This window comes from Solea senegalensis, linkage group LG15 (genome assembly GCF_019176455.1).
Source record: "Solea senegalensis isolate Sse05_10M linkage group LG15, IFAPA_SoseM_1, whole genome shotgun sequence".
In the NCBI taxonomy this organism is placed as follows: Eukaryota; Metazoa; Chordata; class Actinopteri; order Pleuronectiformes; family Soleidae; genus Solea; species Solea senegalensis.
In genome coordinates this window covers 3,296,445-3,440,623 of record NC_058035.1, presented here as the reverse complement: position 1 = coordinate 3,440,623, position 144,179 = coordinate 3,296,445, and the positions used below count along the sequence as shown (strand labels likewise).

The 144,179-nt window shown below is 40.3% G+C and overlaps 2 protein-coding genes across 3 annotated transcripts in view; one reads left to right on the top strand and one right to left on the bottom strand.

Moving 5' to 3' along the window:
* Positions 1–48,923, top strand: part of LOC122781421 (VPS10 domain-containing receptor SorCS1-like) — a 74,759-nt gene extending 25,836 nt beyond the window's left edge. The window contains exons 1-27 of one of the 2 annotated variants that reach the window (XM_044045053.1): positions 4,803–4,872; positions 5,675–5,774; positions 6,006–6,164; positions 8,713–8,786; positions 13,366–13,430; positions 14,355–14,473; positions 16,549–16,638; positions 19,036–19,215; positions 23,367–23,513; positions 24,298–24,400; positions 24,615–24,691; positions 25,841–25,932; positions 26,124–26,231; positions 27,129–27,246; positions 27,392–27,525; positions 29,408–29,521; positions 29,675–29,846; positions 30,802–30,988; positions 31,650–31,783; positions 31,880–32,003; positions 33,819–33,931; positions 36,050–36,187; positions 40,896–40,995; positions 43,420–43,528; positions 44,680–44,834; positions 45,176–45,262; positions 48,465–48,520. In XM_044045053.1, the coding sequence (XP_043900988.1) occupies positions 4,814–4,872; positions 5,675–5,774; positions 6,006–6,164; positions 8,713–8,786; positions 13,366–13,430; positions 14,355–14,473; positions 16,549–16,638; positions 19,036–19,215; positions 23,367–23,513; positions 24,298–24,400; positions 24,615–24,691; positions 25,841–25,932; positions 26,124–26,231; positions 27,129–27,246; positions 27,392–27,525; positions 29,408–29,521; positions 29,675–29,846; positions 30,802–30,988; positions 31,650–31,783; positions 31,880–32,003; positions 33,819–33,931; positions 36,050–36,187; positions 40,896–40,995; positions 43,420–43,528; positions 44,680–44,834; positions 45,176–45,261 (3,057 nt within the window). In that variant the 5' untranslated portion in view covers positions 4,803–4,813 and the 3' untranslated portion in view covers position 45,262; positions 48,465–48,520. Of the gene's footprint in view, positions 1–4,802; positions 4,873–5,674; positions 5,775–6,005; positions 6,165–8,712; positions 8,787–13,365; positions 13,431–14,354; positions 14,474–16,548; positions 16,639–19,035; positions 19,216–23,366; positions 23,514–24,297; positions 24,401–24,614; positions 24,692–25,840; positions 25,933–26,123; positions 26,232–27,128; positions 27,247–27,391; positions 27,526–29,407; positions 29,522–29,674; positions 29,847–30,801; positions 30,989–31,649; positions 31,784–31,879; positions 32,004–33,818; positions 33,932–36,049; positions 36,188–40,895; positions 40,996–43,419; positions 43,529–44,679; positions 44,835–45,175; positions 45,263–48,464 lie in introns of those variants that run through there. The other variant, XM_044045052.1, reaches the window with a different exon arrangement.
* Positions 48,924–53,256: 4,333 nt separating this feature from the next.
* sorcs3b (sortilin related VPS10 domain containing receptor 3b) lies at positions 53,257–113,751 on the bottom strand. Its single transcript, XM_044046254.1, has 27 exons — positions 112,961–113,751; positions 94,512–94,579; positions 86,400–86,499; positions 86,079–86,237; positions 84,667–84,740; positions 82,747–82,811; positions 81,481–81,599; positions 77,903–77,992; positions 77,581–77,760; positions 75,076–75,222; positions 74,069–74,171; positions 73,145–73,221; positions 72,939–73,030; positions 72,156–72,263; positions 71,826–71,943; positions 71,541–71,674; positions 70,852–70,965; positions 69,240–69,411; positions 67,928–68,114; positions 67,525–67,658; positions 67,055–67,178; positions 66,623–66,735; positions 65,273–65,392; positions 64,681–64,780; positions 62,196–62,301; positions 61,907–62,076; positions 53,257–54,837 (listed from the first exon to the last, which is right to left on the bottom strand). Exons 1-27 carry the CDS (start codon positions 113,627–113,629, stop codon positions 54,773–54,775), a joined length of 3,708 nt encoding a protein of 1,235 aa, XP_043902189.1. The 5' UTR covers positions 113,630–113,751; the 3' UTR covers positions 53,257–54,772.
* Positions 113,752–144,179: the final 30,428 nt, after the last annotated feature.

Here is a 144,179-nt window from a genome sequence, read left to right as displayed (position 1 = left end):
TGATTTTACCGGCTGTTGCTACAAACACGCCTTGTTTCACAAAGAACAAAGTGAAATAATCTATGGCTTTGTTGTTGTGTTACCGCAGCATCCGTCACAACAAAAGACACTTCCACAGCTGGCGTTAAGGTGGATGCAAATTACATCAGCCTGTAATCCTGGATCCTTCCCAACTAAATGCATAAAGTTAATTGCCATACAGGAGAGGGGGGAATATAATTTGTCCTAATTTTCACGCCGCTGTGGGGATGTTTTATTGTGTATGACAGTGTATGCGAGAGTACAACTTTGGGAGGGTGTAAAGGCCATTTTATTGGAAGCCATTAATATCCGCAGCCCAAGTTCGGACAGTTTGTACCATAACAAGCTCTGTGGATTATCTCCGAACTAGGGTTCCATGAACTCAGCACAAATTAAGAGCAGTGCTGAAGTTTTTGCTCGGTCTCTGCCTTCAAACACGGGGCAAATAATTAGAAAAATGAGGCCCCGAAACTGTAAAGTTTAAACTCATAGCACCAAAGCAGCAGTGGGTTATTTGGAGACTCGTGGATTTAGAGCAGGGGTGGGCAGAATGTACAGATTTTTTTTGTCTCCACGAGTGTTTAACACCCTAAAACTAAACTTTATTTGTACCATGCTTAACCATAAAAGGGCCAGAAAATGGCCTGTCAAAAAAACTGTCAATATCTGGCAGTTATTTACAATGTACTGCATGTTAAAATAATGCATTAACAAAAGTGAAATGAAAGAAATGAACCATGGGAATCCATGAGAGGATTTTGCGTAGTAAATTTGAAATTTTCAACAGTATCAAACATATTTAAAATAAAATTTGTGTGAGTTTTTGTCTCAATGTCCAAAAACAGGCCAAAAAACAGTGTTTTTTCCCAACTCTCAATACACTGATTCGCTGGCTTCCTGCAACATCGCGAGTGACATTACCGTAATAACCACACGTTGGCTTTGACGTGCAACTTCTTAGCAAACCATTCAGAAACCGTTGCATAATTATGGTAATGCAAATAGCGCTTGTGTAAATGTCTTGTCTGCATTCCGCTCAGTGTTTAAGAGTTAACAACAGCTCAACATATGATTTATTACCATCTGTTCCCTTTTTTAAAAGACAAAAATAACTCACACAGTTTGAAGAACCTGTTTTGTTTAGTTTTTTTCACTGATAAACTGAAGTAGGTGAGGGCTGAAGGTTAATTACACTTTGCCAAAATCATAATTTTCGCAAACAAACAAAAGCAATTAGAGAAATGTAACTTGTTAGTGTTGTTTGTGCATATGCTGAAATGTTTCATTTAATATTGGAAGGCTAAAAATATTGTGTTTGTTTAACCCACCTGACTGAGAGACAATCATTTTTCAAATATTAATATTCCTCTCAGATTGTATTGACATTCCTGCATTTTAAACAACCTCTGGTTGTATTTGTTGTATTTCTTTTTTGGCACCTCATTTAAATGGAATTTATTTTCTAAGGAAATAACCGACACGTCCAGTGCAATCATGTATTTGGTAAAGCTGCTGTGTGCTTTTGAGAAGCGCAGGCTGAGAGACGCCAGCGCTGGGGCCGAGCATTTGTGATTTAAATTGGGTTACGTGATATATCATCGACAGTAATGTCTATATTATGCAGGTGAAGACGTTTGTTCGGGGAGAAATCACCATAACGATGAATGTGTCTCTCTCGTGAATTTTTGATGCCAGAGCTTAAACGATCGGCTGATTAACTGTGTTTTTAAAGAAAAGGAAAAGAAGCTAGAAAGCTTTACCTTCAAGCTTTTAATGTGGGGGAACTGCTGCTGCTGCTGCTGCTGATTTTCTGAGCAGTGTAAACAGATTATCTTTGAGTAAGAAGGAGGGGGAGAAAACAAGATGTTAAGTTGAGGCTGTGAGAAGCTGTTGGCACTATTCGGTGTTTAATAGGCTAAAAATACACTGTACATAATAAAAATGATGAGCTCACATGAGTTCTCTGTGTCTGGAACTAATTTAAGGATTCATAGATTTAATTGGCTTTACTGATGCTGCTGAATAAATTCACCAGACCACGACACCGTGTGTGAAGACTGCTGTTACGCACTCCTTTTGTTTCATGGTGAAACAAACTCATTTAAATTCTTCTTTCGACGTCTCCCTCAGCGGATCATCTGCCTCCATCCTGTCCTCTCCCTTATGTGTCCTCTTCTGTTACACACCAACACCCCCTCATGTCCTTTTTTGTCTGTGGTCTTCCTCTTCTCCTCCTGCCCGGTAGCTCCATCTTCAACATCCTATGTCCCAGGGTTTTGTAGTAAAAATGTGTCTCTGTCAGCCCATTTGTATCTTGTTTATGTAAATTATACTCTTTACATTGAAACAGCATAGTTTGTGATTAAAATAATAACTTAAGTTTGTTCAAATACCATTGACCACCAAAAAATGGCTGTTCAACCCAAGATGGCAGCCTTCCTGTAGGACTTACGGCAAAGTCCTCATTGACTTTTTGGACCGCCCTGGCATGATTAATGCGTGTACCAACTTTCGTTCATGTACACGAAACATTTAAAAAAAATGAAAGTGGGGGCCACACGGTGTTGTAGTGGTTAGCATTCTCGCCTTGCAGCGAGAAGACCCGGGTTCGAGCCCCGGTTGGAACAAGGGTCTTTCTGCATGGAGTTTGCATGTTCTCCCCGTGTGTGCGTGGGTTCTCTCCGGGTTCTCCGGCTTCCTCCCACAGTCCAAAAACATGCAATGTGGGGAATAGGTAAATTGGACGACCATCTGGTGGAGGATAAAGTGGTTAGATGATGACTGACTGACCTGATGAAAGTGTTTTTCCATTTTCAATAGCCCCTCCCACACTACCAATTTTCCATGCTTTGTCACCGAACGGCACTCATTCAAAATCTGTGAGTTTTGGAGCATGAGAAAGCCCTCAGAAACGCCATTCATTTCAGAGAATAATAACCATGATAATAACAAACATAATTCCTTGCATATTAATAGTGTTTTTTGGCAAGGGTGTAAGTTTGGACTGGTGGATACACCGCCAAAAAAGGAGGCTCTTTTGAGTGGTACAAAAGAGAAAAACGGGTGATCATGGACAAACATGTGTGTTAAGTAGGGCAGGCCAGAGAGAAAGGGGAGGGCCAACAGATTAGTGTTGTCAGAACAGCACATCACCTGTATGCTCTCTCTCTCTCGGCTGTGAATGCATTCACTGACGCTCGTAAATTTACGCACATGTACACACTGCCCTGTCTCTAACATTGGAAGGGACAATTTTGACGACCCCCCACAGATGTACAGTTTGACTATCTCTGTGCACTATTATGTCCAATATAATCCCTGACCCGCTGTCTGCACTTGACCAAACCATCTCCGCCGTGACTCTCTTATCTCCAAACCGTTCGACCTGAGCTGTCCCTGGAATACCCTCACTTCTAATCCCGTCCGCCCTGGTCATGCACAACGAAAATATCTGCTTCCTGTCTTTGGAGACAGTGGCAACGTCTCCAAACCATACATCACGGCAGGTCCTCACTACCGTCTCGTAGAAGCTTCCCTTTCACTTTTGCCGCTGTCCTTCTGTCACGCATCACCACTGACGCTAATCTCCACCCACGCCACCCTGTCTGCACTCTCTCCTTCACCTCTCCTGTCCTTTTTTTTTCCAAGGGAAAATTACGTGACAAGTGACCTGGAAGTGTCTCCTCATGTGTCCACTCACTTTAGCTGTGAGAGCACGTTTGGAAATTCTACAAACAATGTTGGCAGGTTTTCTTTCTTAAAAAACACCAGTAAAACCCAAAAATTGTTAAAATCTTTTGTTTGCGTGATGGAGTTTCGTACTTGTTATGGGGAATGTTACCCCGGACACTCATAACACTCCATAATTAGAATGTATCTATGAAAAGATGCCCAGAGAAGCTTCCCCGAGAGAGCTATACGATCTGCAGGTTTTATGGCTGCGGTGAAGACCTGGGCTTTTCCTCAAAGATTAATTTGCGCTGAGGGCGAAGGACGCGAGGTGAATGACTATTTTTCCTGTAGTAATTTAACAACAAAAAAAAATGTAAAAACACGAGTGTCTATAATAAAACCACATTATTTTAAGTTTGAGATACTATAAGTTCTATATTAATGTATCTCTGAGGAGGAGAAAAAAAAGATATATATATATATGTGTATGGAAACAAAGGCTTATTTCCCGAGGACAGAGTTTCTCTTCATAATAAGAGAGTAAAATCAATGACCCCGGTGAGTCATTCATTAATATCTGGAGTAATTTATAAGGCGTCTTGAAATCTACAGCTTTTCATGTACATTAAGTAAAAGCCTGTGTATTGTAAACCACGCGGCACTATGGCACTTTTTATGAGCCTCTTCAAAGAAGGTGTCCACGATATTTATGAGCTCTATATTTCCGCGCCTCGCGTGACTGATGGTGTTGACTTATTTATTAATTTACTCGTAGCTCACCGCTGGTAGTAGCATTTTGCTGGTATTCCACCGGGTCCCTAAAAGTCTATAATATAAAGCACCACACACATGTGCCATCAGCTCATGCTCAGAGAGGATACACTTGTTTCAGCGTTACAATGAGCAGGGGGGCGGTGTGTTGACGTACATGAAGGATCTGTTAAGGTGTTAATAAAGCCGCCGTCTGTCAGTCAGGAAGTTGAAAAGACGAGCAGAGGCGGCTCAGATCTTTTGTTGCAGCGTATCCTGTTTGTGACACTTCTTCTATTTTTCAGCTATTGTATTTTTACGCCCCCTTCAAAGCTGCTAATGTGTTTGATCTGTTCTGCAGGTGATTCTCATGTTGACGAAATACTATGACTTCAACACTGGAAGAGTCACAGAGAGCTCTTTGTGGAGGTAAGATCGCTCAGGATTACATATTTATTAACGTTTACACTGATTTATTATTGTTTACTTTATCCATCGTTTTATTTCTTTTTTAATTGGGTTTTTATGAGCATTGGAGAGATGCCAGTCTACATTTTATTGTACTTGTATAAAGAGAATGAAGTCCATCTATCTATCTATCTATCTATCTATCTATCTATCTATCTATCCATCTATCTAAACTCATGTAGGTCCTGTTATGTCATTGTTTGATTTGACGGAAACCGATCGCCACATCTGAAGCATGAAAAACATCAATACTGGTCAATTTCCCTGGTTATTTTTTTTAAAAAAGAGAAAAATCTCCATTGCTTTTGAAATTTGACTGACGACCTCTCTCTAGCAATGAGCTTGAGAAAGTACGTAATTACTTGCAAGAATAGTCTGAAATGATGAAATCTTCTGAAACATGTAGTCGGATATAGCAACTAGAAAAGTCAAATAATAATAATAATAATATAGTGAATAATGACACCTCTGCATTCCCATTTAATAATATTTTTACTTCTACTACTCCTATGATAATAATTTCCCTTTTTTTTTTTTAATAATAACATCTCATTATCTGGCCTCGCCCGCCACTCCCAATATCCTTCTTTATTTTGATAATTAAAAAAATCTCCATCCATCTAGCAAATTGCCTCATGACTTCTGCTGTTGCAATTTTCTGCTCACATCACACACTTAATGATGCCATCAGCATTTTAACTATATTCTCCTTTTGTGCTCCGAAGGAACAGCCTATTAACCGTATCCCATAATTGAATTTTAGGTCAACCGATTACGGGACCACGTACGAGAAGCTTAACGAGAAAGTCGGGCCGAAAACCGTCCTGAGCTACTTGTACGTGAGTCCAAACAACAAGAGGAAGGTGAGTGCCTCTGCACTGCGATGGAGCGAGAAGTCCTGTCTGTCTTGTCTGTTTGTGAATAGATCTTGTCAGTTATCACCGTGTTGCAGAGATGTCATTACACGCCGTGCTTTCTGCAGGAATCGGCACCATGTGTCTCTTCTAAAGCGGGTGCATTGCATAAGCGCGGCTAAGCTCGCTGTCAGTGTGGCCTCGCTGATTCTCCCGTCTCCTCTCCCTGTCTTGTCTCAGATCATGCTGCTGACCGACCCGGAGGTGGAGAGCAGCCTGCTCATTAGCCTCGACGAGGGGGCGTCCTATCAGAAACACAGCTTAGCCTTTGATATCCTCAGCCTGCTTTTCCACCCCGAGCAGGAGGACTGGATCTTGGCTTACAGCCACGACCAAAAGGTAGAGCGAGTGTGTCGCTGTGAAAATGCTAAATGTGACAAAGTCTGGATGGAATGGAGCTCCAGTGGATTGATGTCAGATTATATAGTGCGAGCATGTTGGGTCACAACATAATACCGTCATGAAGTGGAACAAAACATAGGTTGCGGTCGCAGACAGAGGCACTCATTTTGAGGACAGCGGGGGCTTTTTCGGGACACTGCCTTCATGAGCTCAGACATCTGACACTTACACAGTGGCAGCTCATCACCTGCTCCCATAAACAAGTCATAAAGTCTGGCTACAGAAGCTGCAAGTGCATAACTTTTGCAGATTTTTGTTGTTGTTTTTGTTATTTTTCGTGCCTCTGTTTGGAAACGATGTCACATCTGCGTCCTTTATCAGCTAAGGAGCTCTTTGCACAGCAGCCATTTTGTGTTTTAGCAGGTGATATATCGTCATCCTTCCTCGTACAATCAGATAATCCATACGCCAGGGCAAATATTGGCCAGGGCCAGTTTCACTTGCCAAGTGTTGCTACTTCATGTCTCCTCACGGCGGCGCTGCTCAAAAGAATGAGGGAGAAGTTGGGTGGAAGTTACCTGGCTGAAGAGGAGGGAGTTTACAGCGGGATAATGGTGGAAAAAGCTACGTTAAGAGACGCTCCATCCACGTTCAATACATAGATTTTATGCACTTTGTTCTCTGTTTACTGAATAAATAGAGAAATCCTGCACTTGTCCGCCCTCCTTCACCCAGCTCTCAGCCAACTTCTTGGCATTTTTTGAAAATCAGGATATAGGGCAGATAAGTTACCCAGCATCATGTGAAATCATTTGACAAAGGTAACACACATTTGTTTATATTTAAAAGTTATGCACTAAAGCTTTAACCTTGTATGAACGTGTCCTATAGACCAGCGGTTCTCAAACATGTTCACACCATAGTGAAAATTAGATTAAGATGGAGCGAGAGATACACTATATGGACAAAAGTACTGGGACACGTGATGTATTCAAATACTTTAAAATGGAGGAGCTCCCCCACTCACTCTGTAGAGTATTGATGTTGGACGAGAAGGTCTGCCTCACAGGCTCTGTTCTAGTTCATCCCAAAGGTGTTTGATCATGGGGTTCAGGTCAAGGCTCTGTACGGGGCCAGTTAAGTTCTTGCACATCAAACTCAAAGTCAAACCATTACTTTATAGTCCTTGCTTTGTGCACTGGGACACAATCAAGGTGCAATATGCTGAAGATTGTCCTTCATTGGAGAAAAGGAGCCTAAAGACTGATTGAAACACATGAATTCAATACTTTACAGGTGTGGCCAAATACGTTTGCCCATATTGTGTAAGGTGACTCTAATTATTAATAATCCATGGTTTTCCGGTCATTTTTGAGTGGGTGTTAACGTGCATAAAAACAATTGAAACTTTGCACCAAAGTCATGTGAAAATGCAATCGAGCTATAGTGCTCGGACCCTGTTATGAAACGTGGATGGAGCAAGCCAAGATTAAGTTCCACCGAATTTTGCGAAACTTGGTGGGAACTTGTTCTAGCCCAAGACAAACAAAAAAGTCCATTGGAACCATAGCGTCAACTCAACAGGGAGTCGGCCATTTTGAATATGGCATCCATTTTGCCCACTTCGTAAATGAACAAACTCGGCTTTCCTCAGTGCCACTCCGATCACATACCCTGGTATATACAATAGAACAGCATTTGTGATTTTCAGAGGAAGCTCACGTACCACTCGCTTGCAATTGGGAGCATGAACCCGTTATTACTCTGGTGCTGCGTGAAGGAAGCGTCGGTGTTCTCTAACACACACACACACAAAGCAAACTCGTCCTCTGACGCCCGACTGCTCTTGGAAAGACTTGATTTTCAGAGAGAGAGAGAGAAAAAAAACTGTCAAGGTCTGAGAAGTGAAAGATGTTTGAGCGAGGAAGATGAAAGCGTTAGACGAGACTCAGTCAATCAGTGGGTCAGAATAAAAAACAACGCTTGACAGAAGTTTACCTTCAGATCTCGCTCGGTGTCTTTTTTTTCTCTTTTTATAGCTGCCAGGATTAAATTAACCTCATCTTGGTTTCATTTTACATTTATTGATCGTCTGCTATGTCTTTTTAAAAAGTTTCTAAGCTCTCAGATAAGACAAGATGATGCTGCGTATGTTGCTGAAGCCCTGAGCTTAAGATGCTTTAGAGGCAGATTAGAGGCCTTGTGAATTTCTTGGACACAAAAGCTTTATATCATGATAGTTTAAAAAAAAACAATGTTTTATCTTCACTTCTCTGGAGAATAAATGTTTTTTGCTATTATTATTTTCGTTTGTTTTTGAGAAACTTCAGAGTATCATCCCTTTATTTTTAGATTTTCTCACCACTGATGCATTTTCACAACTTAGTCAACGGTGTTACAGTCAAATCAACCTTGACCTTTTCACACCACACACACACTAACTCACACACTAACTCGACAGCTCCTGGATAATTGGCTTATGTTAAGCTGTGTGATGAGTTTGTCTTTGTTATTTGTTCTTCATTTCTTCCTCATTTTTCCTCAGCTCTATGTCTCGGTTGAGTTTGGGAGGAGGTGGCAGCTTGTGCACGATGGCGTCGTCCCCAACAGATTCTACTGGTGAGATCATTTGCAGAACGCACACTGATAAAATGCTGGAATGTGTTGATACGCTTTCGAAAAATTAAGAACGACGGCCAGCAAACAGATGGCGAATAAACATTAATATGTTCAATTAACATATCTAATCTGGCGTGAAGTCTACTTGTCATGAACTTTGAAGGAAAACAAAAAAAAGTGAAGTGTAGAGTTAGATTCTTAGTTTCTGAACAAAATCGGGGATTTTACTTTTGTCTTCAGTTGAGATGGAGCTGTTTTATCTGTTTTCTCACATACTGTATATCTCTTGGATTATGAGATTTAGAGATAAATGTATGGTTTAAAACTCAAGTTGTAGTTATTTTAACATTATGGTTCGGATTTGAGCCACATTTCAACCGTTTTTTCTTAAAAAACACTACAGAAATCTGAGATTAAGTTAGAAGTCTGAGAAAAGTGGCAGAATTTTGAGATTAAACTCTGTGATTATGGATTATGGCCACATTAAGTTTGAATCCTGAGAAAAAAAGTCAGAATTCTGACATGAACCGCTGAGATTCTGTATTTAAGGATTAGTGTCACATGTGGTTTCATTTTTTTGGAAACAAAACAAATAAAACAAAAATCTGAGATTAGAGTCAGAATTCCAAGAAAAAAGGCTCATAATTTTGTGTTTAATCTGTTATTTTAAGGATAAAAATGGTCCTTTAAGGATAAGGGCCACATGTGCCAGAATTACATTATATACAGTAACTGTATGTTTTTTATGTGTTTTTCCACATGTGAATCAACATTTGATCAAATGAAAGCAGTTTACATTATTAAAGGTGTATCACAAATCTCCTATTCAAACATCAGCCGTCACGTTTTCAGTTGTTTCGTTTTCTATCTACACTCCAGTGTGTTTCCCAGAATCACTTGTGATGATGTAGCAGAGTCTCTGGATGTCTCGGAGTGTTTTAGCGTTATTAGCAGTTTGTTGCTGCAACAGGGATTATGGCCTGGGATAAATCCTATAATGGGTTTTATAGTTGTTGGCCAGAAAATCCTTTTTCACACTCTTGTCCATAGAATTAAAAAACACGTGGATTACTTGAGGCGGCTGGAGTGACCTCCGGTGCAGATATATATCAGTTATACATTAATCTTTGAAGATTAAAATGAGCCAATGTGTTAATAATGTTAGTGTGAGTAGGAAAATCACACGTGGGAGGAAAACAAAGTACAACAACTGTTCCTCGTCTAATGCAGCAAAGGAACATGGACGTGACTCCCACACTTTAAGATTATTTAATTTACACAAACTTCTACATGAGAAAACAATGTGCTGTGAAGGTGACTTATGAGTCTGCAGAGTTTACTTAGTTACGCTTCTGTGAGTTTACTGAACAACACACGTGGAATTCAGCCGCAGTGATGAAACATTAACGCCATTTATTATTAGTATATTACTGGAAATATGAAAATTGCTTGTCATGAAGTGTGAAAAAACTCAAGTTAAGTGTTCAGTTAGATTCTTATTCGAATAAATATCTAAACAAAATGTGAACAATTTTACTTGTGTCTCCAATCCAGAGGGAGAATGTTTTTGTTAAGCTTTTAGACGCGAGGCTGGAGGACCAAAAATCCACGACACAGCGTCAGTGTAAAGTTTAACAAAAGATTTACTTAGTAAGAACATAAACAATAAGCGCTCATCAGGAGGATCAAACAAATCTCGACCAGCGAAACATGAATAACTTGCTATGAAAGAACTTGACGACGTAATTCATGGAACCAAACAATAAGAACTGGCGACATGACAGGAGAAGACCAGGACTATTTACACCAGAAGTAAGTGGTAACAGGTGAAAGCAATCAGGGGCGGGGCAGACAATCACAGTGGCGGGAAATCACACAAGGGGAGGAAGTCAGGGTCTGAAAGGTGAATACAAAATAAAACAGGAAGTTAAAACAAGACATGAGTGACTAAACTTAACAAACTTGACATGATATTACAGTTTTATCTATTTTTTTCCAGATGGATTAATAGATTATTAATGAGGAAACATTCCTGGTCTGTAGTTATTTTAGTTATGTTTTCTATATGTTATTGCAAATAAAAATTGCCCCAAAAATCTCAAGACTCAACGTCAAAATTAACTTTATTATAATTCCAAAGAAAACCTGATGTGCAGTGGACTGAGAGTGAAGTTAAAAGAAGATGAGTAATAAACAGTGCAGGACACAACAGAAGAGTTAAAGTAGAATACACAAAAGTTTTATATTGTATGTTTTTATCCGCATGAATCCTGAGAGGTCAAGGGTTAGTGTATCTCTGAGCAAGGTTGCCAATACGCACACTGGTGATGTGCTGTGGCGACCCCTAGAGGGCGGAAAAGCCAAGAGTCCAGTTGACTGGTTCACAAATCAGGTGGCGACATAGATGTTCCACATCTTCTTCTCTGCATACAGCGCCCCATACAGGCCTGGCATATATACTACAGTGTTTAGAGTTGGTTTGGTAGGTCTGGTGTGTAAGAATGTCTTGAAACAATGCCGTATTTATCTGAAACTATTTAAGAATGTAAAAGTCTCAAACTCAAACGACCCAGGGGCCACAAAACTAAAAACATTTATGATGCTAATTGAAATCAAAAAATAATACATGGACAACTGTAATAAAAACATTAAACTTGCTCATATATTCATAAAAAACATTTAAAAGTGTGAGTCATATAAACTTAGTTATTATAATAAAAAATATTACTCACTAGTAATGACAATAGCTAACAATAATATTTATTACTCTGGGATGAATAAAAGCAAGTGGGGGGCCGCAAGTTTGAGATCTTACAGAGCAGGGGTGTCAAACTCAAATGACCTGGGGGCCAATGAGTGTCTATTCTGGTCTAGAGAACAAAAAGTGGGGGAAATAAAAACAAATGTTCAGTAGCATGAGCTTAAAATTAAAACACAGTATTCCATCATGACATCATAATTAAGATATTCATGATGATATTTCAACAAATTTCAAAGTAAAAGTACTTGTTTTGATATGAAATGATGTGTACTTCACAATAAAAAGCCTGCGGGCCGCCAGTTCGGTGCCTCTGGTATAGTGATAAAGCCAAAATACTGCGTGCCCTTTCTTTCTTCTGTCCTCCAGGACACAAGTCGAACACAATATTGTGAGTGGGAACCACATGTTAACTCACACAGCGTCACAGTGGAACAAGTGTGTCACATCACAGCGGTTTATTTAAGAGCCAGCGCTGCGGCTGCTCACCGAGAGAGCTGGATGAAGCGTTTGACAGAAAGTCCATTAAAAGAGATGGAGCTTTGAGGCAATTACAGAGTGCTGAGGGAAGCAGGACGCCGGGTTTTTTATATTATACTTCAGACGTGCGGTGGAGAATGAGCAGAAACCCATCTTGCGTCACAACAGCTGCTATTAATATGACAAGTGGTCGCCGCTGTCGCTCTGCACTTAGCAACTATCATGAAGAATCTGTGCCGGGAGTGAATGAAACGGCAAAAGTGCACCTGACACATAAAGAGTAGTGGAGGTCAAATGTCTGTGAGGTCGTTGTAGCTCAGAGGTTTCGAAGTTTTAACGCCAGTTATTCTGATAAAATGTGAAGTGAGTCTTTGATTTTATTTATTTTTTGTCCTTCAGAGACTTCCCTTTGTTCTTGCTTAAAAAGAAATTCTCGCTGTTAACACGACCTCATGTTACGACGAACATCGTCCAGGCAAAGCAGCTTCATTTCACCGTCAAAACAAAACGAGAGAATATGATTAAACAATAATTTCAAGATTATTAGAAGAACGTGTCACTAATCTTGAGATTTGTGTTAATGTGACAGCAGAGAAACTTCACCTTAACTAATGAGCCACTTTGTGTCCAAAATTAATACAAATACATTGAAATCAAAAGAAAAATCCAATTTGAAAGACAAATCATTTCTCGAGTATTTACAGTTAAGTGATTAAAATCAGGTCACACTAATAAAACAGTTTAAACGTATGTGTAAATGTGCAAAACACGTTAAATTGTTGTGGGATTTCTTATTTTTTAGAGTTATTTTCATTTGGTTTGGTGTAAATCTTTCACGTGGTTATTTCTGACTTCGCCGTGAGATGTGGGGAACGAGAACTTCTTTCATTTTAAAGAAATAAAACACAGTTATTATTTAAATAAACACAGTTTTGAAGGGCAAAAAAAAGAGTATCAGGTCATTGTGAAGGCAAGGCAGCGTTATTTGTGCTCAAGGGCGACTCAATGTGCTTTACATGGAGATAAATAATTAAAATTTAAAATATGAACACAACCCAATTATAACATAAATAAAACAGGCTCCATAATAACAATAACGATAATCATAAAAAAAAAGTTTCTAAAAATATGATGATAAAGACAGAAAGTAAAGTGCAGAAGATTCCAATTTTAAATGTTTTAACATTTGTGTCTCATCATGTCATTTCTTAGTTTTTTTAATTGTACTTTATGAGTCTGATTGTCGAGATTTGATTTGATTTGATTTGATTTGATTCATGAGGAGAAACCACCGAGATTCAAGAAGAGTAATCAGCACTGATGTTTGTTCTGATGTCACAGGTCCAGACTGGGCTTAGACAAAGAGCAGGGGATGATTCACCTGGAGATCAGCGTCTCTGACGGACGTGAGTAACAAAATAATGCCACTATTAATAGTAACCGTAATAGTAATATACATACAATACATAGTAATGTTTTTTTAATGTTCTCAGACTTTTTATACCAAGAAATTATCACCAGCGTTAAAATACAGTGATGTAAACAGGACGAATGGATGAAGATTTATTTCAAATAAGTCTCATCTTCCTCACATACAATACATTTCACACATAGTGAAATCAGATTTAAGGCCCTACGCGCCAAAGTGTGTATCGCATAGCGTAGTATCTGACTTCACCATCGGGTGGCAGTACAAGTCCGGACGTAGGGAATAGGACGCACTAAAGAAGAAGGGAACGATGCTACAGCTCCCTCAGACACGTCTTGTTCGTCGGAGCGAGACATTATACGAAATCAGCTCCACTCCGATCACATACCCTGCTATATACAGCGGAACAGTAAATCTGATTTTCCTCCAAGTACCGCCAGAGAAAGCTTGTGTACCACTGGCTGTACACGTTCCACAGTTTGAGAACCAAGTATATGTGTAATTGAGGAATTGTGTTTTTGTGTAATATTTGATGTAATTCTGAGAAACAAACCCTCAGACAGGTCGCTGACAGTGAAGGAGCCGCCTCCCTCATGTGAACCGAGCGTGTGGAGACACAGATCGGATCCGATTAAGCTAATCCATATTTCAAGAGCCACGGCTGTGACTCGGCTCTTTCGTTGGCGGCGGTGCAGAGAGCGAGACGGGCACTTCCATAAGGCCATGTGTGTTAATGCTCTGTCTCCCGGGGTGGTGGTGGTGGTGGGGGAGCACTGCCTCATTTGGCTGATTCTAACACACCAGGACAGTCCACCTTCTAAATACCCCCCTCCTTTTCCTTTGTCTCTCTCAAAACTATAGCACATGGTTTTGTATTTTCTCATTTTCTGCTCCCGCGCAGGGTCACAGTACATAACGTGCAAACTTCAGAACTGCTCCGACGGAAACAAGGGCAAACCTTTCCCAGGATTTATCATCCCCAACTCCCTGGTGGTTCAGGACGAGTACGTTTTCATCCAGGTGGGGTTTTATTGCAATATCGGGCTTCATTAAAAGACAATTAAACGCTGCACCGCTGCATTCGATTGCATCTTAATGTACTGTCATTTCATTAACTAAAAAGGCCCATTATCCTGCAGGCGTCGAGGTGAAATCGCTGTTTTGTGTGTGTGTTGTGTATTATTTTGGAGCCCTGCTTTGCCCTCATGCACAGACGTTATAATTACAGCAAAGCCCAGAGTTTTGATAAAAGCTGTTAGTGATCAGTGTTTGTATTTTCACCTAAAATGTTATGCAGATAAGGGCTGCAATATATATATACATATATGTATATATATGTATATATATGTATATATATATATATATATATATATATATATATATATATATATATATATATATATATATATAGATATAGATATATACATATAAACATGCTGTATGTGCTTATATAATGAAAACAATTATCAGATACTTAAGTACATGGTGTTAATGTCGTTCTGCTTGGGGAAAATATCTAATTGCGATTTATTTCCTCACAGATATTTCAACATAACTTGTTATACAGTTAATTTGTTATCAATATTCACTGTGAAAAAGGTTTAATATATGAACTATTCTGCATTTTAATGCAGGGACGAGATACTTAAAGATATGCCAACATGTGTGTATAACATTTGATCCGTTGTCATACAAAACATACAAAAATAGAACACTTATTACATCTGCGGTTGAATGAGTAACTCAGTCTAATTAAAAGATAATAGGGCCGTAATGTAAACATGGCTGACCCTAAAATAGCTACGGTTCAAATGCTATAAATTGTAAATAAAGCATTTGAAAATGATTCATTGTGCAGCAGTACGTGCAGAACACACTAAAGCATGAAAATGGATTATTTCCTCTCCGATAACAGGCACTATAAACAGGAAAATGGTGAATAAACGTAATGATTTAAGTTTATTCAAACTGAATTTAACACTTAAACCTCACCTTAATTTGAATTAACTCAATTATTTTAGGTTGGTACCAAGTGAAGTTATGTATATATATGTAGGCCTATATAAACTTTTTAACTGTAAAATAAAAAGAAAAAAACACAATAATCTTCATGTATTTTAATTTCCTGGCCCAAAGAAAACAAGCAGAAGAAACACTTAACACTTTAACAGCGAGCATATCGCAGACGACAGGTTTACACAACGGTTTGTGCCATCTGAAAAGTTCCAATGCTTTCTGAAAGCTGAAAAGTCAACGTGTGGTTATTATGGTAATTTCACTCACGCTGTTGCAGGAAGTCGGCGAATTAGCGTCGTGTTGTTTGTTTGTGTTTTTCCAAGAGAAACCTTTTTATTTTTCTTCATTTTAAATTGTTCCAATACACTATTTTAACATGCAGTAAATTGTAAATAACTGCCAGATATTGAAAGTTATTCTGGAAAAAAAGGCAAACAGCACTTACTCACAGGACATTTTCTGACCCTTTTATGTTTAAAATAAGCAAAAGGGTTAAATGCCATATTTAGATTGCATCCCAAATTGGATTTGTAAGCACATCTGATCAGAATCTGATCTTCCTGACCAACTGTTCACATTATACAATATGATCTGCGTGTGTCCATGTTGACATTGTCTAGTCTTTCACATGGATTTCTATAGTGATAGGTAGAAAAACAAGTAGTCTAAACAAAATAAACTAAATAGACGACAGAAATTTGTGTCTGTTTCTGTCTCAAATGCTAATGTGGAGCCGTATCGCCCATCTTCAACTGCAGAAAAACACTTTGAAATCCTATCTGAGCGCCCAGAACGTTCAGATTGAAGCAGATCTGTAAAAAATGTGATCAGAGTTGCGTTTGAAAAAGCACCTCCGTATGTTGTTTGTATCCGCTTTGGAAAAATCACATCTCATGTGTGTTTTTAGCTGTTCAGACTGCCAAAAACATCAATCTAGATACAATCTGGATATGCTTCAAAAGTCCGAGCTGGGCCGCAGTCTAAACAAGGCCTAAATGTATCAAGCAGACTTTGTGAGATGTATATAAATGTATATTTACGATGTAACGCAGTTTTCTCTCTCTGTGTTCCTGTACTAGGTGCCAGTCGGCGGCCAGTCCGTCCATTACGTGTCCTACAGGAGAAATGCTTTCTACCCGATGAAGCTTCCCAAGTACACTCTCCCAAAGGTAAGACGACGCCGCAGACAAAAGAGAGCGTTTGGTTTGTTTTGACGAGCACAAGCGACAATGACAAGTAGAGTCTTCGTAATGGGATAAAAATGCCTCTGCTGACTTTGTCACGCCACAGAGGAATTTATGTGAGTAAAAACGTGTTTGAAAAATTAAGGTTTTCAAATCATGTTAAAATCAGCAATGTTCTCTGCTCTGAGACGCTGGTGATGTGTCCACTGGAGCAGTATAACACACACACACACGCATACTGGTCCACTCACTTAAGCGGGGACCAAAGTCTTTAACGCACCCAAAGTGTCCTTTAGCGTAAACACTCTGGTATCAAATTTTATCAACATGTAGAGAGAAAAGTGACATTCTCATCAATTTCATGGCAGATTAATGACACTGTACACAAACACAGAGCTGGTTTAGCTACCATCTTGCTCTCTGTCGCCCTCCTTCTCTTTTAGTGGTACTGCAGCCTCACAGCCACTCTTCTTTCTGTTCTTTTTAAAATAGAATCTTGTAAGTCTGGTTGCTTTTTTTTTTTGCCTTTTTCTCTACTGAGCTCCCCCTACAGTTCCGGAGTACATAGTTTTATGACACCACATACGACATTTTCAGGACAAAGATATCTCAACTAGTTAGGAAACTGAAGACACTAGTGTAGGAGCAGGTGAACGGTAAAATAATAATAAAGCTCACTGACTGTTTTTATATTGTTACACTGCATCATGGTGTCATATTTCTAGTCACACCTAAGAAATACTGAACAGAAGACTGGAGAGAAACTGTTTTCAGTCTTTATTCCACCGTTCTGACTTGTTTCACATGTTCTCAGCCACTTTATTCAAACATTTATATATCATGTTTAAAGAGGAGAAATTCTACATTTGCTTCACAGGGGCTTTAATATTACTGTGGAACTCAAACATATTTTCCTTCAGGCTGTTTTGTGGAATCACGTTGACTTAACGTGGGCTGATTTTTCAAATGATTTCAAGCCGGGTCGTTCACAGATACACATAATGTTTGCCGACAAATCTGATTAATTGTTCTCCGCACGTTAATATCCCTCTGAAAATTGATTCAGCGATGCATATTCATCACACCTTCAGATGTTGTTTTTAATCAGTGCCCCCCCACCCCACTGCATCAACAAATATTTACTTCAAAAGTAAAATGTGGACTCGCGTGGTTGGTGTTCCTCCCCCCCTACCCTCCCCTCCCCCTCCCCCAGAACCTGGGTGGAAGTTTTCTGAAGCAGAAAACATCCATTTGCATTTGCACAAAATGGAGTTCTGCCCTAATTTACATCCACTAAAAGGCACAGCAGGGCGGCGTAATGGTTTTGAGACACCGTGTCATAACAACAGGAGACTTAGTGCTCACCGTGTTATTTCAATCAATCTGTCCAACCACCCGCTCAACCGTGTACAGTCAAAATTTTCTTTGAGAAGGACACGCACACCTCCCGTCTCGCCAAAACTCCAAAGAGAGGAGGAAAATTCACTCTTCATTATGGAGCGTATTCATTTTTTAGTGCACGGCATGAAACGCCTGGGATCTAATTTCTGCCGATCCTGACTGAATGATGTAATATTGTAATAATGTGCACACATCTTGATTCACCCTTAATGTTGAAAGAAGTGATTTAATGAGACTCGCAGAGGTGTTATTGCATTAATTTGTTTAAAAAGTATAAAAGACAAAAAGTTTTTTTTTTTTTTCTGAATTAATGGGATACTTTCATTTTATTTTCTTACTAAGAGCTCAGTTTAATGAATGCGTATAGCATTTACCAATAAATGAACAAATAATGAACACATTTCGGCTCCGTTTTGAAAAATGATCCCGTCAATGCAGAAGAAAACGAAGGAGAAATATTTTTTATGATGAAATTATCTTGGTAATTTGGGAAAACAAAGCAGAATTTAGCATTTTTATGAAAAATTATGCCATGAAAACAGCCTTTTTTTAAATATATAATTACTCAAAAAATGTCTGAAAATTTGTCTTTTAGTATTTTGTTAATTCAGAAAAACAGAGCTGTAATTTAAACATTGGTGTTGGTAATTCAGGAAAACAGCAGAAATGTATGTTTTTATGACAATTTATCTCATAAAGAGAAACTGAGCTACAATAAAATGTCTTATACTAATACTTATTTGGTCCATAAAATGTCAGAAAATGATGATGTTCTCAAATGTCAAATTCAGTTTTCATGATTTCTTTGTTTTATGCAGCAAATAAACCAGACAGTATTCGCAATTAAGAAGCTGAAAAAACAGAAAACATGTTTTATTTATTGGAAAAGCAAAAGTCGATAAATAATGGTTTAATCGAATAATCATTGCAGCCCCACTTCCATATAAAACCTTGTTCCTCTCCTGAATGTCATGGACGTAGGACTTGCAGATAATCAGCACCGACGATAACCAGGTGGTGGCAGCGATTCAGGACCAGCACCAGAACGACTCCTACAACCTGTACATGTCTGAGTCCAGAGGACTTCTCTTCACCCTGATGCTGGAGGACGTCGTGAGCAGTCGAGGGCCTGAGGGAAACATCATGATCGACCTGTACGAGGTAGGCAGTGATGATGATGTCATTTTTTCCTGGTTATTCAGGTTACATTGTCAGCAGAACCTTGTTGTGATAGGAAGGTGATCACCCGTTCCCATTAGACGTGGTTCTCAAACCTCTTAAACCTCTTGAAGAAACACCATTATCGCCAACGTTGAAATACAGTGGCGGAAAAGGGTCGAGCAAAGTCAGCTACAGACTTTTCACAGGAGGCAGATTTATTCTGCTCAGAATTCCTCAGCTCCACCCAGATCACATACCCTGGTACATACAGTACAGTAGAACAGTATTTCTGATTTTCCTCCAAGTACCACCAGAGGTGTACCACTGTTTGAGAATCATGGACTTAACCCTCTGATGACCATCGAGATACTGAAGCTGTCTGGATTTATATTGATTTTATGGCTTTATAATTGCCCAAAAAATGTTCAATGACTGAGTCTTCTTCTGCTCCTTTTTCCAAGATAATTTTCACTTTCAATATCTGCCAGTTATTCAACCGATTCCTGAGGTTCTACCGTAATGCCAAGTATATGGGCGCAATTAAAGCTTTATTTCTCTGCTTTCAGGTATCCATCTATCCATCTTCTAGCACTTTATCTGTGCCAATCTCAGTTGACGTAGGGCGAAAGTCATGGTCAGATCACCAGTCCATAGTTTTTGAATTTTTGAGACATCACAAACAGTCTAGTCCAGTCTGGGAGTTACAGCAATAAGAAGACTTGGGTTCACGACATGGTCGGAACAAGGGTTTTTCTGCATGGAGCTTGCATGTTCCCCCCGTGGGGGATTAGGTAAATTGGACACTCTAAATTGACCGTAGGAGTGAGTGTGAGAGTGAATGGTTGTTTGTCTCTAGTTGTGTGTGGCCCTGCGATGGACTGGCGAACTGTCCAGGGTGTACCCCGCCTATCGCCCGATGTAGCTGAGATTGGCACAGCACCCCCCGCGACCCTCTGGTGGAGGATAAAGCGGTTAGATGATGACTGACTGACTGACAAACAGTCTAGTCCAGTCTGGGAGTTACAGCAATAAGAATGTTCCCCCCCGTGGGGGATTAGGTAAATTGGACACTCTAAATTGACTCTAGGTGTGAGAGTGAATTGTTGTTTGTCTCCACATTTGTCTCTGTGATGGACTGGCACACTGTCCAGGGTGTGACCGCGCCTATCACCCTATGTCAGCGGGGAGTGGCGCAGCTCCCCCCGTGACCCTCATGTGGGGGATAAAGCAGTAGAATGAGTGGATGGATGGATGGATGGTTCAGTCCCATTGAACAAATTCAAATGTGTATATGTGAACAGATCAGGACGACGTCTGCCGTGCTTTTGTAAGATGGTAATAATTCTAAGGAGGTAAAGTTCTGTACAGATCTGGGTCCTTTGGATTGAAAGGTAAAAATATCAGGTGCTGGTATGTAAAACGCAGATAAAAAAAGTGTTTAAGCGTGAGTGGAGGTCTGTGCTCTCCGAGTGTTCTTGTTGTGTCATTCATTGGTCCAATTATATGCTCATATGGATTATTGTACCGCGTTGTTTTTTGTGCCACACTCCTACACAGTATACAGCCCACATCGACTATTCTGCCTATTCCAACGCTCGCCCATACTTCCTCTCACATTTAGTCACAAATTATATATAACAGAGCTGAAATTAATGAATCATTAGTGAGAAGTTGGCAGAAAATCCTTGACCTACTATTTTAGTTATGTCGTGCATCCGTTTCTTTAGCGGCGCTTGATTCTGCCACAAATGAACCTGTGCTTTTAAATGACTGGAATGCTAATGTAGCGTATTCCAAAGGAGGAATATTAGATATTAATGGATCTATTCGATTTGATATACACTGCATTTTTTTGGGCACCCCGTAAGAAGCAATTCATGAAATATTTATCCCTCACCGTAATCCATCAATCTACATGTTTGTTCATGCCTGCTTTTCTAGTCCAGGGTGGACTGAGCTTCTCCAACCGAGCCTTAACCATGCTTCGACTGCTGATGTTGGCTCATGTATGTATGTATATATATATATATATATATATATATATATATATATATATATATATATATATATATATATATATATATATATATATATATATATATATATATATATATATATATATATATATATACATACATATATATATATATATACACATACACAGCATAAAATTATATTGGAACCCACAATAATAAATGTATTCATGTTGCAAAATGAAGTCTGTAAATAAATGAGTACTTCATAATAACTTGATACGGAGTGGCGCACGTTTGAGACCTCAATGCATCATCTATAGTTTAGCTGATTTATTTGATTGAACATTAATCACAGAGGAAAATATGCTTTGTACCAAATAGCTCCCTGAGCTAATTTTCCATCTGCACTCCCTGAGACACCTACAGAGGACAATAAAAAGCACTTATACAGTAAGAAGAGTACATTACATAGTAAAGTAGAGTAATATAGTGGAATGCAATAGAGATTCCAATAGTTATGTGGCATCTAAATACCTTGATATCCTTTCTCTTTCACAAAGACTAAGGCAGAATAATAACAAAATCACCAAAGGTTACGTACTAGAGCTTTAACTACCTACAGATTGGAAATTCTGCAAAGTTATTTGGCAAACCTGCCCCGCCAGAAGAATCCATCTGTGGGTCCTGACCCAGTCTATGGGGATGACTGATTGAGATTATTCTAATCTGCATCTGCTACCAACGTACAGTCACCTGGGAGTGTGTGTGTGTGTAAACGTGCAAACCTATCGTTGTGGAGACATTATTTGTCTATGTTTTTTCTGGGTGAAGACCTGGTTTAGGGTAAAGGGGCTAAGGAAAGCCTTATAATGTGTCCTCACTAAGATATAAAAACAAGTGTGGGTGTGTGTACATGTCTTAAGTATGCTGTGTGGACCAGTTGTCTTTTTGAAGATTAAGACCTGGTTCTAAATATTTAGTTGTGATGATTTAGGTTAGGGATTAAGGGGCTAGAGCAGGGGTGTCAAACATATGGCCCCGGGGGCCAGAAACGGCCCACCAGGAGGTCCAATCTGGCCCGCAAGATGAATTTGTGTAAACTACTGTTGTAAGAATGCTGCAAAGTGTATGTGCAAGCCTGTTTAGAGAAATAAAGTCCCAGACTCTTCCAGATGAACCCGAGTGTCCACCTGTTCATCCCTTATCTGTAGAAGTAAGGGTGTTAAGCCACAGCTCCAGCCCTGAAGGTAATATCTCCCCCCTGCGCTTGGCCCCCGAGCACTGTCCAGAAACCGAGCAGGAAAGTTGACGCTAGATCGAAGATAATCAACCACAATTATCTAGTTATACATAGAGTCATTCCTAATTTGTCCCCTGGGGTCGCATTTATATAATCTCCCTACTTTAGTTTCAGGAACATTGATGTGTAATAAAATAATTTCTAAATCTTGACATTTTTAGTTAGTGATTAAATGTTCTGTACCTTTTGTAGATCCACTGTGATCTGTGAGTTGTGATGCACATGTGTAAATGGTAAAGTTAAGTGTCACATTTTCAGGTTTTTCATAACACGTTTTGTGAAAAAATTCAAAAACATTGGTTATTACGCTATTATTTTACTCGTCCGGCCCACTTTAGATCAAACTGCTCTGTATGTGGCCCCTAACTTACAATGAGTTTCACGCCCCTGGGCTAGAGAATGCATTATGTCTATGACGTGTCCACACAAAGAATGCAAAACCAGCGTGTGTGTTCACTGACCGCAACACAATGCGGCTCCATACCAGCCGTTTGACTGTGGAAAAATAAGAAGCAGCAGTTATTTTTATATGACATTTTGTAGGTTTTGTGCTCTTTAAAAACAGGGGAAGAGAGAAATGTGAAGTCAAGCGACGGCTCCTTGTCTACGTCGCCAAGTTTGAGCACATGAAACACTAAGACACTAAGAGAAATAACTCAGGGCTGCACCATATGTTGTTTTGATTCTACAAAGTCCTACAGATGGTCCAAAATAGGGCTCCCTGTCAGAAAAAGTATCACTTTCAGACTTCACTTCACTTGTCAAACTATATAGGCCTTCAGCTTCTCCTTAAGTTTGAATAATTTAAGTTTTTATTTTATTTTTTATTATTCTCACTCTCTCTCTCTCTCTCTGTCTGTCTCTCATGTTCGCAGGTTGCTGGGATTAAAGGGGTGTTCCTGTCAAATAAAGTTGTCGAGAACCAAGTGAAAACTTATATCACCTACAACAAGGGGAGAGACTGGCGTCTTCTTCAGGCTCCTACAACCGATCTCCAGGGAAACGCGGTTTATTGTGAGCAGGTAAGTGGGCCACTGACAAGAGGAGGGATTTTGGGCTGGTTTTTGGATTTCCTTTCATGTGCTCAAAAATAAAATAAATAAATAAATAAATAAATCGACACTGCGTCGTTTCAGATCGTGGTCAGAAGGTGGATTTAAATCGGTATCACATCAGATACAGTTAAATACATCTATATTATTTTGAGATATTTGTGTTATTAGCAGGATTGGTGGCAGTGCACATCACAATTAGCTCAACGTGAATCATGTCACAATCGACACCAAGAGACTGAAAGATTTGCTGAAGTTTCAGTATTGTTGTAGATATTAAAGAAAATAATCATAATATAAGCCAAAATAATATAAATAAAACGTTTTCTACAGTCCTATATACAGACGAAAGCATCCAAGAATTTAATTTGCCACGTCTGAAGCAGCATAAATCAAAATTCAGCGACTCATTTAATCATAATTCATCAGTTTCATTAAATTGAGGAGGTTGCTGCTTTTATTTATTTCTTTAATGCGCCACAAAAGTTATGTTTAATGCCAATATCTAACTTCCTGTTAGATATTTTGTTTACGCAGAATCAATTCTCCAGTTTCTTTTTTTTTCTTTTTAAATTAGATTAAATGAATTAACAATATTATCTTTACAGCCCATAATAAACCCCAGCAGACCTTCATTGGTTTTACAGTATTGTAGTCTAAGGTCACGACTATTTCCGAGGCTGATTGTTGTGTGTGAATCAAACTCTTCTTCTTTTTTTCACCACGTAAACGGATCTGCTTTTGCATTCCTCAGCCGCTCTGTTCGTTACATCTGCACCTTCATGTGTCGGAGAATCCTTACACGTCGGGAAACATTGTCAGCAAAGACTCAGCGCCGGGAATTATAATAGCATCAGGTAAAAAGATGATCTTTATTCTCTCAGTCAGTGAAATGGGTTTTTTCCTTTTCTTTGTTTTTTCGCTCCACTTCTATCGTTGTGACCTTTTCACCTCAAAACAGTTATTAAATCAGTCTGAGTTTCTGTTCTCTGTCATGTCATGTTGTACTTGTTTGATTACACGTTTAGTTTCTTTAGGATGAAAGAGTTTTTTGTTGTTGTTTTGCCTCAGGTGTCGTTGGACCTGAGCTCACCAGCAATAATGTCAGTATTTTCATCACATCTGACGCTGGAAACACCTGGAGAGAGGTACAGCTCTGGATTCTGCATGTTCAAATTCACAAGATAAAAACAGGGTAAAATCATGTGCAGTGGGATGGCTATCTGATTTTGTTCAGGGCAGCTATTGCAGACAAATAAAGGATTTATTGTAGATGTTCTTATGGGCCTGTGGGACTCCAGCGTCTACATGATGGAGGAGGTGCGATGGATCCAGCGCTGATACAGAGTGGTGTTTGTGGTGATCCAATAGTCTTGCCGGCTTGATTAACTGTAGAGAAATGAAGTTTGTTTTTTTTAGCTGTACTAGGATGAGATGTTGTCAGTGAGGTGGAAACCAGAGTGTAAATTGTGCAAAAGTCTTAGGACACCACTGGCTTTGTTGTTTTTATGTGTGTCAAATTGGAAGCATGTGACTGAAAGTTCTCTTATGAGGAAGCTGGCATTGAGTTTATCTCATAAAACATCTTCTTGTGCAATATTTCACAGCAGGACAAACACAGCAGGTTTCAGCAGTAACATTATTTCACGTTTAAACTCAAGCCCCAAGGGAGTCAGGGTCGTGCTATAGATCAAGTGTCCTGGCAGGAATCGGCGACCCTCCGTTTATAAGCCGAATTCCTTTCCCCCTCAGCCACGAGCTGCAGTAGTGTCGATTGTATACACTGTATGGTTAATTTAGCACATTTTTGCACAGTGCTTGGTGCAGATACACCACATTTACCTTTTGAATATCTCACATTTTCTATAAAATATACAGATACTCTCATATAGAGACACTGTTGAATGGGTGAAATCCGTCGCTTCACTCAGACACGATCCACACAAAGAAAAGTAGGAATTTGACCTTTTTTTTAAAAAAATTAATAAAAAATCTAATACGCCACAGTCAGCAAAGAGGAATTCAAGAATAAAAGATTTGACACCTCACCTTGTGCAAGACGTGCAGCTGTGATCTGTTAAGCAAACACATTTTTTCTTATTTTCTTTCCTTTCCTCCCACCGCTCGGCTTCATACTCCGATAAAGAGAGAGCGACACTCGCTTGATGTTATTTATTCACACAACTGAGACTATTGTGTAAAAGGAGACATGTTTCTAATGTCACAGTCTTGTTTTTGTTGTCTCTGGTGAGGTAAAGTAAAGCTGGCGGGTCGCGTGTGTGTGTGTGTGTGTGCAGGTTTTTCAGGAGGAGTACAGCGTGTTCTTCTTGAACCAAGGAGGATCTCTGGTGGCCATCCGACACACACCTCTGCCAATTAGGCACATTTGGTAAGGCTCCCTCCTCTCTCTGTCCCCCCTCTCTGAGGGTTGCGCTGCGTCTTTTTAGAGACCACACTCCATCATCAAAACAAGATGTAAGACTGTTTTCCTGCCGAGACTTCTCACGCCCCCCAATCCTGCTCCAGTTGTGGGGTTTTGGTCTTGTGCGTGTGATTCAACTCTTTCCCTCCGTCCCTCAGGCTGAGTTTTGATGAGGGCAGAAACTGGGACAAATATAGCTTCACCTCCTCTCCACTCTATGTGGATGGCGTCCTGGGGGAGCCTGGAGAGGACACCCTCATCATGACGTAAGGAAACAATGTCTTCTCTTGTTGCTGCATTAGTTAATTGAACATTAGCCAAATTAAAGACTTGGAAGTTTATGTTTTTATTTATTTATTTATTTTTTATAATTTGAGTGGGTTTTCAGCGGCTCCGTACGTGACGCGTTAAAATGAGAAACCTCCTTGGCATCGGCAGAGACAAGCCGTTACCAAGAGACGGCCAGAATAATAACTTTAATCAAAGAAATGTAATGAAACTCAAATATGTAAATAAAGGAGTAGATTAGAAACCAGCGTCAGAGCGAGGCAACATTCAAATCTCACTGGGAAATTGCAATATACTTCCATAAATCAACCCAAACTGGATTCTTGACATGGTTTTCATCAGTGATCCGGGTCAAGGTGGATTCATGCGATTCATGTAATTGGTTCATTCTTTCATTTGTGGAGTTTGAGTTGATTCTCATTATCTAATCGTTTGAAAAGGGATGTGGTTACCTCAGCTCTGTTCTTGATAAATTTGTCTCTGAGTAAATGAAGAACGATATAGCAGGTTTTTATTAAATTTGGTGTTGAAAGTGTTTCGTAATCCCAAATTATATTAAAAAGAAAAGGATTTTTACCCTTTTAGAATAGAATCTGTATTGTACACGATGGATTATTACGGCCACGCATGAAAAAGTAAATTGCCATGAAGAGATTAATCTTGAAGATAAAAGTTGGAACGTCATGTCAAGATTTAAATCGACATGTCGAGATTAAACTCGAAATCTTCCAGAATAAAGTTGGATTATCATGTCGAGATTAAACTTGAAATTTCGTGATTGAATTTGAAATATGTCCAGATTGTCCTGTTGAATACTACACATGCATTATCTATAGAATAACTTCCATGTACTTTATACTTTTTTGTGTGTGCAGAATATTCGGTCACTTCAGTCATCGCTCCGAGTGGCAACTCGTCAAAATTGACTTCCGGTCCATTTTTCAACACCGCTGCACGTCGGACGATTATCAGTCGTGGCAGTTGCACGATGAGGTAAGAGGATCTCGCCGCTTCTCGCCGCCTGATTGGACGAACATTCTGCCCATTGATTAATCTCCAGTGTCTTAAATTTCATCACACAATAAAGAGGGAAATAAAAAGACCGTCTGAAGAGTTTATGATGCATTATTCATCACAGGGCGAAGTGTGCATCATGGGAATGAAGAGAATCTTCCAGAAACTTAAAACAAACGTTCGATGTGTCAAGGCCAGAGATCAGTACATTTCCCTGATGTCAGAGTCTTGCCCGTGCACAGACGCAGATTTTGAGTGGTGAGTTCCCTCATTTTTTCCCTTTTCTTTTCATTAAAGTCAGTGTACCACACTTTATCAGCCTCCCGAGGCCAGGTCTGTGAAGTAAAAACTGAAGACACAACAAGACCGAGTGTTTGAAGACTCTTTTATAATTCACTACTTGTTATTCTTACTTCTGACGCCTGCAACAACATGGCGTCAGATGTTCTGTGTCTCAGTTTTTTGTGACGATTGTGGGTTTCGTTTATTTTATTTTTAAATGTGTATTAAAAGTTCCCATAGTGCAATATAGATCATTTTGAATACCACGGGATTCACACGTGTGTGTATAGGAGGACACGACACGACTCAAACTGAGCTCTCTGAGCAGACATGGCAGGTATTACGTGAGTGATTCCCAAAGACTGGGTCCCGACCCACAGATGGGGCACGGGAGATTGGTTTTGGCCTCCAAACTTTAAGCCAAGTGTTTGTCAGAGACGGAAGGTAAAGCAACATAAACAACCCAGATGTAAAATGGTTAAATAAAAGAAATCTGGCAAACAACGGAAAATGGGCAGAGGAAAAAGGACTCTTTAAAACAAAGAGCTTAACTACTTATTTGTCAAATACAGAAATACGACATCACTTTAACGAAAACATCAATTCCATGGTGATAGTGAGACAGCTGGCCGCACCAATCGCTGTCCAGTCCACCTGTGACTCCGCCCATCCTGGAGTTACTTTGCATATGTCCAGCAGCCGTAGCACCAAGATGTTATGTACATATGTTTTTACATAACATGCAAGAAATTAAGTTTTATTTCATTTAACAAACATCTCTCAGAGAAGGAGGAAAATTAGTAGCTATTTTATGTACAAATTAGCTCTCGACGACGTGATTGACTTGATTGTGGTTTGGGTCACGTCTTCGAAGAGTGCGTCTCCTTATAGGAAGTCAGCGCATTAAATCACCGGCACTTTAGACACATTAGCAGCTCAAGTACACACAATTCTCGCGTAACTCTGCAAGTGTCAGACCCGCCCACCATCAATCTTTGACACGTCGCATATTATGTATAAGTCGAGAGCGACGTCCCAGCAGACGCCGACGGACACAGTATGTGATGGGATTCCCGCTAATGCAGCCTCCCGTTTATATATCAAGTGCACTTGAATGTTTATTAAAGTGAATCGCAACCTCAGACTCAATTATAAGACACTTCTCTCACGTAGCACGAGTATCGCTTCAGACCAGAACTTCTCCAACATCATTTCACATCCCATAATTCACTTCATCCGTCTCCTCTGCTCTTAAATATGTCGAGCGCTGACAACCCGCGCCGCGCGTTACGACACCTAATCAGTCGATCGAGACTCGTTAAAACTTTCTAAATCTGGCGCCCGCGACTTGTTTCCCTCATCACGATAACATGAACGTCTCGATGACACGTTCCCTCTGACTTCTTTTTGCTGAGGTTCATTATATTTGCACGCTGTCAATCAGGCTGTACCTTGAAAATTTGCAAGGAATGACATAGTCCTTATCATCGCAGCAGTGATAATTAAGGATATCATTCGGTATTTTTGTGTTTTACTGGCTCGTCACTTGGATGCATGCTCTGATTTAAATATAGTGTGAGTATTTATACACACACACACACGCACATGACAGTAAACAGTATGTAGGATGTGTTAATTTACTGTAAATACGCAGTAATTTGCTGAGAGAGACATGGGAGTGGTGTGGTGTAAAAATAAAAATCCTTTCTCGAGACATTTCATACATGAATCATTAAATCGTAATTACTCGGTAAAAGCTGTGGCTTCTTTCACACTAGACTCACACTCATATTTGGTATTTTAAATCTATTATTAACTAATACGAAGCCTCCTTTCCCCCCAAAAAAACATGAAACAGCGACTATGGGTTCGAGAGGCAGACGGACGGGAGCTGCACGCCGGCTTTCTGGTTCGTCCCTTCGGCGGTATCAAGGGACTGCATCACGGGGGAGAGCTTCCTCAACACCACAGGGTAATCTGACTCACTTGCACTGACACAGGCATTAGAGTAGTGGGTGGTTATGTTCAAGCTCAACTCTGCAGACCTGCTATTACGTGCATCTATTTTACAGCATCTCCGACGGGCTTCTTCTTTTTTTTCTTTCTTTCTTTCATGAACCCCCAGATATCGCAGGGCTCTGTCAAACAACTGCACTGAAGGAACTCTGCTGAAGTACAGCCCCAGGCGTCAGAAGTGTCCCACTCAGGCCCCAAGGGGTCTGCAGCTCTTCACCAGCGAGGGAACACTGGTGGCAACCCTGGGGAAGAATGTCACCTTCTTGGTTTTTCTGGAAGAGGTGCAGACTTTGCATTTGTCGCTGAAACTGTTGGATAATTAGGTTCTGACATTCTCCAAGTGTTGGTAGATGATATAAGAACGTATTGTCAGGCCTGCCCCACACGTTTGAGGACACACAAGAAACTTTATCACACATTTTCAATGTTTTAATCCTGAGAAAGCACAGACTAGACGATCCAGTCAAGACACAGGAACACACACTTTCAGGGAGGAGATTCCAGGAATTCATAATATAAACAGACATGAATTGTTTGAAGAATCTGATACGTCCCATGAAGTTAAAATCACGTCTCTTAATCCCCTCACAGTACAGGATAATTTGGCCAGATAATCTGTTCAAATCAGCCTAAAATGGCGAGACTCAGAAAGGCCGGATTGGGACTGAAATATGGCTAATTATCCTCTTGGGACAGAGCTTGAGACATAGAAGACTCTCTGCACTGTTCAGATGAGGACGCGAGACATTTAAATCAAGTCAAGTCTTTGCTGTCTTTCTTCCACCTACAAAATCTACAGAGGATTAGGACCTCAATGCAAACAATTCAAAGGCAGACGAATCTTGTACTCTCATTATGATTTTTAGGACTGCTACCGACACTTTCGTTCTCTCAGAGCTTCTTCTCGAGACGATCTCGGCAGAATGTCCAAACGGTGGTTTTCTCTTCGCTGTATTAACATACCGGAGCCCCTGCATATCTAATGAGTATGCAGACATGATTTGCAACTTTCACCTCATTCCATTATAACTTCACCTTTCCCACTTCACCTCGCTCCATTTATTATCCTTAATTTATTCTCAGAAACAACACACAGGTTTTTTCATGTTGTACTTATAGTACTTTATAATCATCAGTACTTCTGCCTATCATGGTATCTGCAGACAGTATCTAAGATATGGAAAGTGTACTCTCTTGTCCGTGAGAACAACCAGTAAGTGTCTTCTTTTTCCGCAGGGCCTCGGCTTCACGACGAGTATAACGGTGGACTTTGGCGACGGAACGGCCATGTCCTACGTCAACATAAGCTCCATCGAGGACGGGGTCAAGCACATCTACAGTAAAGTCGGCATTTACCAGGTCTCTGCGACAGCGAGCAACACGCTGGGCTTCGACAGAGTGATTCTCTACCTGCACGTCTCCTGTGAGTCGCAGAAATGTTGCTGTTCTGGCAAAGATGTTTATGTTCTCGTAATCTCTTAATTGGAGGTACGGTTCATCGTTCCTGCCACATAATAGGGTGAATTTGTGAGGATCTGACTGTATTTTTCGTTGGTATCACAGCTTAACATCCATCAGCCTAGAAAATAGGTCAAAATACTTCAACTTAAGAAGAAACAAACAAAAAAAACACAATATAATTGGAAGCAAAAATGTGCTTGTGACTCTGCTCAAACTTCAAAACCGGCTCATTAAAGCGAGAGCCGATGTCAACGTCTTCTCCATCCAAAGCTTCGAGTGTCACTCACCCACCATGTGTAGGCTTTAAAAGCGACTGTTTGTTGTCTCCTCATTGACAGGGGAGAGCGGCGTTTGTCACTTTGGATTCCGCTCATTATATGGTGACACTTTCATGGCAGCAAAAAAAACAGCATCAAAACTATCCACAGGCACTTGTCAAACAACAACTTCTCTCCACCACACAGCCATCCGTCCGTGTGCTCGCGGTGTTCCAGAAAGCCACTGCTACTCGTGCCCAGAATTTTGCCCAACATGCAGTATTTCCTTCTGCTGAAAGTTTCACTTTAGATATTGGTCCTATTTTCCCTTAAAACTTGTGCAACTTTTCTCTTCCTCTCCAAAAGGTCAACTCGAACATGTCCAGCTCTCGGCTCCTGCCGTGGTCGTCAAGAACAAAGCGGTAAACTTCACCACAGTGTTACGTCCCGGCACCGTGGGGACCGTCATCTATTACTGGTGGTTGGATAACAAAACAGAGGTGAGGATTCTTCATTTCTTACCGTTTATTACCGTTTATTATCTGAATGTGCTGAACATTTCTCTGCGTCTCTGTCTGTCTGTCTGTCTCTCTCAGCCAACTGTGACTCTGGACGGAACAATGTCCTTAATTTTCTCCAAGAAGGGAAGTTACACTGTCACTGTTCAGGCTTCGGTTGGCAATACTGTACATCAGGACCAGATGACTGTGGCAGTTTATGGTGATTTTATCGTCTTACATTCCTCTTCTTACATATTATACAGTGAAAATAAAGCCTATTTTTCCATTTTTTCAACATTTTGGTATCTTTTTACCTTAAAGTTACGTGACAAAATGATAATATATGGTAAAAATGTGGTATTTGGGAGGCAATATTGTAGTAATATCATTGGTAAAGAGAAATACAATGGTTTCATCAGTGTAATACCTTTATATGGAAAATGTTCTGGAAATCAAAATGGATTAATACCATTTTCATAAAGTCCATCCTCCGTTATGTCCCAGTTTATAATTTCAAGGTGGTAGAATTAACATCGTATTACCAGATTATTACTGCCATATCACACTTTTACACACTGTATTGTAGAGCATTAACCCGATCAGAATGTAGAGATTATCACAAAAGAGTAAAGGTTTGGTTTGACCAATCACATTTGAGCAGGTTTTGGTCACTTACAGGTAAACAGTAAACGTGCCAGAGCAGTTAAATGTGAAATACATTAAGGTTTTTTAACTGATCTGCCTTTATGTGTCGTTTGCTGTCAATGTAGATGAGCTAAATGTTCTCACTGCTCGATGGAAACTTAATCTGATATCTCACAATGTGACAGTAAATCAGAGTATAAATGGGAAATTAATGTTTTGGCTCAAACATTGAACAGGAAGCTGTGAGATATTGGCCCTGACCCCACCCCCCCCCACCTCCCCGAGGCTGATTCATCACCAGATGATAAGGTCCGGGTCAAACTCACTGTGTCCTGTTTCCTCGAACAAGCCGGTGTTTCCGCTGATACTTATGGTCCGCGAGGGCACACGACCCATCTCATATTCCTCTCCAGCAGTGGCAGTTTATCATTTGTTTTCTTTGAGGACTGACACTGACGCACATGTGCCTTCCTCACATAACCTCAGGCATGTTTCCATAGTTACCGTCCTCATCGTTGTCTCTTTAAACCCGTCTGTGTGGACCAAATGTCTAACTGTATGTCAGATTGACCCGAGTGGCCCTGGTAAAGTAGGACCTGGAGCTAATGGATTTTGAGAATGACGTTTTGACACCTGTCAAGTTTTTTTGACTCAGGAGTTGCGTGACAGGAACGCAATTTCAGCCTTTTTTACACTCTTTTTTGGACTTCTTGATGGTGTTCCATATTTAGTTTGATAAAAGGTCTTTGGGTCTGAGAGTATTATGACCAATTTGCTAATGAAGGCCATGAGATGTGGCTTCCAGCTCAAGTAAGCACATCTTCTAAGAGCTGAAACAATTACTCGATTAATCTGTTTGAAGCTTATCTCACGATTAAAACAAGATTTCTGATTGTTTCAGCTTCTTAAATGTGAATATTTTCTGTGAAATCTTTAATCTTCGGCATTTTATGGAACAAACGATTAATCGAGAAAATAATCGACCGACTATAACCGATTATGAAAATAATCGTTAGTTGCAGCTCTACAGGATACTTCTGTTGGCTCGTGGCACACAGCAAAGAATAGTTTTCTTTGTTACTGCAGTACAACTAATGTTATCAGCCACTCTTGAGAAGTGTTTAGCAGTGAAAGTAAAAAGTGAAAGAAATACTCAAATTAAATGCAGACTCCTGAAAAATGTACTTAAGTACAGTAGCAGTGTATTTATTGCTTTCTCTCCTCTGGTAATAACTCTACTTCTTAGTACTGAATCAGTTTTACACTCACAATGAGGGAGTAAATTCACAGAAATTGCCTTTCAACTCTTACATACAGATTGTTTTATAAGAGCATCTCCACAGAACGGAGAAGACACATTTTCGCTGAACTTGATTCCCGACTCTTGCAGATTATTTCCGGTCATACGTTTTGGCCTTTTCTTCCAACTTGGACGAGCTGAACCCCGGGGTCCAGGAGTGGAGAGAGGACATCTGCCGAGTGGTGAAGAACTCTGTGGTTCAGGTCAGTTCCTCGTCTGCTCGCTGGGACTTTGTAAAGAGTGCAGACTAACAAGCACTGACCTCAACTCCTCAGATTGTGTCAATCAGTGGCTTTGCAGCAGGAGGGGGAAAGGAGTCTGGGTTTCCCCAGAGTCAGTGACATTTCCATTCTTGGTTATGCTGTGTTTGTAATGAATACATGTGATCTCGTGTCAAGTGGGGCACTCGACTCCCTGCTATGGCTTTAACCTTGCTCGCCGCGTAATTACTTGTTCAAACGCGCGCGTGCGTATTCACTCACCATCTCTCGCCGTGACTGGAGAAGGAATCAGTTCATATAAAGCCCCTAAATGTTGTAGTGTTTACGGAATAGTCTGAGATAATTCATGTAATAAACAAATAGTGACATTGCTGTTGTATAATCTTTTACATTACTGCTACCTGGTGGATTGGAGTGGAATAACATTATAGTTCCCCGCGTCTGAATAGATTCTCATTCATTAACAGTTCTTTGCAAATATAGTCGGTAACAACTGGACTTCTTGGAGTTTTCTTGAAGACTTTTTTTTTTTTTACCTGTCATCCATCGATCCATGCAGCCTTCTATGTCAAAAATGAGAAATCACCTCTAATCCGAGCAGAGGTGGAGGTCTGTGACTCCACCTTACAATACAATACATCTCTCCCAGGAGAATCGACAGCGTCTGTAATTTAGCTTTCTTGTGAACACGAGAATTCCATGTCACTTTAACACTTCCAAGCATGTTCTCTCTCTGACGGCTCCAGCGGATTGATGACGAAAGAACCCGAAGGACATTCTTCATTCGGAGCTGGATGAATAAAGACCTACTGGCTGACCTCAGCGTCGTTATAAAGACATCTGCAAACAAGAGCTCAAGTCCTTCTGCCACTTGAGAAGATGCCGTCCAGCACTGAACCAGTAGCAACAGACAGTGGACTGCTGTCACATGAAGTCTTCCCGAGCCCAACACCACATAACCATGAGTGTACTGAGACACAACCCTGAAACCTGTGGCCGTGTCTGTCTCTCATGGATTGAGAGACAGACCTTTGTTGTTAACAACCTGCAGCTCTCCAAAGACTGTAATTGACGTGAAATGACAGATTCTTCCACAGGTTCTTCCACTGTTATTAGAGCACAATGGAGTTACAGTGAACACTGCCCACTTTTTACAGTTGCCTTGGTTTCACCACAAACCTTCAGAACTGGAGAAGCTTCTTGGTTTAGAGGGGAAATGTCCTCAATTAAATGTGCTCAATATGTTCTGGAGTTTCGTTCTTTGTACCTAAGGTTCCTGGAATGATGTGGTTGAACACAGATTTTCACTTATCCACCGATCTTCTGTGGTCAGAATGTTTAAATCCTCAACCCCCAAAAGAGTGTCCTTTGTCCTTGAGATATAAGGGAACATCGAGACGGATGACTAGGAGTTTCCCACTGGAGAGTCAGAACTAAAGACAGCCTCCTGAATGGGAGATGAAACGTCTTGAAGAAAACTCAGGCCCGTGCACTGTCCACACTCCTGGGGTTACAGTGACCCTGCATGGCTGAGAACCTTCAAACACAGTCTGACGAGCAGCTGCCATTTTGCTTTTAAAAGGCTGAGCGCTGTGGCCTCCAGAGAACACCAAAACCTCAAGTAAAAGCCGCGCCGCTGCAGTTAAGTGCATCTGATTTTCCTCTTGGTCACTGTGGGTTTGTATAAAAAAAGAAAGAAAGAAAAAAAAGCTGCAGGTTATGTAAAAACAAAGACACCGAGCGCTCTCTCTCTATATATATATATCCTGCAGTCGCCCTCCGTATGAAACATTCACTTTGACCTTCTGTCTTGTCAGATTGTACCATGGTTTACACCTGAAAACTGACAGCAGACCCCTTGTTATGGCGTAATGCACTAAAAGCCTCGGCCTTTTCCAAAGGCTGTCAAATTGCACTTGCGTGTTTAGTTGATCCGCGCATCATATCCTGACAGAGACAGGCACTAAAGGAAATGATATGTGGAGCTCATTAATACGAGTGACCCCAGAAAATCGTATTTCAGCACCAGAGTGAGGCGATGACACCTACAACAGTGCCAATCGAAACCCGTTAAATGAAGTTTTGTTTTTCTTATTAAAGGTCACGGGAATCAGCGAGGATCAGCTCCTCGTCACGGTGCTTCCAGGTTTACCGACCACGGCGGAGATTTTCATCGTGCCCGAGAAGAGGTCGAGAGACGGAGGAGCCGTGCATGAAAAGTGGGCGCACCTGGATCAGGTACTGTCTCCTCAAATCATTTTTAACGGCCTCTGGCAGATGCTCGGCACAATGTGGGCTCTCTTTTTTTTCCTCTCTTTCCTCCTGTGATAATTAAACGCATAAAAAGTGAGCCGAGGACATAAAGACTGGAGAGAAACGTCCCCGGAGAAGGTGTTCTTTACTTTAGAGCGTCGTATCGTCGTTTTTTAAAAATGATGTTTGAACATCTCTCTGTGCAAAGGGTTACGTTCCTTTGAGCAGATTTTTATACATATTTATATATTTTTCAAGTATTTTTCAAGTGTAATGACTGAGATTACTTTTACCAGACATTTATATCCTTTGATATATAATTCATATTATAGACTGTGTGTTGAAGGTTGAAGGTGTAGCAGCACTTTGCTTAGTTGACATTTGTTCTGCAGCTCATGATACCTTTACTGCTTGTAGCCTTCCAAGTGTACGAAGTAACACTTAGCAATACATTATTAGAGCCCGAGCACTTGCGCGATTATTGTTTTTCTCCGACCTTTGCGATCATTTTTGAGGCGGTTAACGTGCATGAAAACTCTTGAAATCGGGCACAGATGGTCAGGTTGGTGAAAAATGCAATAGTGGCATAGGGTGTGTACACGTTCATGGCCCCAGGGCTCAATAGCGCCACCCCCCAGAAGTCGGATCATGGTCAGATAAAAAAATCGTCAGATCTGGACGAAATTTGGTGAGTTTGTCTGGCTTACTCCAAAGTTTATTGAGGATTTTTGGGGGAATTTTGGACGTGAGAGAAAGTGGCCAAAATTGCGTTTTATATATTTTTTTATATATTTTTTAATTTATACATTTTTAATATATATATATATTTATATTCCATAGTGTCTAAGTCGCACAGGGTGGTTCCGATTTTAACCAAACTTGGTGCACTTGTTGCTCTCATGATTCCACACAAATCTCTAATGTACTTCCATTAGCTCCGCCCACCCAGAAGTCAGCCATTATGTAAAAACAAAAATGGCTCGTCTACACATTTGAACAAAGCTGTGTTCTAGACACGTTAACGATTAAAAGTTATCAAACGGATTTTCTCTACGTCAAAAGGCATGGCTTCAGCGCTCCAACAAAGTTGACGTTAAAATGGCAGGAAAAGTACTTTAAAATTCCACTTTTTGAGTCCTACAAAACCCTCATGACCTTCATTCATCTTCCTTGATGCACATCTTTGTATATGTGTGGCTTTTCCACATATCACTTCAATGAGGATATTTCTGTGAAATTGCAGGTAAAAAAAACAAAACAACAACTACATTTAATGAAGCAATGCAGGATTGAGGAAACACAAGGCAGTCCCACAAGCACAAATGATCAAAGACAATAAGCAGAAGGCTTAAAAAAACAAAACAAAACACCCAAAACAACCCCCACAAACAGAACACAAGGAACAAACAAGACGACCGGAGCAGCCGAGTGAAGAATATATGAAGCGCTGAAAACAAGGAACAGGTGTGCGTGATTTAACACAGGTGAAGGTCATCCAGAAACGAGCAACATGAGGAAGTTCAGAGGAGCAGAAAGAAACGTGACACGAGCATGGATACAAAAGAAAACAGGAAGTTATGACAAAGGTACAAAATAAGATGGCAGTAAATGCAAAGCAAAGGAAATATCGGATAATGAAAGTAAAATTGTTAGAGGAGAGGAGCACATTTGTATGTTCTTCATTTTTTACCTACTTTTTTTCTTATCTTTTAACTTATCTTCCCTTGTGTATTTGTTGCTTCCACAGCACTCACAGTATGTTTATTTTCATGTTTATATTGCATGTTTTTCCCTTGTTATCGTATCTTATCTTGCATATTGTCTTAATTTATCTTCTACCTTGTTTCTTTGTCTTATTCCTTTTTTAACTTGTCTTATTTTGTTATTTTTGTTACTTTTATTATCATATAACATGTTATCTTAATCAAAGAAAGAGGGCAAATACTCACACTTGTCTTCAGAAACTTTGTTAACTGCTGTTTTTATATGTATATCTCGGATTCAAAATCTCTTAGGCAAGAGGTTGAGCTTCAAAATATAATTTCGAGTCATAATTTATGAACTTGACAGTTGTTTTATGAGAACATTTCTTTGGTGAACACTTGAATCACTTTCCCCCTCTCGTGCAGGCGGCCACTGCCTCTCTCTCGTTTCTATCATTTCACTCTGGTTGTGAAAATCGACTCGTTTGGGTGCAGCAAATGCATCGCAATGAGGATCACGTCTGCGTTCGTTTATGGTCCGAGTTACACTATCGACACGTGGTAACGCCGCTTTTGGAAAGTCTGCTCTCGGGTCGACATGCAGCATTAAGGTTAACGCCGACAGAAACAAATGCAGACATGAGACAAGTCGCTGTGTGATGGATGATCAAAGTCCAGGCCCCCGAGTTTAAATTCTCTGCAGATTGTTTTCTCATCTCAAAGTGAAATAAATGGACGCCAATGGCTTTTTGTTATGGAGGTAAGACGCTGTATTATTCCTCGGTAAAGGTCAGCGGTAATGAAGACTGCACATTTCAGTTGTAATTGGGGTGAAAAATACAAAAAAAAACTACCAGTGTGGTCCATGAAGTGCAAATACAGAGAGGAATAGCCTATAGTTCCACTGTTAATTAGAGTTTGAGTTTTTATACATGATATTTATGATATATGATGCAGATTTCTTATCCACGACCATTGAATTTGTTCTTTTAGCAAAGCTTTAAGGATCATACAGTATAATTATTGTTTGTCCTGCTGTGATGAAAAGCTCTTTTAATAATTAAGCTCATTGATTTGACCAACATTCAGTCACATGATTCCAATCCACACCCTAATTTGACCGACATTAACCCTTTAACACCGAGCAACACGTTTGCGCCTGTACATACTTTCCATTTTTTTGACCTGTTTTTGGACATTGAGACAAAAACTCAAACAAATTTTATTTTAAATATATGTTACTTAAGTGTTAAAGGGTTAAAACAACAAAGCTGGTGATTCCCTGAGCTTTTTACACATGTACTGTACATTTACAGTACATTAAACCAGTGTTATCATGGTCCGTCTCTGTCATTGCAGCCATTTATATATATTTTAAATTAAGATACTGTATAAGTAATTCATAATTACACAAAACAGGTTAAAACCTTGGCAAATAAAGCTTTAGAGAAAAAGGTTTGTGTGACGTATAGCAACATAATGGCGTTGTTTTTACAAAACAAACTGAAAATTCATCCATTCATACCTCTACAGTTTAATTTTCCAAGTTGTTCCTTATGGTTTTACTTCACGTGCCATACAAACTATCAACAAACCCACATTTTCCCCAATTGCACCGACTTTGTGTCTCCTTTGTGTAACGTCCTCCCCACTGTGTTTTAATTCCCCCAATACTAATGTTGTAATAATAAAGAGTAATGCACGGTGTCAACACCAGAGGGCAATGTCTTTCCATGCGAGAGCACTGAGGCAGCATCCATCAGAGAAATGAACACCTCGCTCTGTGTCACCTTTTTAAGACGTTGAGGAACTCGTGTCAAACTTCAAGTGAAAAGAAAAGTTGAGCAATTCCAAGCCACCGTGCGTCGCGATTGTTTTTATTTATTACAATCAAAAATAAAACTCGAAAATCTCTGTCGTACCATGTTATAGAGAAGCCACTCAATATGTAAACAAAGCAATTAGCAGGGGCTGTTTTTCAAAGCGGGCAGCTCGACAAGCTCATTTATTCATCATAACGGTGAGAGTCCCTCCATGTATCACCAGTAAACATCATTTTGCCGGCTCATAGTCAGTCTTGAACTACGTTAATAGGTATTTAATTACATTGATGCATCATATAATTGGCAGCGTCGCGGAAGGAGACAAACTGGGGCAGGCGGCCCTGGATTGGGAATTAAAGAGATGTATTTATCTAAAGCCTGTGTGATTACCTGGCAGAACCTCACAGACAATAGGGTAATAAATCTTCACTTCACTCTTCCCCCCCCATCTCCTGTGAATGACTTGCAACGTGGAGTGAGCGAGGGAGCGAGCATGTGCCCACACACGTGTGTGTACGTGTGCGTGCGTCGCGGCGCGGCTTATTAAAATGTGTAATAGATTTACTGACCCTGATATGCCACTAGAACAAAAAGTAATTATTCATACTGTGTGGAGCGGTCTAATTTTAACCAGTGGAAAGATTTTTTAGAAAGAGCAAGATGGAATTAGTGAGGCATCGCTAAGGACTCAAATGGGCTCAGGGAAAGGCATTTTTGGTGGCTTGTGAAATGACTGCTTCATCTCGGCGAGAAAACCCAGCCCCGAACACGAGGCCCCTGAGGGAGGAAAATTAAAAACTGCAATTTTTTATTTTATTAGCACGCACTTTGATTTACAATGCAACTTCTGCAGTCTTGATACTCTGAGTACACACACACATATGTGTTGTGACAGAAATAGGAGTTTGGAGTTTAATGTCACTCCCACACTGTCAGCACATGCCCTTTTAGACCTGATCATGTTCTATTTTCTTATTTTTTTTTGCAGCAGCAGGTTTGAGTGTCACATCAACATTTGCTCCTCTTTAGACAGAAAAAAAAAAATTGCGATTCATAATTCAAGCTGTTGGATGAAATGACTGCGGCTGAAATATTGATGACTGTGGAATATTGCTGCGCGGCGGCTGTTAACGGAGGCTTCCTCTGCTCTGTCACTCCCCCTCACAGCTTTCACAGGTTCTGCTAAGTGCTCTGAACCAGGACCTCGTTCAGTTCACACTCAAGCCGGGGGTGCAGGTTAACGTATATGCCACGCGGCTGTCTCCAGGTGAGTGTGCTGCACAGAGTCCGTTTTTAGAGCGAGAGTGTGCAATTCTACCAATCTGGAGTAGCAGAAGAAAAAAGGGACTAGAAGCAAATGAGGGCTGGACAGTAATTCACTATCATTATATCGTCATTTTATTTGACCTTTAGTTTACCAGGAGTAAGTCCCCTTTTATTTTAAGCTCTTTTTTTCAGCTATAGACCCTATATAAAAAGTGGACATTTTCCATTATGCAGTTCTAGCACAACTTGGCTCCACTCGACTCAGTTTTTTGTTTTTTTTTGCTTTTCCATTAGTGATAGTACCCGGTACCTGGTGCTTTTTTTGGCAACTGTTCTGGTCAAATGTGACCTGATCTGACCACTGATTGATCGACACTGGACGAGTCATATGAGCGACACAAGATTCAAACCGGCAACAGTGTTGCCGTCCGGCAAAAATACACCGTGGTCCGACGTTAAGGCAGAGATGTTCCTGTGTTTGGTGGCTGACGAGAGGATCCAGGATGTAAAACGTCCACGTTGAGGCGAAATAATGAAGTAATGGAACGCGACGTACCTGATACTGAAACCGAGTAGAGCTGAGTCGAGTAGTACTAGAACTGTAGAAGTAGAAACAGTGGATAAATACTTCGTTACTGTACTTAAGCACAATTTTTTATTTAAATGAACATGATGACAGTTTTGTAAAATGATGATAATGACAGTTGTTTTGTAGCTGTAAACCTCAACATGGTGCCAGTCAAATTCTAAATATTGTATATTGTGTTAGGACTTGCTTGATTGTTTTTTATAGAATTGATAGATCAATAAATAAATATTGTTTTTGTCACAGTCGCTGCTGCGTTTTCAAATCAGAATCAAAACTCAAAGGCTGCAATTTACTCATTCTATTTTTGATTGTTCTATGTTATTTCAAATAAAAAACAAATGTATGAGAGAAACGTGGTTCATATGTTGATGGTATCTAATGTGGTAATGCTCCACTTTGTTTTAAATGATTATAAATGCAGTCAATATTTACTTAAACTTGACTTAAATAAGTGTTATTGCAAATAAAATGAAGGCACACTAATACAATTAACCACTTAATACAATTAGACACTTGATTATTTCGCGTATTTGATTTTGATAGATTTTCTTCATTAGGATTTAGGAAGAAACACAGTGAACTAATCTTATTAAATCATGGATCTGTGGTTTGCTTAAAGATAAAACATCATATTTACGACTGAAAACATGACTGGATTATGAAGGACAGTGTTGTTAGCGTGTGTGTTGTTATGGAAGGCTGCATCATTGAGGTTGACTTGAGATCTAAAATTGGCTTTTAGAGAAATGGGCCGACTCTCGTACCATATGATTGAACAATGGGAAATGCACATAATTACAGAAGAATAATTTGTCAAAGGATCAAAGATGACAGAGGAAATAGTTTCTGTGCTTTGTCCTTTTTGCAAATGCCCTTTGTGAACTTTTATATAAAAAACAACAACAATATTTTTGTTTTCATTTCATTCTTTTTGGCTACAATTCAAGGTCCAGTGTGTTTATTAATACACTCTGCTGACCGCTGTCTTTCCCTGTACACCAGGAAAACATGTTGACACAAGATGGTAGCCCTTTGTAAAGCCTTATTCCAAGAATATGATTGATTGAGTCACTAGTTTCATACTTCCCAAACTTTTCATATGGGGACCCAAATTTTTTAAAGAAGACAAATCATCGCGACCAAGTTCACAATATGAATCTAGACCAACATTTTCATCATTTATATGATATTTTTTACTGCAATGTCTTAAACAGCTGATATTCTTGTGGACTGGTGCAGTAGCCCGCACATGTTCTCTTCCATTTCTTATCCATACAACCTCAAATTTGGCACTGAACACACTGGTGCCTGTCGCAAGTCACCTGCCAAGTTTGGAGCCGACTGTTCAGTCTTGCATTGTTTGTTATCCAGACAACGTAAAAGTCGGCCCTGTAGACACAGTAGAACAGTTTGACAGCTTTGTGATGAACAGATTCTTATACAAACATACGTATGGGTGCTATATTCAAAATCTGACATTAAACCTGCTTAAATGTCACACACTGGACCTCTTAACTCTTTGATTATTATTGATTATTTGACATTAAACGTGATAATTATTGGTATCAACACGTATGATTTGTATTATTTTTTATTCATTTTTTTGGTAATTTTTATCCAGCCCTATGCATGCAGGTAAAGAGGATGTACCTAAAGGATGTAGAGAAATATTCATAATGAGCGAATGTTGGTATCTTGGTAAAATTGAGTGCACTAAATCATGCAAAAAAAGAGTTTTTGTCAGCGAACCAAGCCAATTTTGATTCTCCTTTGTTATATAATAGGATTATTACATCACGTACTGTATGTGCTCTCATTTCTCCCCCCCCCTCAAAGCTCCTCTTGTGGACAGCAGTGTGAGCGGCCACAGCAGCACCGCAGTCATCCTGCTCGTTTCGGGCGCACTGATGGGCTTGGCCATCTTCATGATATATACATTCAAAAGGTAACGCAGTCGCTCTTGCACTACTAATAATGTATTGTAACCACACAGGGGAGCGGGGAAACTGTTTGGCAGGACGTGTGAAAGCACATCATTGGCAATATCAACAGCAACATAATGGTATTGCCGTTTTATTTGTGTATGTGTGTGTTTGTGTGGGTGGATTGTGGTGGATTTCATTTGCATAATGGCCCCGTATAGAGTTCGGCCCCATAATCTACAAGCAAGCACCTCAATGGTGAACTCCTTAAAACTTTTCCCGAAGTATTCAGACTCCATATATCTCTGAGTTATGGACGTCCGCAGCACAATAATAGCTTGCGGAATAAGACGATTCCCCCCTCTGTCTCAATCTGCAGAATATTACGGGGAATGACAGCCTAATCAATTCTCCCAGAGTGCTGAATGGGTGTCATGGTCCTGCAGTTATCAATATTCATCTATCTGACAATGTGAGGGCTGACCTTTTGGAAAATGCTAAACACAGCCATTCAAGGTGAGGCAGACTCCGCAGAGTGGCAGGAAAGGTTGAGGAGATAAGTCCCGAGAACACATACATTATACAGCGGGGGACATACAGTAAATAGCATCCTCGGCTGCAGGTAATCCCACGCCAATCACGGGCTCCGCGAGGGCTCACTCCGCGCGGCAGTTGGGAGAATTTTAGTCATCATGAAGTTAAAAAAAAACACACTACTTAACTTTCAGTAATTACCACATCAAGAAATCAACTCAGATGTCACGGCAGCAGCTGTGTCACAAAACCACAAGGGAGGGAATCTGAAATTAGAAATGCAAGATGTTATTCTTAAGCAGAATTGGCCGTGGTGGTGGCGTGTGTGTGTGTTGAAGGGGAGGGTGTGGGGCGTTGGATCTGTGGGAATGAAAAATTGATTGAAAACTGAGGTGAACAATATGAAAAGTGTGTGTGTGTGTGAGAGAGAGAGAGAGACAGATGCCCAATGGAATGCAAAACACCCCAGTCTCCAGCTTTTTAAGTGATCCTCTCCCAAACCGAACCAGTTAAAAATAGCCCACCGCACATTAGGTCCAGTGGAAACATTAGTGAAACAGACCTGGCAGGTTTCCATTAACTTGCCCTTTTTATTTTTTATTTTTTATTTTTATTTTTTTCCACTCTCCACTCATCACAGGAAGTTCCCCGGCATGCACACGTACACAGCAGAGCAGCCCGACAAAGAACAAGAGGTCATCCCGACAGTGGCCTCCATCGCCAGCTCGGATCCCGAGGGGGACAAACTGACCTCGCTGGAACACGTGGACGTACAGTTGAACTCACACAGCAGAGGTATTCATTTGATTAATTTGTCTCATTTAAACCCAAAATCCTGTGTGTGTGTGTCAAGAATATCAGATGTTTATTTTATACTGGATGCATAAAGTACACATAAAAAAGGTCTATGGCTAATAAGGTGTAGACACATGGTCTAAGGCTCCAACAACCGAATGATTTTTATTTTAAAGTGATTATACACAAATAAAAACATACATTTAATATATACTGTATCAGGTGAAATATAATTGCTATCTATGTGTAAAATGTATATCGTCGAATTTGCATCAAAACTAAAAAAAATACTTGATTTGTCCATCGTGGGCTTCACTACACTGTTGTTCTGTCACCTCCAGGGTCCAGATCCAAATTTTTGAAACCCTTGCAAAATAACGCACCACCTTCTACGACTGTGACCTTCATCTTCCAGTCAGAGCTCTGAGGTCAGCAACTCAGCATCTCCTGGACGTTTTCTCGCCCCAGGCTTTAAAACTCGAGGGGACAGAGTCTTTTCAGTGGCAGACACTGAAGTGTAGAACAGTCTGTCTGACTATATTCAGGCTAAACAGGCTAAAAACCTGTTTATTGGCTTTGGCTTTTCATAGGAGTTGAGCTTGTCTTTTATTTATTGTTATTTTTTTATTCTTTTATGGTATTAATTGGTTGTTATGAATGGAGAACACACTGCTTGGACCCTACTGCACGAGACAGGAGGCAGGACGAATGGCTCAAGGGTCTTAATTAACTCTTGATGGTAGACACAAAAACAAAAATCACTTCTTTACAGAAGGAAAAATCTGAACTAGACTAAGCTAGAAGAAAAGAAAAATCACTTCTTTACAGGAAAGGAAAACAAACAAGACTTGACTTGACAAACTTGTGACCTGACGTGAACTCTAGGAGCATAAACGACACACTGGCAAAGGAACTGGGGACACTATATAGGAGAGAGGGAATCAAGGGCAGGTGCGAGTGGTTACTTAAGGATCACCAGGTGAAGTGCATGAGGGAATTACAAGTGAGGAAACTACAAGACAGGAAGACATGACATTTACCAAAATAAAAGGGGCAGTGAAACTCAAACCCACACCAAAAGTGACATGAACTTAACGTGACTTTAAACCTAAACTAACAAAATAACTACACTAACACACCGTTTACTATTTGTTGTTTCTATTTCTGTGCTTAAAACATTTATCTGTGCTAATGTAAAACCATGGTTGGTCTCCATAGACCTTGTCACTACCTACCTGAAACCCTTTTTGTTCCACTTCCTGTCGCCTCTAGTAACCTTTGACAATGGTTACTAAAGAACACACCAACCCCTAACCCCCTAACATTATTTAAGTATTTGTAGTATTTAAAAGCCCTTAAACTGCCATAAATTGTTTCGACAGGATGTAACTTCACACATGCAAAGAACAAATTGAGATTCAATTAGGTGATTGTACTCTATTATCTTTAAATTCTGCCAAATGAATGATTACTCAATGGACCTTTAAATGTAACCATTTAAGAGACATTTAATTAGATACAAAGGGACCAAAACAAGAGCAAATTCTTTTCAGGGTCAGTTCTACCTTTTCTTACCTTTATTTTGCTGACATTTTAAGATAAATTGTTATTTCTTTACATGTCTGCAACACACTGAGCCAGTGTCTGAAGAAGAAATATACTTAAGAACTTAATCACCATGTTTGACCTGTAACAGTTTATTATTCACGATTTTCCATAAACTTCAGTGATACACACTATTTGTTGATATCTCCACAAAGTTAAATGAATTCCAGGCAAAGAAAAATAGGACAAATCTTCTGTCTCGCTTCACTGACTCTGTTACGTTGTTGTCGGAAAACTTTGGCTCAGTTTCTTCATCCCTGTCGCTGCTGGTGACACCTTCTCTCTCCACGGGTTGACTTTCCCTCTCTCCGTGTTGTTACATCGTCTACATTGTGTTATCATTCATGTACGATGAAATCAGTATTGATGTGGCGAAGGCGCCGTCCAGAGAGCAATACAAAAAGAATCAATAATTCCCCTTGCATGCATTATAAATATTGTGCGTTTTGAGAATATAAGCACTGGAAAGTGAAGATATTTGGGTTTAAATATGGGAGCAAAATAAAAAGACTAATGGTTCTTTTCCATTATGTAGTTCTAGTCTGGTATCAGACACGTCGTTTTCCATGACTTCATCGTTCCTCCTCAACGGGTCATCGTAGCATGGCTGTGTGAAACTGTTGTGACGTTGACAAACACACAAACTAGTGACTTATGAATCATTAGAATCAGTTCATTAAAAAGATTTGTTCACAGAATCGTTCAGTACTTCCTACATGACCCGAGCACAGACTCCGTCTGACACTAAATACACCAGACTCCTCTGATAAATATTGAGATTTTAGACATTTCTTTTATTTCCTCTTTTTGACTGATCGACAGGTAGACACTGTTCACTTTGATTCTTGTGTCGGACGTCGCGCTCATGACTCTTCCAGCGACGACACCCTCTGACCAACCAGTGGCCGACAGTCTGTTGTCGAGCCTAGTAGTCGAGCCTAGTAGTGCTAGAACTGTTTAATGGAAAAGCGCCACTTAGTACTCAAGTAAAGAACAGATATCTGAGAAACAGACTACCTTTCTTACCTCTCATTAGGTACAGTAGATAGGTAGGTAGGTAGGTAGATAGATAGATAGATAGATAGGTAGATAGATAGATAGATAGATAGATAGATAGATAGATAGATAGATAGATAGATAGATAGATGTATTCTCTATTTGTTCCTTAAAACATCTTTTTCTGGGGCCCAGGTCGACAAAACAAATGTGAACCCTAACTAGGACATTGTTACTAGTAATAAACAATAAAACATTTCCAAATCCAAATCTCACTTAAAGAAAACAAGCACTTTCAGTTGTTAAAGTCTATGGCAGTTCATAAATGTGAATTAGCAGGCCATATTTTGACCATATCCCATGTGTTATACCTCCATCTAAACACAGTAAATGTGTTTTTCATTTGTTCCTCGACTAAAATCACAATTGTAATATGCCATAAACGCTCCCTTTTTTAGATCAAACAAACAAGAAATAAGAATAAATGCATCTCCTTTGTGTGGCAGTGCTTAAAAAGCAAAACTCCTTGATGCACAGTCAAAAAGTTAACCAGTTTTTTTTATTGTAACTTTTATTGTGAAACTACATCTGATATTCATCTGGTGTTCGGCACTGATGCAACTCTTCCTCCTCTTTGTGTGATCCCCTGAGTTGCCAGGATACAGTCATTACTCTTCCTGCTGTACATTTATATATTTGCCACCCCGAGTTTTGACATAGTGAGGTATTAGTATTCACAGGTAAGTGAAGCACAATCAAGTCCGAGCCAAAGTGATGAAATGTCTGCGTGAATTATTTGACCCAATAAAATAATTAGTGCGTCGAGGAAGTGGCGGCGTGGTGAAAGCATTTTCATCAAGAAATATCTATGAGGTTCCGGCTGATTTACCTCTACCCGCAGCTAAACAATCGACCCGTCCAAGACAAATGTGTTTGCCTGTAAAAAAAATACACCCGCATGCAAATAGCTACATAAAATTCCCTCTGTCTTTTTTTTCTCCCCTCTTCCCTTTTCTTCTCCCTCGCCAGGCTACCTGCCATCTCACACAGACATCAAGCTCTCTGATGAAGCGCCCCATGTGTTTTAATGTTGAGAGTCTATGACCGACTCAAAAGCAATACATCTTCTTTGGCAGTTACTTCCAGCGAGCGATGAAACCACGGTCACAATGAATGGTCTCGAGTGTTTTCCTACCCATGCATGGATGGACCAGTTCACACTGTGCTGCCTAATCCCTCTGAGGAGACTGTACAGATTTATACTTGCTTCTTGGAAGAGGAAGAAAAAAAAAAAAAAAAAAGGGACACTTTTTGACTGAAAATACTTGTATTTTTGCAAGGACACCGATCTGATCTTTTTATGTAAATAACGACGTTCATAATGGAGGCAGTGGAAGTCATTTGTCTCCGCTCGAACATGAAAATACCTAAATGGGCGGCAACAGAAGTGATGTGTAATAATATCTTTAAAAACAAATATGCTTTTAATCCTGCTCTTTTGGGGGTGTTGTGTTTGTGTGTCTTTGTTTTTCCTGTGTGGGGAAGTTGGCTTATTCTGAGTTAAGACAGTGAGTGGAGCGGATTCATTAAGCCCCCAAGAACAATCAGTAAATCTTATCACAAGCTTCTCATCAAATGAAAGCTTGCAATATCCAGGAGATGAAGGAGGGAGGGCCTCCAGTCCCCGATCAGTGCGTTCCATCAAATCTGTCGCTCCGCTGCTCCAAATGTTATATACGTATGTCATAACAAAAATAAGAAACAGAAGATTGAAGATAGGTACCTACAGCGGACGAGAAGCTCAACAATTTCTCTTGTTTCGTAGACCTTAACTTGTTTCAGTGATGCCGGAATGATCTGACACGATACGCCCACTTTAAAAGAGATTAAACCTACCTAATTCATACATATGCATTATTATTGCAGTGGAAATATTGTATGTGATTTGATTTACAGTGGAACAAAAAGCAATGACTTGTACTTTTGTGATTATACGTCGCCGGAAGCGTTACTTGTACATTCTTGTTTCCAGAAGAACTTTTTTTTTTCCCTCTGACAGTCTTGCAGCAGAATGTTGTGTTTTTGATGAGTTAAAAGGTCCAGTGTGTAAGAATTAGTGACATCTAATGGTGGGACATGAGTGCCAGGGGACTACAGTGGCCTTTGTGTACCAAAAAAGGATGTCGTCGTTATCGGTTTGCGCACAAAGCTTCCGCTTGGAAACTCGGTTCCTTATTCTGTGAAGTGTCCATTGGCGTCTTCTCGGGCTGTCACTTTTTAACCAATTCTGAGCGGGAAAGTTCAAATTCACACCTTAAAAACTTATTTGAGTGAGTGCCACTTGACTTGGATCCACTTTGAATCCATCATAGAAATAGTGCCGCGTTACATTTACACCAGAACTCGAATGGAAGTTGAAGTTGGGAGTGATGTCACCTCCGAATTCATGCAAACGCATGAATTTGATGCAAATCCGACAAATTCTTCAATTCTTCTGCCGACTCACATTTCAGCTTCAAACTTGATTCTGGTGAAAAAGAAAAGTGACAGCCCCAAGGCCTTTATAAATAAATGTATCATCCCTTTAGGGGTCACCACAGCAGATCATCCGCCTCCATCCTGTCCTCTCCCTTGTGTCCTCTTCTCAACTGTCCTCGCGTCCTTCACAGCATCCATTAACGCTCTTTGTGGTCTTGCTCTTTTCCTCGTGCCCGGCAGCTCCATCGCTGACATCCTCGGTGCAAACCATCTCAACCCTGACTCTTTACTTTATTTCCAAACAGTTCAGCCGGAGCTATTCCTCATTATGTTTTTTTTATTTTTTAAATCCTGTCCACTCTGGTCACTCCCATGGAAAATCTCATAAAAAAGGCTTATTTTTTTAACGCTAAAATAGATTCCGCCAATAAAGCCTCGTAAATGTTACACACTGGACCTTTAAAACTGGTGTTTATTTAGAGCCACACATTTAAACGACCGCTCGGGCACAGTTCCAAGAACTTCTCACACGTTTGGAGCAGCTTTGAACTGATCTCACTGTGAAGGTTGTGGTCCAAAGTCCATCGCTGAAACCCCACCACTTTTCGTTCGGCTTACAAAAAAAAAAAAAAAATGGAAACGGCTTTGAGCTCTTCCTCGACTGTTCATATTGACCACGATGATACCAGCATCTGCACATGGCATTCCCTCCGTTTACAGTTAAAAAAGAAAGCGGAGGAGGCCACAGTGTCTGTTCTCGGTTTGATCCCGGGGGACTCGGCGGACAAAAAGGCTGCACATTTGTTCATCTCTTTGGCTGCGAGGGACACGGAGCCATAGAGGGAGACGTATCTCCGGTCTATAAGGCTCAGCCTACACACAGAGCTTTGGTCAGCTTCTGTTTCTTTGGGATAAGTACTGAAGTTTTTACTTCATCAAACTTTTCTTATTAAGTGCTGTCAGCGTTATGTGTCAGGAAGACGAATTGACTACAGGCTGCTCCATACGTCTCCCCGTTCAATCCTCCATTTTGAGCCCGAAGCATTAAAAAAACTAGCGATCAAATGAACTCTGTCTCCCCGTTCCGATCACCAGAGGAGTCTTACTTTGTGCTCGATATTTATTTGACCAAGATTTTTCCTTTTTGTTGCTGCTGTTGTTGTTGCTCCACTTCTCAACCTGTGAATATGACTGTGAACATATTTGCATGACAGTTTTCTCTTTCTACTTCAAGATACTTGAAAATACGTCTTAATTAGGAGAAAAATGAAATGTGAACCGCAGCGTTTTTTTTTTCCTTTTTGTTTTGTTTTATTTGGTTCGACAACTCTTTCATTACGAGTGACGTGATTAATCAGTAGGTTGTTACTGTGTTTTTTCATCATCTTGCCAAAAGTAACCATGGCTGCGGAATAAAGCGGAAACAAAGCATCAGTGCAACGTGGCTGGAGGGAAAATGCTCTTCTGTCTTTGATCTGTTCAAAATATGTGACGTAAAAACGCACCTGGCATGTTGGAACATGTTTAATTCAGTGGTTTCATTGATAACAAAGGTATAGCTAGTTTATTCACAGTTGATATATTGTCTTTTGGCCCCTGCTGCAGCCAATAATTAGCTCCTCAACGCCCCGATTGCCAGAAAACTTGCAACCCCTATAAAATAACATCCAGACCAGAGGAGAAGAAACACAAGGATCTGCTTTGGAGTTGGTATAAAAATGAAAAATGAGCTTCAGCCAAGGTCTCTTCCTCCCTCTCTCTCTCTCTCGTATACATTGTCAGTGGATATTTAATGTAAAAAATGTTTTTCCTCCACTTAGTGTGACCTTGTTGCTTATTTATCATGTCACGATTCTCTGCTGCTGCTGCTGCTGCTGCTCACAGAAGAAACCGTTTCATTTTTTCATCTCCACCTGTTGCTGAGACGTGAAAATTAGCCTAATGTAGGCTCAATATTTATGAAATAAAACAGGCGACCTTTTCGGGGTGTACTTGGCCTTTTCGCCCTACGTGAGACGCCCTGGCTCCGGCCCTGACCGAGAACCCCGGAGCGTTGTGGAGTATAAGGCGGTAGAAAATGAATAAAACAAATATACATGTGCATGAATACAGTGGGTGAAACTGAATGACGCGATGAGCCTGAGGAGGAGAGACAGCACATATTTTACATACAACCCAATTAATATCATTAAATTTAATTGAGGTTTTAATAGTTTTTGAGACTCCATGAAGACCAAGACTAAACAATTCCGTCCCTGCTGACTCTGAGCCGGTCACGTGACCGACACGCAGTTCTGCGTTGTTCAATTTTGTCTGTGTAAATTGCAGCTCAGGTGGCCCCAGAGTTTCAGCGCAGCCGTTTGCATGATTCAGTGGGGGCCGAGCGGCGAGGACAATGAAAAGCACCAAGTGGCCTGGAGTGATTCTAATGGGCTGGTTCCTCGGCACTCCCGCTGTGCTACAAATTAATTATCTCCTCTCCGGGAAATCGACACACACGCATGCGTACGCCCACAATCGTGGAAGTATTTCCCAGACTGGGTAACACCTTGGATGAAAAATGTCCCACAACAATAACCCACAGCAATATTGTGTTAGCCACAGTGTGAAATTGATGAGCATGTTTCCTTTCATTGAGTGCTACATTACAGTGTCTGGCTGCTGCGAGTCACCCATTAGTGATTGTCACCGTTCAATTTGATTGTGCGCCTGCCGAACGTCTCGTCGCAGTTAGGAAGCGGCCTCGGTGTTAATTCAGACTGAGAGCGGGAGCAACTACGAGACTCTCGGGGCGCCGACGGCTGCTGGAGTGATGAAGATTGGTGTGCGATATGAAAGCTGCTCAAGTGGCAAAACGAAGCGCAAAACAAGAAGAAACAAGGGGCTCGTTGTTGCTGCTGCTGAGCTTCAGCCAATCCTGTCCACAGTCCTGAGTGTCACTCTGCCGCGTTCATTTGAAAGACCTTTGTGAACGTGAGAATGCCACAAATTCTTCTTTGCAAACTTGTGTGTGTGTGTGTGTGTCTCATTACTCCATGACAGCCCCTGTAATTGTTCCCATTAAATAGAAACCATCTGTAAATGGTAAAAGGGGTAAAATGAAGCTCAGTCTCTCGGTGTCAGATGGGAATCTGCACGTGGGTGTTATCGCACTTCTGTCCATTAAAAAGCCAGCCTCAGATCCTTCACGGTGATCATTAGAAATGGTGAGTCGAGACAATGCACCTGAGCCTCAGATAACAGAGACACTATAGGTTGTAAAAAACACGCTTCATCAGCCCGTTTGTTTTCAGGTTTATCTCATTCACTGACGGGGGGGGGGGACAAAAAAAAGGGCTTGGCATCAAAGAGTGTACGTTGTATTAAAACCATACATATTCAGAATACATACAGTATACCATATAAAAATACATTTATTTTTGAACAATTTTTAAAATGGCAATTTGTTCACAGTAAGAAATGTGATTCGAAACAAGACGTTGTTGTTGTTTTTTTTTCTCTTATCATCGACAAAAAGGAACAATATCATAGATCATGCACAAGTTTTTGGCCATTGCACAACTGGACTATTAATGTATCAAGTTAAATGTGACAAGTAAACCTTAAAATGACCTTTATATATACAGTGTATATACACATATACAGTGTGTACATGTGTATGTATATATATATATATATATATAGAAGTCATTAGTCTTAAGCGTGTTATCACAGATGATTAGAGCATGCTACTGTATAAAATAAAAATAAAAGTATAGGATAAAGGAAATACAGCTTGTTGTGAACAGAAGGTCATGATGCCCGTGACTCGACTTTACAGTGAAAGAATGAAGCTACTGTATAGATTTACATTCCATCTCATTTTATGTACAACTTGTCAGTATTTCCACCTGTAAGGCCAGACTTTCATGTCCATATACTGTGTGTATGTATATGTATAGATATATATGTATGTATATATATCAAGGAGACAGTCATTGAAAGCACCGTGTTGTCTTACAAAGCGAAGAGAGACAAAAAAAAAACAAATAATGTCTATTCAATTATTTCCCAGAAGCTTTCACATTTTGTCAGAGTTGACATTTTTACATATATTCATTATATATATATATACGCAACTCAAAGACCTCTAGTTATGGGGGCAGTAAACGGTGTAAACGCGCAGTTTATCCAGAGCGAAATGAAAAGTGTCATAACCGGATGAAAGTTAAACCTAAAACGGTCTATTAATTATATGTCTCTCATATGACGGTAGGGCACCCAGATAATGAAACAATGCGCCTCAAAGGGCCTCAGTAATCCTTAAAATACTATATAAATGTCACTTAATGCTTATTTAAAGTGAATACATTAAACGTAGGCAGTGAAACACATACATTCTTTCACTAATGACCATTTCTCATTTACATTATATCAATATTTTCTCAGGATTCTGAGATATTTTGACACAGTCTGTCTATTATTACCCTGATAAAGAATCACACTTTCTGCCACAGTGAGTGAAAAAAGGTGCCAGTATCAGCTGAACAGTCATAACATACCAATATTAGTACCGTCACGTCCATTACAGTGGTAGAGAACAAGACATTCCAGGTGCTAATTGGACACTTTTGTCGTTTTCTCAGCAGATTTCTCAGGTATTCACCGCCCTCAAACTGGAGGCCTTTGAATCTGGTTCGGTGTATGATCTTCATCACATTTTGAACTATACTCACTAACTCTACCCATAATATGTAAAAAACAAACAAACTTTGAACGATAGCAGCTATGATTGTGAAATCAATAAATGCTGACAAAGCAAAACAGTTTCTGCACAATCGCGACACAACAACCTGTACTTACTCAGTCACAGAGCGTCTTTAGACATTAGTACAATTTGGAAACTCCCTGGTTACAATTCTCTCCATGCCGCGTCCCATTCCTCCTGAAAAACACGCAAAAAAAAAAGAGACGAAAACACAGGGACATGTCAACTCCTCCGACTTCACACGCACATCACACATCACAAGTTCCTAGTATCTGTGATAGTTTGGCTTTATCTCGCTGACACTGATTTTGGGGGGTGAAGTAATAACAGCTTTTTCAACATCAATCACACGACTCCCAAGTTCTATCTGGATTTCTCTAATCTTTTTTTCTCCTTGAAGATCAAACGGTTTGAACACGCTTTTACACTTAATTATAAATTCATCGCCGAGGTCGTTTGGTTGAAAAGACCCCTGTTGTTTCGACAAAAGGGAAACGTGGCCACGTCTGTGCGGGTGATGCAGGGATGATAAGACGGGGACTGCTGTGACAGGAGGAGACGCTCGGATTGTGCACACGCTGGTGTTTTCGGTGTTTTTTTTTCTTCTTCAAAGGTGACATTATTATCATCATTATCAACTCTGTCAGTAGTTTAATAACATGTGTCTAACGTCTTCTTCTACATTTTCAGTGCAGCGTTACAGCGCCACTTACAGGACTGGCATATGTACATCGTTTTGGGTATGCATGTACGCATGTGACTGCTCAGTTACACTCCTAAAATGTGTATATATATATACAAATGTGTATTATATTTTCAAAGAGCAACTACTAAAACAAAATGTAAAAACAAAACGTGTGTTTTCTTCAGATCTCAGCTCTCCCCAGTCACTACAGGTGTTCCCCAGGGCTCTGTCTTAGGTCCTCTCCCCTTTCATCATCTACCTCTCCTACCTTTTGGTCACATTTTCAGAAACATTTAGTCAATAGAAATAAAAACTGAAGTTCTCCTTGTTGCCTCCAAATCAACTCTGACAATTTCTCTATTACAATCGACAGCTCCATAGTTTCTCCCTCCCCCCAAGTAAAGAGCCTGGGAGTCATCCTCGACAGCTCACTATCCTTTGAAGCTCACGTCAATAATCTCACTCGGTCAGCATACTTTCACCTGCACACCAACCGTCTCCTTGTTAATGCCCTGGTCACATCTTGTTAAGACCACTGTAACTCTCTCCTCGCTTGTCTACCACTCAATCTTCTCCATAAACTCCAACTGGTCCAGAATTGAGCTGCCTGGATCATCTCCAGAACCCCGTCCTTAGATCATAACACCCCTGTCCTTCAACATCTCCACTGGCTTTCTCTGAAATATGGCATTCTCCTTCTCAGATTCATGGCTTTCCACAACCTTGCACCTCCGTAACTTTCTGACCTCCTTCACATCTACACACCCTCTCCGATCTTCCTCCTCCTTGCTCCTCACCACACCTCCTGCCCGTCTCTCAACCACGACATCCAGAGCCTTCAGCCTTACAGCCCTTCTCTGGAACTCATCAACCAAACGAACTCTCTGCACTTTCTGTGTCACACAACAATAACAACAACAACAACACATCGTGTGGATTTGTCTTCGTCTCGCTGAATCCCATTTCCCTTTAATGCGACAATGCCATGCACTGACATGCACATTTTCAACAGAGCAAAACTATAGCGCAGCCAAAATGTGATGTTCACCATTACGACTAATGGTCTGGCAGTAGATTCATCAAGGTAAATATCCGTCAGGTGAGATTTGCCAAATAAAATATGATTAATGAGGTTTTAACTTCTTTAATGCGAGGCATACTTAAAGTGTGCTACCAATCAATCAATACCACAGCACAGAAACACAGAGTGTAAAAAGAACAAGAAACCCAACGTGTGGTTATTACACTCATTTCACTCACGCTGTTTCAGGAAGCCGGCGAATCAGCGTCTTTGTTAATGCACTACTTCAACATGCAGTAAACTGTAAATAACTTATTCTTATTCTCTAAATATTCAGGAAAACTAGCACAGGACATTTTCTGGCCCTTTTATGGTTAAAATAAGCAAAAAAAAAAAAAGACCAGATGGACATTTTGAGGCTTTTGAGGTGTTAAGGGTTAAAATACTATATTCAGTTTAGGATTAGGATCTTCTTTCATTTCAGTGTAAAATAATTGCTTTTTACTGTATAATCACGTTGTACATTCATTTCATATGTTAACAGCCACCGCATATATCGAATCTGCATGTTTTTGTTCGGCTTGTTGAAGGCAGATGAAAGACAGACGATAAAAAAACAAGCTTCTCTACATGACGAGCAGTTCTGAGGCAACGTGTTTCATTTACATTTTAAAAAAAAACATTCATTTATTTTGAGCGTGTTTCGGGATGTTTTAACAATTTTCCTTTTCAATTTTCTTTTTTTCTATATATCTTTGGTTGGCATTAAATCCCGGAGGAAGGAAATGTTTGGATCTTTGGCTGCTACATGTTCATTATGTTCAGCAGCTCAATCAACAACAGAGCTTATTCTGAACCAACCAACCAAACAAACAATCAAACAAACTGAAAATGCCTGAAACTCACTATGAAACCCTATAAATAAATTAGCTACAGATTCATGATTGCAGTCACATTGTCATTCCAAACACTATCATGTTTTATACATCTATTACAGCGACTTTACGGTTTGTTTTTATCACAAATGAAAACGAGAGCGTAACATAATGAAATATGAGGAATTTGTTAAGGAATTAAACTACTGGTTAATTAGTGATGTGATTATTTTACTGTGTGTGTGTGTACACATGTATTTATATCTTTGTTAGTCCAATAAACGTACACACCTGTCTTTGTTGGGACATTCTGTCTGGGCCCCACGACTTTTTTTCACAGGGCTTTTTGACATGGTTTTAGGGTTAGGGTAAAGATAAGACACTTCCACCAATAGGTCCCAGCTCGCCTCGCCTCGGCACGGCAAGGTGACTAGTGACTTGTAAAGCAGTTGTTTTCGGTGTAACTGAATCATTAGAATCAGTTAATCAAAAACTGTATGTTCAGAACTTCCTCCATGACTGGTGCACAGACTCAGACAGCAGTGTCGTCACTAAATACACCAGATTCCTCTGTTAAACTGAGATTTTGGACATTTCCCTGGTGATTGTTGGAGATTAACCCACCTTTTTTTAGGATTGTTCGGCTTGATTCTTGTGTCGGACATCTCTTCCTGTGACTATTAGTTGTGATGTTAAGGTAAGGTTAAGGGGCTATAAGGAGTGCATTATCTTCACTAAGATATAAAAACAACTTGTGTGAGGCCATGGTTATTATATCTTAAGTAAGTAGCACTTCAGTAATCTGTAAACATGATATGACGTTGGTGTGTTGGTGGGAAAATAAAGCCATAAAACTAAAATTGCATTCTTATCAACTTCACATTCAATGAAAATCAAACTTGTGTAGACTGTGCTATTCCTGAAAATACATCACAATGAGTGAAGTGTGAGATTCTGGGGTCACAAACATCGCTGGAGGCAACATTTTTACACTAGAAGTAAACTTTAATAAAGATTGAATAAATTTCACATGCATGATGTTGACTCTTTAGCTCATTCATCAGTGTTCTTTATTTAGAGGTTTGATAAATTCAAATAAAGTTTTTGGTGAGAACCGTGTTTGCAGAAATGTTTTTCATTGAAATTCTTTTTCTAAAGACTTGGTTTTTAAGTTGTTGACCTGCGCTGATGACCTCCTGCCTGGTGCAATTCATCACACAGAAAAATAAAAACCCTGACTCTCTTACAGCTTCATTTCTTAGCTAAACTGAATTGAAATGAGACATGAGCATGTGTGAGCTCTCGTGTAAGTCACTGGAAAACAACAGAAGTCAAATTCAGATCCTGCCATGACCACTGCATTTATCCATGGAGCATTTATTCTGTGTGGACTTTTTGTTTTGATTCTCCTCTTTTGTAGTTTCTCCTTGTGTGTATCTTCCTGTCTTCCCCCCTGATTGTCTGCCCCGCCCTAACGTGTCTCACCTGTGTCTCATTAGTTTCACCTGTGTCTGATTATTCCTGCATCCACAGTGTCTTTGCTGGTTCATTTCTTTTTTTTCTTCAGGTCACATTTTTTCTGCTGTGTTTTGTTTAATACATTCCAGGTACTTTTATTCTTTTGTTAGTGTTTTACTTTTCATTAGTTTGTTCTATTAAATACTCTTTTTGTTTGTTTAGGTCCTCCATTTTCTACTTCTGGGACAGAACATTTCATATGATTTAATCACTTCAATCCTGCATTAAATATATGAGAAATGTATACTATTGAGACATTAACTCACCATGATCATCAGAGTGTCATCAGAGAATTAAAAAAAACATGTTAAATTCAATGAAGACGGTGCAGAAAATACCTTTTTATTTGTGTTTTGGTCTGTTACTCCATAAAAAACACAGCTCATAGCACGTCGGCACATTGGATCATACTGAGCGTCAGTAATGCCGAACGATAACAAAACCTTCAAAGCCCCGGTATAAATGTTGTGACCAAAAAGACAAGGAAAAACAAGGGTCTGCAGTGGAGATGCATTAAAATATAGAAAGAGGAGAGGAAGCTGACAACGAAGCGGAACAGATACGCTGCTGTGGATACTTTTCTTCGGAACAGAAAAGTCGCATGGGGACCTTAAGCTTCGGCTTCTTTCTTTTTCACTTTGTTGGTGGATGTTTATCGTATCTAATGTTATTACAGTTTGTTATTGACACCTTGTCGTCTCCTCTCATGCTGCGGTGATTCTCTGCTGCCGCTCTAAAGCAGACACACTTTCACTTTTAGTCTTTACCTGTCGCTAAAATGGGACAATTAACCTTTATGAAAACAAAACAGTGTACAGAGTGTCATTTAGATTATCTGTCAAATCTGGCAAAGTATAAACTCATAATTATATTATATTATATCACCAGTACAAGCTTTTGTCTTGGCTAATCAGTGTGAGGCTCCGCCCCCTTTTATAAACACTGGCGCGGTTGCTTTGTCGTTGTTCTCTCTCCACCATTTATAAAGTGTGGTGTTAGCGTTTTAAACGGTGGTTTGGGCACAGGGTAAAGATGCCAACAGGGCGCTTCCCTAGGCAGGTGTTCATGGCACGTCCAACTGGGAGGAGACCGAGGGGCAGACCAAGCACTAGGTGGAGATATTATATCTCCTCGCTGGCCTGGGGATCCCACAGCCAGAGTTGGACGATGTGGCCCCAGGGAAAGGGAAGTCTGGGGCCCCCTGCTACAGTTGCTACCCCCCAAAGACCTGATCTCAGATAAGTGGTTGGCAATGGATGGATGGATGGCATTGGGCGGAGTTAGCTTCCAAAGATGGGGATAGTTACCCTTTAATTACCACCTTTAAATGATGAATTCTTAATTTTTACATGTTTGAGTCAAATCCATGGCTTTGGAGCTGCACTGTGATAACTATCAATGACCAGCAGGTTCTTTTTCTTCTAAGAGCTTGTAAAGCCACTTGCACTAAAATGAGAACACATAAAAATCACTGAACCCAAACGTTAATTAAATTAAACCTGGTCAATGTTTTTCCTTCAGGTAGGGGGCATGTCTCCCAGTGGCCGGCGCAAGACCTGCCTCACGGGCAGTAGGAAATGTTTCAACAATACCGTTAAATCTGCATATCAGAGTTTAACATTTAGAACACGGTGTAAAATCAGAGCGAATTGAAAAGGATTTTTTTTTTTTTAGGATAAATGAAATCTTTAAACAGTCGGTTGTAAATTTGATTAGCGGAACACGCGCCAAATCAAAAGGTCGCTTTCTGTGCTGCCCTTTTGTAAATAAACACTTCTGAAAGCAACCGAAAAGGATCTCATTTGTTTCAGCTCAGCAAAGGACTGAGGAGAAGGAAAAACAGCTGAGAAATGAGGAATAGCCAGAAGTGCTGAGCGACCAGAAAAATACCGTCTGTAGCCCACACGTATGTGTCAAGAGCACTGCAATGCTACTGTCGTCAAAGATTCCACACCAACCGCAGGGGCCGAACAGCTCTCATTTAAAAGATATCGCTGTGGGTGTCAGGCACAGCCGTCAGAAAAGTTAATTTGTCACTGTGATATCTGGTAACTGTGCAGATGCTGCAGTTGTACGTGCGGTGCACAATTTGCCAAAGTGACATCCTGCATTGATAAAGACGTCAGTCCTGCTACATATTTTCATGTGCGGGAGCATCGCTCAACGACAAACCTGACGCCTGAAATGCAGACGACTTTCTGTGTCTTCACCACAGTCAGTTAAACTGTCTTCAAACCAGATGCTCAGTGATGTGTTTAAGGGGCAATACACTGCTAATGTGAAATATCATTCTTCATAAGAGAAAGCGCTTAATTTAGTCTTTGCATAAAACATCCAAACATACATTTATTTATAAACTGTAAGCACATTGAGTATTTAAATCTTATACTAATTTATATTCACATTTCAGAGGGAAATACTTTATGAGAAATTCCGTAAAAGTAGTACTATGTCGTGCAGCTACTTTGCATATGGAAATTGTAACAGTGTATACTAGCATATAAAAACAATGCAAATCCTAATACAGTGAATTACACAGCTAAAAATGTAATAGATACCCAGTCTTGGCACTCTCCCTCCTCCTAATCTCACTCAGCTCACATCCCACTTCTTGGCATTTTTCAAAAATGAATCTGGATCATCATCAAAATCTCTTAATTTCTTCCTTGATGAAATTTCCCTACAGACCCAAAAATGTCACCCAAAGCTGTCTTTTACTTTTTAAGTTATGCTGCAAAGAAACGTAACTTTGGTGGAAGTAACAATATAGTAAATAGTGGTGTTACCACTTAGAAACCAGTGTACTGGTACTGCTGTTGACACTGATTGAAGTAATGTTATAGTACTGTATGTAGATCAAGGGTCGGCAGGTACATTTTCTGTGCATCATTTCAATTTTGAGAATTACTGCTTCTCCTCTGTGCCTGACTATAATAATATAATAAATGTAATTATCCATTCTAGCAACAGTTCATATTTTGCAGAATAAAATTCTGCACAAATGTGTTGTTTTTTGTAAAGATATGCAAACGATTGAAAACATATTTAATCTAGCGGGCGAGATATTAATGCTAGTGGGCAAGTTTTGCTCCATGGGCCACCAGTTGCTGACCACTGATAATAGTTGTAGTAGAAATGATTGTGTACCTGATGTCACTCTGCTCCTCGCCTCCAGATCCTTCACCATGAGCTCTTTCGGAGAAGGAAACTCGTTGAGCTTCACCTTCGACATGTTGTCGTTCTGACCGACCGTGCTGATCACTTCCGGTTCTTTCTCGTGACTGTCTTCAGTCTGAACGTGGATCCAAGGGATTTTCCTGAACACAACAAGACACCGGAGCAACAACAGCTTTTCACCAACAACAACAACAACAACTTTCATTTGTTGATTCGTTATGACAAATTACAGCTGAAATCTTGATCTGAGTGCACAGACCTTTTGAACTTGTAGATGAAGAACGCAGCCAAACCAACAAATACCACAGTGAGCAGCATCAGCATGGCCGACCCACTGTGGATGGAGTTTGAATCCACAAGTGGTGCTGGAAGACAAACATGTCAAAGACATTTCATCACAGTTCCTCCTGAAGCCAACCAGGAAATAAGAATATATTGAATAGCCACTAGGGGTGATTATGCTGGAGAAGTCCATGTGAATGGAGTTCACCTCCCACTTGATTTACTTTGATTTCCTTGTTACATTAGCATTATTAATGGTGTCAAACACTAGTTTTGGATGATGTTTAAAGTTAGTTTTTATTAATCCCCTTAGGGAAAGTATTCCTCTGCATTTTGACCCATCCTAGAATTAGGAGCAGTGGGCTGCCACACTGAGTGGCGCCCGGGGAGCATTGGGAGGAAGGGTACCTTGCTCAGGGGTACCCCAGCCCTTTTTTGGCCGGGTGGGGATTTGAACCGGCGACCTTCTGGTTACAAGTCAAGTTCCCTTTCCACTTGGCCACAGGCTGCCCCTTTAGTGCAGAGTATTGATATTATACATGTTATGATAATAATCGTGAGATCTACTGGTCAAGTATATAGTTAAAGTATGGCACATATGAGTGTACACCAGTGTGATTGACCAATACGGTGTCTCAAAATGGCACCAACCAAATCTAATGGTGGCCTAAGATCACACACTTCCAGAAAGGAATACAAGTATTGGTTCACTTTCTTTGACTAATACAATACAAGATATAATAAGACGTGATATGATACCATAAGTTAAGGCAAGAGAAAACTTAAGAAAAGATGCAAGATATAGTGTAATACAAGGTTATGATAAGATAACAATGGACTCCAACAGTCTGAACTGGCCACTTTTGTGGACTGATGCAGGCGGAACTGCCTTGAACTGAACACCACAAGGACCAAATAACTGTTAACCCTTTACCAGGCAAAGAACTACATTTTGGTAACTTCCATAGACACTCAAAACTGCGTTACAGTGTGTTACCACAAAATCTTAGAAACAGAGATCCAGCTACTTCACATGAAGCATCTTTGTGAAATTTGAGGTCTGTGGCACTCGAAACATAAGTGTAGTTCAGCTGTAGAAAAAAGTGTGGTCATACGGATCAGTCATGTTCTTCTGCATCTGCGGTAATATCTCAGAAACTAAAGATGGTCAGTTGATAAAAATCAATCAGGTGTGTTGGAGCAGGTAAACATCTAAAACATGCAGGACAGCAGTCCCCGAGGATCAGGATTAGTAAACACTGTTCTAAAATTTTTTAAAATAAAGTTCCTTTCACTTTATTTGTGTTTTTCTTGAACATACTCATGTACCGTACCTTCATGAACCTTGATTTTTACAAAAGGAAACAAAGTCTATATCCTCCAATAACTCCAATGAGTGCTCTGTAAAGGTTTCCACAAGCTCCCCTCCAGCATCCCCAATCTGACACTCTGGAAACATACATGTACAGATACCTTGGGACAATAATCAACTTTCAACCATCTACTGTACTTTCAGCAGCGTCCGCCAACCAAATCATGATTCTGGAGGCTTAAAAATGGGAGTTCAGCATCTTATGAGTGATGTCAAACCCACTTTCCACTTGGTTAAGTCTCTGATTTTTTCCTAAGCCATGTCTTATTCCTAACAGACGACTCTTATTACCCCATGTCATGTAACACCTGCGGGCACAGTGTGAGGAGCTGCTCTCTGCATGTTCTCCCCTCTGGGTATTAAAAGGAACCTTTAGGAGGTGTGCTGTCTCTCCCTGGAGTCCATCATGTAGGTAGCTTATGCATAGTCATGGCTTTTTTTAAACGCTGAGACGCCATATTTCCTCCTCCCCGCCCATCTTTCTCTCCAACAAAGAGAATCCTATGAAGTCTATGACCTTTCTGGATCATTTTAAAGGCAACCCAGACCTTTGTATGCAGACACAAATGAAGACAGATCCATCGGTGGATGAAAAGGGTAAAGCCATGAGGGACTGATCGACACATCTCTTGCGATACACAAATGACACAGTGACCTTGCCGATTTCCTCAGTGCATACCAAACACCTGATTTGTCAATCATGCCATTGATTTGGCTGATTTGGGAGTGAGCTGCCATCTTACCGCCTCAGGTGCAAAAGTGATTTAAATCCCAACATATACAGTATCATATGGATCGCACTCTGGGAAAACTGACTGTCTCTTGCTTTCTTTCTTTTATTTATTTATTTATTTACAGCATTAAGGGTACAAATCAATATCAGATAATCCCAAGAAAGATACGTGGCTTATGTTTTGCAGATCATTGAGCAGAACAAATTCACTGGGTCTGAGTGTGTGAGTGTAGCTATACGGTTCTAAACTGGAATAAATTAAACCCAAGGACACATTGGCTACTTTATTTGTATGTCTGCACAGAAAAATGTAACAATTACCCTGACCTTAGTGTGTGGAAACGATGCGAAACTTACCCAAAGTTTGCTGAGTCATGTATACAATGATGTGAACATCAGCTTTCAGCTCAAACTGGATCAGGCCTTGGTTCAGGGCAGTGACGAAAATGTCCGATATCTGTAGTTTCAACGAAGAAAATTGTCATACAATACATCCATATGTTAACGTTAAGAATTAAACCCCAGTGTCTCCACACCGACGATGGAGCTTGATTAGAAAATAGCTTCAATAACATTCAATTTGCATTCATATTGTGTTACAAATGAGACACAATGTGTTGTTAAGTTATTACCATGTCTTTGGTGAGTTTTTATTCAACCAATCTCCGCAAAAGAAGTGAATAAAAGGGCATAAAACTTTATGAACCTTCTGGTTTTTTCGGCTCCTTAAAATAGCGGCTGGTGTAAAACGCCACATTAAAAGCCAAAACCAATTAATCTCACTGTTTACTTGTGGATTTATTTTGGCGAGGGCCTCCACGTTTACTGTTTAATACCTGGTCATATCTCATTATTGAATGTGTCATACCAGACGCAGTGAGGCGGCTTTTTTAATTACAGTTTGCGTGATGACTGATTTCGATGTTTTCGGGATTTCATGGGTTCTCACCATGTCCAGAGACTCCGCCGTGCTTGTTGTGTGTTCGACAGGAAGGATGAAGAGCTCTGCTGTGGTTGGGAGACCCGGGTACAGTGACACCAGCAGCTGATCTTCAGGAACCCCCGACACCTGCAGCAACATCACATTCTTACACAGTCACTCATTTATTTCAGGCTACTATCTTTTGCTAATTAGTTGTTTTAGGATTTCTTAAGCGCATTTATTGTATTTTGTTTTTAAATATATATGTATGTATCCATAACTATCCTGGACCTCTGGTGTTTTCCTCATTTGCAGTTAGAGTTGGTAAGGTTTCTCAGCTCACGTAATTGTGAAGCAGTTTATGTAACATGATGTGTACATAAACTTTATTTCTAGAGTATACATTAAAACAACCATGTTTGACCATAGTGCTTTGCAAAGTAAAAGGCACAACAGAGTATAAAACATAAAAACTATAAAAGCATAAAAGTAAAACAGTAAAATAATAATAAAAAGGTCAGTATCTAAATAGAATTTTACTAATCTTCTTGTAATTCTTGTAATTATTTTTAGGATTTAATAGTACATTTATTTATTTGTTTGCCTATTTATTTAACTTATTTTTTTTAATTATATATTTATTTATCATCTCTGGTGTTTCCCCATTTGAACTTAGCATTGGTAAGTTAGTGTTTCCTCAGGTAGTTTTTATGTAAAGAAATGTTTTACCTGCTTTATAAATAAAGATGGATTGATTTTTTTTGATTGATTGATTGCACTATAGTTCATGTTTCTGCTGTTACCTCACAGCGATGAAGTATTTAAGTAAGTCCAAATTGCACACTGTCTTACGGTTAACACTTTTTCAAAAGAGAGCATATATTCTGCAATTCTGCATGATTTCAAAGTGGCAACTCACAACCTCAGTGGCTAAAACAACCACTGGGGGCAGATTATGGGCTGTCCATACTTCTAAATACTTTTTGAAAAGGCTGTCAAGAATTTCCATAGTTCATTTGAACATAGAGATGTTGATCATTTGTTTTGTTCAAAAAATACTTTCAAATTTGCACTAGAAATAAGATTGAATAACCATTATACTACCTCTATATAAACTATTACTATTCTATTACCATGTTGTTACTATACTGTATTATAAAGTGTTGCCAATCAGAATGAAAATAGAGCTTGGACCATGTCTAGTCACTGTCATCCTAGGTTAACTATAAATTGGAGAAACATCTCACATGCACCATCAAACATCATGACAGCACTTTCAATACTGCAAACACGAATGAAAAAGTAATGACCCCGACGGCCGCTGGTGGCTGCTGTTGGCTGCAGCAAAGATCTCAGAGCAACAGGGACTTGATGTACCTGTGACAGAGCTGTCCGCACCACGCGGCCTATGTCCTCCCTCCACTCAGAGATGTCAGGATTGTGCTCGTCAAGCGCCGGCGAGAACGACAACAGCAGCGACCTAAAGATCTCTGCAAAAAGAAAACAGTGCAGCGATGTCTGTTAGAATATGAGTGCTGCCTCTGGTTTAGTTTTTCATTAATCTGATGTGCAGTTTTGTCTTCTTTCATTTGGCAACGTGCGCCTTGAAGTTAATTGCACCTTGAGATCTCGTGTTCGTTTACGCCGTGACATTTTATTTATTAGATAAGTCCACGTTGACATCGACGCGGCGCTGTTTGCAGTGCGGACTGTGAGGCTTCACGCTTTTCTCTGAGAAAGCGCATTACATATTCATGTAATGTGTGTGGCACCAATTTAAGTGTTTTGAAAACTGACTCTGCCACTCACCTTTAACTGTTATAACTTTTGAATCCTGCACGATGTTGCTCCCAGAAGCAACCTGGACCGTGACCTTGTTTTTTCCCTCTCTCTGAAATGTGTATGAGATGCTTCCCTCCAAGGTTATAATGGGCTGGATTGCAAAAGGAAAAAAAAAAAACAGGAAAGCCCCTTTTTGTCAAAGCTGAGTCTTATTTATGCACATGCAGGCCTTCACACACTTACTTTATAATGAGGGGGTTCTGCAGTGAGCACAACTGACATGATAAATAAATATGGCCAGCCATCTAAGCTCTTCTAGGAAGATGCAAGGCGGCCATGTGCAGTTAAATTTTATATGATTTGCTTTAAAGCCCTACAGATTTATCTAACAACACAGGGACATCAAGAGAAGAGCTGGGGAATGGAAAAAAGGCTGCAGGGGAAACGGGACAGAAAGTGAGCGTGGAACAACAGTGGGAGGAGGAGAAGCTTCTCACCTCGGAGCTGTTGTCAAACCACCAGAAGAAGGTCAGCGTTCTGGTGTGACTCGGCCAAACCACGGCCGTCAGATTAGCCTCCCTCCCCCTGATGGCTACAATGGGAGCGGAGAGATATATACGCTCCACTGGACCTGAGGCGACACACACACATCCATCCATCCATACATACAGAATAAACAAGATTCCACAGCATTACTGCGATCGCAGCTGATGTATGTATATTTTAGCTCCAGGTGTGTGCTTTTGCATTCCCCGCAGCTAAAAAGGCATAAAAGTAATGCAACCATGACTGAAATGAAATTCAGCAGAGTGGGAGTGCGACTATCCATGAAAGAGAAAAAAACATTCATGCCACATGCACTGCCGCAGGAATGACTAATGATGTTTCTTATTCACATACTGGTGATGTGTAAAAACAGGGTGCTGCTGTCAGATCCCTGGCTGTTCTCAGCTGAAGCCGTCACTCGGTAAATCCCAGTCGTTCTGTAGATGTGCTTGATGCCATCATCTGTCCTGCTCAGATTGGAGTATATGATCTTGATGCCGTCCCCAAAGTCTAGATGGATGCTCGTCCCCAGTGAGCCTCCCTGTGGACGGACGGCATGACATGGCATCTGTCAGCACGACTTAGGCCCAGATACTTCAATTAGACCACCACCAAGTGAAGCAAGCAAAGGCCACAGCCAAAGTGCTCAGGCTGAGATGTTGTATCAGCCGTCTGTCACAAACCATTTGTACTGTGGGTGGTTTTGAATGGAGGGAGACACAAACTCAATTCTTTGTAAAGTAAAACAGTTTAAATTCTTTGAGAAGTTTTCAAAAGTTAGAAAGATCAATTTTTGGACAATAGAATCATCCAAACAAATCCAGAAAACACCATATTTCAAACCAACACATTTTTCAAACTAGCCCCCAACAGCATCTATGCATTTTATTTTCCCCATGCTTAGATATACCTGGTTAAGTCATTTGTAGTGTTCTCATTCGTAAATAAAAGTACATTTTGTGAAATTATATTCAAAGAAACAATGTTTTTGTCTTCCTAGATTCAGTTTCAGTGTCCACACAGTAACAAAAACTATCTAAATACAGAATATATGTCATACAGTAGTTCTGTTAAAAACAGAGAGATCTGAGGATGAACTAAATACAATGAGGGCAAAGTTTAATGGTTCTATGGTTAGATCTCCACCATCTTGGTCCAGATTGTAGGATATTGTTTCATACATACTGTTCATTTTATATTTATAGTTTTAAAAAAATATTGCCACAGGTATGTATTGTTTTTTTTAGAGTTGCTATATAATCCATATAAACCCAAATGTTCTTTTTATACCAGAAACAGGTCAACATTTCAAAAAGGATTAACATTACCATCAGCCTCAGTCTCTTGCTAATCACACATAGCTAATGTTAGCATGCAAAACGTCATGCTAACACTTTATCACCACAGACCTTTCAACTTCTTTGGCAAAGAAAAACACAGGTTTTACTGATAACACTGTTCTTGTTTGTTTGCTGCCAGGTTTGAGGAAGCTAAGTGGATCTCAGCCATTAATCATTTGCTTACTTACACCTGTGCTTTTGTCTCTTTGACCTGATAGCATGTTAGCAAACTGACTTAGCCTTTAGCCCGCAGCACGCTTATGACGATTTGGTTAAATCAACTGTAAATAACTGTAATACTAGATTAATAAAGTGGTGTGACTTACATCATCCAGGTAGACCATGAAGGTAACATTGCTCCCCACCAGGGCACTGAGCTCTCCATGACCGGTGGTTAGTCTGAGGCCTCGGGGCGGCCGGGTACGACACGCCTGCCTCTTCGGCGAGTACACGTTCTTCCCGCCCTCCTTACAGTTATTGGACAAAACTTTCCGATACCTTAAACAGATTAAGATTACACAATCAGACGTAGGCTTTGGGTTTGTGTCCATGTTAAATACTGCTAATGTAATGTATTTTTTTAATCGTATACAATGAATTCCACCAATTGAAGATGTTTTGGGTGTTACTGATTCCACAATGAATTTCAAGTGATCTGAGAGAGACAGCGACACGTCTGCACCTCCTCTACGATGTGTTTTTCTTAATCTGGCATCAGATACTTTGACCAATTGACGACCAAGTTTCCCCCATTCACGTCAACTGATTTTAGGGCAGCAGTTCTCAAACATTTTAAACCAAATACCACCAGAGAAAATATTGAGCTCACAGAAACTCACATACTGTATACTTCAGACACTGGTATAGTGGAATTAGATGAATATGGAGTGAGAGATAAGGTTATTATTACTTAAGTTATTATAACTCTTTGCTATTTGTTTAATTTTCGACCCACTCCACACTTTTCACATAACCTGGTATAAAGTAGAACAGTATTTGGAAAGGTGGTACACGTACACAAGGCGGTACATGTATGACAGTTTGAGAACTAGGGTTTTAGGAGAATGTGACACTCAGTGAATAATTGTCCATTACAGATAGTTCAGAGAGCAAAGGTGCTGCTATTGGTTGTTCTACTGCAAATACCGATACTAGAAATCATCACTCCAGCATCAGCAACAACTGCACAACAAAGAAACAACAACACACAAAGGAAATGGAATACAACAGAGTTAGAGAACAAGTTTCAACATTGGTTGAGTGTTTTTAGAGATGGATTGATTGCTTCAATGTTGCTTCAGCTTCAATGTTAGTGGCACGTCACAAGCAACAAGCAATGACAGTGAAATTCTGTGAAACCCCAGCAATATAAGTCATGGCAAAACATCAGTAATAAAAAATATATATTTAAAAAACAAAACAAAAACAGAAACACAATATGCTTAAATTGCAACTCTGGGACGCCCAAGTCAATTTAACTTCACAAAAGAAACAACAAAATGTTTGTAACATTTGATAATCATCTTCAATTTCAATGTCCCTCAAGCTGTTCGACAACAATGCAGAATTTATTATAATGGATTCAATTTCTACGCGATGCAAAAAAAAAAAAAAGTCCTCTCTGCAATTATTTGTGGAACAATACAGCCCATTGGCAGCACACCTATAAAATGCATATTTACCTCTTTTGAGTATTCTTGATTTCGTCACTTTTCAAGCGTGAACATATTGTGTACCCAACACCTGTTATGCATTATTCTGATTTGTGGAAGTGGGACACAGTGAGGGTCAGTGTTCTCAGCTCGACGCTGAGCTTTTGTTGTTGAACCATTGTAGAGGCACACCATTATTTTCTGTTTGTGCTCGAGATACCATGACAAACAAGCTGGAATTAAATAATATTGTTTTGTGATGGGTTGAACATTTGGGGCCACTTACCCTGTGCTGTTAAGGAAGCTGTGGCTGGTGCTACAGCTTTTAGCTGCACCATTTGGATTAAACCAAAAAGCAGGGGAGCACTTCCCATCTGGCTGGCGCTCCCACCCGTAATCACTGCCAAAAAAAAAACAAAAACATGACACTTCATGAAATGATAAACACCGCATCTCAAATAATCCAGCTTTTGTTGTGGGGCAAACGCTTCACATTAAGGGTGATTTGTGACATATTTATGGCCATAACTGGAGACATGACTGTCAGACAAACAGGATCAAAGAGAATTCCAGACACGTGGATTTGAAGATATTTAAAATTAATCACACAATTCATTATGAATTGAATTCTAATAAGTCATTTGACATTATGCAAATTACACGATGAAAACTTACTCCCATCTACAGTTTCAAACTATAACTAGATTACCTGACTGTGCTCGTATTGCATATCCAACATATATACGAATGCAACGCAAGACGGATATTAAGGCGTATGAAGTCCGGCAAACTGATACGTCTGTTTCTGATTACAAATGTCTACAAGCTGCTCTTAATGAAGTACAATTGAATTATACGTTCAAACGAGAAGGGTCTGTTTTGTAAACATGTAATGATAAAAAATGAGGATACAAGTGTGTGTGTGTGTTACAGTTTAGTCCCAGGTGGGCAAGCTGAGAAAGAGGAAGTCATTACCATTCAAAATCAAAGGCTGTGCAGAGGCATGGCTCTGAGGAATAGATTCTGGAATAGTCTTGGGCCAGCATACAGCGGTTGCCTGGTCTGCGCTTCATAAAGATCTGCTTTTCGCCCATCACACACAGCTCCCCCTGTCAAACAAAGAAACAGATGTGCCACTTTTTCACACTCCAGCTTGAGAAAGAAATGAGAAAAATCTCTTGCTCATGCTTTAAGTCCATTGAAAAACGGGACAAATATGCATCTTGGAAATAGATCAATAAAGTTTAATATTGCCGTAACCTTGTTGTGCAGGTTCCACATCTGATAATCTCCGTCCATGCATCTCCTGCTGAAGAGGCCCAGGTAGTCGATCTTGATCAGCTGCCACTCTGACCGATGGCTGAAGTGGCCAAAAAACCTAAAATGCAAATTTGACACAGGATCTCAAGATACAGATTCTAGATATGATGGTGTATATAAAGAGCAACTGCAAATCTGAAGTCTGACATTTATCCTGACAGAGAGATAATGTTCCCTTTAATGAAAAGCCACAAGGGAGTTCTCTTTGTTTACATCTCAAGACGAGCTCAAACTTCAAGCCTGATATTTATGTATATTTATTCTGCTTACGTGATAATGTGATTGTCTGATTCTGGGTCCATCAAAACGCCGTCCACATACAGAGGTGCCAAAGAGAAACTGTGACGGTCCCACTTCTTTCCTTCATCGAGACTGATCCTGTATTTTATAAGACAACAGCTGTTAATATCCATAAACACATTTTTCCCAGCACAAACACATAAGTGGAGCACTGAAAAACGGGTTAACATGAAAGATGTCGGGTCATTTTCATATCGTTTAACTTTAACAAAAACGAAACACCTGAGGGTCTCGAACAAAAAAACTGAACAAAAGAGCAAATGTTCCTTGACCCCAGAAACATTTTAAAGCTTACATAACAACAAAAAAAGCAGAAATGAGGCTCCGACTGCAACATTAGACATAGATTTGAGGGTTTTTTCAAATCACCCTTTCTCGAGCTTAATCACTTTCGACAGGGCTGTGGTGTGCAGGCACATCAAAGTAGGTAGTGTTACAAAGCTGCTCAAATATGAGGGAGTTAGAAGGGCATCCTCAGTCTCATATTTCCACCCCGCTCTGCCTCTCATTTACATAAAAGCACTCGAACCACCATATCCCACCAAGAGAACAAAGCTTTCACAGAATCTCTTCTGTTGGAGGTGGTTCTGACTCGAGGCTGCAGCAGAGATACAATAATCATGCAAACTTTCAAAACATTAAGTATAATCATGCGCCACATCATCTCACCCCACCTTTAATTTTCCACAGTGGCTCTGGCATTTACGGAGCCTGGTCGCGGTGATTACGACGCTACGGGGTTGCTACACCTACCACAAGTGTCGGATTGGTGTCGCTGCCTGTAAGACCGCCAGCAAAGCCCCGCCATTGTCGAGAAACCAAATGTTATGCTCTTCGTCAAATATCTACATCGATATAAGGAAGGGGGGAGAAGAACAGATTTACACTTCACACTTATGACAAACAAATATTCCGAATAAGGTAAACACATGCTTTGTGTAGACACAGATGGCTCTCACCTGTCTCCAGCTATTCCCTGCATCAGCTGTTATAAACATCCCAAGGCTGGTGGAGGACAGTTCTGTTCCGATATTTCCTGAGCACATAAACGTGAAGAATTTCAGTCCATGTGTTTGTCCAACAATTTGTGTGCATCTTAATTAGCGATAGGACATATTTGTGACTTTCCAGCAAATAATCACACCCAAAATGGAAGATAATGTTTCATTGTGGTGATTTCCACAAGAGAAAGTAATTCATATGATTTGTTTTTGTGATTGTACAACCACATTGAATTCATAATGAACACAAACTTCTACAAAACTGCGGTATGCCTCAAGGGTCAATCTTAGGCCCACTTTTATTTCCAATAAATATGCTCCTCCTGGGCTTTATCACAAAAAACCCGTCTCCTAGTTTATGAATACAACACTCAGTTTTATCTACTAGCCTCACCAAATAACATGTCTTCAATCACAAAGCATCGAAGGTTGTACAAATGACAAGTGTTATTTGTACTGTGTGTCATCTTCTGTCTCTTTGTCTAAACTTGTGTTTTGGTAAAACACTTTGGCTCAATTCCAGTTGTTTTTAACTAGCGATGGACATAGCACATGGCAGCTAGTGAAAATAATGCAGGTTTCAAGACGGTTGAGCCAACCGAGTGAATTTCATCACTTCTGCAAACACACATGAAGTGTACTAACTAAATGCTTATCTTTGTGATAAAGTTAGGTCATCACTAGATGCGATTTAGACAGATTTGTTTTATGAATGCAATCATGGATAAAACATTTGTAACTGATCAAATTTCAAGCGAGTAATGGAATATTTGTGTCCATCCCCACTTCTGATGTACAATACAGTACAAAATAAACAATTTTTCTGGTCTAATTTGATCAATTTGACCTGATAATCAAACACAGTGGTTTAGGAGCCCCCACCTGTGGCCACGATGATTCCCGGTACAGACTTTTTGCTGGTGATGGGCCCAGAGGTGTACGGATTCTCCGACATCTCCAGATGAAGATGCAGCGAACAAAATGGCTGTCAACACAACAGATTCCAATAAAGGCGCGCGTTGAAACAATACGTATCAAACAGATCTCAACAGGCACAATTATAATTAGCTCTGTCTTTCACGGTGCTCTCCCCATTGAGTGAAAAGTGCTAACATTTCTGAAACAAAGATTCCTCTCATTTGCTCTGCCCAAAAAAAAAGGAGAGACAAAGAAAGAAGAAAAAGGCTGAGAGGACACAGAGGGCATTTTAATTGTTTCATCCTAAAGCAAACAAGGCACCTAATTAAAATTCCCCAAGATGCTCTGATAAAACTGGCAAAATTGATTCAAATCATTTCTCTCATCTCTCAGAGTAAAGCACGCTGAAAAACATCAATAAGGCTTTTCAAAGAGGCGAGGTTGGAGGGGAGGGGGGAGAGGGGTGGGAGTCAGAAAGCAGACAAGAGCGTAATGGCCACCTGTGTGACACTGCAGTGAACGACTAAGCTGCTTTTAACGGAAACAAACCACCCCGTTTTGAACGGTCTCTAAAGAACGCACAGAAAAGATTAGGTGACGATCATACCTGCTAAACTAACAACACAGCCTGCTTAATGTAATTTGGTGTAACCTTACACTCATTAGTCCAGTATGACTACAGGTAAATTCAATCACAAAGGTTAATGGAAAGTCTGGACCCCTGGAAACTGCACATGATGACACGCTGTGCCTTCATACTAATAATAAGAATATTCCAGCGGAGCATCGTCCCTGCTATTTAGGAGGCTATTACGGCGATCGGATCTTGGCCTTGAGCAAATGTGGATACAACATCCAGCGCGCGGCCGATGAGTCTGAAAGATTTGATGAACGACGTTTGTCATAAGCATCATTTCGCATGAAAAGGAGCATTTAGTCACTCTCGCCCCCCCCAAACGCCTTGCGCTCACCAGAACGCAGTGCAGGTTATTCCCAGCCACGTCAGTGCCAGGAGCTGGCAGGAGGGCCCATGTCTGTCCCTTGTTGTAGGTAATAAAAGTCTTGATGCGATTATCCAGCAGTTTGTTGGCGAGATACATGCCATTAATTCCCTCAACCTGTGAAAGGGAAAAAAACAGAAATAGAACAGTAACTTCAGAAAAGTCTTAGCCTTATTTCAGGAGTAATATGTCTTATAGAGTTCGCTGTGCAAAGGAGGTTCTGTTCTCACCCAGGCATTTCTTAGTTTTGTTTGGTGATTTGTCAGAAGGATTAAGTAGAAAAAAAAGAAAAAGCATTGAACCTACTGGGACCACACTTAGTGGAGAAATGGAGCATAAACCAGAGAAGACGCAATTAACCTTTGGTGCAAGTCAAAGAAAAAAGAGCACATCCTGACTCTTAGACAGGGATTTTTTTACAGTAATTCTTCTAATCATTAGCGTTATTTGATTGGTGATATGTGTTAAAGTCAGCTCTATTGAGGAGGTTCTGTTTTCACCCATGCATTTGTTACTTTGGTCATTTGTCAGTCGGATTAAGTCCCGAACCAATTGGGACCACACTAAGTGGAGAGAAAGGGCATGAACTAAGAGAGAAAACCCATTAAATTTTGACTTTTAGGCAGAGCTTTTGTACAGTCATTTCATATAATTCTTAGTTTAATTTCATGTTGTAACATGTTCTATAGTTAGCTCTACTCAAGAGGTTCTGCTTTCACCTAAGAATTTGTATCTTTGTCTGGTCATTTGTCAGAAGGATTAAGTACTGAACCACATTTAGTGGAGAAATAGAGCACAAACCAGATAAGAAGTCAAAGACAAAAGAGCAAATTCTGAAATATCTAAATGACTGTTGTTTTTTTTTGTTTTTTTAGAAATCATTAGCTTTATTTCATTAGTGATATATCTTAATTCTAGCCTATATGCATTTGTTAGTTAGCTTGGTCATATGTCAGTAGGATTAAGTCCAAACAAGTAGTACTGAACCAATGGGACCAGACTTAAACCAGAGAAGAACACATTACATTTATGGTGCAGATCCAGTGAAAAAAGGCAAATTCTGTAATGTTTATGCCTTTCAGACCGAGATTTTGTACAGTCATTGTAGAAACTCTTAATTTGATGTCATTACTAATATATTCTCTGGTTAGCTCTGCTAAATATGATATATTATATTATAGTTTCACCTCACAATGTGTCACTTTGTCTGGTAATTTGCGAGCAAATTTAGTGGACAAATGAAACATGAACCAGTTAAGGATCCAGTTAAAAGAGCAAATTCTGGATTTAAAAAAAAAACAAAAAACTTTTAGACCCAGCATATATTTTGACTAATTTTCCTCATTTAATCAATGTTTCCTGAAATTATATTTAAGAATTTGATTTAACGATCCAACATATTTACAATGTTGAGACTGTATTTAAATTATTACTGGGATAAAAACATGAACTCAAGTCATGTGAAATACAGCATATCAATGCTTTCAGATATGATTTTTTTAAATACATACATTTTACATACATGCAACTATTTAAGGCCCTTTGTAAAAGTATCAGCTTCTACAAATGCTTTAAAGCACTGCGTTGGGTTATTGCTGTGCAGTTCTCCTTAAATTAACCTAATAATGAATTAAAGAAAATTTAATGAAAGTGTTGTTATTGTTTGTGTTTATTTATTTATTTACTTTTACATCGTTACTGTTGATTCAATAAGATGGCAGCACATTTAGGTGATTGATGCGATTTGTGATTTACATTAAAATCATCCCAAGGGTGGTTTTAAAACAAAGCATCAAATGATTCATATTTATACATATTATCATCTCATTAAATGCTTTTATAAACGACACGATGTTGAAGATGATCAGAGTGTGTGAGTATTTCCCTTCTCAGTATAACATGAGGAAACTTACACTGGAATAAATAGGGAAGGTAAAGCACAATATTTAACTTAAAAAGTATTTTAATTTGATTTGATCATTTCACAACGGTTTGTGCTATATTTAAAACTCAAAACATGTTATTGTAACTATGTTTCATACTGTGATCACATTTCAAAATGAGCACGCAAAATCTATTGTTTATGTACAATTTTCAATGGTAAATAACTGCCAGATACTGAGTAGCTCTAAGTATTATGGAAACAAAATGGGCAAAAGCACTTACTCATCAGACATTTGCTGGCCCTTTTAAGATTAAAATAAGCAAAAACGACCTAGGTTTTAAAGGATTAAGGACCAACGGACAATAATCGGCATTAATCAATGATGAATCTAATCATTAGTTACATCATTAGTTGCTTTAACAGACTATTTTACAGTCAAACTAATTAATGGATTCACTGATCATAAAAATAAACACGACTTCAATGACTAAAACTGTAGCGTTTTCGAGTAAATTACATCTTTTTTGGGGGTCTACAGTGTAGGGGGAATTGGTGGCAGCAGCAGTCTATGAAAAAGACGAACTACTTGCCTTATAAAAGTCGACCAGGAGGTTACCGGCGGGTCCTCTGCTGGTTCTGAGATTCTCTAATGAGAGGGTGAAGTAGACCCCCGGGGAGTCTGAGATATACAGGCTGTAAGTGTTGTTCTGATTCCATTCCTGGACTGCAGCAAAAACCTGCTTCTCGTCTGTGCTGATGATGTGCATGTCCTGGAGGGTGTGGGTGAGAGACAGAGACACAGAGACAGGTGAGAGACGAATGCCAGATTTAAAAGACACTTATTGAGCAGCTTTTTTTCTTCTTCTCCACATGAAAACACACGGAATAACGCTTCTTTATTTTGTGTCTTACCTTGGGTAAACAGTATTTAGGTAACTGCATCTGCCTGAAGGACTCCCTCATGTAGGAGACAAAGTAGCTGGGTCGTCCTGACTTGGTTACCTTTGCAACAATAGACAGACAGACACACACATGGACAGATTGTCCTTGTTGGGAAAACACGGCTTATTGTACCATTAGCATACAACACCAGACATGCAAACATAAAAGGAGAAAAACAACAACAACAAAGACATCACACAAAAGCATGTGGAATGAAAATCAAAAAAGTCTCAAAGACAGGGGAAATAAATACAGACATAAATAAAAAGAGGGGACAATCTGAATGCAATTTCCATGTGATTATTAACTCCTTATTTTAGGCCACTGCTAAGAGTTGAGATTGAGATTTGGGACAAATGGGATTGTAAACTGATTATTTACAGCGTCGACCTCTGCTGTTTGTCTTTGTCGAGTTCCAGCGCCGTCTGGACCGACTTTGTTTTGTCAGCTCGGATTCAGAAGCGACAGACAGATACGAGACATCTGATGACACTCGCCGGATAGAACGTAAACATGTTTTTTATGATTGACTCTATATGCAGATGCAGTCGCCGTGGAAAATACAATCTCCGGCAGAGTCGTGAGCAAACCCCCAGTCAGCGTGAGAGTTCCAAGGTAACGTTCTGTCAACGCGTACGTCGAGATATAAAGGTGTGAAGCTGTGTTATTGGCCGGTCATGTGTAACCACGTCAGAGACACTTTGCTGTTGGATAGAAACCACCTGCATATTTCACTGTCACTTCAGCAAGCAACTTTTTTTATTATTATTATTTGTACATTTCCATTTTGACTGATGCAATAAGTTAGATTTTCGCAGGACGCGCTACGACAACAGTGCTAACCTACAAACAACAACATGCGAGCGTGAAACAGCACGGCCTGCCTGTAAATTCAAAGAATAAAGACTGGGACTCAATAGTTTATTGAATGGGAGAAAAAAAACATTCATCTCAGTAAAAGAAAGAAGAAAAAGAACAAAGTACCAGATTTAGCTATTAGCTAATTTCAATCTGTAGCTCAAGGCAAGAAAAAAACAGAAACACAAATTGCCTTGAATCTGTTCTCGGCTGTTAAAAAGAGTGTATAGAAAAATGTCGTACCAATCAATGGCAAATGTGTCACCATTTAAGTGCTCGACGGCTAAGCTACGCACGCGTCGCCGCTTTTGACAGTCAAAACAACAAAAATTGCGTATTGCTTTGTTCCATTGTTTGGGTCAGTTTGGTGTGTTATTTATGCATTTGTATTTCCTTTGTCAAAAGTTGTCATGGATACGAGTTTGAAACAAGACAAACTGTCTGACAGAGAATCCGCAGAATCCTTGCAACAATGGAATGGAACAGGGAAAAAGATGCATGATTAAAGCTCCATTATTGTCATTTGTTTACTGTGTCTTTGATTCATTTATTATATAATGTTTCAAACTGTGCTGTATTGAGTTGAACTGCTGTGTTTCCTCAAGAAACAGAGGTCTCAAACTCGTGGCCTACACTTTTATAATTTTAAAATTATAACGAAAACTAACCAAAACTGACCAACAGCGAACAATGTTTTTACAATAATAACAATACATTTAATTACATAAAAGCACGCCATACTGTTCCGATTAAACAGTAAATCTGTTGTTCATGTACAACTGCAGTGCTATTCTCAATAAACCTTTTTGTTTTTCTTCATTTTAAATTGATATTTTAACATAACTGCCAGATATTGGACGTTATTCTGGAGAAATGGACAAAAGCACTGAGTTACGGGACATTTTTTGGTCCTTTTATATTTAAATTAAGCAACATTTTGAGGTTTAAAGGGTTAAAGTAACACAAAGAAGAATTCGCAGTATAGTTTGGTATAACTGTTGTAAGATATATGCCGTGGCCGGACTCCTAATGTACAAACAACCATGTCTTTAAACTAGGTACAGTAGCCTATCTTATAGCATTTTATTCAAGACTTACCCAGCTTAAGTTTAGCTTGTGACTGTGAAATATGCTGTAAAGTAGATTTTTATGGCATCATGGTGCCAGAACATCCTTATTGCCAGTCACAGGTGATCAAAATCATCTTGGAGACGTCATTTATAGGTTGACAACAACACTGTGCTGCTTTACCATTTCTCAGAAGCGGCGTTTTGATTCAGGACGCATGACTGAGTGGATAAAACGTTTGTAAAAAAAGAAAAAAAATGATAGTCTGTTTTCCGCGGCGAGGAGAGCGGAGAGCGAAATTGCAAGCACAACAGAAATAATTATCATTATCTCAATTAGTCTGCAGCTTAGAGGCGCTGAAGATTGCGTTTGCTTTATCTACAGAGCGGCTTGGAGATCTTAATGCACTACCACTTTTCCATCAACTTACAGGCAGGGCCAACGCTACTTGATTGCTTATTTTCTAATCAAGTAGAAGGATGGTGTTTGTCCCCCAACACACTACATTAGGGCCCTAATGGAATAATCTATCGAAAATCAATGGGCTGCATTTTCCCAGGCCACATTTTTGAGGATGTTGCACTTGGCTGTTCCTTCTCTCCCAGGAGACTTTGGAGGTGTTGAAGACTGCTTATTTCGTTGTAGCCCCGATCGATAACCTCATTACTCTTTGTCAAGTTAAATCCAACTGCCCCAAGCAATGAAAGTCACAAGAAAGTCATCTGTGCCAACCACAGACACTCTCTCCCCATGTGTGTGCCGTCCGGTCTCCTCTGCCTCATGTCACTCTCGTCTCGGCTAAATGCAATTTTTTTTTTATCGAATCAGCATTTCTGAATCCCGCTGTGACGCACTGTATTATGTGTTTCATTCTGATATTGCAGCCACTCCAGTCAACTTTGTGGATTAAGTGTGCCGAAACTGGGCCATGGCTGAGAACAATACACCACATCAACATTATATCATATCAGAAGATTAAATCGGGAGATAAACTCAACAGCAAACACGTGTGTGTGTGTGTGTGTGTGTGTGAGGGAGAGAGTGTTATTTACAACAAACACTTGTGTTTGAAGTCAATAACTGTATTTACTACAAATTTAGAATATGTCTTCTTTTTTCATCCTCACATTTTCTTCTCGCGGGTGTGTCAAGGCTGACAAAGAAGGAGAAAATGACTTAGCCGCGGATGGAAATCAATGACAGTTGAGGGCGTCTGAAAATTGAATTTCTGATAATGACCCCGACTGCCGCTGTCTAATTGGAGTCAAAGTCAGAGTGAGCGATAATAAGGGCACAAACCTGCATATTCACAGCTGCTCTGACACACGCACGCTTTTTTCTCTTTCCGCGCCGTGACATGGACGAGATGACACGTAATCACAACACACACACACACACACACACACTGGGCCAGTGGGGAACAGGTGTGTTAGGAGAAACCCATTACGTAGGTCGCACAAAGGGACAAAAATACAAATAAAACAAACCTTCATCTTCCTTAGAAGGGGAAAAAAAAAAGTTCACAGGCACAGAAAAAGATGAAGAAAACTGTTGGGTTTTTTTTTTCATCTTTTTCCCCCGCCCTTTCATTTAGAAAAAGTAATCTGTCATTATAGGCAAACCTGTGTGAAGACGTATTCATCCTGCACCACCAGTGAGTTGGTGTCCACATCTCCAGGGAAGAGGTGCTGTCGGTTGCCTTCTGTGCATCGCTGTGCTCTGCACTTCACATACTGAGCTCCTGTGAAGAAGGAAATCAATCAAAAAAAAGTTAATTAGAAGCATTTACTGTCAGGACTGTGTTTTGTACGCACTGAAGCAAATACACGGTATGTTTGTGATAATTAACCCTAACCCTTTAAGTTTGCTGTTACTGAAAGAACGTTTATACTGTTTATATTGTTTTATCTGACATACTGTGTCATAAATGTGCTTTCAGTTGTGTTTTCTTGTGAAATGTTCACTTACTTTTATTATTTCATTGATTGAGAGGCTCAACATGTGACTGTTTTTAATGCACTCGCTGTCAGAAATGAAATATTCCGCTAATTTGTGGTTCAGCTGTGGCTTTTAAGCCACTGACCTCCGTACAGTGCAAATTAGCTGAGGTTTTGGTCTCAGCATCGAATGATTAGCTGCATAATTGATTCCTCTGTTGATTATTTTCTGAAAACATATTAGATTATTTTTCATTGTGCCATTTTACTCTCTTAGAGAGTGAGTGGGCGTCTTACAAAAATAAATAAGGCAATATTCAAGTCTAGTGCCACAAATAACCTTAACTTCATCACTGATTAACCTGTTCACTCTGTTCCCAACTAATCAATTAGTTGTTTAGTCATTAAACAATGATTGTTGATTGTTCATTTAATTTCATAGAGAAGCAAATAAAAACAGAAATCTACTGGGACCCAATTAACTGATTATGATGTAAATGTTATTATTGATTCATAATCAATGAATTGATCCTGTGGTTTAAGCTTTTCCACCTTTCCCTAATAAACAATACATTCTGGGTGTGATGTGAGAGGCAAAAGAGCGATTGATGTCAACTCAGATTCATATTTTCTCACCACAAGAGCAATATTAGTATCTTTTTTTCCCAAAGGTGGAAAAACCCTATAATTGTGACAGAACCACGCTGTTTATAAGTGGAGAGTCGGGGTTTGAGTACGAGACACTGGGGATAGATTACGGCGAAGAAACATCCATCAGCTCGCTAAAACTCTCCGTTTTTGTCAGGAGACACAGATTCTGCTTTACTGGGCTACAGGGGCCAATCTGATTCAGCAGAACAAGTCTCATCTTCCCAGTGACCTCGCTGTAAATGAGAGACAAAGGGGTCCTGAGGGTCCTGCTACTGTGGCGGACTGCAGCGCTGCACTCACGGCCTTTTGCGATGCGCGTCTCTATGTGGACCACGTCGGATTCTTTGTCCAGCCCCATTACCGCCCTTCAGAAGAAGATCGAGACGAGCAGGGAGGAAGAGTTGGAAGAGAAGGACAAAAAGGAGTGAGAAGATGAGAGGAGGAGGAGGCTGGTAAAATAAATACACAACTCAAATTGCAATATTTGCACAAAAAAAAACTATTATGTATTTTACCCAAATCGTTTAGCTTTATGCGATATGTCAACACTTGTAAAAGGACAGAGTTCTCGAGTATGTGAGTTAGAGGTCGATCAATATCGGCTTTTCTATTAGCAACACTGATCCTCAGAAATCAATACACTGTATGACGACGACTTATTTGGCCTTTTTCCCCTCCTTGATTCCAATTTCTTCTTGACTACACACAGATGTTAGACATTATGAAGTTCTGGAAAGGCTTGGGGAAATTTTCTTTTTCGGAACCGCTCAGGATTTGCCCTAAAGTGTTTGTTTTGACAGGAATTAGCCAATTTCAACAGGAAGTAGCCACATTTTGTTGTTCAAGCACAGAAGAAATTGGCTTTGCGGCACAGACTGCACAAACATCACCTTAGTCTCCTTAATTCTGCCATGAATAAATTAAGTAAACTAAACATAATCCACTACAATCATTTAAAACCAAATCAAATGAAAAACTTGTTTATAAAGCCAGGTTTTCAGCTGCTTTTTAAAAGACAAGGACCTTGAGTACGTGGAGTTGAGTCGAGGGCCATCGCATACACATACACATACACATAATAAACGAAGGGACGCTTAGATCTGTTTTATGTATGGGCAACAAACATGTTGCTATTGTCAAATTTGTTGTCATGCATTGGAAATTTATGTTCAAAAGGTAAAAAAAGAGCACGAGAAGATCAGCCTAGGATAACAGAGAGGCTTTAAAATGTGTGGTTACGGGAAAATTTCTGCACCATCATCTCACCACCTGTCGTTATTTAAAGAGGGGAGATATGTCCTCTAGTCAAGTCTGCAGACGGTCAAGCTCCTTCTCCTACAAATAAAACTACTGCAATAGTCGAGATGAGATAAAAGCACGTAGGATCATTTCTAATTCAGCCTTTGACACAACAGATCAGAGTCTGGAAATGTTACATGACCTCACATGTGTCTGCGGTTTTTGACGGCGAGTGCGACACATCGCGCCGTGGAATGGGCTGCTAAAGGGACGTCGTTACTGTGTGAAACCAGGAGAAGATGGTTTTATTTTCTTGTAAATGAGTCAGTAAAGGATCTGCAGCTCTATAGCGGCACATCATCTCAAAAGCATTAATAGAGGAAACAACAAAGCAGGGGAGGGACATGAAGTATTCCCATAAATATGCACTAAAGCAAAATGTGTGTTATTACGATGTGGCTGCACCACCATTTTGAGGAGAGAAAAAAAACAACAATTTGAAGTAATATGCGTGAAGCAATTGTTTTCAGGAGCTCAAACAATGCGTTGTGTCTCCTACTGACGCTTATACCTGCCGCACCCATCTTATTTTTCAAATGTCTCGCTATTCATGCATGTGGACAAGATGTCCTCCAACCGATGTCCTTTCATCACCCGCTAAAAAACACAAGGCTTTGACACATGCTCCGGCAAAGCGGGATAAACAGGCCCACATCAATATTCACCGCATTGTGCCCGAGCCGTCGAGATTGCTAAATGACAGCGGCAACAAAAACAGCACGGGGGAAAAAAAAAGAGCAAAAAAAAAAAAAGTTGACGTGACATGGATGAGGAGATCGGATTTTTTGACAGGAGGTCGCCGGATCCTGCGAACAGCACCGGGTCACAAACACTATCATTATGCAAATCGAAAAAAAAATTCAATCACCGTACAAAGGAAAAAAAAGAAAGTTCAAAAATACATTTCCGACATAATCGTACCAGTAGAATCGGCCTGGCATCACGTTGTCGTGGACAAGCTGCCACTTCCTTCCAAAGTCCATTGAACTGTACAGCTGCAAGACAGAAGAAAAATGTCCAGCACACGGGAGGATTTCATTCAAGTTTATTGTCAGGAAACTAACATACGACTTCTATGTATGTTTCTATTTAGTGTATAATCACTCCTTTTGTATGTGCTCGGGTCAAACAGCATGCTTTGTTTCTACAGCAGCAGGAACGGAAGTAACCAGATTGTGTGTACAAACTAGCGCACCACCCATTAATATGCTTTATATATATATGTATATATATATATATATATATATATATATATATATATATATATATATATATATATATATGTCTCATTTTAAACAATACATCTCTTCCATTTCTAATCCAACCAACATCAATGTCACCACGGCACCGCTGACCCTTATAAGTCACCTGCTACATCTGAAGCCTGTCAAGCAACCAGGACAGTTATGCAATTACCACAGAGGCATTCCATGTATCTAAAGATAGACGTGTACACGGAGGTGGGCGTGGCTGGCAGTCAGCAGGAGGAGGAGGAAGAGGGGGAGGGGGGCGTGGCAGTCTCAGGTGATCTGATTGACACGGCTGCGCCTTGTTTCTAATTATGCTCTTCCCTTGACATGCAGTATCAGAGGGATGTTTTACTTTTACTGATGTTTTTATACAAACTGGACACGTGTTCCTGAGAGGCAAAGACACCAGACCCCAAATGTCATATGTTAATGTTGATTATTTTTGTGCATCAGTGGAAAAAAAGGTTGAATTCACCCTGGCAGCGAGCCCTGTTATAGTTGTATAATTGCTCGAAAATAAACATGTGTCCTCAAAATAAGGTTTTTACATGTATTTGCTTTTTTTGCACTGCCCAAAAAGGACAAACCATGTAGCCAAGAATGTATATTTCATGTTTTAAAGCAGAATCTCAAGTCACAAAATGGCTCTGCCAACATAATCCCAAGTCTTAAATCAACAAAGACTGGAAAGTATTTCAAATGGGTGTTTACATTCCATTTTTTTGGTGTTTGAAGACCATTGTAATTCCCCCGACACACTGGAAACAAAGGAGGGAACGGAGATTGTTGCAATCTGTCGTCTCACCATGAGATGTCACTATTTCTCACACACTGGACCTTTAGTAAGTGACACCCCAGCTATAATCACATCCAAATGCATCAAAAATACTCCAATTCTAGATAAAATAATCCAATATTAGTGACATTTGCGATGTTATAGCAGCAAATATAGTTAAAAAAGAGAGGTAATAAATAAAAAAAAAAGAAAGTGCGTTATGAACACCAACCTGAATATTTTAATATAAGCAATCACACACACCATTATTTATAACATAAATATCGTGATACGGCTCAGGTGTTTACCTTGCTATCGTGACTGTAGCCTAGTATCCAGTTCTCCTGCGTCGGGTGGAAGAGCATGCTCAGGATGTTGAAGTTGACGGGATATTTCTCAAAGCTCGCTCCTTCATCTGAGCTGATGAGCACCGCGCTCTCCACCTCCGGGTCACTGAGCATCATTATCTAAAGTACAGCAGGCCGCGCGGTGCAGGGATGTCGCCCGGGATGAAACGATGGAGAGAGAGAGAGAGTTGTTTGACGTTAATTTGATGTCAACGCTAAGCTTTTAAGAAATAAGAGGCGAAGCATGAGTGGGAAATAAAAAAAATAAATAAAACTGCTGACCTTCTGCTTGTTGGTTGGGCAGACGTACAGGTAACTTAAAACTGTCCTTGAACCCACTCTGTCGTTGAGTTTGTTGTAGGTGCTTCCATAATCGGTGGATCTGGTGGGAGAGAACAAAATGAGTCTGTTTGATTAAAAAGAAAAATCCATCAAAGAGCAGAAAACCTGCTCGGAACAGATTTTAAAGCACTCTCTACCAGTTTAGCATGTTTTAGTCCATTAGCTGCAAATCAGTTATTCTATACATGGCTGCATCGGCAAAGTATACCATATGTGCTTAGATTGATTTTTCTACCATTCACGCAGGCTGTGAAGACGCGGTCAACTGGCAAAAAGCAGCTTCCTCGTAATGTGTTGTATTTTGTTTGTGTTGCACAACAAGAGATGTGTAACACTGTTGGCGATTTAGATCGAGTTGGAGCACTCTACTCGAGTTGACTCAACTCAGTTTCTTCTGTCAGTCGTGTAGCTTTCCTCCTCAAGATGGGCGGAGCCATCGCGGTTGTTTTACGTGCGACACAAACTAGCGGCGGTCAAAGCAGTTGTTTTCAGTGTAACTGAATCATTACAATCAGTTACAGATTTGTTCGACCGGAGCACAGACTTGGTCTGACACAGCCTCTGATCTGAAATACAAGCGAACGGGTTGTGATTCGGCTCACGATTGTCGGATGTCGCTAAATACAACCAGACTCCTCTGTTAAATATTGAGATTTTACACATTGCCTTTGCAAAATTTTGTCGATTAACGCACGTTTTGAGGATTTTTAACTGAGCTAGAGTTCGGAATTGTTTGCTTTGGTGCTTGTGTCGTACGTCGCGCTCATGGCTCTTCCAGTGACGACACTCTCTGACCAATCAGTGGCCGGCAGTCTGTTGACGTCACATTTTAGTACTGCTTTTTTGGTTCGTTTTTTTAGACGACACTAAGTTTTCCTTTACCTTTGCTAACCAGTTTCTGCGTGTATCTTCCGCCTTCCTCAGAACTGTGACCTGACGTTAGGTGGTGACGTGCCTCATCAGCTGATATTACAGAGGCGGCGATCTTCCTGTCAGATTTGACGGGTCGACCACGCCTCCTGCTGTCCGGTTGCTCCCCCGGGTGTGCGACAGCATGTACGCTCCCTCATCCCGGTTCATCGTCCGCTGCGCGCGTTTCCTTATCTCCACTGGCTCCGTGATCCACCGTTGGTATCGGTTTTCTTCTGCGCGAATGACTTTGGCCTCTTCCCAATTCATTACGTCACTGCCTAACGTCAGGTAACAGTTCTGAGGAAGGAAAACTTCCTGTTTTGTCTAAAAAACAAAGTTACATTTTACACTTAGTTCACTTGCAGCTTCGTCAGAGCAGGTACTAAAAAAATCTGAGTCGTCGAGTTGAGTAGAGATAGAACTGTATAATGGAAAAGCCAAGGTTGACCAAAGTGTTTTATAGGTACAGCGGGAATATAAAGCAAAACTAATTGTGATAGAAATACAGTCAAAATCTGTCCGTGTGTCTGTTGTTTTCAACATATTTGTGCACAGTGTGCCGGCCGCGACACGCTCAATCAATAATGGTGCATTAACAATAAACACGCACAGCCATCCTCGCTACAGCCTCGCCAGAAATCCTAGACAGTTAAATTAATTATCTTCAGTATTTTTAATCAATGCAAACACGGCTAAGAAATTACACAGCACCTGCGAGGTGACAGTCTCTCTCTCTCTCTCTCTCTTTCTCTCTCCCTCTCTCTCTGTGTGCTAAAACCTAGATATTATAAAGCATTAAGGTGGAAAGTGGGACAGATGGCATCCCATAAAAGCAGAGCAGTTTAGGGATTCATTCATTCATTCATTCATTCATGCATTGTGTTTTCCAAACTTCTCATATGGGAGACCCACTTTTTAAAGATGATTAACTATTGTGACCCAATTTATGGAATATAAATCGTGACAAGAGCAAATTTATGCACATTGTAACGTTTCAAACTTTCTTCTTTCTTTTTTTAACAACACCTCATTTTGGATCACGGCTTCATTTTATTCACTCGTTCATTCATCCCTGACTGCTGAGGAGAACTGGGGCCAATCCCAGTTGACAATGAGTGAGAGCGGTCTCAGAGAGGCCTATGCGGCCCGCCAATGACATTGTCATAATCAAGTTATAATTTCATTAGTTTTGTATGTTTTTTTAGGTAATATATTCATTTTGCGTCATAAAAAAACATTTTATTGTGAATCAGCCCATATCAACGGAGACACTTTTATTTTGAAATTCAGGGAAACCACCCTACTGGCCAGACTAGATACTCCTTGGCGCCCAGGTCATATGAGTTTAGAGCCTTGCTGGAGACAGAACGCCACATTTTCACAGAGTGAACAGAGACAAAGTTTATGTATAATATCTAGGTTTTAGCATTCATATTCACATTGACACCTAAAAGAGTTCAAGTCTCCATTTAAACTCATTTGAAAAGTGAGAGGAAGCCAAACTAAAGAGGGAGAAAACTCACACGTACACGAGCAGAACCGACTCCACACTGAGATCTGGAATCATCTTGACAGTGTGAGGTGACCGTACCGACCCCCCAGCACCTCCACGTTTAAAAATATGATTTGATGTGCAAAATTAAAGTAAAATTGTAAAAAAACAAAACAAAACCTTGACCGACTCAGATGCTCAGCAATATTCACTGCAAAAATCAGGGTTTTTAAAAACGAGTGAAAATGTGGCTTCTTATGTTTGTTAAACAGGTCGTTTGATCCCGGAGCATTTACATTATTATTATTCTGTACAAACACAGATGAACATTCAAGGACTTTGGTCCACACTAAAGCGAGTAAAACAGTTTGTGTATTTCAGAGCAGAGAATTTTGCAGAATTGTACATGATTTGAAACCAATTTTTTTTAAACATAACTACTTTTTTAATCATTAAAATTTGGTATGGTGGTTAGAAACACATGTTTCTTTGGCATGACAAAGTTGGACATGAGATTTTTATCACTTTCAAGGGATTTTAAAGCAGAAGTTTCCTCATCGCTCCTCGCTTCCTCCGACAACAGTTTTCTTTGCTTTTTTTCGTCAGGTATGACCATGATGAACGTCTCTCTGCCTTGATCATATAGCCTGCACTTGGCTATACTTTCTGACTATGTAAACCTCCTGATTCTGAGGACTTCAGGTTGGCAGCACCTGATCTTGAGAGGCTAGTTTTCCACTAACAGACAGTAGGGGGCAGTGGAGACAACCGTCCAATCTCCCCCGCAACAAGACATTTAACCCTCACAATGACTCCAAAGCTGTAAAGCTGTAAAAATCCTCCATAGTTCGACTTGAACAGATTTGTTTCTTGGTTCTTAACCTAAAACAGCGAAGCTACAAGAACACCTCGATACATTCAAACACGCTGGTTTGAGGACGCACAAGTGCATGTACACAGGTGACAGCTGCTGAGTGAAGAACATGCAAATGTATCATGGCTGCATGTGAAAAAGAGAGATGAGCAAGCTGGTGAAGGTGAAGCAGCAGCTGAAGTAAAGGGAACGGGGGGGGCGGGGGGGGGCGGTGTTTCGTTACACTTTCATGACACCCAACAGTTTACACAATGGTAAATAATTGGTGACAGTAATGTATTTGTGCCTGACAAAGGTAAGGAAGCACTGAAATGCTAATGATGTCAGCGGGAGCGTAAACAATGCAGCTTCCAAAATATTCCAGAAAACAAATTGGCCTTGTCAAAGCATGGAGAGAGGTAAACAATGCAGCTTCCAAAATATTCCAGAAAACAAATTGGCCTTGCAAATATTTCATGAGGAGAGGAAATGCATTTCACAGGTTTGTCAGACGACGAGGATCCACAACAATTCGCACGAATATTTTAGCAACATTTTTGGGAAGATTCTACCGCCATCGTTGTGCAGTAACGTCTTCACATACGGCGGCAAATCCTCCTCCTGCAGACTCTCTCGCTACTCTACAGCTCTTGTAGATATGGATATCAAGCAGCATAGAGCGGCTGACATTCTGCATTATTATAAAGCTTGACACCTTCATTAGGCAGTTTCAATGTGAAACCACAACACCATTCAGCAATAAAGCACCTCTGACAAGCACAGTATGCAAAGTAAACATTCTCATTACAAATGTCAGGCGAGCCTTTGCAGCCTGAGTTTCCACACACGCTGATGTGTAATGAAAGCCGCGGTCGCCTCGGAGGTAGAAACCCAAATTATGAACTTCGGGAATGTTGTTTTTCCAATAACGGTCATCGTTAATATGAGTACATTAAACATTCAAGTGAATTTTGTGCCAAAACACCCAACAAGGGATGAACATATTGTTACATCCCATTATGTACTAGAAGCTGTTTGAAAACAGTGTTCTTTTCAGAGTGTTTGGTGAAATCCCCTTTCAAACAGGTTTTAAAACAATATTTAATTAACACTTGTATGGCCTTTTTTATTTGAATGGATTCAACCATTTAGTCTTTGTGGTCTTTTTAAGCAAGGACAGCATAATTATGCAACAACACATAAGCAAGAGTAACACAGATTCAAGGTGACATACAGTACCTGTATGTTGTACAAAGGGTATAAAGACAGAAATGACTTCAGTGGCTTGTATTTAAACCATATTTTCATAAAGAAAACCCACATATTTCCCTCACATGACAAGGGTAAATGTGTTTGTCACTCAAGTCTGATTTCTCCCCACACACAGTCCACGCTCTCAGTTCTACCTGAGTGCCTCCAAATGTAATTTCACCGCATAATTGGATAGATATGCGGAGTCTGCTATCGTTGTCTGTGCATTAATCTGAACCGTTCCGTTGTTGACTTTGACTTACCCGTAAACACGTTTGTATTTGCACCTAAGTACTGCTCTCAGACGGCATATCTGTCTGTGACTGCGGAGGTGGGAGAGCGTCTCTTAAAGGGGGCGACACGCGAAGACGATTATTTCATGTGTCATCAGACACTGAGAAAACATGCGAAATTGAAATATTGGCTTCACCGAAGTACGATAAAAATGTTCATTTGTGGGCCACAAAGTGTTTTGATGTTATGGTCTGTTGCCAGTCCAACACAGCAGGCTGCGGCTATGAGACGTTAACAAACCTAAAAGAGCTTTAACCCTTTAATACCTAAGCCTCAAAATGTCCATCTGGAATGTTGTGATATTTTAACCATAAAAAGGACCAGAAAATGTCCTTTGTGCTTTTGCCCATTTTTCCAGAATAACTTTCAATATCTGGCAGTTATTTACAATGTACTGCATGATAATATGGTGTATTCAAGGTTCAAAGTTTTTATTTGCCATTTGTGCTTAAACAGACAGTCCAGGCGGGTTCTACGAGACAAAAACCCAAACTTAAGTATAAATATAAATATTACAAGTGAAATTAATATTATAGTAATATAGTAATTGACGTGTAACTTCTCAGCTTACAGAAACTTCTGGAATTTCTCCAATAGCCATGTGAAGTGCGTTTGCGATACACTCAGTGTTAAAGGGTTAAGCCCTCTGAAGAGAAGCAGATATACAGAGAGCAATTTATAATAGACAGAAATGTTTTTACGGTCCATTACTGTCGTCCTCTCTCATCATGTGAGATCTCGCTGCTGCTTCTCTGGAACAGACGCACTTTGACTTTCAATCTCTGTCTGTAGCCGGTGTGTGAAAATCAATTAAACAAAAAAAAAAAATACAATTTACTTAAAATAAAAAAAAGTAACTTACAGTTACTTGCCCATATTTATAGGCCATTTAATTGTTTCTAACTCTAACAAATATAAATCATTTAACATTAAAAAGCCAAAGAAATATGCCAGGTATTGGATTTTAATCATTATAATACAGATGAACAGTAGATATTTTATTTTACAGTGTATTGCCACGCTCCGTTGAGAAGTGCAAACATCTCAAGAGAAAAGTTTTCATTATCGAGATATTATTCATAAGCCAGCCTTACAGAAGTATTGATTTGATTTCAATAGCTATCAAATTATAAAAAAAATATCCCTGTGTTGCCCAGCCTTAGTTTGAAGTATATAAATCTAGGGATTCCAGTAAACCATTTTACCACTAGTGTTACACATATTTTACATGCTGTTGTTACATTGGGAGTTTTCAGAAAAGCAGCAGTCATCCCCCAAACACACTTGACTCGACGCATGTTCAGATACTTTCTGCGAGTCACCCGTCGATCTGCACGTTGCACTTGGGCCACCAACAAAGGCCTGCAGCTGTAGTCATAAATCATTTATTGTGTGTTCACCAAAAAAAAAAATACAAAATTCACACCTGTTCCTTTTCATAACGTTCAAATTTCTGCATTCCCAAAACCCATCCTAAGAGCCTTTTTGCAAGCCCTGCGGTGCACTGTAATTTACTCAAAGGTGCCAATGTTAAGCAGACACCTCGATGATGGAAGACCTCCTGTACACAATATGGGGTTTCACAACATATCAAGTCAGGTGTAAATCTTTGTGGCGCCGCTGGTGAAACAGATATTAATTTGAAACTCTATGCTTGGCAGACTTAGGGTCTCTTTTTCCTCATGTATTTCAGGATGAAATTAGTTCTCTGCAGGCAACGGGAGAGGTGAGAAAAAGAGGCACATCAGAGGCCAGATTGGCCTCCGTGGTGTAATCCTTAATGAATTCCATTCTTATTTATGACCTGACAGAGCTCTCACCTCTCAGTGTGTACTGACTGATATACAGTAGTAATAGCACTTCAAATACTTCTAAAACATAAAGTTTATGGATGAAAATCAATCGAAAAACCTCAGTCAAGAGAGGGCGACATTCATGATGTCACGTTTTACCTTAAATCTGGATTTTTGGACACTTGAGAACATCATCATTTCAACGTTAAGGGAAACACTGATCAACATTTTCTGTACAACATGTACACAACTATGAAAATAATCGTTAGTTGCAGCTCTAATTCGATCCTTAAAGACCCTCCCAAGCATAAAAATATATACAGCCTAGAAGTACAACAGACCATTGTCAGGTCCACATATGATGACCTCTTAGACATTGAAAAAAACAATGACAACCCTAAAGCATCTAAAGAAGCGGTGTGTGGAGGTATTTCGGGCTGTACGCCATAGATTTAAGTAACAAATCCGCTGACTCATCTTTTAGCTTTTGCTATGAGCCCTACCTGAATGAATTGGCAAAATATGCATCACAGAGAAGCAACAAGTACAAGTGTGCACAAGTATTAATAGAAAAAGAGTAATAATAAGTCATGTAATGACAGACGAGGGGAATTAGAAGAGTTTCCTAAGAATAGCGTGTCTCTGTGACTGCATTTTAGTCGCAGTTATACACGTTTGTTTTTTTTTTTGCTTTTCCATTAGTGATAGTACCTGGTACCTGGTGCTGTTTTTTGGTACGATACTAAAATGTGACTTCAACAGACTGCCGGCCACTGATTGGTCAGAGAGTGTCGTCACTGGAAGAGCACGACGTCCGACACAAGAAACAAACCGAACAATGCCAAACTACAGATCAGTTAAAAAGACTTAAAAATCCTGAAAACATGCGTTAATCTCCAACATTTAGCAAAGGAAATGTCCAAGATCTCAATATTTAACGGAGGAGTTTGGTGTATTTAGCGACAGCACTGCTGAAGGACAGCGATCACGAGCTGGGTCACAGCCATTGAACTTTCTGCTATGTTAGTATAGATTACTTCTGTGCTAAAACGCTTGTCGGGAATCAGATTTTTTTGTTTGTTTGCCTGCTTAAAAAGGCCGTTTCAAATGTAAATGTTCTATAAAGGATGGAATCCCACAGGTACGCTGGAATTGGGAAGGTTCTAATGCTGATGTTTGACAGATCCAAGTTTAAACTTGTCTTTAATGTGCTTCAATTCTTCATTTTCGCCTGCTTCATATCTTTTTATCAGGCCCCAGTTCTCACTTGACTGTTCATATCCCAGCGAGGACGAAAACAATAAATCACACTTAGTGTAATGCAACCATTATGAATATATTACTCTTATTGATTTTAAGGGATGCACTTATGCACCTTCATAAGATTCTTGCAACAACAACAACATGATCTTTTTATGAACAGGGAAGAAAAAAGGGGAAAATAGCAAAGAGCTCACCTCCAGAGGGAGCTCTCAGTAACAGCTCCCAGGTTGAAGTCGTACAGCTTCGTCAAGATCAGGATCACCTGCAACAAAAGTAGTGACAGACATATTTAGCCACCTGTCAAGGTCTGCGCTAAAAAAGCCTGTTTCCTCTCAAAGCATATATTATGCATCTAATGGTGTGGAATGAAGACGACAGGCATGTCTGTTACATCCTGTGACTAATAAATATCAACCTCGTACAGTATGTCATCACATTGACAAGAGATCGTTGTGTTGTCAGGCGACGTCAGTCAGCACGGGGGAAAAAAGCCACGCGGTCTGTCAAGAGTTGTGTCCGTATCTCATGTGGAATGATACTTACATGACAGTAAAATCTGAACATAATTGTTCAGTGAACAATGAGGCCAGATGCAGTTAAGTGGCTGCACCACATCAGCCTCTTTCATTCCCCTCTTTTCTTTCCTTTATTTTTTTAGAGTAGACACTAATTTTACCTTCAGAACAGTGACGTAGTTTAGCAACATTAGACGGAACATTCATCAAAGAAATATGACATCTGTTATGCAGGAAAATCTGTCTTCATTTTCACACTGTTACATTACATTTTATGTTTATAATATTTGTTTGCATTGCTGCTATGTTGAACCAATTTCCCCTTGGGGATGAATAAAGTATTTCTATTCTATTCTATTTTACACTGTAAGAGAAAGCAACATTGAATTCAGTTTTCTTTGTATAGAGTAAACACTAGGCATCAATGGAGAGAAGAAAATGTGAAAATAGGAAGAAATCTCAGACAGAATCAGCCTCAAAGATGTGCAGCCATGTGCCTAGACAGGTTGGGGTGAAATTGAAAAATGGGGGGACAGAAGAGAGGTGGGGAATTGGTTATGACATATTTATAGTACAACATTGTCATTTATACACGCAGCAGCAGAGGTTGTTGACAGAAATGAACTGATCTATTTTAATACTTTCCTTGTTGCCATAGTTTGCCCAGACGTTGGTACAGAGTTAATGTCACTTCTTGTTCTTCTTCTTGTTTGTAAAGACTGTAAGTGATGCAAATAAAAGTTACATTTCGGCTTAAATACGTAACTGAGTTTCTAACTGTTTGCGATCACGGCCAGTGCTAACCATTAGCATAATGCATGTATTTTACCATAGACACTAGGATGAGGTTAACTGAATACTAGTTTTACTTTAGTTTAACTGTGTTTTTCTTGGGATCCTATCGTCTATCTGCCGAGTTAAATGAGCAATCGTTCAGTTGCTTAAACTGTCTGTATCTTCAAAAGTTTTAGCTCAACATTTTTTTGGAATTAGTTGTTTTGTTTTTCAATGCGTTAAACACATTCGGTCAGATTGGTCCATTGTGGCGTCGCTCAGTCTCAGCAGCTCTGATTTTAAATCCATAATAGTAACAAAAGGACAGTTAATAATCTTCTAAAGTCACTTTTTTTAAGAACCATTCCCATATTTTGCATTAGATTCCAATGACTTAGAACCATCTATCATATCAGATATTCCACCACAATAAAATCATTTTAAAGTGATTCAGTGCTGTCTTCACCATCATATTTCCTCACTTCTTAACATCTTCATTGATGTTTTTAATGATATATTACCAGCCATATGTCGGTTGCTTTCATCGATTATGTGAAATCCTGTGAAAGTACTACATAAATAACTAATACTAAAAATATGCTGTCTTTCGTGGACATTCGAGTTATTATTTTATTTTCTTGAGTCTACTTGTGTATTTTACGCTAATTTAATTAAGTGTTTTATGGTATAAAAGGGTACAGCCCTGTTTTGGTTCCTCCCACTCATTTCTTTTCTTCCTCTAGTATTTTTAGTACTATATTTTTATGTATTCACATTTATTTCTCTCCCTCTAATGTGCAATAAGTAAAACAAATAAATTGCTGCAGAAGCACCAACAAACGTTAATCTCACGCGCCGCTCTTAGACGTATTAGTTTACATTTTGGGAGACGTCCAGCTCCTGTTGGTCCGGCCGCCTTTGCGTGTTACATGTGACGAACGGTTGGACGATGTGTCTCTGAGGGAAAAAAAAGAAATGTGGACCATAAAAAACCTGCCAAGGCACATGGGGGCAGAGTGAAATGGTGTGCAAACGCATTATTGTCACTCCAACGGCATTATAAATGACTTCCCATGGGAATGCTCATAACTCTGTGTAGAGAAGGAAGGGGTAGAAAGAGTGTGAGGCAGGGGATAAAAGAACGGAGAAGAATGATAGACACTAATAATCAAGCGGCAAAAATGCAGCATAATATAATTTTTTATTTTTTTTTGAAGCCTGAAAGATAGGTCAGAAGCTCAATTACAGTGAGTTTTAGCACATTAACCTTATGGGACCTGACGGAGCGAGTCATTAAACCGAGAAAAGCCACACAAGACTTGGAGGAACAAAGACATGCCTCTGAGTCGGCTTTGAAAATGTTAAAAACCCAATTGACCCACAATTTAGCCATCAAACGGCCACGGTGCACGGCTGGGACTATCTGTGTTGCAGGTTAATTAACCAATCAAACGGAGAGATAAGCATTTGCATAACTAAATGCGCCATGTCTTCGAGGTCCAACACTGGAGTCTGAATCAATTTGGAGCGCAGACTTAGTTAAATGGCTGTGATGTTGGGCCTAATTGCCTGTTCGGAAAAATAGATACGAGAGAAAGACTCTGCCAAACTGTTGATCGTTTGTCTCCTCAGTTCTCTTCTCCTCACAACAATGGCTCCAGACGTTATAAATACTTTAGGGCAAATTGAATGCGGAATCGATTTTATCAGCAGCTCGCTTCAAACCAAAGGGATTCAAATAGCATAGCAAATTAGCGGTGTGAACAAGTAGACAGCCTCCGTTTTATGGGTCTCAATCACTGAAAGAGACGCTAAGAACTTGAGATAAAGATGTAAAATAACCTGCAAAAATAGCCCCCAACTGTAAAACGTGACAGTAAATAGCTTCTCAGCAGCATCCGAGGTGTGTTTGCCACTGGGGGGGGGTTGTCTTAGCTGTCAATGTGTTTGCTCGTCGGCTCATTAACAAAAGCTGACCCAGTGAATTGGGTCAGTGAGGATCTACCTCAGGGACCGACACACTAGTTAAGCAGACGACTGTTTGGATGATTTGTCCCTAAGTGGATATGTCAAGAGTACGTCTCCAAAAAAAGCCCGACGTCTTCAACAATATTGATGTGCATCTGTGGCGCGAGTCAATAGGGAGCAACTAATATACATGCAAACACTGCGAGAGAGAGAGAGAGAGAAACAGAGAGAGAGAGAAACAGAGAGAGAGAGAGAGAGAGCACACACGGCGAGAGAGAGAGAGAGCGAGAGCACACACGGCGAGAGCCACACAAATGAAGCGGCATTAAACCCGAATTCTTCGAGTTTATGGCGGAGTCTTGCGTTTATGTAAATGCAACAAACAACAAACACAAAATGGCTCCCAGAATTATTTCAAGCCTCGGAGGTAAATACAATTCTCCATGCACATCATCGCTCACTTGCATACATGAAATTAAGTAAGGACCCTGGAAGGCCAAATGCAGTGCATTTATTCATGTTTATGTTTTATTGATGTGAGCAAAGAGAGCTTTGCCCCGGGAAAGTCAACCAATCATTTTTCAGATTGGCTCTCACCCTCGGAGGAGTTGGGTTTAGTCATCCTTTTATCCCAACACTCTATTCTCGTCTCTTTCTTTCACTTTTCCTCCTCTCTTGCTTCCTTTTTTTTAATTTCCCACTTTTATTTCTCTCTTTTTAAATCAGGCCACAGAGAAGGTTTTTCTTTTTTTTTTAATAAAAGTAATCACAATTAGGAGTGGTTTGGGGAGATATTGATTTGTTTCGATGTGTGGATAAGCAGCCTCCATGGCAGCACAGCTGTTACTGCCATACAAATGCCTCGTCCATATAGAGCAGCAGCTAATGATTATTTTCATAATTGATTCATCTGGTTGGTTATTTTCTCGATAAATCGAGGATTTGTTGGGTCCATAAAATGTCAGAATGTTGAAAAATGTTGATGGTGTTTGTCAGAACTGGAAATGACGACGTTGTCAGATGTCTTTTGTATGATTTCTTTGTAAAAATGAAGCAATGAAACCAGCAAATATTCACATTTAAGGCGCTGAAAAATGAGTCATTTTAGTAATCGATTAATAATCGTGACATCCATGTACCTGGAATTAGACTTGTGTCAATATGTTCACACACTTTTCACAAAGCACATAAAATATCGATTTTGGAAGTCTGATTCCATGGGTACACACATGGATGTAGGGGCTGTAACGATTATTAACCGATTATTAACCGATTATTCACAAGCTTTTTGATTTTTCAGCTGAAATGTCTTAAATGTACATATTTTCTGGTTTCATTGCTTCATTTTGCAAAGAAATCATAACCATCAGTTATGAAAATGATCATTAGTTGCCGCTCTATTATGGCCAATCAGCAGGCCGCTTCCTTAGGCCCCGCCCCAAGGTCAGAATCGCAAACAAAAAACCACGGCCGCAAAAAACAAGTGTATTTTCAAACAATAAAATACAATACATTTGAATGATTAAATCGATATTTTATTTATTTGCTTCTTTCAAAGTGTTCCATATGTCCCTAAACTCTAACCACTATGAATTCTTCGCTAATTCCCAGTCTGTTTTACTGTTGTTGTTTTTTTCTTTCCTTTCTTTTTTTGGTGAAATGCTAAAATATGTCAAGTGCTTCAGTGGAACATGAGAGGCATCTCGAAACCGTGTTGGCGCACAGAAGATTTTTTGCCATTTAGCTATGAATCACCAGTGTCAGAAGTGTAATTTGGCTGTTAATAAACTGAAATAGGCCGCTGCTGCACATCCACGCAGGTTTTTGACAGAACACTACAAACGAAACCCCGCGGTAAAACATCATTAGGACACCACCCCACAAATATTATTTCTGTCTAATTGGGTAGACCTCAGGATTGCTGCCTCTTTTGTGCTAGTAAAAGAATACGAGAAATGCAGCCACTTTCATGTGGATCTGCCACTGTTTTTGAACCTTACCGGGGGGGGGGGGGACAAGTGAAGGATCTAAATTAATTTCCAAGGGAGCGACAAAGTTGAAAACAGTGAACGATGTGAGGCTCTTTGTGATAGCGGCTCGTGCTGAGTGAAGCGCCGACACACAACTCGGCTTTTATTTACTTTTTAGCACGCGCCGGAAAGTTCACCGCGACACCGACGCACATTTGCATCCTCATGAATACACACAAGCGTTTGTGTAATGCACTGCAGAGCAAAGACGTCCGTACGAAGAGACGTCTCCCGGGGACGGAGCCGTGTCAGTTCACCGTCCTCTGAGACTAAACACGGAATCAAAATTGTTGGACGACACGCTGGAATGTGTCAACACTAATTAAATAATTTCTCCAATGCACAGGCTTTTATGATGAGACATGTTTTTTTTCTGTCAGCTGTCTGGAGGTCTTATTGGATTTGAAAAGCTTGTATCAATTAAAAAAAAACAGTCCGTTTATGTTCAAATGCACAGATACGATGCATTTTGTGCAGCTTTTTTAATGGAAAGTTTGACGGCCTATACAACATGTTAATTAACAACATCAACAATACAAACAATAAGAAGAAGAAAAAAGAAGACTAACACAAGCCCAAACAAAAAGTTTATAAAACGTCCTTAATGACTCACACAGTATAAATTAGTGCCATAAACGACTTTTTCACCCTTTCCATATGCGGTGCTGAACAAATTTATTAGACCACAAGAAAACTAAACATTTTATAGTTAATTATTTGACAAATAGCAAAGCAAATTCACATTTTAGACCCAAATTTGAGCCAGAAATAAATCAAGCATAATATTTATCCACCAAAACAAATATTTTCCATTCAGGAACGCAAGTAAATAACTATAATTTGACATCTTAATCAAGAAATAATAATACGTTTTACTATTTCCTCTGGGTTTTTTTTGTAAAACCGTACATGATAATTATATTTTAGCATTAAATATATAATTTCAGTTAAAGAGCTTCTACAAACCGGTGTATTAACCATTACAGAAACATAACCCTGTATGTTCAGTATGAAAACATGATTCTCCCCTCATGTGATGCATGTGAGCATATCCAACGGCAGTGTCCGTGTTCAAGTAGAACACCCGAAGAAGAAACTGTAATTATCAATACTTAATCAGACGCAACAATAAACGAAATGGGTTTGATCCACGTCACAGAGCTGAGGTGACGTGAGAGAGTTGACCTACAACGCGCAGGATTCTGTGTTTTGATTCAAACCAAATGTCAAATACTGAACCTTGCGGCATTAATGAGACATTAATGAGGACGATAAAGGTGGCAGCACCTGGAGGGAGCACCCGCCAACATGATTTTCAGCTCCTTTTTTTGCAGTCGCAGACAAGTTTGATTGGCACGCGACCAGCGGGTCTTTAAATCACCGGGTCATCACACAGAAGAGGGAGAAGGGAGAGGATTATAATGCCAAGACAATGGCAGAGATCACAGACAGCACTAATATAATAATGGATTAATGGTCAAACTGTACACATTAACCCGCAAAATGTCTTTTGCTTATTTTAACCATAAAAGGGCCAGAAAATGTCCTGTGAGTTAAGTGCTTTTGCCTGTTTTTCCAGAATAATTTTTCAATATCTGGCAGTTATTTACAATTCACTGCATGTTACAATAGTGTATTAAAAACTGTATTTCGAAAAACGCCACTTTTTTGCATGTTAAATTTAGAATTTGAACAGTATAAAACATGTTTAAAATAACATTTGTTTGAGTTTTGTCTCAATGTGCAAAAAACAGGCCGAAAAATTTAAACTATGTAGAGGTGTTTTTCCAACTCTCTCCTCTCTGTTGACAAAGACGCTGATTCGCAACAGCGTGAGTCAAGTTACCGTAATAAAAACACATTGGCTTTGACGGGCAACTTCTCAGCGTTCAGAATCCGTTGGGATTTTTCCGCACAAACTGTGGCGTAATTGAGGTAATTCCGGTGTTTCCATTTCAGTAAGAATAAGTCGGCTCTTCTCTCGTCTGAAGTTGAATGTGACTTTAATAGCGACATAATGTGTTCAACCTTTGGTCCATGGGCCCCAAATTTGACAACTCTGCCTTAAGGTATTACAGTATAATACCTGAACCACATCTGACAAAACCTTGCTATATTTTTAGAACCATGTATACCACTGAACCCTAGCAATACTATCAGACCTGACTGAGGGAGCATTTGTGTTTATACAGCAGCAGCACCTAATCAAATGTTGTCATTTGTGAAGCCACACAACTTCATGATCACGCTTGGCTTTATGACGGCGACATTAGTTTCCCTGGATTCGATTAACCTTGAAAAAAAAAACCTTCAGTTTGAAGTGAACGCGCGGCTGAAAGATCTCCGTTTGAAGTCTGAAGTCCGCCCTTATACTTTACCCTGCCCTGCTACATCAGCAAGTATCAGAACACCCTCTGCCTCCGCACGCACCAGCTAAACAGAGGCGTGTGGATGTAAGTGGCAGGGGCGACGCTTGAAATGGGACCGAGCCAAAGTCGCGTGGCGTAAATTGCGCAGCCGCCTGTCTTGCAACTTTGAAAGTCACAGAGCGTGGACTTGTCTTCAAACTGCACCAAAAGCAAAATCTAACGTCAAAGATCAAAGTGACATCGCTGCATTTATTCAGCTGACGTGCGTCTCGAGTAGAAAAAAAGTGGTCTGAAAGTGGACCTGGACCAAGTGGCAAGAGCCAGGACGACAAAATAGCGCAAATCCATGGAGGCTCGCTAATGCATCGTGGTCATTATCACACACCAAAAAACCTGGCATATCAATTTGAGCGCTGAGACTCCCCCCTGTTTACTTCACTTCACTGCATCTCACCAGCACACAGATGCAATCATGTGGATGCAAAAATAAAAACCTCCTTCATTTGTTGTTAAGCTCATTATGTTCTCGACTTCATTAAGAGACGGAAGACAGGGAACCGAGGATAAATGAATCATTGGAGCGATTTGACAAGCGCTGTTTTCTTTAAAGAAAAAAGAAAAAGAAAAACATTTCAAATGCACCACAAAAGGAGAAGATACGACCACATCTCCACAAACACCTTTGCTGAGCCAAACATCTACCTGTGGTAAGCGATTCGTCCCGACGCCAAACACAGACACGAATTGTAACTCGGATTAAATAGTAAAAGATATTCATGCATCCATTAGCAATTATCTGATGCAAACACCTGCAGAGGAGAAGAAATACAGTATTAGCTGCACATTTGCATAAATTACTTAGAGGCTCGACGAGCGGCGAGGGCCAGAATCAAGATGCACCCGCGAGTGGGCGGCGAGATAAATAAATAAATAAACAAAACACGACAACTTGATTGTGGCTGCGGCGAGGACGTCTACAAAGTGGAGCACTTAGGGGCAAAGACAAACGTCTTCGGAGAGGAACGACGGCGGTCAAGGCAAAGCCTCAGTCTGTCCTCATCTTCTCCGAGGACCAAATTGATTGTTTGTACTTTTGTGGGTGAAAACATGCTCCGGGGAGGCTGCGCTCATCCACTAAAGCCCAGCTAAAGGTCCCCCCCGCCACCACCACCACCACCACCCGAGCATTAGTCTGCTGTCTATATGTTTGCTCGTCCTCCCGACTCCCGAGCCTTGGTCGTATAACTCTGATGCTCTGAGCTTGAGAGGTTTCGCCAATCAATTTCATCCATTAAGGGAGGGGAAATTAATGAAATGGGCTGCATATAAAAGGGGCTTCACTTCAAATCCCAGCTCCATTGTGGGGAGATTTTGTGGGCGAGTGATGTCTGCTGACAACAAATACACAATCAAATGTGGTGTTCGCCATTATTGGTGATTAAAAAAAAAACAGGACAGGGACTGGTGCACTTTCTAAAGAAAGGTTGTGGGAAAATGTCAGCGAAATAAGTTTAACCCTAAACTGTGGGAATAATACACAACTCCTATATGGACATCCTGGGGGCGTGGGCTTAAAGGTCATATACTCGGGCTTTAAAAAATGTGGCTTTTTTTCGTCTCCCTGCGTGTTGTTGACTCAAAGTTATGATTCATTTTATATATCGCATTTTTAGTAGTGATATAAAGTAGCAAAAATTGTGCAGAAGTCACGAAATAGACGTGTTTTTCTTTACTTTTTGTTTTTTGTCTGTAAAAACGAGCCGAGTGAACTTTGAAACTGTGACGTATTTCACAAATTTCACAAATTCAATCCCGATTTGAAATATTTTGAGTACTGTTTGCTCAGGTATGTTTAAATAGTCGGCCAAAATGACTTTTTTTTCCCATCAGATTGCTTATATCGTGCAGAAAAAAAGGATATAAGACACTTCTTATACTCACACTGTGTATACACTATAATGTTTTAACATAGTAATGGAAAAAAACAGCCAAAATGGAATAAACTGGAGCAAATTGGAGTACCTACAAAAATATGCACCACCCTTATGACATATATATATACTGTATATACATATATGTGTGTATGTGTGTGTATTTTGATGTTTGTCCTACACTTTGAACAAAAAGGCGGAAAAACAACACTCAAGGACGGATTTGATGGCAATTTTTAGAAGCCGTTTAATTGATCTGACACATTTGACAGAGCTTTATTCACATACCTTGCGATTGGAAATTAATTTGCTGCATCGCAAGTCGTGTGGAGAACAACAACAATTTACTTTCACAGCCTCTGTTTGCTCATATTTAGTGCTTTTTTTAAAAAAAATTGTATGCTAACCCTAATCCTGTGATTAATTAAAGCCATTGACTATAACAAGAGATTTCCTTTCAATGTTAAATGTAATAACAAGAAAATCTTAGGGAACATGAAGTTCTTATCTTAAGTTCAGATCCCGGAGAACATTTAGCAGTGTAACATCATTTCTACTTCTCCTCCAGTCCCTTCACACACTCTTTGGCTCTTAATGGTTCGGCTTCTGCTTAAGGGAATGTCTGAGGTGGAGCCAAAGGCTTGAGTGGCTCCAAATTGAGATTTGGAAGAGAAAGTCCTTCACCTCAGACCCAGTTCTGTGCCAACAGTGCTCAGACTCAGAATTTCCATGTGTCACTTATTTGCTTTATTTCCTCTCGTGAATGGGCAGAGAATGGCTAAATCTCTGACGTTCACTTTTACACTGCTATTACTAACGTCAATAATATCAAAGTATAACTTAATTGTTAATATTGTTTAGTATAATTTCATTATCCATTACTCGAGTGCTTGTTTGGTCTGTAAAAATGTTGACGAAATCTAGAAATGATGATGTTCTCTAATGCCTTGTTTTGTCCACAAACGTCAAATTTTTTTAAAGTTGTATTTGGTTTATTTTCTTATTTGGAGCAAAGAAACCAGAACATGTTCACATTTAAGAAGCTGAATAATCAGAAAACTTGTTTCAATTGTTGAAAAAGTGCTCAAACCGATGAATCCGATGATCAGATCAGTGAATTGTTGAAGCCCTAAAGTGATGATTTGAAGGGGAATCTGCAGTTTTGTACCTATTTGTGGATTTTTTTACTTTAAATATGTTGAAATAATTGGAGGCAGTCAAAAAAAAAGATAAGACAATCTGGTGCTAGCCCTCAAAGTCCAGGTATTTAAAGACCGCAGGACCACACTGTGGTTTCTGCTGCTGTAAAAAATGTAAATGATCATTTCTGCATGTTTTTGCGTTCTATAATCTGATATTTTGATTCTATTTTTAATCCAACGTTTTACTGTTGAATTTCCCTAGAGTAAATCATTATCAGCTGTTTGGTTCATGGAATCACACGTTCATTAAAAGAATCACGACACACGGATGGATAACGTGACTTTATGAGACTTCCCTTTCTTTTGTCTGTGCCTATTTTTGTTTTCTTATTCCTTGATGACGAATAATTACAGAGACTGACTGAACCATATTTATCACCGTCTGAAATGTGATGTTTAACATCTGACCCATCTCGACTTACGGCGTGTTCTTTTATATCGTAAAACGGCAAACGAAAATGAGGTGGATTTTTATCCACCTGAGCGAGACACAGAGCAAACAGCAAAGCAGCCGTGGCAAAGGAAAGGTAGAAATAATGAAAGACGCTTATTTAAACTTTGTGAGCAACACAATTTTGACTGCGAGAGTCACAAAGCACAGCGTGAAATCGGGAATTAAAAGATTCTGGCTCCGGCTTTAGACAGTGAGTGAAATGGAGGACGGCGCAATTAGATTTCTTTTTTGTAGAACTGAACGTGGCGAAAAGAGATTACACATTACAATCATGACTTTTTGGGTGGATGCCAATTAATACTCTGTGCACTCAACAAACGATCAAACGTCTGAGTAATAGTTTCCTAATTTCAGGTTTTGTTTTTATTTTTGAGTTCCAGGACATTCATTGAGTATTCTGTTTTTTTTTCATTATGTCATTTTTTTGTGTATTTAGGGGTTTTCCATCATCTCCACTGATTACACAGTGTGTGTTTGTGAGCAGGTGTGCGCATGCTGAATAAACCAATACACTCCTGTCACTGCAAACTACCAAGTGAAACCAATGCGATGTTTTTTTTATATTTTTTGAACCTGAAATTCCTATTGATACCAATATCAGTGGTGTACTTTACTTTACTTTACTTCACTTTACTTTAAACGATTTAGCTGTTAATGCGGCCCAAATCTGAACTTCAAGCACATCCAGATTGTATGGAGCTTGGTTTTTTTTGGCAGTCTGGACAGCTACAAAACACATGAGGTCCGATTTTACAGATCGGTTTCAATCTGAACGTCTCGGGTTGCTCAGATAAGATTTCAAAGTGTCTCCGGCATCACTCGCAGCACAGGATTCACCTGCTCAGAAGATATTAGAAGAGACATACTGAAATAAATCCATATAATACCTCAAAACCAAGTACAAAGAAATCAAGGATGGGAACAACATGAAAGAGAGATGTTTCCACCACTTCCTGGCCAACACGTTACATATTGCAAGTGATCAGATCCAGTTCTGCGTGTGTCCATATGGACATTGTCTCATCTAAGTCTTCCACATGGATTTTTATAGACACAGGCCAGGAAAAAGTAGTCTCAATAAAATTGTTCTTGTCTGTATCCAGCTTGTACCGGAAAACCCGATTTGTCCGATCATATTGCAGCAACTAACTTCCTGTTACCGTTGCTATGGTTTTATGACAGTCGTGAAACACGCTCCATTCAAAGTGAGGAAGATAAACGATTTTACTTTTTACCCAATTTTACACACATTTTACCCAATTCTGTAAACATGACAGTGTTGTTTCCAGTAAAATGGGATGTAAATGTAAAATAACCGGAGGTCACATGGTCGGTAAAGTACAAAACCAAACACGTAAACCTAATTTGAATACAGATTGTGTAATTTTTCCCAATCAGGACAATACATGAATGTGTTTACACCTATAACCTAATCACAGCTATAGTATGTGTCGACCTCACCGCGACACTTATTAGACTAATTAATCACATGCATGCTTGTCAAATATGATTCTGCACGCTCTTTATCACCTTGATTAAGTCTGCGTGTGTGTGTGTGTGTGTGTGTGTGTGATAGAGAGAGAGAGAGGTGCAACATTTTCAAATAAGTTTTAGCTCTTTTCAGGAGTCATCTGGGTCCACACTAATACGCCTATATAAAAAAATTGCTTGTTTCTCTCCTCTGTCATATTTTGTTTGCTGTACTTTTTTAAACTAAGCAAAAAAAAAATGCAATCGTTAAAAGTAAAAACAAGGATTTCGAGCCACAGCTGATACAATTGTGCAGGTGACTGCCGCATCGTTTCCAAAGGTCTCGCCTTCTTTCGTTTTTTTGCTCGTCCAAACTAAAATGCAGCCCGAGAGTTTTTCAAACAAAACTCAGACCTCAGCATTTTCCAACTTCTCTGTATTTGTGGCTCTAAAACACTGGGGTAACGTGGATGACAGGGGGCATCCACAGAGGAATTTCTGCATTTTTTAAATGAAAACAGAGCAGCAATGTATGGCTGTAACCAGAGAGAAAGAAAGAAAGAAGACGGGGAGATACGCAGACGACTCTGCTTTCACGGCAGACCTTTATTTGCTGCTTAAAATGCTACTTTCAAAACTACAGTGTAAGTGGCGAGGAAGTGCTCACAGCCCGTAATGATGTGATGCATTATGGTCCCTGAGCACAAATGATTCATGATAAAAAAAAAAAGGCCACACATGCATGTCATCTGAAGAGTAAAAACTGGGATTTCACTGAATTATTACTCGAGAGAAGAGTGAAAATTGTTCACCATGGAATAAAACTGGAGGCAGAAAAGCAACGACGGGAGTTATTTCCCGTTTTTTTCTTTTTTCACCCCTCAGAAAAATACCATCCGCTGCTCCTGTGTGATTGTTTTTGCCTGTAGTAACAGCAGACCAACACTTTCTCTCAATGCTCGCAGGGTTGCTGCAGTTTCTATCAACATCTTACAATCACATCTGAGGACAGTGCAGCCCTAAAGGCTTGAGATGTATAGTGCTGACACCCTGCAGGACGAGGAGGTAGGAGACGAAATAGATAGATAAGAAAGAAATATCTCTATATTTGCTTTGTTTCCACTGCTTCCCACTCTGAAATCCACATTTAATTAACATGGAGAAAAGGCCCTGGTGAGAAAGGAAACATTTCCAAATGCTGAGTTGCAATGAAATATTCAAATTTGACATGTTTCGGAAAGAGAGAGAGACCACAATCTGAGCTGAAATGTTGAAATCTTCAACCGCCTAAGATTTTCATCAAACAAAGTATGGGTTAAAATCCCTCTAAGGCAGCAACAGGGGGGGGATGATTAAAGTGCACGGATAAAAGGTTTTACAAGGTCACATATTAGACCCTTCTTCTAAAGTACGATAGCCAAATTATATCTCTGTCAAAAAAGACTGTGTATTGAATATTTTGAATATTTCTCTTTGTTGTGTGTGTAACACCTCAACAGAAGCAGCTTAATTTAATGTACTTTTCATCATCCCGTAACACCCCTGCAAACTCCACTAAAATGCCTTTTGTGAATTGGGAACCCATTCCATTTGATTTTATGGATCAAGGAGTTTCTCGGCGCCCCGGCTCTCGCATGCTAAACGGAATGGCTGTCTATCTAATGAACTGGTATTAAACACGTGTCCCCTCAGGGCGGTGTCATTTCCTCTTTTTTTATTGTATATTTATACCAATGAGATGATGTGCAACCCATAAACGCCCTTGTCCTGATTAAGCATGCGGACAATGTGGCCCGTGTGGCGGCAAAGAAGAAAGAGGTACGACGTCGCGGCGCCGACAGACGTGGCTCGACTCTCGCCGCCGAGAACGTGAGACATTTACACCGCGGCCGGGAGCAACAGCTGACAGCTGGGCCTCCTCAATGTCCTCCTCCTCCGCCTCAAGTAAAACTCTAAAGAGGACGACCACACCTTTATTCCCATGTCCCCTGGACATTATTTACACCAACGTGCGCTGTGAGAAGCTCGTCAATAAAGACGCTCATTATCTTTCGACACAGCGCCGTCGTTTGGTCAGCTGTCTGAGGGGAGCTCGCAAAAAAAATACAAAAAAAGGTCAATGAGGAGTTTTAAATCATTTGGTTGCCAATAACTCACTGATCACCAGCTGGCTCCCATACTTGTGCCTCCAGGGAGGGGGGGGTCTGCTTCCATTCAGTATATATTGCTGCGATGGGTCTTTAAACTGATTACTAGTGTAGTCATATCACAGCTTGAACACCCATGCGAGGCAAAAGACTGAAAAAAAAATTTTTTTCCGTACAGATTTACCCAGCTGAGTGTATTTTTTAGAGTTTTTTTTGTATTCGTTTACGGTTCTCAGTCTTCCAGGACACAGACATCGTTAGGGAACTGGACTCAAGCAAGTCCAACCCTTCCCAACCCTTGTCCTCAGGGAACACTGCCCTGCTTGTGGTAGATGTCGCCCCGCCCCAACACACCTGATTCAAATGGTCAGCTCGTCATCAAGCTCTGCAGAGGCCTGATAACGAGCCGTTCATTCCAATCAGGTGTGTTGGGGCGGGGCGACATCTAACACATGCAGGCCTAGTGACACGTGTGTGGTTTGGCATTTCCGGTCAGTCGTCGTGCAGCTTTACTCAGCAGGCAGGACAACAGCAGGTATCAAAGGGGCAGTCAGGAGTTGCTATAACTGCAAAAGGTTCTAGTGCAACAGGACTGTTTTGATCATCGGCCACAAAGAAGACGGGAAAGTGGACGCAGGGGAAGTGCTGAAAGAACTTTGTCCCTCCTCTGAGGAACAAGGAAACCCCTTTAATGTGTTAGTGTAGTGGTTAACACTCTTGCCTTTGCAGCAAGAAGACCCGGGTTCTGCATGGAGTTTGCATGCTCTCCCCATGTGTTTGAATGTGTTCCTCATTGTCAGGATGTTCTCAGTCCTCCAACTCCCCTCTCCCCACCCCCACCTCGCGTGGGTGTGGCCAAATCTCCTCCCCCTTTGCAGCTGTCTTCAATCAACCCTCATCAACTGCAAGAATACCTACCTGGCTCTGACACAACCAAACTCAACTTTGTTGACAATGTCAGAATTGCGACGTCAGCAGCTGCAGATTATCATGATCGTTGTAAGTGTTTGGTGTCCAAAGCAACAGTTTATAGTTGTGGAATTAAAACTAGGGATGGCATGACACCACTTTTTTGTGTCCGATACGATACCGATATTACAAACTCAAGTATGTACTTATGCCAGTGTCATTTTAGTGATTTTGACCCGTATCGTATCAGCGCATCCATAATTAAAACCAAGTTCCATTGCCGACCTTAATTCATTCATTATTTAAATTCAGTCGTTCACTGAGCAACAGCACAATTACAAATATCCACATACGTTACATGAGGCCGTGTCCTCATGTCGTCCGTTATCGATAGTTCTGACTGTTCCCACGACTTTGTTAATTAAGAAAACTAATACCACAAGTGTTGTACGGTAAAAAGGAAGTCAGACCCCGAGTTACCTCAGCATTCAAAAATAAGGACTACGACGAATCCTTACAACCCACTCATACTGACTACTCAACTGAAATGTTCCTTATTCACTTTGAATGGAGAAAGGTTGACATTAGCCAAACACTTGGATGATATTACATTGGCAGACATGTTGGACGTCACATCACATCACTTTAAAAACATTCGTAACCTTTTTCTACGTAGTCTTCCAGGACTCAAACTGTTCTGCTAAACCCAGCTAGCACCGAGCATCAGAGCCACGCACCATTTAGCGTCACGCGTACGTGTTATAAGGACAAAGTCAGAGAAGATACTTTCTATCATGGAACCACGAGATTAAAATTTATGACATAAAATGAGTCACAACGACAGAATAATCTGCAGATATGATGTCATTTTTAATTAATGTGAGACAGGTCACTAATTAAATAATATTATTTTCATCCAAAACTGAATTTGACAGGGTTTCTTTTTTTCATGTAATTAATTATTAAATTTTGTATTACCGTTAAATTATTTTTTTATTATTTTTTAAGGTGATGCTCATTAAATGTAAATTTTTTGTAAATTTAGTTCTATTTTGATCAGATGAAGTTATTTTAACATATTGTTCAGTAAGTAGCATCATATGTTGTCTCTCTGATTTCCAAAGTTTGGCACTGGATGTTGGAGAAAAGACATCGGTCGACCTGTGCATCGCAGGTTCACGGTAAAAAAACATGAATATTTTCGAAATAACCAACCTGTTTGGTTTTTGACATTATAAATGTAAAGTCTTGGGCCAAATGAATTCAATGATTGAGTTGCGCAGCAGCTTCACTGTATCGTCAAAAGTCATCGATCTCACCTTCGTCAGATCACAGGCAAAAAGTCCTGAAGTGAATATTTGATGGAAGCCCCCAACGCGCTACAGGACTCATTTTCATTCAAATGTGCGTCTCAGATTGGATTTATTACCTGTAATTTGGATCTAATACAGCCTGAGCTCTAACATACAGTCATAAAATGCCATCAATTTAAGGCGCGGCTTCAGTTGCACTTTGGGGGCCACAGACAGAGAGAGAGAGATTCAGCCAGTATAAATCAAGTGTGTTGACTGGCTGCGGTGACAAGCCCATCAGTGATGATCCAGTGCGGAGTGTTGTGCGGCACAAAAGGCCACCGTTGAAGGAGACGTCTCAAGCATATTTCACAAAGCGTCCCACAAATCACACTTTACTGGGTGCATACCTGGTGTATTTTGGCAGAAAGCGTCTGCAGCAACACATCACAAAAATCCCTGTCATCTCTAACATTATATTTATTGCAAAGAGGATAATAAGCCACACGAGGGAAACACACACACACACACACACACACGCACAATTGGAGGTGGAATAATAAAATCTGTTTCTCGAATAAACACACACTTGTTTCTGGGACACAAATATCTGCAGATGTGGTCTCAGATTAATGTCGCTGTCACATGCACACACAACACAGAATAGGATTATGTGAAATACCTTGAGTTACTCTTTTGTTTTGTTCTTGGTTTTTATAAATGCTGGTGCTTGCAGACACTTCATCATGGATGTAAAATAAGAGAACAAGGGGGACTGGGTTGTGTGGTGAGTGTGCGTGTGGGGGCCTGGATGTCTGCTGCAAAGTCTTTTCTCTCATTTGCACGTCTCCATTAACTTGTTTTGAAGTGCAAAAGCGTGGCACCATTTAAAAAGAAAAACAACAAAAAAACCCTAACATGTTGCGATGCTGTTTTCATTCGGGCTTGTTAGATGACTTCCAAATGTCAAACGACAAAAGGCATGGCTCGTTTGCCCAAAAGGTCGGACTGTGTCTCATCAGCGTCACATTAAAGACCAGGTTGGACACGAACCCCCCCCTTTTAAATGTAGCTGTGCACCTTGGTGATGGACTTTCATCATTCCAGGATTTCATGCATAATTAATGTGTCGTGATTGTTGCCAAAAAAATAAATAAAAATGCCTGCACACTCTCGTGGCTCTACGTCATCTTCATTTACCTGGGGGATTAAGCTTTAATTTAAAGTTTCGTCGAAATAAATATTTCTACTCTTATGGAATCCTGTCAAGTGCACAGTCATCTCCCACGAGGCAGGTGCGCTCTGCGCATATGGATCTAATAATATGTGCATATACAACAACAGGGAACCTCTTCATGAATGAGACAACTAGACAATGTATTGTTTTAATATCAAAAGGTTCAGTTGATTTATCTGTGGCACCGAGTTCCTCTCGTGCGCACTGCAACAGCTGTGCGTAAAAATGTGCCAAAATCTGCATTTCTGTCAAAAACCATTTCAATATAATTATGACGAGCTTCGTGTTTATAAAACCACATGTGTTATTGTATGTTTGTGCTTCGAACACTAAAAGAAAACTCACGCTGCTGTTGTGTCCAGACCAGTGCACCATCGCCTGGTTGTGCGCGGAGTCTCCCGACAGAGCAAAAGTAGAAGTGTCCAGGTATGGCTCACTCTGTTTGGGGTTAGAACCTCTGGCTTCGTCCCCGCTGCGCCGGTACTCGACTCTGGAGTTGGGAACACCTTGCACAGCCTCCACATATCTCTCTCTTCCGCTTATGCTCCTGTCCACATCCTCGCTGTATGACGCCACCGCACTCCTTTTTGCCTTCTTTCTTGGGGAAATAATCTCCGTATCTCGCGCGTGCTTGCCCTCAGACGTGTAAGCATACTTTTGATCAGGTATTTTGAGACGACTGGAATCGCCTGGCGCTGTTTCGATGCCGATCGGCGCCTCGCTTCCAAGTCCGCTCCGCGTCTCAACTCCCATTTGTTTGTCATCCCTTGGATTCAAATCCCCGTCTGGTTCCGTTTCACGCCCGTTTAAAACTTTTGCGCGAACGTCGACTTCCAGTGATTCTCCGACCTCTGCAGATGCTCCGGTTTCACGCTCTTCAAGTGGCAAAACCTGCAGGTGATGGAACCTGTCGTTTGCGCTCAGAGAAGTTATTTCCGCCTGAGCCACAAACTTGTGGCGAAAGAGAAACACGAAAGCCAAGAGAGGAAAACTCCAAAATGACCCGAGCCCCATTGTGTTCACTCCGTCTTGTGTCACAGCGCTTCAACTTCTGTAAAAAGAAATTCAAGGCTTCATCTTTTACGCGCGGTGAGGGAGCCGTTCAGCAGACCTGCTCACGTACAGGACTTTGACAAAGTGAGGAACCAGTTGGGGAGGCGCTGCGCATCAGGCGAGCGCACCGACGGAGAGTGACTGCAGGAGCGGTTCCACCTCATTGTTCAGGATGTTCAGTATAGAAGAGGAGCGGGAAATGGCTGCCAAATATAGCGCGAAATCATGTTGAAATTATGAATTTAGATTTTGTTCTGCATCGTCTTAGTGTTCGTGTGAACAGAAACAAAAGTTATAGCACTTGATTGATTTAGATTTAGTGTTCACACTGTGGCAGAAAAAGAGAAACGGTCGTTTGTTTGCATCAGTCAACACCGGATTCACCTGTCAGCGTGTGCACGCGCCGTGTGGGGAGTAAAATGACACCTTAGCACCCTCATTGCTCATTTCTGGTTCAAACCTGATCCAGAAACAGATCAGATTTATTTGACAGTTCACGTTCATAAGCACTAGTGAAGACAAGGAAGACTGGGATTATTTAATCCAGAGGGAGGCAGTAATGCAATATGGATGAGTCATTTATCATCTATGAATCTAATAATCAACACCATCTGGTTATTATTTCATGATTTTGTTTGTTTTGCTTCAATCCAAAAGTTTACTGTTAACCTGTTTAATTTAGATTTTCAACCGATTCATCTCCCGTTTATATCAGGAGATGAATCGGTTAGACACAGGCGGCCATTTTGGACCCACAGTGGACACACTACGCTAACCGGGGGCTCCACAGTTTCTCCGACACGACAGCCTCGACTTCAGCAACAAATGCTGTTAAATTTGACACATTGTACCTTTAAAGAAATAAGTGCACTGCAGTGCAAACATAAAACACAGCCTGCAGGGCAACAGAGTGATACGATTTTTTATCACATGAAGGGTTAAAAACATATCAGCACCAAAAACTCAGATTTGGCAAAGCCGTATAAAACCCATTTTCATTTCAACTGCTGTAAAACACTAAAACAGAAGAAGAATATGACTTAAGTGTGAAAGGAACCGTTATCTCCTCAAGTAGATTGGCTTTACTTCTTGTGAAGGCTGACCATTCTCACTTTATCTTATAATTAAGATAGACCTTAAAAGGATACTTGAGTAAAAGTACAAGTATCTTACCAGAAAATGACTTGGGTGGAAGTTTTTGATACTATTACTTAAGTAAAAGTCTTAAATTATGACATTTACTGTACTTAAGTATCAAAATGTATTCTCTGATATAAAATGTACTTTTAGAAGTAAAAGTGTTAAAAAAAAGAAATATAAATAACAAAGTCAAGTACAGATACGTGAATGTTGCACTTAAGTAGAAGTATTTGTGCTTGTTACATTGCATCACAGCTGTTTTAGTAGAATTGTTTCTGTTGATGCTTTATATTCTCTCCAGTATATGTTCTTAAAACATTCATATTATCGACCCTTTTATGACCATCATGATAATCAGGCCGCGTGGATTTATTTTGATTTTAGAATTGTCATAAAAAGGTTCAGTGATCGAGTTCTTCTGCCCCTTTTTCAAAGATAACTCTCACTCTCGACATCTGGCAGTTATTCAACCGTTTAGGAATTACGGTACTGAGAAGCTGGTGAATCTTTGTCTGCGACTGGACGGTCGTTCTGCGGAAGTCCTGACGTTCTACCGTCATGACAAGTGTATGGGTGCAATTAAAGCTGTACTCGTGATCCATCCATCCATCTTACATTACATTACATGTCATTTAGCAGACGCTTTTATCCAAAGCGATTTACAATGGAATTGAGTACAATCAGTCAGGAGGTGGAATCGAACTTGCGACCATCTTCTACCGCTTTATCCTCTACAGGAGTTACGGTAAAGTAAAGTATACATGCCAAATCCTGTCGATGAAGAAGGGATGTCACAGAAGGGTTAAACCTTCATTTAGAACAGCAACATCATCGTCACACATGTAAGAAATAAAGAGACAGTAAATAGATTCAAAGTGTTTAACAAATGAAGGCTTAGTTAAAATCAGTTAAAAACATCTGTACATTGTGACGTGCTGTTAGTATGAGTTGAGTTACGGAGTGAACGTTGGCCTGGATGGACCTCGGACACGGATGCACCTTCGTTCCCGGCGGACCATTTGGATGCATGGAGCTGATTCACCTGCATTTCCCTCGCTTCTATGTGTCTTTCATTAATTGGGCCACACAGAGCGTTTGCCGCGGGCCGTGTGCGACACAACAGCTCCGGAAACAAGGGGCGCTTTTGAAGTCATCTTTTGATATGTTTGCTGTCATCTTCCTGACTGGTGGTGTCACGCCGGCGACGAGCACCCTCCATTTTACTCTCTCACGTCTTACTTTCCATGTATTTTTTACAGTGCACATGTGAAATGAAACTCTGCTTTCCCCTCTGAATCAATATACTATTTAAAAGGTATTAGTTTCAATTAGTGGAGCCGAATGACTCCTGAAGGGCTATCTCTGTTTCCTGCTGACAGAGCTCTGAGTCAGTTGTTGCATAAATCATGTGCCAATCTTGTTTTGTTTTGTTTAAAAAAAAAAAAAAAAAAGAGAAGCTGAATATTTATTTTATTTATCCCCGGCAATAAGAAGCAGAAACACACATTACATTATATTTACATCTCAAGGGAGGCCATAAACAGAAGGATTTCCATCGTCTTCAAGGACAACACATGTTCTGGATCGCGGGTAAATTTAACTAGCTCTGTCCTTGTAATCTAAGGGAAGATGTAAGAATACGGAGGGAACAATTACTCGCATCCACAAGGTTAAAGGCACACGGCGGAAACACAACACAATGTAAGTATAGACTTGAGCGTTTGTCATGGGGAAAATGTGAGGAGGCGAAGATTGTTTCGCTGCAAATGTCCCCCGTCTCGCTCCCCGCTCAGCTGTGTTCATAATATCTGAAACAGTCGGAGTGTGAAAATTAACCAGCACAAACTGGTAATTGGCTGTTAAGTAAAAAGCAACACATTACACTGATATGTAGTGAACCAATCGATGTCCCGCCATTTAATATCATCACTTAGTTAGTTCCTCATAGCATCGCTTGTGTTAAAAAACCCTCCTGAGACTCGTAACACCGTAACACCTTTGTTTTTAATCTGAATCTCACTGTGGATTACTAAATTGAAATTATCTGGCTGAAGATAAAGAAATTTCTGCAACATTAAAACTATGTAATGAGTTTACACGGTGGTGATTTATCAGCTCCCGTCACATTCCATGTGTAAAAAACACTAAGATTCTTGTCTCCACCCGCCTCTGTGGTGCTTGTGTGTACACACAAACGCTCCCTCAGTCAGGTCTGATAGTTTTGCTTTCACGCAGCATCAAAAAACAATGTTTCTTTTCACAATCTCATGTAGAAAAACGTCAACAGAAGAACACGCCGAAAGTTACACACTGCGGCTTTGAATACAATACAAATTTGATACAATGTAAACACAGTCACGGGAAGTTAGTTCTAAAGTGACTCATGAACCTACAGAGTGTTATTTCTGTCCTAAAATGAAAAATAAATGTACCCAGAATACCCTGCGCGATTATGAAATAACTGTAATCAAAATGCATCCAATCATATTCCAGAATATTTGTCATCATGTACTTAAGAAACTGTGCAACATTGTCACCAGTAATGCAATTCTGCATGGAAACAGCGTGGAGAAAATATAGTGAATTAACTTGTATAACAATAAAATGTGTGTGTAAAACTACAGTGTGTACTGTTAAAAGAATGTGTTCTCTTCTCTGAATCACATGTATATGTATCGATTCGACCTCTAAGAGATGCACACTCGTGCGAAACAGGCAAAAAACACATCATACACCTCACCAGGAGTCAGATTTGCTGCTGCAGCTTGTTACTATGCTGTGGATAAACTGCGAGCTGCAAAATCAGGCATCTGCTGAGCTGTAAAACGCCGAGTATTTGGGGAATAGGGAAAATTTACCATCCTTGAAAGCCGCACAGCGAGGACCGAGCACAGAACTGTACTTGGTGAAGGACACTGAGCTGACTTTGCTGCACCTTCTGAATCACACGTGGAAAGCCAGTGTGGTGATAGCGTGGTCAGAGGCTTCGCCTCATGGTCACAGCTTTTTTTTTGGCTGCTCAAACAAATTGAGATTCTCACAGGTGAGGTCTGTGGGCAGCAGGTGCTACTGTTGCTGCTTCGCCTCGCACTGATAGTCTCTCTGTCTCTCTCTGTGTCTCTACAGCCCCCATCCCTGCCAGAACGCCTCTGCAATGAGGGGGTAATTGGACTGATCACACTCTGTTTACCCATGCTGCTGGAATGAAGTGGGCTGTTCCCAAACGTACAGTGACAGAGCGACGAGGGAAGAGAAGCCTCTTCCATCAATGACACGTCTTTCAATCTGCGCTAACCTTCAGCCCGCGGCGCACCGAGCACATTTCACTGTGTTTGGGTCTCCATGCCGACGCGTCTGTCAGGTACACAGCCACCCCCCCGAGTGTTTCTCAAACTGTGGTGTGTGTGCCATCAGTGGTACACGCGCTTCCTCTGGTGGCACTTGGAGGAAAATCTGAATATATGTGATGGTAGTGGAGCTGAGGGATTTTGACTCGCTCCATCTTCATCTAATATCACTATATCAGTGTATGTGACGAAGAGGATGATGAGGGAGCAAATGATCTTATTGGGAATGAATAAATCTGCTCCTGAGAATTCGCTCGACTATTTAACAGGAGGTTACTTGGTATAAACATTTTGAGAACCACTGACTATATATTAGTGTTATCTTTCATAAAAAGATAAAAGTGTGAAATCAGATAAAATACAGAAAATCCGGCTTCACTGTGCACAGACTGTTAAAATGTAAATAAACATCAACAGCAGAACTTTAGCCGAGTCATGGTGTGGCCTCCTCTCTATGGGAGAAGAATATTTAAAATGTGTGAAAGAGAACAAATGTGTGTCTAAAATGACAGCATCGGACTGATATCGTTTTCAAGTGCGTGATATTGGTATCGATACATTAACACAACAAAAGTTGTACTGTGCCATCCCTACTATATATAATATATATGGACGTAGCCTTCCACTTGCAAAAGGAACTCCCACGCTGCGATTTTACCACCAGTAACGCATTTGTTGACGTTCAAATGTCACCTGCGATCAGACTCATATTGGATGATACCAGGCTCATATCGTATCATAGTGCTTTATCGTCTATTTTACTCTACATTTGAACAAAATTGACATATTGTTCTATTGAACTATTGAAGAAGGGCTAAAACTAGCAATTGAGACCATTAACTCCTGTTTACTGAAGTTATAAATCAAGTGAGATGTAGAAGCATATTTCCCACAGACTTCAATATTTTCAAATGCAACATGTGGAGTCACCACCTAGTGGCTACTTACCTGATTTAATTCACAACAGAAATTGGTCGACGCTGCCCTTTTTTAAATGAGGTCCATGATCTGAATCTAATAATCCATCTCTGAATTTGCATGTTTATCAGGGCTGAGCAATTTCGGGGGAAAATATCCAAGTGCAATTTTTTTCCACCAGATATTGCAATTACAATTTGATTTGCGACCTATTTTATGTAATCGGTCCCTGGTGAGTATGTGTTACTCTATGTCCTGTTTCCTTGGCTTCACATTTCAGACTAAAGGGCTACGTCAATTTCTTGTCTGCAGTCTTTGGTCAGTTACAGAGCTCTTCTGTTCCTAAATGTGAAGGAAACGTCTCTCTGTGCTCCACGTCCTACATGTGCTTAAAGTGTGACAAGGAATCCTGCAGATCTCCCCGTGTGCAGGGCATTTGTGATTCTGCATAAATCTAAAAAAGAAAAAAAACACAGTGAAAGAGAATAAGAAAAGAAGAGAGATGAGAGGGAGGACAAGACGGAAAACAGTGCATATCACTGTAGCTCGTTCAATTTGGTGTGCTCTCCCTCCCAGTGTAGATCATTAGCAGCATTATCTCAGGTAATCATCGCATTCTGGCGACAGTCCCTGCAATCTGCACCGCTCTCTCTCTCTCTCTCTCTACCTCTCTACCACACACACTCACTCCTGTTTCGACTGAACACAGGGAGCAAACTCGGAGGCTTTCAGGACAAAATCCCATTTGTGCATCCGCTGTCTGCATCCCAAGCTTGTTAGTTCCAACACTTCAGTGATCCCGGCGGAGCGGACGCACAGGCAGTAGCAGGAACCATAATGGCCATCACCCAGACAGCTCGCACTCGCATGCAGGAGATGAACAGCAAGGTGCACTCCCCACTCGACGATACCCATGCCATTAAAAAGAGAAACTTTCTTTTACTGCAGATGGCAAAACACTTATTTTGTACCTCCTTCATTGCCGAGATGAAATAAAGGCCTTTTAAAATCACAGTGGGAGGGGTAGTTTAGGATCGTTTGCCTCGGCAATAAACTGGCCCTGTCACTGGAAATACAACTCTCCTCACGCGTGAATCGCTGTATTACTATTATCTATTTGATGTCTTTGTTCTCGAGCCTTTGCTTGTACAAGATGAACACAGGGATGAGTCTGTCAAGACATCACTGCAGCGTACACTCGACCTCACACGTCTGTTTTGGAGGATTTTCTCACCCGATTTGGGTCGGTTATAGTTTTCGATCGTTCAACCACATTCGTTACCAACGACGACGCGAGGTTTTTCTTATTCATTAAAACAAAATAAATAATCACTCAGGTTATCTGACACTTATATCAGAACCAACTGGTAAATGGTAGCAACGTCACCCATGAGAATGTCAGCTCCGGGTTATGAAGCCACCTGAATCATGATTTGGTCAATTAGGCTGGTGTTCGCTCATATGTGTTATCATTTATTGTCTGCTTTCCTCAAAATGGGAACATCATTTACAAAATTGACGATTGAAGAAGACCTGAAAGCAGTGATTGAGACCATTAATGTCATGCTCCGCCTGTGTCTCCTCCTTTCTCTCCTGCAATCACCTCAGCATGCAATCAGTTCACCTGCGACAGGAGCACACCTGCTCACAATCTAATCATCAAGCCTCTACTTATTTCCCATGTTCTCCAGCCTCTCATTGCCCGATTGTTACAGACCTCTGTGTGGTGAAGGCCACGGCTCTCTCTTGAAGATATCTCAGTTCTCTAGTGCTTGGTTATTTCCTTGTCCTCTGCTTTGTTAACTCCTGTGCTTCACCTCCACTTCCTGCACCCATTCATCAATAAACTTTTAAAACTGCATTCAAAATGGTTATTGACATTAAAGTAGGCAATAACCATTTAGTCCAACAGACTTCCTTTTTCAACAAATTCCTACTTCCTGATTAACTTCACAGAGAAAATTCTGCCCATTTTTTTAACATGGTCTATGATCTGAAACTTTTTCTGTTGGTAAACATGAACATGAATGTAATAATCCATTATTTATTAAGGAGATAATAGTTCAGGCAAATATCTGAATACAATTCTTCAGAAACTGAAGAATTAAAATGCAGCCTTTGAGATTTGCTGATTGAATTGTTCAGCCTGTATCTTTAAAATATATAAATTAAGTGATAGTGAATCAGCTTTGTAAGGAAATTAATAAAAAAGGGGAAAAAAGAAGAGTGACTTTATATAAACAGTAATCCTGTGCCTATATTTATAAAACCTTGCTTACCTTAAGGTATTTAATTGTCTCTTTCTACAGTACAATACCCACTCTTGCAATAAAACATCCAGTATTAGCAATTAAGCCGGATTAGTTTTTGGTTTAATGCCGGCGCTTAGGAAAAGTAAGTGATTTTGCAGAAAGTAAAACTTACCAGGAAGTGCTTATTTTTATTAACACCACTTTTAAAAAAAAAAAAAAAAATCTAAACATTTAAAGCTGGGCTCTGTAAGTCTGACAGAGCTGTCGCAATAACAGGCTGCACTTTGAAAAACAGGGACCGATGCATCCACTACCTCTACCTGTCAGTCCTCTCGTCAAAGTTTGGCCCTCAAAACACTGGCACATGACGTCTGGAGCGAAAGTGTGAATTTTAGCTGCACTTTTCTCTCACTATACGAGCAGCTCGCTAACTTCCAGTTAATGTCTCTGCTTCTGTGGTTTGTTGTGAAGATTCCACTCACATGATCACGGGCAGTGTGCAAATTGCAGCGAGCAGACAGGTGGGTTAGTGTCAGCCAGGGGCACCGGCCAATTAAAATGATTGGTATGTGTGACACAGTACTGTGAGGGATAGCAGCTTTTTTAGCTTCCTCCAGTGTTCTGTCTCACAGCTGACGGATTCTCCACTTTTCCTAACGCATAAATAATGTTTTTCTTCTTCTTTTTTTTCATCTTACTGCATCAAGAACACGTGATCACCTCCTCACTGATCAAATAGGATTGGCGAGAGACACCGGTCATTGAAATTTGAGTGGTTTATTCACACGTGTTGGTGTTCATCCAACAAGTGGGACACATTCCAATTCAAACACACTTTCCTAACCAACCTTCTCCTCCAAACCATCCCCATCACATTCTCAAGCGTTAAGTAACTCTCAGTGTCACGTCTTCTTCTAGACCCCGAATGCAAAGCTTCCTTTGTCCGTTGCAGTTGCACACGTCAACCATTAGGTGGTACACTATATCGCTAAGGTATAAACTATAACTGCAGAGATTATTTATGGTTTTGTGTCAATATAAGAGCAGTTTGACGGATGGAAAACATTATTATACACGTATACACTCATCCACGACATCTACAACCTCCCGACCACTCCATGTTAGTTTAGAAACACATTTTATGTCTCCGTCCTTCGTATGTTCACTGCAGGTACACATGTTAACCACTAGATGGTGCTCTACATTGTTCCATCGCGTAGTTTAAAAAGGTATACATGGGTCACATGACAGCCTGGTTGAATCCAGCCAACTACTGAGTCCCAGAAAAAAGGGGAACCAATCACAAACTGTGATTGGTAGATTTAGTAAACATCCGACATGGCAGCCGCTGAAGAGGAGCTGTCTCTCGATTCGACTGTTGCTTCCATTTTAAGCGACTGGTTGTTGGTCTATCCAATTGCCTCTTTGGAAGTGGGAGTTGATTACACCCTTTCCAGACTCATACTCAATCTCAAATGAGATTGAGATGTGGTCTGGCATTAGGACACGGGTACTGAAATAAGGGAGGGTTTAAGGAACATTGGAGAAAGGTGAAGGAACAAATCACTTAGTGTGTTTACCTGCACGTTAGAAGTCCGATTTTAGCCGGACTAAGACAGTAATTTGGTTTTCTTAATGTCATGAAAACATGTTAGTCCAACGAGTCCTTTTCAGACTAACGCACTTGGAGTCATAGTCCGATTACTCCTGCATGTATACACTTAGTCAGACTAGAGTCGGACTTGGTGTTCTGCGCATGCACCAAAATATCCTGCCCGGGTCCAAGCCACGATCCATCTCACCTTCGATCTCGCTGTTCTCTGTGACGCAATGGTCAGCTCATAGAGAGATACAGCGCCACCTGCAGAGGCGGAGTCAAACGTACACAGCCAATAAACCCATTGTCTTTTACGCATGTATACTCTGACTCAAGTTATCCAATTGCCTGTCTTAGTCAGACTACGGCTTAGCTGGATTAAACTGTGCATGTAAACATTACTGAGTGATCGTAACGTCAACCACAGACAGAACAAAGCATTCAAACCTCAGTGTCTTTGAATTTCACTTCCCTAAATTACACTCACACATATCTGTTACACGTCCTTCAGTAGGAAAAAAATGATTGGGAACAAAATCCAATTAAAGCTATTAACTTAGCCTCAAGATGCAATTGGCAAAACAAATTGCTAATAAACAGAAACTAAAAGAACCTAAATTACTAGTATGCAGGGTTCTTCATTGAAAAAGGAAAAGTGTATTTTCAGGTTTTTAAGCACAGTCACGTTACTGTTTCTTTGCCTCATCTGACTTCTCTCTCACTGGACTCCCAGAGTCCACCGATGACATTAGCGCCCACATTGTTTTATATCACCTATAAGCACAACAAGAACAGAACAATCCTGTAAGAAGGAGTGTTGCTGTACCTATGCAGAGAACGCCGTCATTTCTGATTTACAGGGCTGGATGTATTTTTTTTCTTATATACGGCAGGACTGAGTTTGCATATGTTCCCTCAGCGCTACTCCCACATTCAAGTCAGGTGACATTTATCCTCGAAATTGACATATATCTTGTGCGGCTGTCTGTCTCTGTCGGCGACATGATGGACTGACAATCTTTGCAGGGCTGGCTTCCTGTCTCGTGGCGAACACTTGGAGAAGACACAAAGATGGGGTGAGGTTTATGGTGAGAAATGAATAAATGTGTGTTTTTTTCTTCCATTAAAACCTTACGCCATGATCCCTGTACTTCAGTCTAATATGACCAGTGTACCATACACTACTTGTGTATGTCTAGATTAATCTTTTCCATCTTTTGGATACACATAATAAAGTCTTTAACACTTTAAATGACATTACAGTGACAATGTGGTAATTGTATGGTAATGATTTGCAATTGAATATAAAATTATGGGGAAAAAACGTATTATTTCTAATGTAATTTCCACCTTGGTAATTATAATGGTAACAGTGTGGTAATGAGGAGAAAATAGGATGGTTCATTACTTAATTATATGCAAGTGGTACCTTAGTCATGAGAATTACTATAGACTACATCAGTGTTAGGATTAAACATGTATATTTATACCCTCTCACACACCTTCCATTCTTATTATCAAGCTGTTATGTAGTAATTGCTATAGAAATATTAAGTTTTTACTTTCAGTATTATATTACCATATTGTTACTGTACTGTAGCGTCACATGTTACCTTATAGTCTTATCCATTTATTGTCTCTGGTGGTCATATTTAACCAAGAACACCACAGGTGGACATTTAATTTGTTAAAATGCTCAGTGTGGAGTTTATTTTTTGAGTCAAAACACATTTTTGAGGCTTTGGGAGATTTGTTAAATTGGTCAAATGAGACCTGGCGCTGAAGGAAAGTTTATAAACAACCATAAAATGATGGCTCCTCTCTTCTTTTAAATCACAACCTGACCCGGCAAATTATAAACGAACACGCCGATAACAATGCAGTCATGAAGCTGCTGTGTTGGTTTCAAACAAGCACGTTTGTTCCCCGCCACTGGAGAGCGAACGCCATCTGCTATCAAACTGAAATTCCTTGACCCACTTTGGAAAAAAAGACCAGATTTGTTTACTAAAGGGAAAACGCCAGCAGTCTTATGCCGAATGCAATTTCCACTTGCATAAATGAACATATCATCTCGCGTGAACCTCACAGTCCATATGTCTGCATAATCCAGGCAACCGTCCTCCGTCTACGCCAAAGACAACTGTGCTAACAGTTCGTCTGACTGAATGAACTTAGTTTTAAAATTAGAAAGAGAGAAGAAGAGAGAAACGGCTCAGACTTGAGAAGCCGTACTCTTGGATAATGAACCCCTTTTTCACAGACAGTGACGCCGTACTTGTGCGTAATTGCAGTATAGTATGTGGAAGAGCAAAATTAAGAGAATCAGCATGGAGAAGACAAAGTAACTTCTCATCTGGCGCCTCTTCCCGCAGAGTAGGAATGTAGCTTGTTTAATTTCTACATAAATGTTTTTATTATTATCGTTATTATTATTATTATTTTCAGGCAACTTTTATGTTAACGAATTCGTCTCCGAATCCACAAAGTGACCTCTGTTTTCACACAAACGCTATCATCATATCTACGTCCTGTCTTTAAGGAATCTTTATGGTCACTCATGCCGCCGAGGGTGTCAGATCATACTGTGGGTGTAATATATTCATGCATGGATTTAAATTTGAGTGGTGTTCTTGTTTGAGCGGGTGCCAGTGTGAGTTGAAGGCAAACAACATGCAGGAATACATCCGATTAGAGAAAAACAAAACCAAAAAATATGACAATAAGAGTGCCTCCAAATTCCCTTGTTCCCTTGTTTGCATTAGTGTGACGTTTTGGGGCAGATTTATAGAAGTAAGTCATAAAATGACAAATTAAATGGACCCAGTATGTGATTTTAATGAGAACTGATTTAAAAAAAAAAGAGAAGAAAAGCTTGTCCCCTCCGTCGCTCATAAACGCTTGTATCAGTTTACTGTCGTGTTATATTTTATGGTGAAGTCAGGGAGAAAAAGGGAAGAAAAAAACAACGTCTCCCTTGTTATGGATTTTGTCCCACATGTGCACATTTTCTGTGTAACTCGGACTTTGAGTGTAGGCTTCCTTCAGGCTTTGCTCCCAGACTGAAAGGGAAAGTCGATTCTCTTTAAAACGCTCAGCAACTTTTGCAAGATTCTCTAAATGAGCACTTGAGAACTTGGCCAAAGGTGATGTGTTCTATGCTCCCCCCTTACTTCTTTTCTTTTTTTTTTCTATTGGCAGGCAATTGCTTACCACCAACAACCATTTTCCTCCCACCACACACACACACACACACACACTCACAGACACAGAAACACACACATTTTGGCTTTTTGTCTTCCTGTTTCTCTCCTCGCGGTCTTTCCATCTCCCTTTCAAGTGCTTTCCCACCCCACTCCACCCCACCCTCTCTGTCTATATGTCTCCACTTGCACTTCCTCGCTTCTTTCCCAATCTCGCCCCCTTTTGAAGTCTGAGACAGCTCAAGATCCAGCGCGGCTCTTTTTTCTGGGCAGCCGAGGGGAAATGGCTGAGAAAGAGGGGCTCAAGTTCGATTACGGCTGTTAATCAAAAAATCTACACTGTCCACTGCGACGTGAGAAGTGATTTTTCGTCTCAGTTTCTCAGTCTCTCACACCAAACCGATACAAGTTGCATGCACACATCATTGCGTGTACATCTCTGCACACCCACTCTCACACGTTGTATTACTTTCAACTGCAGGGTGCACATTGTCTCCTATATTCTGATTTTGACATTTCATATGTATAGTGTCTTTATGGCACTCTGGTCTTTATTTTCTCTGTCTTAGCTTTATTTCCATCATCATTTCTCATGTTTTTGCATTTGTTTTTTGCACCGTCGACTGCGGATGAGCCGATACGAAACTCAGTGATGGTATTGATCTGATATTGGTCAAAATCACTGGATCGGGTATTGGACAGATCGATTAAATTGAAAAACCCTATACTTTGCATTGCATGCTTAACTCTGCACAGACTGTAAAAATGTCAATAAAAATCTGCAACAGTATTTGAGCTGGGTCATGTTGTGTACTGTTTATTTCTTCTTTATTAAAGAAGAATATTTGTAGCCTCACAGTTTGAAAGGCGTAAAATGACGGACTGATATCGGAATCATTCCAGGTATCGTGAAAGATTTACTTGGCAATAAACTTAATTCTGATTCTCAAATGTACACAAATAATGACACGTAAATATCCATATTCAAGCAAAATAGTTTGGTTTTTTTGGCTCAGAACAACACATACAGTGCACGTACTTTATTAAATGCCATTCTTTAAACCCTGGATTCTGTTCCGTGTCAAAGTCATCGAACAATCAACATTTTTAAGGCCTCGGTGCTTAAAATCTTCACGTAATCATGACATCTGAAGTCTGACTAAAGGTTCACAATCTGCAACAAAACAGCAAAGAACATCCAAGAAACATGCAAATAGCAGTAAATGTTTTGTTTTAAACATTTCAAAATGAAACACAGGTACTCAAATGAAGTATTAAAACTGTAATATGTAGTAACTTGTGTCCATTTACTTTAAAAAAAACCTTTAATGTATAATAAGTTCACACAGTGCTGATGAAGTCTATTAGCGCCACATGACTGCGTTTCTGAGTATTCTTGTTGTTTTTAGAAATCTTGTGGCCCGGCAACAATCTCGTGCTGCACACAGGAAGTGATTTGTTGAACATGAAGACAAACAGAGGCAGCAGCAACATGGTGCTAGTAAAGTGCAACTATGAGAAATGAATTCTACCATTCATTCAACAATAAGGGCTTTTTGTCTGCACTGCAGGTGTATACTCACAAATGCTCCCTCATTCAGGTCTGATAGTTTTGCTTGACAGAGCCTGAAGGAGGCGTTGCATTCTCCCAAATCTCCTCTGAAATGGTTCATACGAGCATGTCCACACACATTACCAGGTTTTTTTCATGGGTACAATGACAAACATGCGGCTCAGCTTAAGGAAATTGCCATTGCTTTGTCGAAATGACGTTCAAAACAGGGTTAGAGTTAAGTGTGGAGACGCTCGTTGGCTCCACTTTGATAGAGTGCAATCAATACATTCCACCACCACCACCTCCTGGAGTTCTCATTAACAAAAAGACACAAGTAACAAGCAAAGCAAGTAACAAAGTAGTTCAAAGCGTCCAGCTGAGGACGACCCTTCAGTTTCATTTTCAAAGACAATCTTTGCTGCTCGACTTTAATGCGGCGCGGTTTTCTGTCCGACGTGCTGCTGCTCAGTTTTCCATGTTGCTCCATGGTCAGTCAGTCATCATCTAACCGCTTTATCCCCCACCAGAGGGTCGCGGGGGGTGCCGTGCCAATCTCAGCTACATCGGGCGATAGGCGGGGTACACCCTGGACAGTTCGCCAGTCCATCGCAGGGCCACACACAGATAGAGACAAACAACCATACACTCTCACACTCACTCCTACGGTCAATTTAGAGTGTCCAATTCACCTAATCCCCACATTACATGTTTTTGGACTGTGGAAGCCGGAGAACCCAGAGAGAACCCACGCACACACAGGGAGAACATGCAAACTCCATGCAGAAAGGCCCTTGTTCCAACCGGGGCTCGAACCTGGGTCTTCTTGCTGCAAGGCGAGAGTGCTAACCAGTACACCACCATGTGGCCCTGTTGCTCCACGGTGCGTTATATATTTATATAAGCTTTGTCAAAAGCAATGCGATAATATCATGTGATTAACACACACACATTCTAAAGCGTGGTGTCAAACTCTAATGATCAGAAGTGGGCCGGCCATGTTAACTGTTTCAGTAAAGGTGGGTGAATATTTATGACGGTATTTCACCGCATGTCAAAATAAAAGTATTTGTCTTGATCTGGAACGATATATTGGATATTTTAAGGAAAGAAAACATACTTAAATACCTCATCATAACTCAAAACTAAATGACAGGTCGCAAGAAAGCGCTTGGTGGGCTGCATGTGGCCCACGGGCCGCAGGTTGGAGACCTCTGTTGAACTAAAATGACAGTGACTCTCTGCGACCCAGCAGTGTGAGATTTCTTCTTCTTCTGCCTTCACCGCAGTCTTAACGAGGACGGGAAAAAGAAAGGTGTTAGTGCTGCAGCCAAACCTAAATCCCCGTTTTGTACCTCCCACATTATTCTTTTATTTCAGAGTGCGACTGTGACTGACAGAAGACGTGCAAGTGCACCAGCACACGTCTCCTTCTGAATAATAATGAACATCTTTGCATAAATAAAGCATATTTGTCCACTCTCATGAAAAATATTCCTTGATGGTACATTTGGAGCAGATAAAAAAAAAAAAAGCACAATTAAGTCAAGTAAACTATAGGCAATCATGTTATTAAATTGATTGACAGTATTAGCCTTTAGGGACAGAAATTCCTGAAAAACTACGGTGGCAGATGTTCAGTCGATACGAGCAATATGTTTTACACCAGGTGGAACAAGGTCTAAAGCACAAACATGACAACGTCCATGAACAGCTCAAAAATAAACATTTATGGACACCAACGTTTCCACTCTGCCGAAGAAGGTCACAGCGCAGTGGGCTTGTCGAGAGAAAGAAAAATGAGAGGGAAATGTGGTGGACGTGTTGGTCCCCGTCGAGGGACAAACAGTGGGACAAAAGAACAGAGACACAGAGAAGCAATTCACCTCTTCTTGATTCCCTTAAAAAGGAAAAGTGAACAGTAAATGAGGTTCAGTGTTGACACACAGAGCTGATGAGAGAGTGATACATAGATGGGGAGAAGGAGCACCTCCCTGCCACGGGCTGTGAGACCAATCAGCAAATCTGAAGAAGCCGAGTTAAAAATCCATGCCGTGAACAGTGACTCTAAGTGTTAGCGTCAGATTGATGTGGACCATCGTCGGTGAATCACCGTGCCTTTGTCTCGCTTTGCTTTGCAGAGACCACTGTTTGGTTATAAGATGCTGAAGGAGGACAAAGAGGTGGGAAGAAGAAAAAAAAAGATTCCAATCCTCACCAATCTTGTAATGGTTTACACTGTGGCTAAAGTCAGATTACCGACCACATTGTTCGGACAGACGGCAATCTTCTCCACTGTTTGATTTTGCCACACTTCCACGGTGCGTGGGTTGATAACATCATCACTCGGCACATATTGTGCTGCGGTTGCTGGTCAAAGAAAACAACACTCAGCACATGTAGGCAAATGTTTGATACTGAAGTGACACAGATCTGATTTGGGAATCGTAAAAGACGATCTGATGTTTTACGTCTTCACAGATGTGAGTCACAGAAACCAAAAAAAACAGCTTCAGCCTGGTGGTTTTTATTTGAATATGGAAGATTGATAATTCTCTTCTTCTGTCTTCTGACTTCTGACTTCTGACCCTAAAGGGCCTGGTATAGACTTGTGTGTCAGGGTCCTGACCAGGGAATAGGACGCATTCCTACCAAAGAAGAAGAGAACGATGCTACAGCTCCCTCTGAAAGGCCCGTCAGGGCAGGGGAGTCCGGGGTGTCCGTCAGTTCGAGGGTCACCCGGTCAAGGCTCTGATGACCACCTTTGGTAATTACTTGATCTGTTGTTTTTCTGCTTGGTGAGCAGGGCTTATACTCCACCAAGCTTAGACTCCACTGTGTGTGGAAGTATACCAGAGCCTTTTAGTCTTATGGCAGAGGCTGTTAGTTGTTCCCAAAACTAACTTTAGGACCAGAGGGTGGTTCCTCTGGTGGCTTCATGTGGAACGCGCTTGCCTCTGTTCTCATGTTGCCTAAAATTTGTGGATTCATTTAAAAAGCCGCTAAAACTCTTTTATTCAACCAGACTTTTAGAGAGACAAGGGATTTGAATCTGTGTTTTTGTGACTATGTTTTCCACTTTTTTATATCAGATTTTATATCTGTGAAAAGTGCTATAAAAATAGACTTTACTTACTTTGCTGTTTATTTGTTTTAATTTTTTTTTGTCAACCTCTTGGATTTGAAATCCAATTAGTTTGTCCTTGTAAACTGAATGTTCCCAATTTGAAGGGAGGTGTTTTCCGTGCTACAGTTCTCGTGCTATACCCGGCTCTACGACACATCGAGACGATGGTGTACTTGCTGCTCCATCTGTGGCTCACTGTAAGGCTTTTGCCTGTTTTTTTTTAAAAGAAATGGCGGCTTTGATTCTTGTGTCGGACGTCACGTTGATCACGGCTCTTTCAGTGACGACACTACGGGATACACGGCAGTCTGTTGCCGTTGCGTTTCAGTATCGGCTCAGCTCGCTTGGAACCTCGTCAGAGCAGGTGTCAAATAAAGCATAATAATTTTTAATCGCTAATGGAAAAGCAAAAATCAAGCCAAGTAGAGCCATAACTGTAAAATGGAAAAGCAGAAAAACATGCTGGTGAACATTAGTGTCAAGTCTAACTTGTTTATAACAGTAAAAGACTTACGACTACAAGTTAAACTTGTAAAAAATTGTGAATATACTGGCTGTCCCGTTGCCAGTATTTCAGTGTGACAATGTTTTCTTAATCTCTGACAGCCACTTTATGACTTCATACATTAGATTTCTTACATGCAGCTCCTTTAAGTGGATTATCGTCTGCAGCATAAAAATGAAAGTTTACTTTCTGAGCTGAACTTTGATCTAAAGCACTTGAGTGGCCACCTGTTCTGAGATATTTTAAAACCTCGAGTAATCGGGGGGGGGAAATGTCAAGAAAGGATACAAAGTGAAGTGGTTCTCCAGAAGAAGAGGAAGAAAGAAGAAGCCTGTCTTACTTCCTGTATGTCACACTCAGAGGGGATGGCCCCTGGTCAAAAACAGGCTTTCAGGATCTCAGGCCTTTTTTTCTGCGATGAATGCAGCAGGAGTCAAATGAATGAGGCAGTAAAACTGGGCTTGTTATCCTGCTCGACCCTATTTCTACTCTTATTGAACTGTCACCGGAATGAATACTAACTGAAAATGTCAGCATTCATCCACCCCGGCTGCCACCGTTACTTTTTTGCATCTGCATCATTATCTCATCTGGCATCGTTCCAGTACCTTTTCATACTCATGCACTGGAGTCGACTGGTGAATCGCATGCGATGAGACAGCCTTGATAGTCACAGTTGCATCTTTATTCTTTATTTGATTTTATTTTTTAAATAAAAATACCCAGTTTTTTTAGCTGGAATACCGTCGAGCTGTCACATTTACATGCTCCGTTGTGAATCGAATGATAAAGCAGTTCAGATAAAGAAAGTGAGTAGGATATAATAAAGTTCTCTCAGTTCTCACAGCAGTTCCCACAGTGAGGAGGAAAAAAAAGACACACACACTGTACCTAGAAGAGCAGATCAGAACAGAGCTCATTATAAAGCCAGGGTCAATCCAAGCTGGAACATGGAGACAAATGAAACGGAAAGAGGATGAGAGTGTCTGAGGCGAACAGACATGCTGCACAGATGTGACTGTATGGACACTGAATCCTATAATAACTGCATCATTTACATGGGGACCCCCCTTTTTTAAGATTTATAATAGACTACTGTGACAAATATGAATTATCAGTCAAATTAAGAGCAAATCTGTGCATGTTTCTGATTATGTTTACCACCTCTAATGTTACTCTTATTTGATTCAAAGAGACATTTCCATTTTTGTTTAGAAAGGAAGGAAGGGAGAGAAAGAGAGAGAGAGAGAGCGGGAGGGAGGGAGGGAGGGAGGTTGGTTATTTTGTTGGTTGGTTGGTCGGTTGATTGGTTGGTTGTTTGGATGATAGGTGGATTGTTTGGGTGGTTGGTTGTTTGGATAGTAGTTTGATTGGTTGGCTGTTTAGTTGGTTGGTTGGTTGGTTGGTTGATTGATTGGTTGGTTGATTGATTGATTTGTTGGTTGGTTGGTTGGTTGGTTGTTTGGATGGATGGATGGTAGGTTGGTTGGTAGGGGTGGGCTGGTCGATCAGGTGGTTAGTTAGTTGTTTATTTGGTTGGTTGGTTAGTTGGGTGGTCGCTTAGTTGGTTGGTTGGTTGGTTATTTGCTGGTTGGTTGGTTCGGTTTTGATTAGTTAGTAGGTTGGTTGGTTGGTTGTTTGATGATAGGTGGATTGTTTGGGTGGTTGTTGTTTGATGGTAGTTTGGCTGTTTAGTTGGTTGATTGATTGGTTGGTTGATTGATTGATTGATTGATTGATTGATTGGTTGGTTGGTTGGTTGGTTTGGATGGATGGTTGGTTGGTTGATAGGGTGGTCAATTGGTCGATCAGGTGGTTAGTTGGTTGGTTATTTGGTTGGTTGGTTGGTTGGTTAGTTGGGTGGTTGTTTAGTAGGTCGGGTGGTAGGTTGGTGGTCGCTTAGTAGGTCAGGTGGTTGGTTGGTTGGTTGGTTGGTTGGTTTGGTTGGTTTGTACCATGACCCACCAGTAGGTCTCTGGGAATGACTGATTTCGACTATGCTTCTGATTGTAAGACAAATCTTAACAACAGAGCATCAGACATTTGTGTTTTCTAACTACTGTTGAAGAAGTGCTGTGAAATGTAATCTTAAATTGTGAAGAGCTTTGATTTAATCCACAGAGGTCTTGTTTGGCACATGGGTAAAACTTGTTGTAGGTCAGTGGGTGACGGTAGAGCAGTATAACATAATCTGACGTTTCTTGATTTTCAGATTTAAATAGATGTAATGGTTGACTGTAAAAAACAAAGTAAGGAGACTAACAACAAAGATAAATAAATACTGACAAAGGACTTCATAATATTAGCGAGACAACTGTGATATTTGATTTAGTAGAATTTGGGATGATGCTGTTCTATGGCATTAAATGTGCCCTGGCATAAAAAGACTATTTTAGATTATTGTTCCCCAAACACCACTCAGTGCTTTAGCCACACTTTAGTGATGGATGTGTTTTTCCACAACACAAGAAGCGACCATCTCCTCGCCTCGTGCTCTAGGAGTAAGTTTAAATCTCTTCCTCCTCGCGTACTGTATCTCAGCAATGTCATCAAAACAAACGGAAAAAAGGAGCAACACATGAGATACAAGAAATAAACAAGCTATGCTGACAGAACAATATAGGGTGAGGAAACTGGAAGAGCTGGCCAGAGAGTGCGTGTACTGAAGTTACCATGGCGATGACTGAAACCTTTTAACCAAAACACGCACTGGAAATGCAGCATGACTCATCAAATTTAGTCAAGTGACAATTACCAAAAGTGTAGAGCGACTGAGTATAAATCAGGCTTGAATCCAAAACAGTGGAAATGTTGATGGAACTTCTGTGATTGTCTTTGAACAGGAGACGTAACGATATCATCCCTCTCTTCAGCTTCAGCATTTCGGGATATTTTTTTTATAATTTTCAAAGGATGACAGATTGAGTCACACTGAATAAATTAGCCGAGGCTGTTAATTCAGCGATAACAACAGGTAATTCATCACTGGACCAGTTTCTGTGTGGGTGGCTCCATTCCCGTTTCCTCAGGTCCACTTTGTGTCCGTCGCTCCTGGAAGGCAACACACACACACACATTCAGATGTTAAGGCAGCACAACATGCTAATGGTCACTTTTTAGTTTGTAAATTGAAATAAACACAGCTCCGCCGAAGCACATTAGGGCTTTTAAAGAAATTCTTGAAATCTTGTTCAGCACACTCTCACACTGAGAACTGAGGCGTCATTAGATTCTTTGTAATGTTAATGTTTGCCTTTAAGTTGAGGGGGGAATTACCTGAATACATCATTAGATTCGGGCTGCGGGAGATGAGACGGTGTCACGTGGGCAGAAGCTGTAGCGTCAGTTGAGCCCACAGGACACTTTTGAAAAAATGAGACTCAAGACTAAAAATTAGTCTCACTTTTATTCTGTCTTTTAACAGAACAACTACGCACTTATTTGTTTCTTCCATATTTGAGGTGTCTTCCCTTCCTGTCCTACTGTGTTTCCCGCCCCTTTGGTTCAATATATATGTATATATCTGTTCTTCCCTTCTGCCAGTTTGTCTTTGCTTTTTTTCTCATGAGTTGTCCTAGTTTGTTAGACCCACTGTCTGCCTGTTGACCATGAATTTTCCTTTAGTTTTGGACTTTTCATTTACTTATGACTTCATACGTTAGATATCTTATGTACAGCTCTTTTAAGTGGATTAGCAGTTACTCTTATTTGATCAAACCACACATTTGCAGTAGATACATTTGTTCAATTAATCCCAGCACAGTCTTAATAGAAACCAAAAGCAAAGAAAGAAAGAAAGAAAGAAATAATGAAAGAAAGAAAGAAAGAAAGAAAGCCAGAGAGAGAGGAAGGGAGGGAGGTCAGTTGGTTATTTGGTTTGTGGGTTGGTTGGTTGGTTTGTTGGTAGGTTGGTAGGTTGGTTGGTTTGTTGGTTGGGTGGTTGGTAGGTCAGTTGGTTGGTTAGTTGGTCTGTCACATGGTTGGTTGGTTAGTTGGTCTGTCACATGGTTTGTTGTTTGGTTGGTTAGGGTTGGGTTGGTTAGTTGGGTTGTCGGTTGGTTGGTTGGTTAGTTGGGTTGTCGGTTGGTTGGTTGGTTGGGTGGTCGATTGGTTCATCCTATTATAATTCTTGTTTATTGTTATGGGCTTAATTCATAATTCTTTTTTTAATTCATCCATTTTTGTTTTGACGCTGACTGTGGTGTTTTGTCATTAGCAAACTCAACTCCCTTCTTTGGGTGTGTTTTTAATTCTGAATAATCAATTCTGTGTTTGTTGTACTTCATCCTGCAGCTATGCATCTGATATTGAAAATACAAGACAACATATTTTAAACTCTTTTAAGGCTCTAATAAAACCACAGGGAAAGGACACATGAATTAAGAGAAGGAACAAGTGTGAACTCTTGCAGCTGTCGTCAGTGGCCACATGCTCTTTAACCCCCACAGCCTATTAATCCTCGTCCAATGATAAAACAATTCTTTTGTTTGACAAATTTCCATCATAACGACTCCAGTAATCACTCACGCTTAATTCATCGCGTATAATCTGTAAAACTGACAAGTAACTGTAATGGACTGAATAAATCAAAGTGAGCACAGTTTAAAGTTGTGATGCAAGTACGTTTTGATTCCATCAATTAATCTTCAAATGACAAATTCTGCTCTTTAACTCGCAGCACCAAATACATTTGGGTACGTTTTTTTTGTGTGTTTTCAAAAAAAAGAAAAAACATTTTTTTAATGATTTTGTTTTTATGGAGAGTGGTCTTTAGGAGCCATATACGTGCTTGGAAAGTCATTATGATAATTAAATAGCAATAAAGGAGCGGCAACATCTTGGGAATATCTAAACATTTGAGTCTCGCGGTCATGATCCTGACGATCGCGAAACGCTGTGCAAATTAAACGGTTTCAACTTACAGCTGCTCCTGGTCAATATTTTTATAATAACAGAAGAGGAGTCAGACGTGTGACGCGGTAATTATCACCTGAATTAATGACACTCCTCAAAGCAATTAATTTTTTTTTTTTTTTTCCAAGGCCACAGTGTTTCTATTCTGACCCCTCACACACAGCGATGTTGTCAACTGTACAGCAGGAAGCCGTTTCCAGTGGAAAAAAGCTCTAAAAGCCCACTGTGCACCATTTCTCAGTGCATGGGAACAGCTGCACAGTTATTATAGCCAATGAACATAGTATCGAATTTAATAGATTACAAGGTGAGATGTGCCATGGGTATTGATTCCTCAAGTTGGAAATTCAGTTTGGCGAAATTCAGTCGGAGATAAATAATAATGGCAAATGAAGCAGAAAAAAAGTGACGGCAAATCAAAGGATTTATAAGATTTTTATAAGTATAATAGAAATATAGAACAAGTATGAAGGTGACAGTAGGGTTATGTGGATATGCCTGCTTATGTTGGCTAATTATATACCAAAAACAAACATTTTAAAAATTCAAATTTCTCTGTTTCATCTATAAGATCCTACTCATCGTGAAAATACCAGCTCTAAAATTTCCGGATCTGATTAGTTCCAAATGAAATAAAGAAATTGTTTTCAGAGGGACGAGGGGGATATCATTTAAGAGGGAAACACAATTTAAAAAGTACTTGTGATTCAATCTCGGGGGTTAAATTATGTGCAGATGTGCATTAGAGTTGCTTCTGTGTATGCTTCGGTTATATAATTATATAGCAGTGATATAACAACAACATACAGCATGTATGGTTACATTTCTTTGTCATGATGACAGGAATCACTGTCAGGTTTATACATGTTTAATACATGAAATATTTACTTCCTATATCAGTATTGGCATTGGCTCCCAGTTTAGCAGCTAACATACACTGTATGTGTGACAAAAATCCCCACAGAGCATCAACATCACATTGAGTTGTGAGGCGAAATCCACATCTGCATGTGTTGCTTTATGGTTTTGAATAATGCTCATTATACTGTACACTCTGTATGTAAAACACAGTGTGTGTGTGTGTGTGCGTGTGCGCAGCATACTGGTCTATAGCACATATGACAGCTTTATTAGAGACATATTTGAATACATATTGAACACATATATCCTTCAAACATACTGAGATGGAATAAATGAAGGATCACATTTAATTTGCTGGTGTTTTTTACTTTCTTTCTGTTTTTTGTTTTTTTTTGCCAACATTGTTATTACAAGCTACTGGAGCAAAGCGGATTTGCTGGTGCAGAGCTTCTTTTTTTTTCAGACTGAGGGCAGAAATCATGTTAAAAGAGTCTGGTGGGCATTGGTAATTTCCAAAAGTTTAAACTCGCCTCCTGTAAGGGCCAGAGGCAGAGTATTATCAGGGATGACATGACTTTTACTTTCTCTGGATTCCCCCGACTGCTCGCCGTTGTAAAGTCTAATGCTTTAAAAAAATTTTAAAAATCCATGCTGAGACGGAAACGCACCGGTCACACATTCTTACACTGAGCGAGGATCCACGGCACCGAGGCTATATGTTCTTACTCATTACACAATCACTCCTCGTCGCAGCCGATCTGATGGAGTCGCTGCGATGGAAGTGAAAGATGTGAGAGGGCAACATAAAGCTGCGGCGCTTCACACTGTGCTCTCCCTCCCCGGTGGGACGGAGGCTTTAAGCTTTCCTCTGTGACTAAATTAAAGGCTCTTCCCCCTGCGCCCTGTCTCCTCTGTGCTCCTCTCCCTCGCTGCTGGGCGGCTTTCACTACAATGAGATGGAAATGTGACACAGTGAGGTGGGACTCCTGCCTGGGCCTGTACAGAGGGATGGAGGTGTGTGTGTGTGTGTGTGTGTGTGACATATTTCCAGCGATTCCTAGCTGCTCTCAGAACAGCTGCTGAGGACTGTTATGACAGCTCTCCACTGAAAGCACAGGAATCCATCTTCTCACCACGACACTTCCATTCCAGTTCAGTCACTCTCATTTTTCCTTTTTCCCACAGTTTTTTGCCTCCCTGTCATTCATGTGAGCCTAGATTGGGTTTCTCGGGTGCACGGCGCGCGCGGGCTGCGGAAAGTGGTGGGAAAAAAGCATTCGTTTTTAAAGAATAATTACTCGGTTTCTTTGAAGGCGTCAAACAAGTGGAACAAAACAGAATCTCCTGAATGCACTGACAGATTCAAACAGCCTTTGATCTTGCATCTTCTCATATGTGACTTATGACAGCTTTATCAAATCAGAGTTAATGCCTTTGGACAAATCTGGGATCAGACAGACATGTGAGGGGAAAAACACAAAACTCTTCTGTTTCCTTGTGTCTTTTAAGTTCACGGCACGGTACAGTGTTTAAATTCAAGGTGAAAACACAAACAGTATTTCAGTTTTTTGCACAAATTCTACAGAGAAGTAGGGGGAACGTGTTGTTCAGCTCCAAACGGTTCACTAACACTAATCTTAAAACGGGCACCTGTTTATCCTGGCTTTGCTGTGCAACACCAGCAGGGAACCAAGAAGAGGAAGCATGTTTTTCTCAGCCACGGCTTAAACATAAAGCTCTGCTGCGAGACACACACACACACACACACACACAAATAAAAAGTGAAAAATTAAAATCCTCCTCACAGGACAGAAAATAAGCAGGGAAAACAACAGAATGGGATTTTGCCTGTTGTTCACTGTGGGCATATTCAGAGGGCGGCACGGAGGCAAATTTTTATTTCTTTTAATAATCTCTCTGAAACAGATGACATTCATGTTCCACCGATATCACATAGCTGTAGGTGAGAGGCTGAAATGTTCTTTGAATGTTGCACTTCGAGGGCAGATGAACGACGACGCAGAAAGAGCTTAGCAGTCCGACACGGGGCAGTTAGTCATGCAGGCTCGCAGCAAATGAGTGGAGAAGAGAGAGAGAGAGAGAGAGGGGGGGGATTGTTTTCAGTCAACAGAGGAAAGTCGACTCCGCTGACGGCCGCTGCGGCGCAGGGAAGAGATGATAACGTGTGGCACTGAGGGATTTGTCACATTCCGGGGCAATGAAGTGAGAATAATAGTTGAAGCTAAATACGCGGTGCACTAACAGGGGAAGGAACCTGAGTTTGTATTTCTCTACAAATTTGATGTTTTGGGGTTTAAAGTGGAACCAAAATCCTGACACCGTCTTTTTTCCCAGGTGAAAATGAAGCGTATACGTGTATCTAGTAATAGTTTTCTGCTCATCCAGACACAAATATTCAAAATTATGCATACAAATGTGTGTATCTGCTGCCTCTGTGGTCAAACATCAGCTACTTCAGTCAAATGTTACCATTGGTTTTCTCATCACTGGTACCTGCTTTCATCATTCACTTTGTTTGTTGCACAAGACTCCTCCCCCTTTTTAAAAAATACTAGAGCTGTTGTTTCATCACCTTTCTCTGCAGTTTTACCGCCAGGCCCCACCCTCCCCCACATACTCAGCTCTCAGCCCACTTCCTGGTATTTTTCAAAACCAGGAATTGGGTGGAGTTACCTTCAGAAGAGAGGGTTTATTACCCTGTAATATTATTGGCAGTAGCTCTCCTCGTCTCCACTTCTATCTCCTACTGTTTTCCCCGTTTCCCTTTGTGTTATTTGTATGTGTGTCTGTCTCCTGAGAGTGAGTGGTTGTTTGTCTCTGTATGTTGACCCATGTGATGGACTGGTGACCGGTCCTATGTCAGCTGGGATAGGTTCCAGTCCCCCCTGTGATCCTCATGAGGAGGATAAAGCAGTAGAAAATAGATGGATGGTCTCTGTCTCCACCTGTTTGTCTGTATCTGTTGCTGGCTGGGTGTGACTGACCCATCCTCCTCCTCCTCCTCCTCCTCCTCCTGCAACTGACAAACACACCTGCTGCTCATTCCACTGATTGCCACTCTTCACCACCTGTTATAAATACCCGGTCTTCAGCTCTAGTTGTTGCCAGACTCTTGATAATCCTCAGTTGGTTATGTCACGGCCAAGCTCAGCTTCAAATATCTTGTTTTGGTGTCTTTTTTTGCCTCCTGACAGACATTTTGCCTAATGTGCTTTTAAATTAGCTGCTTCAGATCATCTACCTTGGCCACTTTGACCGCTTAACATGTCCAGCTGGTCTCTGGGTCCTTCCAAGACCCAGACACTTTGCTCAACCTGGACTTCTGGAACCACAGATACCCATAATTAGGCTTACCTGGACAAATCCTTAACTTTATCAACTACGTATTGCAGTTTAATAGTTGAAACTTTTTGAGTCCAGTCTAAAGCTTCACAGTAGAAAACCTGTGGATGAATAATTAATTATGTTCGAAACCACACAGAGTTTGGATTCACATGCAAAATGCTGCTTAACAAAGTTTTCACACCCATTCACTCACATTTCCATGAAGTTGTTTTTCTATCATTCCCATTTATACGCTGTTGAAACAGGAGCAACTTGTCCAGGGTCAAACTGGCATGTTTGGGATTGAGCCAACAACCTCAGACCTCAAACAACACCTTCACAAATTCACTTAATTCAAATTTCAGTTTGTGTTTACATGCAAAGGATTTAATTTGGGTCTTATTGAAGCTATTAAAGTAAGTTTGTCTTTTTCCAGAATGTAGAAAGTTGAACTTTACTGGCATTTTCAAACTGACTTTCTTAAATTATATATTATAAACTGCTGCCCATTGGAGATACATGTGTTTACTTACTGATGCAACCACCACAACGTTTAGATGTACTATGTGGTATTTTGTAAGTCACAAAATAATATTCAGTGCTCAGATTGTGCACTCAAACACATGGAAAATTCAACATATTTGTGTGTGTGTGTGTGTGTTTGTTCGTGTTTGAAACAAAACACTGTGTCTGTAGAAAAAAAAAAGAGAGAATCCAGCGTGGAAATGTTGGTGCTGGAGGACGGAGCGTTCTCTGTAGCTGTAGCTGCTGGATAAAGAAAGATAAGCGGTTACACCAGGGAGGAGCAAATTACAACGTGGGTTTGGGTGACCTTGCAGTTAGGTGAGCAAGAGGTAATACTTCTTAATACTGAGCGAGCAGGGGCAGATCAAACTCGGGCCTCAAGCTTTTGCAAAAGCTCCGAAACTCTCAAATCACCGCTTCTCGTTCAGCAGACCATCGTGTGTGTGTGTGTGTGTGTGTGTGTGTGTGTGTGTGTGTGTGGCCGCTCCGGCTCTTCTTGGCTTATGTGTATGTATTTCTGCCACTTTGTTCTCAGCCTTTATGACTCACACCATTAGCAAGCCACCTCTCTCTGTGTGTGTCTCTGACTGAGTGTGTGTGTGTGTGTGTGATTCCTGCACATGCCAGCAGGATTTAGATACCCTATGTATTATGGATGGGGGGAAAATAAACACAATGCCCCAGCCATCTATATGACACACTTGTGAGATCACAGGACCAGAGTGATTAGTCTGGACAAATAAAGCTTCAGCAGGAGACAGAAAAAAAACTCACACCGAGCTTCTTTTTTTAAAAAAAAAATCTGCCTCATTTTTTGTGATGCCCCACACACACACACACACACGTCGTCTTGCACCAATTACATTAAGCCACCACTCCAACTCTTACTGGGAGTCTATTAAAGGGGTCTTCAATCTAACAGAGGACTCTATATACCATATTATATATTCTTTGCATGTGTGTGTGTGTGCGTCATGATAATTATGGAGGATGATTGCACCTTCATCAAGCTGGGCTATCCTTGTTCGCCAGTAAATTACAAACGCTGTGCATATGCAACAACGTGATGCACTGCAGAGTTTTGCTGTAAGGAATAATCATGGCTAGGGTTAGGAAGGGGCAATTTCTTGTATATTAAATGGCCCCGGGCTTTATGGTTCAAGTAGTTGCAATACACATAATGATTTGGCCTAATTGTCAAGTGGGTTATGTTTCCTATTTCAAAAACACACCGTAGGTCGAGTTTAAGAGTTATACATACAAAAACATCCCACTGATATGTTGTGAAGGTCAGTGATCGAATCGAAGCTTCTGGACTGAAACGGAGAAAAAAGTTGCTCGCTACAGTGTACAACATTTCCATTTTCTCTGCTTCTGAATCTGAATATTGAAATATGTTGAATTGAATTAAACCTGTAGAAATCAGTCTGTCAGAGGTATAGTAAGCGGGATATTTGTTGCTTTATTTATCAATGATTCCATATCAAGTGATCTGACACTTCTGCACCTCCTCTAGACTTTGTTTTCAGCCTCAGACATGTATATATATATACATATACATATATATATATATATATATATATATATATATATATATATAATAAATTAAGTGTTTTGTTACATCATGTAGGTTTTCACCCTGCAACAGAAACACTGGCGTGTTAGTAAAGATATGAACACGCTACTGAAGTAACAGTGTTAAACAGTGTCTGCAGGAAGTACATGAAACCAGATTTCATATCAAACTCCAAACTTCGTAATATCAAGGGGCGCCGATGATAAGATATCCAGGAAATTCAAGGACGTGCCGAGAAGACGACACATTGTGCCGACAGCAATATCTTAGCCAAAATGAAAGCGAGAAGTGTGAGACCTGGGTGGAAATGAAGCAATGAAAATATCAGTGTGTTAGCGTTATAATTGTCCAAAAACTCATGAGATTTGTGCCTCATCTTATTGGAAAACATGCAGGATTTAGTTTTTATTGAACATTGTGACAGTGTGATGGAGCAGAAATCCTTAAGACAAAACAGGAATCAGTTTAACGCCGGTTCCTTTGTGAATCATGTCTGAGTCTGTGTGCTACAGCATGATACTGGAGACGATGATGCTATTTTTTCCAAAAGTTAAGTTTGAACAAATATCAGGTGACTCAGATTTCCTTCAAAGATATGCAGATATTTTACGACACGCAAAATGTCAGATTCAACACACGGTGCAGGAGTTATATACTTACTTAGTGTGTCTGGACTTCTCACGCTGCTACCCCCACAAATGGTTGGATGAATGGTTTACTAGTGTAAGGTGAAAACAGAGGCCAAATTCCAAGTTCCTCCGAATTTCCCGAAACTTTCCCGAAAGATGTTATAGCCCAAGACGAACAAAAAAGTCGATTGGAACCATGGCCTCAACTCAACAGGAAGTCGGCCATTTTGAATTTGGGTGTCTACTGAGTGTGTTTGTTGTGCCAACGTAAAAAACGTGGCAAAAAGTTGTTGAAAGGTTTTGCGGATTCAAATTTCTATACTATATTTATATACTTCTATTCAAAGCTAATACATGTTATTGTACAAAAGGCCAAGTATTTCCAATGTTACATTAATGTTAAATTATTTATTTACGTTATATATCTTGTACCTGTTTTCCTGTAGATAGTAGTATATTTCTTGGGTGACAATATAAGTCAGGCATATCTAAGAGTGTGGAATTGTTTGCTCTACGTTTATATGTTTTTGTGTGACTGAATAAACGGCATCCGCTGCTACTAAAAAATGGGAAAATGGAAACTTGTAGATAGTCGATTCTCTGTGTTGCTCACCCTCTTGCACAAGATGAGGGGGATAAGTGTCACGGCCCACAATGCTCTGCTAAAAAACTACTCTGTGTTGGCCCACAAGCCTCGCATTAAAAAGAAAAATACCAACTGCAGTGTTTCCTGTCAGCCCGCGTGACAAATAACACTCAGGGGTGCTCAAACGCACCAACTTCCCAAAGTTGGATAAAGATGAATTCGAGCTCTCATTTATGCATAATTCATTATCATTATTCTCTCTATCCTGTCAGTCGGCAATGTGTTTGAGTTCAAGGGCAAAGATGAAATGATAGTACAAAGGGGTTGGATAACTCACAGTGGTAAAGTGGCATTATATCTCTTCCTTAATGTTTAATCAACGCTGTCACTGAGCCCACACAAGACTCAGTCAGACTACTCAATTCCAATGTCTT

What these genes read in the sequence shown, in the direction of transcription:
- sorcs3b (XM_044046254.1), bottom strand. Translation starts at nt 113,629, where the DNA reads ATGGGGCTCGGGTCATTTTGGAGTTTTCCTCTCTTGGCTTTCGTGTTT. An exon ending in GGTTTGACAACAGCTCCGAG is followed by an intron (nt 67,179 to 67,524) that starts GTGAGAAGCTTC and finishes TTTGCAATCCAG; the next exon opens with CCCATTATAACCTTGGAGGG. An exon ending in CATGACTCAGCAAACTTTGG is followed by an intron (nt 62,302 to 64,680) that starts GTAAGTTTCGCA and finishes TTTGTCTTCCAG; the next exon opens with CACCACTTGTGGATTCAAAC.